This window comes from Calonectris borealis, chromosome 1 (genome assembly GCF_964195595.1).
Source record: "Calonectris borealis chromosome 1, bCalBor7.hap1.2, whole genome shotgun sequence".
NCBI classification, from domain to species: domain Eukaryota; kingdom Metazoa; phylum Chordata; class Aves; order Procellariiformes; family Procellariidae; genus Calonectris; species Calonectris borealis.
The window spans coordinates 142700836-142845014 of record NC_134312.1 but is presented as its reverse complement, the minus strand read 5'-3'; the positions used below and the strand labels follow the sequence as shown (position 1 = coordinate 142845014).

At 38.0% G+C, this 144179-nt stretch overlaps 1 protein-coding gene across 2 annotated transcripts; it reads right to left on the bottom strand.

The window, feature by feature from the left end:
* Positions 1 to 49519: 49519 nt before the first annotated feature.
* PRKX (protein kinase cAMP-dependent X-linked catalytic subunit) lies at positions 49520 to 110008 on the bottom strand. 2 transcript variants are annotated; one of them, XM_075133707.1, is made up of 9 exons: positions 109819 to 110008; positions 80035 to 80203; positions 75491 to 75754; positions 68977 to 69096; positions 63263 to 63358; positions 59569 to 59626; positions 56960 to 57037; positions 53857 to 54005; positions 49520 to 53336 (listed from the first exon to the last, which is right to left on the bottom strand). In XM_075133707.1, the coding sequence occupies exons 1-8, from the start codon at positions 109997 to 109999 to the stop codon at positions 53880 to 53882; spliced, it is 1092 nt and encodes a 363-aa protein (XP_074989808.1). In that variant the 5' UTR covers positions 110000 to 110008; the 3' UTR covers positions 49520 to 53336; positions 53857 to 53879. The 2 variants fall into 2 exon arrangements, with proteins under 2 accessions (XP_074989808.1, XP_074989819.1); XM_075133718.1 differs by lacking the exon at positions 63263 to 63358.
* Positions 110009 to 144179: the final 34171 nt, after the last annotated feature.

Genomic DNA, 144179 nt, shown 5'->3' with positions numbered 1-144179 from the left:
CTCTGGGCTGTAGGCAGAACTAGACATCTCTGACCATCATTTGCAGCTTCCTCTGGACAGTGTGACAGCACATTTATGAATTGTTTTCCACTTCTGCTGCTCCTGAATTTAAATGTTGACAAACAGTTGCATTTCTCACCCCTTTCTGCACTGGTTACCAAATTCTGTAATTATTTGACAATGGCTAACAAGGATAATTTTTCCTCATGCATCTTCTCCATTTTATATATGATTTTACTTGGCTCCACAACACCTTGTCCCCTACTTGCTTATGTCCCAGGCTGCAGGGGTATTTAACCTGCTTTTTTATGGAGATGTCTATTTCTTACCACTGATTGCAAAGGGAGCTTAGGCATCTAACTTAGAAGATATAATTAACTTTTTAGACTACTAAAGAAAGATGAGATGAATGACACTCAGGGTTTCTGTGCAGTTTTTCTTCACTGTGTTCTGCGCTGTCATACTTCACTCACCTCTTTACTCTATTTTCCTGCTTCTGCTTCTCTTAATCTGGCTTGCAAATTTTTCTAAAGTGGTTACATTTCTCAGTGTTCTTACAGCATTTTCCAAATTCTGGACATCATTTCAGCCTGCATGTTCCCATCTCTTGTGCACTTTGGTTTTGCTGTTTGATCTGAGTATTTCTACTCTACAGAATCTGTTTTCCAGCTGCCTGTCCCACCGCTCAGTTGCCTGGTGTACCCACATCTTGCTTTCCTTCTTGAACTTTCAGCCTCTCTTAAGTGATTTCTGCAGATTAATGCAGACTGACATAAACTTTGCATGTGCTTACGTCTGCATCTTCCAGAAGTCCTATCTGTAGTTTTGGATCTTTAATTCCAATTACTATCTAATCTGTGATAATTACATCTGGCAAAGTGCCACAGTTAACATGGTTCTCATTAATTTAGGGTCAGACAGGAATTCCTCAGTGAACTCTCCCTGCTTCTGCAATTTCAAATAAGGTCTGACCTTCCAGAGATTTAATTTTTTCCTGGGAACACAATATACCTCAAGCATCCTCACTTTTAGATTTCAAAGTATCATTCTAGTTTGTTGTTTTATTATTAATAAATATCGATAACTTCAAGTCCAGTAAAATAGAAGAATATATAATAGATAATGGTTTGTTTCTGGTTCTAGTCCTCTTTAGTATTTCTTTGGGAACCTAGGCGATGGAAAAGAAAGGCTTGTAAAATTTACAGACTATTCAAAGAAAGAGTAGGATGACAAAATAACCAGAAGACAGGATTAGGAATTTATTTTGACAGACTGGAGAAATAGTCTGAAAAAATGGGGCACAGAACAAATACAAGACTTTACACTCATGAAGGAATAATCAACAGCAGAAACACAGCTGTAAAACAAGCTGTTAACAGTTCTTTGTGAAAGAATCTTGACACATATGTGAAGCTAACATGAGTCAACTGTATAATGCTGTTGTAGGAGAGGCACACAGCATATTGAGATGTGTAAACAAAAATAAGAAATGTTAAGTAATTCTTCAGTCAATTCAGCATTGCTACAGCCTTAGCTGGAATAATGTGTCCGGTTTTAGACACAACACTTGAGGAAGACAAAAGAGACTGATCTGAGAGTTAGAAAATGTGATTTAGAGCAAAAAGATTGAAAATGGGCTTGTTTTGACTAGACAAGAGAAAACTGAAGGAGAACATCATAATAGTCCCCCAAAAAGTAAAAACTGTTTCTCATTACTCTGTAAAGAAACAAGGAAAAAATCTTTTTTCTGGGTTCATGAACAAAAGCAAGATGACATGGATTTCAGATACAAAGAGATTCAGGTTAGCCGCTAGGAAGAAATTCCTAGAAATAAGGAGAGATAAAAAGAATAAAATGTGTGAAATATTGTTTCAATTACTCGATGTCTTTACAAGCAGATTAGACAAGCGTATGTACAGATCCTTCTGAGGGTAAGAGGGAAAAATTAGAATTACCATACAATCTCTGCAAATCTTGTCCAACCATATTTTTCTATAATGCTGGGATAACACTCAAGATCAAACAGTCAGTTTTTGTGGCTCTCTTTCATGTCATTAAATATAACAGTTCGTGTGCATGTTTTAATTCTTGCCAGGATCTTCTCAGAATCATAGAATCATAGAATCACTAAGGTTGGAAAAGACCTTTAAGACCATCGAGTCCAACTGTCAACCCAACACCACCATGCCCACTAAACCATGTCCCTAAGCGCCACATCTACACGTCTTTTAAATACTTCCAGGGATGGTGACTCCACCACTTCCTTGGGCAGCCTAGTCTAATGCTTGATCACTCTTTCAGCAAAGAAATTTTTCCTAATATCCAATCTGAACCTCCCTTGGCACAACTTGAGGCCATTTCCTCTCATCCTATCGCTAGTTCTTCCAAGGCTCTGCAGCAATGCTGGAGAGCTTTAGTTCTCTATGCCCGTCTTGCCTGAGAGTCACCCTCTCTCTGCCTAGCCAGATCAGGCTGCCCACATTTTTCCTAGATACGTTAGTCTTAAGGGCTTACCCATTCCTACCAGCCTGACACTGGCTTTTAGGTGGCTCATCACCGCTCTGAGCTGACAACGCATAATTAAACCTTGAGGATTTGTAAGGGATAAGATTCATAGTAGCAGCTCCACAAAACACAAGTGGACAGGGGACTAACTACACCTCTTGAGAAAAGCTGTCCAAAAGATAGGACTGAAATCATATCCTTCTCCAGTGTTTGAATGTGTGACTCAGGGACCGGGAGAGGCTATTCTGCCTCATCAGGATTAGAAACTTCGAGTGCAGACACCTATAAATTATTTGAAAGAGCCAGTGATCTCTTTTCTAAGATACTGATGTTAGAGCAATAGGAAGTGTTGCCCTCCGCCCTTGGTGAGAACACTGATTTAGAAAGTGGTGGGCCAGGATTCCATCCCCTCCTCAGCTGAAGAAGTGACAAATTCACATTTTGCTTCTTCTAGGAAAGAAGACCTAACCACTGGGATCTAAGTCTGGGGGTCAGAAAATGGAAAAATTGTTTGTTTTATTCCAATGTCTATTCAATGTAAAAATGTGTGAATGGTTCTGGGAACAGAGACAGAATCCAGGCATGAGCTGGAAACAGAAAAGAAGCAAATAGAAATAGTATTGGGGTCAGGGAACGGGTCCCAAGGCTTCCCTTTCTTCACTGTGTGCTTGAACTTCCAGGCACTGCGCAGAAGGTCAGGGGCGGCTCTGCCAGCCTCCCTGATCCCAGTATGGAGCAAAGGGAAAGTGGACATCTGGGTGCTCAGGCTGGGACAGTCCCAAGTAACTGCAGCAGCAGAAATACAGCTACAAGGGAATTTTTAGGCCAAAGAGGAAGATGCTTAACGATTTCGGGTGACTTCTGTGCTAGGTTGCTTCAGATCATGTTCTTCTTGCATTACCGTCTCAGCCTTTAGTGCCTAAAATTTAATTAGCTAAACAAAGCTAAGGGACCTAAAACAAAGTCCTCTTAAGAATTTGAATCCCCAGATAAGGGCACAATCACATTACCTCTTGATTTATAATTTTTATTTGTTATCATCAAATCAGTGGGGTTGCACAACTGCAACGGAAACAATATTTTGCTTAGTTATGCTACTGACCTAGCATTTGGACTTCCTTCTGTTTGTCCCTCCATATGTAAAACTGGAATCCCTTTTCCTAAAGAAAAATTGAAGGTATGAGAACCTTGCATTATAGTTATGAGAACAATTACAGAAGCCAAATAGTGAATTAGTAGAAAGGACGTTGCATTGATTTGGAAAAGTTCACCCATAAAGACATTTCCACATCAGATGAAGTAAGAGCAGTAGTCTCCAAAGTGTAGCCTGAAAACAGGAGATCATGCAGTGTTCCTTTGCTTTCTATATCACCTTATTTTCTCAGTGCTCTTTTTGCGCGGCAGCTTGCAGTACCCCAGAACTTTTGAAAGATGCAGTAAGTAAGGTTATATCAGCAACTGGAAACAGCAACAACCCTTGAAAGTTTAAATGTGAAATAAGGCTTATGACATCTGTTGAAGTGTTCCTCCTGTTATGATAAGTAGGTTTATATCTGTTATGCATACAAAGAGATGTTGTCCCATATGTGCCACAAATCTGCTACATATTAGAAAAGAATAGCTGATTCTGGATATGCAATGTTCTATGAAATGCTTTTTGCCATCCCATGCACATTTAGTCCCAGCTTTCAATCCTAACAGTTATAGGCTTTTTTTTTTTTCTCTCCCTGTTTATCCCACACTCACAGTTAGATGTTTTCCAATTGTGGAAAGTCCTCAAATGTACTGGGAATAGCTCAGGTTCTGGCAAACAAAAAGTAATCCTTAGAGACTGAATTTTCATGCACAGTGTGCATAGTTCAATGAATTTGTTCATTGTCTGTGCAAAGAAGCTTAACAATGGCAGAATTGTTTTATGAAGCACATACCACATGTTAAGTTCATAACCACGGAGGTGTCAGAACCAGGGCAACAAGTCTAGGATTACTGCAGCCATTGCCAATCATACACATGTACCATGTTTTATATACATGGATCAAATGGAGAATCTCAGGGTCTAATTCTTTCCCCCGTGCACTACTTGCATTTTCCTGCTTCAATATTGTTTAAGGCAGAACGTGGTCCCATTTGAGTAGTTTGTATTCATGTACGTGTAGTCTTTAAGTAATATGCACACCCTCTGCGTAATGCTAGTAACTGGTGCTGTTAAATACATTAATAGAAAATGTTACTATAGCCCAGGGAAAATAAACACTGATTAGGTACAACAAGCAATGTGTGAAATTCATTAGCGTAAAATCATCTCCAGACCAAAAATAATGCTGGGAACACCTTTTTATTGAATCTCTAACCACACACCAAACTTAATTAATTGAGGAGGAAAGTTTCATGTCACTCTATTATATTAAAATTAACCTGGTATAAACAGTCTGGTATAAATGTATGTAATCCTTCACACTGATGAATGTACATAGCTTGACATAATTCACCCTGTTTGCCAGCTAAAACGTGTAGGAATCACAGTTCTCTCCCCAAGTGATAACAAGATCATGCCATCTCAACAGCTTATTATGTGAACATGGTGTTCAACAGCAGAATTTCATTAGTTCAGCACTCTTCAAAGCAGCAACCTTCTTTTTCAATTTGGGGTGTCAAAAACTAAGACATGAGTGAACGGATTTGTTATTTGTTGGTGTGCCATTTCTTTTCGTCTGTCCTTTGTATTTTTATTTATTCAACGCTATTGAAATATACAATATCTTGGCGCTAATTTTAAATGGTTCTTTCTGACATGAGCTTACATATCAATGCAAAGCAGACACTGTAGGCAATCATCATAGCCACGATGACTATAAGCTCTGCTGGTCAGATTTATTTGCAGGTGGCTTTTTCTAGAAAAGAGTCTGGAATCAAGAAAAAATATGCAGATGGGCATAATAGGGGAAAAAAAAAAAAAGAAAACAAAAGAACAGATCATTACCTTGTTACTTTGTCTCACTGTCTTACCTTCATGCTTTTTGCATTAGGATATTTAATTTTCTCTTTGTCTATCTGGTAACTTCTTTCTCAAAGACCTGCAGACATTTGAAAGAACCCCACGATTTATTTCTTTTTTAATGCAGAAACAGCCGAAGCAGTCTTGGCCTCCTGAATCAAGTAACACTACAGTACCTATTTCTCCTGGGAGAGGTTGTGTTACTGGCTGCTCGGACGTGACAGCGGTACCTGATGGGTCCCAGCTGCCCATCCTCTGTCAGCAGGCTCTCTGGCAGGGGGGACGCCAGGAGGTGTAAGCAACAGCGTGCTGCTCTGACAGCAACCGAATAAACCTGGCTCCAAGGCTGTCCGTAATGACACATAACTGATAAATCAAATTTCGATCTACGCAGGGCTGAATGGAAAAAGAGAGAAAAATGCTGAACTTTTCACCTCACTAAATGGGGACACAGCTGATCTACATCTCAGATTCATCTGCTCTACAAAATATAAAGCAAAACAGTTACCTTTCAGGGCCTCAGCCCTATCTAAAGTTGGGAAGTGATGTTCACACATGTTAATGCACCAGAGATGAAACTCCATGGCTGATCTTTACGGTAAGGCGTCTTGTTAGCACTCACCTGTAGCACACGCAAGGTCGCTAGCCAGCTTTCTTTTGCTTTGAGTGCTATAAACGTCCACCCACACGGGCCTAGAAACAGCGTTACCAGCTCGTTAACGGTCCTCTGAGCTCATTAATGGCAAAATACAGAGGCATCCCGAGGGGCTGGGGAGCGCAGGCCTCTGCAGAAGACCCTCGTGCCCCGCAGCCCCTCCGGGGGCCGGGGGCGGCCCCTGGGCAGGCGACCCCAGCCTGGCTGTGGGGGTCCGGGCTGGGGCCAGGGTCTGCCGGCGGGGTGAGGCTCTCAGCCTTGCCTGGTTCTCTGCCTCCGACGGGGAAGAGGCATCTCGGCGGACTGCAGGCAACCTGCGAGCGGGGAGGAACAATGGCAACGTGCCCCCCGCGCTGCAGGGACCCTGCAGACGTGTTTGAGATGTGGTCGCAAGCGAAACAGGTCACTGAACCTCAGGAAGGTCAGTGTGCGTTTTATTCCAGTCCAAAGTACAACCTTAAAGCCCCAAATGAAGGCAGATTTTGTTAATCAGTTTCTGAGTCCAGAGGACCAATGAGACAGATGGTCTCCCATATCGATAAACACAGAAATAAAAAATGATATTTTTTACTGTCCTCGTGTTTTGAGATCTCAGAATAGCACAGCATCCTTTCCCAATAATACAGTAACCCCCCTCCTTGCAACCAAAATACCCAGTGGAAACAACTGGCAGCTTTTTCTCCCCTCCCTCCATTATTATAACTCATTCACTTCCTCTGGGAATCACAAAAGAGGAATGTTTTGCTGGGATTGTGAAAAAGGGAGTTCCAGCTTGCTGCATGTGGGCCCATCAGGAAGAGCCCTGATAGTGTGGGGGGCAGGGAGGGGAGGGGGGGAGTCGGTAAAACACTGTGCCAAAGAGTTAGTTACTGGGAGCACAGATGCAAAATGATGCATTGATCCTCACACCAAATCTGTGCAAGATGTCGGAATAAGACAGAACAAAACTGATAGAAACACGTAAAGGTGGTCCGGAAGAACTGAAGGAGGTAAAAGCAGACAGGTAAGTTACAGGGTCAGTCTAGGAAAAAGGAGTATAACAGGGAAGTCAATGAGCTGGAAAGTAGAGGGGAGAGAAAGAAAAAAACCCTGCTGACTTTAACAGAAGTTATACATTCATGTGAAGGAGAAATGAAAGATTCATTGAAAAATGTTATCCTGAGAAGAGGTCTTCTCAAAAAGCAGTCTGCGGGTAGCTGAGTCAAAAAAACCAAGAGATGGCAGGTGCCATTGGAAAAGTCATAAATTAAACTATGGCAGTGAGTAAACTTTCAGTTATTTGCTTAACTGGGGAGTGGGAGGGACTCCTACTTTAACATCATATGAAATCCATGTGGATTTTTTTTCCTTTGAACGATGAAAAACAAACAAACAAAAATGTCAACTTAACTTAGCTTAACTTCAGATTTAGGTTTAATTTCTTAAAACTGTTCAAAAACAGTCTAAAATTATAGATTCTTTATTTTTAAACAGAAATACTATGAATGAAGTGTGGAAACACTGCAAGAGGTCTAAAAACTCTAGATATGTTATGAGGCCAGAAATGAAATCTTTTGACTTTCTGACTCACCCCCAGAATAAAACTTGTTCACCAAATTCCATAAGAATTTTAGGCCTCAGAAAATGACATCTTTGTGTAAGTAAGCAATTGTCTGAAGCAAAAATTAAAAATACATTTTGCAAAGCTAAACTGTGAGAAGACAAAACATTTTTCATCCCTACTGTTTAAAAGGTGAACTCTGACACACATCATATAATCCATTAAAAAAAAAAGTTGGGTATGGATTTATGATAAAAGGTATTTGCATTGCAAACAAAAACACCAGCAAAAAGCAAACAAAACCAGTTTTAGAAGTGGCCACTGTTTCTTGGAGCCACTGACATTCCCTTCCCAATGGGCCCATAAATTAACAACATTTTTCTTCTGAGGAAGACATAAAACACGAGTCATAATTGTTGCTCAAGGCAGTATCCTCTTGAAAGCAAGTTACTGCTTAGCTTGAAATTTGGCACCAGCATGGCAGTTATGTGTTGCTGATTATCATTTACGGTTTAGTAATTAGAGAAAACACTCAGCAGCAAAATTTCTAGTACGCGGTATGTTTGAGAGTGAAGGAATGAGAACGCAGCTCCACATGTGTGAATGAAATAACTGATACTGAGCTCTTTCCCCACATCTTTTCCCTCACGTATATTCACTTGCCAATATGCAAGCAATATTTAGCTTTTAAGGGAGTACAATTATCAAATCCTGCTGGATGCTCTCAAAAAGTTGATGCCTAATATCCAGAGGATCCTTTGAAAATTCAGGACTCCATTTGTGATAGATGGTACTATCCCACTGAAGAGCAGGGTTTACTCTGTAATAAATCATAAATGCTTCTGCTACGCCCACTTATCATTTATGTCTCGATCAGTATTTTATGCCAGAATTCACCAGTCTGTTATTGTCCTGGGATATTACACTTGGCAACAGTTTAATACTTCTTATTCTTATGCTATCGTCTTACACTGAGGTTCTGACTTTTCAGAAAATAAAGAACATGCAGGAACAACATTTGATCTCTATCCCTCTCATGAATCACCCACTCTTCCTAGAGGCAGTCTGTTTTCATTATATCTAACCATTGAATTTTACCTGCGAGAGCACAGACCATGAACATGAGGATGCTGCATTACAGAGATTATCAGTGACTTAACAAAGCCTCAGTGGCTAAAAGCTTCAATATGAGTTGAATTTCTCAATAACTTCATGCTTTAAATTGTTCTCAAATGAAGACAAAGGCAAGAAATATTAAACAAAATTTAACACCTCCTTTGACGTTCTCACACTGTCAAAGGAGCAGCCCACAGTTTGAAACTGATATGCACTGCAAGAATGAATCATAGCATAACAGCACGTATCAGCATCCTCAATAAACTCTTCCTTGTGTCCAGGCTGCTCCAGAAAGGCAATGGCAGCTGAAGGCCGTTTGGTTCTGCAAAGCAGCAGAGGCTCTTCAGCTGGTTGAACACAGAGGTCAAGGAATAACCAGAAGAAAGAAAGGCTGCTTTCAGCTAAAGAACTATTTTTGCATATAAAAGGGAAGAAATGTAAAAGTGCAAGATTCAACCTCATTTTAATAGGAGTCTCATTAGGACTCCAGTAAAAGCCACATGATCTTAATTGAGAGATATTAATGGGTATAAATGGGTATTTTTAATCCTTCCACTGTGGCTAAGAACTTGCCCTAAATGTAAGCATTTTGAGAATGTTTACCCCAGTATTCTGTACAGAATATCCCAAATGGAAACAGGAAAAAAAAAAAAGATTTTAGCTGGAATCTGAATCCTATATTAGAAATTTGCTACTATAGCTTTAAATTTCTCACACGAAATGTATAAACAAATGTGAAGGTAACCGTGAATCTTACCGGCTAGGTTGTGGGAATCCATACAGACAGTTTTGGTAGGTCTAATGGAATCATATCATCAATACACATATGGACTGAACATCTGCCCAAGTATCCAACTAGCTGTATATCTCTCTCTCTCTCTCTTGTAAATCAAAATGGTCTGCTGGTTAAAACAAACTCTTTCCACTCAGGATTTCAGGGTTCTCCTGTTTCTAACACTAACAAAGGACTCAGTCTTACAGGACGCTCTGTATCGTCAATTACTATTCAACTGTGATTAATGTTTGGATAAAGAGAAGGGGTGTAGGTGGAAAATTATGTATATGCAGCCTCTGCCAAAGAAACAAGATAACTTTTCTAAATGTTATTTTTACTGTGATTCCTGCAGAAATTGTCTGTATTATAAGTAGTTAGCTGAGTGACTGAACAGAACACTTTCCTTGAAAATCTTAAAGACCTCAAATGAAGAGCTAGCTCCAATGAAAGTCATAGCAATAGCTTCAATTACAGCTTTGGCATAAATAATTCCTTGTTAAAATTGTATGGTCTTCTCTCAAAAGGCACCTATTTGAAAACACAAAGCAGACTACTTTGCTATTTTCATAATTTTTAAAACTAATGTTGAACACATTTCATTTTATCCAGGAGTAATTCACAGAGAAAGCACCTTTCCTGAAGTGAGGTCGTCATTTAGTGTTTTGCAACCTTCAGTCTGTTGTCATGAACATGTGCACAACTGTGCCACTGGAAATGAATGAGATAGAAAAGGAAAACCTAATTACAAGAAAATGCTTTCTTCGCGAATTTTGCAAATAAATTTCATGAGAAAAGTGAAGTTAGTTATGTACAAGTGGAATGTGTTTTAAGATTTTCCCCTGGGTAAGAAACTTCATTTTTCTGAGGTGTATACTGGCCTCTAGTGGCTCCTGTCTTCAGACAAAAATATGACAGCTGCCATATTTTAAAAAATACTTATTGGGATGGTTTATTTCAAACATATTATGCTAGGCTAAATGACGTATTTATTAGCTCTGTATATTTGTAACTGCACATAAGTGCCAGAGGTTGTTAATCTTCTGGAAGGAAAGCTGTCAATAACAGAAATGTATAGTTAAATATATATATATATATATATATATCTCACTATGTAAGATACATATGAATCAGAGATAGGCTTCTATCCAACCCCTTAATTTAAACATCCTTATAAAAGATAAGAAGATTAGATTCAGCTCCAAAGTTTCTAGCTCCAGCACATCTGCACTGCAAAAAGCCATGTGATATTCCTTCATCTTAGCTGACTGCAATGTATAGAATAGTTGAATAGAAAAAAATTGCTGGTAATGTGTCTCCAAGTCCAAAGTATAAATCCTCAAAATTTTTGCTTTTGTCTCATCTAATCCTAGAAGTGCATAAAGCTTGTGGGAGCCTTAAGTCCTTTAATATTATATATCTTAAGGATCTTCACAGTTCTGATTTGGGGCAGCCCCACATTCACCTGAGTCCTGTGATGCTGAGCAGTAGAAGAGTATCACATACTGAGCTAGGATACATAAACTAGGTATGGTTTTGCCTTGCTTACCTGAAGGGAAAGGAGTTTTCTTCACCGTGTGCGCTTGCCAAAATAGCCTTTATGCAACTTGCAGTGGGAACCACCTCTTTACTTGCAATTTCCTCCTTTTACTTCTTATTGCAGTTGGACAGTCTTACCAAAGGTAAACCGTTGGTAATTGTGGGAAGTCAAAGAAGCAGGTAGGAGACCATGTGTCACCTTCGCCCTCTGCCTGAAAGGATTCAGACTGATGTCTCAGCTCCCATGAGTGACCAAAAATCCAGACTATCTTCTGTGGTTGTGTCCTTTCTGATTAAATTCACCCTGGATGCCAGAACTGGTGTCAGAAAGGCAGTCAAAGCAACGCTGACTCTCATAGCCCCTACAGTCCACTGTGGAGTTAGGACACGACAGCAGTCATGCATTTCTAAATGCCCTATCAGCACCGTAACACAACCAGGTCAAAGTGCCTAAATGACAGCACCACTAACATTTTTAGTGTTGTTGAAATATAAGTGTTCCCCTAAAACTGGGAATAAACCTTACCATGGTAAAGTGACATTTACCTTGACCAATTTAAGACATCTACAGTCTTTTATAGCAGAGCCAGTCACTGGGGAAACCACAATGACAACAGAGGGAAATGGGTGCTCCTAGGGAAGGGTTCATCTGACTGGTTAGAGAGATCTTCTTAGGGATAGGCTGAACAGCACATCAGTGCAAGTATTCAATTAGTTTGACTGTTATTCAGCAATTTTCATCATTCACGAGCAAACAGGATTTGAATCCTACAGGAGCAGACGACACAGGCAGTTAGTCTATGGACATATTAATAAATGCCCACAAACCTGTTACTTGCATGAAGTTACACCTTGGTAGGCTGAAAAGTCTTTAATATTTTATTGATGCTTCATTGTGGGGAATCTTAATTTAGCTAATGAAAAACAAGTAATTAACTGAAATAAAGATGTTCAGTTTTCTCCTCTGGGTGTAATTATTCTTTCTTTTTAAATTTGATAATACTGAATCATATAAAGCTCTCTTTTACCTCTTCTGCCAGCCTAAGTAGGATTTTATGCTCTTCGGTGTGGATGAGCACTGCTGGACATGTTACAGCACATCTCCTCAGATGAAGGTTTTTGTTTCAAAAGCAAAGGTAGCAAAAATGATCGTTCTCATCTCTTAGCTCTTTCAGTGCCCAGCACTATAAATTGATGAACACTTGAGCATACATCTTCTCTTGCAATCATGTTATCATACTGGCTATACCACTCTATCTACAACACAGGTCTTTTGCATTTTATGCACTCTGAACTAAAAAAATCATATAATACCTCTGAGGGCTATGAGGCATCGCATGGGCCTGGGAAGAGACTCAGGCCAGGTCATGTGCTGGGTGGATGTGGACTCCCTATAGCAGAAGCAGAGTGCCTAACAGTGTCCTCTGCACCATTATATTGGGCAGTGGTCTCTTTCTCGAGAGTAACCATGAGGATTTAAGCTGTCTGGACTTAATTCTGCTCAGGGCTGATTATCAGCAACTGCAGAAAGTCACCTTCATTTCCTCTCATCCCTTAACGCTGAATCCTCCATGTGTCCCCATAGGAAGGGACCCCCATAGGAAGACCACATACATGCAGATTACATTGCAAGATCTCTTTTTTTTTTAGGATGACTAACAATTATTTTTGTTTTAAAAGTGCTTGAGAGATTCCCAAGAAGATAATAAACAACATAATTGAACGGTATCATCATTATAAAGCTGGGCAGCAAAGCAGTGAAACAAATAGAGCTGGCTGAACTATGGGAACACTTTTGTCCAAAATGGATCCTTTTGTTGAACGTTATTATTGCAAATAACAATTTGAAAATGCTTCCTAGGCTTTAAAAGGGATCCCTTATTGCTTCCTGCAGCTTGATGAAAACCAATTAATGCTCTGAAAATAATGTGATATGTCCTGAACTGACAGAGTTATAGTGCTTTACAAGTAAGTAGGCATTTTATATGTTTAGAAAATTCTGTCATTTGTCTAAAATACTAGTGTTTTTGTAATCGGCTATATCTAAAATGGGTTGGTACATGCTGTAGTATGTCAGAAAAGCTTTCTTACTAAATATTTAGCAGGTAAAATCATCTTTGGTTATCTTGCTAGTTCCAAGAACCATTACCACAACTTCAGAGTGGCAGCATGGAAATAACTAAAAATTTAATTTCATGGTAGAATGATTTCAATGGCATTTAACATATTACAAATAATTGTGAAACAATAAACAAGGAAATGAGGTGGGTCCACTGGGAAACTCATCTGCAGAGAGGCTGATGGAATGTCACTCTCGATGCTTGCTACATGGCAAATCTTTTTGCTGTCTTTTTACTGATTCCTGTTCTACTGGGAATGGGCAATCCCACATATTTCTGAAAGCTGGTGTTATCAGGAGACAATTGCTAATGGCAATGGCATACAAATCCTAGAACACAATCAGAATAATCCCAGAAAGTTGCATGCTGGCCCTCAGTAATTTCTCCTTCCAGGTTTCATATCACTGTGGTCTACAGACATCCCAGATCTGGGTTCACACCCTAACCCTTGTGGGACTGTCGTGGCTTAACCCCAGCTGGCAGCTCAGCCCCACCCAGCCCCTCGCTCGCTCCCCCACAGTGAGATGAGGGAGAGAATCAGAAGAGTAAAAGTGAGAAAACTCATGGGTTGAGATAAAGACAGTTTAATAAGTCAAGCAAAAACTGTGCACACAAGCAAAGCAAAACAAGGAATTCATTCACTGCTTCCCATCGGCAGGCAGGTGTTCAGCCATCTCCAGGAAAGCAGGGCTCCATCACGCGGAATGGTTACTTGGGAAGACAAACACCATCACTCCGAACGTCCCCCCGCTTCCTTCTTCTTCCCCCAGCTTTATATGCTGAGCACGATGTCATATGGTATGGAATATCCCTTTGGTCGTTTGGGGTCAGCTGTCCCAGTTGTGTCCTCTCCCAGCTCCTTGTGCACCCCCAGCCTCCTCACTGGTGGGGTGGGGTGAGAGGCAGCAAAGGCCTTGGCTCTGTGTAAGCACTGCTCAGCAGTAACTAAAACATCCCTGTGTTATCAACACTTTCCAGCATAAATCCAAAACATAGCCCCATACTAGCTACTATGAAGAAAATAACTCTATCCCAGCCAGGATATCCACCCAAGGTCCTTCATACCCAGACAGACAGAGCTTCCTCTCTTCCTTCTTTTCTTTACTTTCAGTCTTAATCATTTGGTCTTCCATACATAAAGCCCTCTCCTATTCATCTTGTGCCAAACACCCCTCCAAGTTCTTCCTTGAAAAAAGGGCCCTTCTGTTATCTACTGCTAACTTCCTCTTCCACATATCTCTCCTACAGTATGTTTGACCTTGCTATATCGGTATATACAGAAAGACAGGAAATTTAAATGTTTACAAAGAAGGTCAACAACTTACATATTTTTCTGACTATAAATGAACCAGATGATCTGACTTTTTAATATAAAAAGCTGATGCCTGTATGACCTCTAAAGCAAGGCTTTAATTCATCAAGGTCTTTACTTCTAAATTTGGATCCTCTTAAGGGTTGGAGAGCTTGACTAACTGGGATTACTCAACAGAAATCACAAACCAGGTTCTGTATTTGTCTTACCTGTCTATGTTGTATTCTGCTTATCTAAGAGCTGAGGAAAATTTGTTATGACTACTTACTTCCTCCAGATTTGGAGACATGAATGCTACTATAGACCAGCAAGGCTCCATTGGTCACAGTCCTCTTAACACTTCCATTGATCAAAGCTTAATGCTCTCCAAAGCTGTAAGATTCATCATACAAATTTCCAGTGTACACCTGGAAATTTTATGTAGATTAAGATTCTGAGAAATCCTTTAACCATTTCAGCCTTAACCTACCAGAAGCTTTTTCTTGCTCAAAAGAAAGAACCTGCCTGGTTCTTGGTTCCTGGTAAAACAAACCATAATTCTGAGGCACGTTTTGCCACCTTTTTTCTGCTACATACTTACACTTAATTATGTTTGTGTCACTAATGATACCCCATTCATTTCAGGCCCTGAAATGTGTCATTTTTTCCCAGGGGTTTTCTGGTTTGATTTGGTTTTGTTTTGCTTGGTAAACTCTGAGAAAGGAAGGTGAAGAAGGAGTGGATTTGTTTAATCCAAAAAGAAAACAAAAGAGAATGAACTGGGATATTCGGTAAATATTGTAAATGGTAAATATTTGGACCTTTACTTTTAGAAAACAAAAGATAAAACAAATGGCAACTTGTGCACCTTGGAACTTTTTTAAGTATCCAAACTTTTTTAAGGAACACAAGACAAGGTTTTGGACATACCTTGCATGAAACTAACACCGCTTATTGCATGACAACTTCGTATCTTCCAAACAAAAGATTGAAATTGATATGGGAAAAGCTCAGATTCAGAAAATTACTGGTAAAATATATTTCTACTGCATACTGAGGCACATAACTCAAAACTGGTCTCTTACAGTATTTAGGAAATATGGAAAGTGTTTCTGGCATCCCTGAATGGAAATTCAATCATTTCTAGTGAGCTTGCTCAGAAAAATAGCTTGCTCCAAAGTGTCTGGGTGTGCCTGCTCATACATGAATTCTGTACTTGCAAGTGTCCACATAGAAGTGTCTAATAACTCAGACCTATAAATCCTGAAACACTGAAGACTTCTATGCAAATCAAGTTTCCACTGTAATTACATGTTTAAAAATATAAACTCTAGAAAATACTTATCAAAAAAAAAAAATATTGTTTTTTGACCAATTTACCCAGTTTCTGTGGACAAATCCGTGACCAGGCTTTGTAACTTCCACAACCTGCCCTCTGTAACTATTGTTTATCCTACATCTAAAAATACAAAACCAACGGTTTAAAAACAGGAAAAAAGGGGAAATATAACTTAAACAAACATATACATTAAGGTTGTGATGGTTTACATCTATTCTAGTGAAGATGTTTTCTTTTGTTTTGTTTTGTTTTCCTTGAAAATACTGTTAAGTCTTCCATAACACTATTAGTAAATGAAAACATGAAGCCTGTTTCTTCCCTGCTTTCCACCTTATGGAAGCGTGACTTAAAACGAACAAGCAGAAGGTGTCAGACACCACTTAATCACGATGGGAGCACAGTGAACTTCCTGCTGAGTGGTGTAATGACTATTCCAGGTGTGCATTAATGGAGAATCAAATGAACATCAGTTCAACATGCTTATTTGGAATATCTCTGGAGGGATTTTCTATTAGCTACTTCTTTGTAATTTTCTCCAAGTATCATTAACACCTATGCTGTATTAGAGTACAGTTTATACATATAAATCTTTATCAGGCATTTTAAGAGAATTGGTGCCAGGCACATTTCTGAGACAATGCCATTTTCACTACTTCTAACAGAAGGGCATTGCCTCAGGTAGCTGTGGGCCACGGCCCACCCAGCTAGCACCAAATCACAGTCTGTGTTAAATATTTTGTTATACAAATGATGCTGGGAAGAAAATTATAATCACTATCATTCACCACAAGTTGGAGTGCAAGGAAAATCCCATGGAGCCCATTCTTATCTATGCTGGATTTATCACCTTCACAATTATTGAAGTAGTAAGATGGACTACTGTTGCACATGGTCAGCTTCACTGGTTCTGAAAACCATGTGCTGGCCAAGATCACAGTAGCTGCTGCCACAGGCAAGCAACAACTGTGGCAAACAATTCTTGTGCATTACCATACTTCTAAGCTAAAGATCTCACTTCATAAACAGTGAATCCCCAAAATATTATATTTTAGGGAAAACGCTTTTGCAGAGTTGCCAGTGTGGGCTTGGGAGCATTGTGCTGATGAAAATTCAAATTCAGCATCTTTAGAATGAAACTGGAATTTCAGAATTTAACTTAAGGAGAAACTCTGATTTGGCATTATTTAATTTAAGTTCAGTACAACGCAATTTGGGAAGAAAGCACTTAAGTTACATTTTTAGACAGGTATATACGTATGCGTGTGTATGTAGATATATATCTTTTTATATATATATATATATATAATTACATTAATTCAACATCTATCTCCACTATAACAAATGCCACAGTTCGGGTTCAAATATGCTGATAGATAAAACACATCTGTTTTGCTACATGGCTTGACTGCTCCAAATAAATCTATGTTTTTACCCTGTGTTCATCATTATGCAACCTAAGTGACTGTATGTTTCATTTACATATGACATTTTTGAGTGTTAGTATTGAGAAGAACAGAAAAACATATTTCTTTCTTCTCAAAAAACTTTTTATGACCTTTAGGGGGCATAGGTCCCTCTCTCATTCTCTCCCCTAGCAGCGTACGGTTTCTTAAAAAACAAAAATGAAAACAAAACCCCTCCTGATATTACAGTCTGAAAGCTGCAAATGATTTTATGAGCCTTGTGCATTGATATGCCACAATTGGTGCTACATAACACCTCCGTAGAGTAGTAATAACCTCTTTCTATCACACTCTGTGAAGATGAAAAAAAACAATGAAAATCACTTTCTTCTTCTCAAAAAACACTGCCAAATATTTCTGAAATATTTTCTATTAAAAATATTTATATTCAACGTCTACTCTTTTTGAAGATAATCTTGTTATTCCTGCTTAGTTAATTTTTTATTCCACAGCCTGTAAGGTGTAAAGTGCCAAATATGTCAGATGGTCCTGTAACAACACAGAAGACATTTGAAAACAGAAGCCAGTTCTGAAGAAGTGACCCCATCTTTCTAAGCTTTCTTCCAGGTTAAATCTCACCCAAGCACTGCCTAGGCCTAACCTAGCCTAAATCATGATTTGTACAATGTACAACTCCAGCTTTTCCTGACAGATACCCTTATCTGTAGGGAACTGGAATTCCTAGGGTCTGCTTACAGGGTTTTTTTGTTAAATTTAATCCAGGTTCATCAAGATCACCACTTTGTGAACTGACAGACTACCCTAAAAATGCGCTTTGTCCACCTCACAGAAGCCAGTCCCCAATACATTTAGCATGGCGTCGTATAGCCAGGCTTATCATGAAAGAACAATAGGCAGTGCTGGAGAGAGCTTCAGGTGATACTGAGATCCATCTGCCTCCTCAAGCTTCTCCTACTTCACTCTTATCATATCTAACTTGTTCTTAAAAACTACAAGCTCCTTAGCGTCCCTCAGTGACGTACTCCAGCGCTCCAGCAGCTCTCTGTATTATTCATGTGGCCCGTAGAGGCATGGGAGTGATCTGAAATAATCATTGGCACATACAAAAAGTAGCAGGGAAACTGAGATGCGGCTACGGCCAAGTGCTCGCCAGCAGGACGCGCAAGGCTTGGAAATTGCACGCCTGTTCTCAGGCCCTTTCCTTTGCCTTTCTGTATAGACACAGTCAAAAAAGCCAGCTGGAACAGCTTGAGATTTTATGCAAAGATCGTCTTACAAAATACTGATCTGTCAGACCTCTGCCAGCAAGGCAGACCTCTGTTGGGTCCCCTTGTTCCAAGCCATCATCACATAACAGACTTCAGAGAAAACTGCGGTTTGTAAGAAGTAAATGCATTTTCCTTTATTCCAGAAAGATGCCGAATAAAAATAATGAAATAATTAATTATAATTAACTGCCAGAGTTTGAGGCAAAACTAACTTGAGGATTCTGAAGTAGAAAGTAAAAACAACAACCAGAAAGTTCGTAAATAAAGCAAGACTTAGGGAAAAAAAAAAGGTTAATCAAGTCAAGTAATCTATTAGTCCCTTTGAAACAATTAACTCTGCATTTACAGCTGCAGTAGGGAGGGGAAGGGACAAGGAATGGTCACAAATAAAAAGGAGGAACAAGAAAGAAAACATAAATGAACAACTGCTGCTTCTGCAATTTTCCTCAGGCCAGGCACTGAATCCAAACCTGAATCCAGATTGGAAAAGAAATCAGTAAGCCAACAGGTCATTAAAAGAGAAGGAAGATACTTTAAATTTGTGCTGCTCATTAGAAGCTTACTTTAACTGCTTCACACACACACTAGATACAGTCTGAGCTGTGAAAGTCACCCTGCTGTTTACCAATGATCTGCGCCAATCAACTCTGCAAAGGGTGTTTACTGAACAATTTCTTTAACAGATTTGGACTTGGTCCTGAGACTGAAGGAGAAGAGTATTGGAAAAAGCAGTGTGACTGCTGGCTTCTGGTGTTTTCTTTTTCTTTGCTTCTATTTCTTTCTTTTGCAAGATATTGAAGAGTTTCCGAGTTTCCACATTTCTCCTGTTTATGTCTATGGAGTTTCTATTCAGAAATTTAGTAAAGGGACAGCATTTGCCTGAAAAAAACATTCTTTGGTCTGATTTTTTTTTTTTTCTTTTTTTTTTTTTTTTTTTAAATAGAGAAATAAAAAGTTTGTCCCTATAGTTCATCCCAGGGGAAAAAAAAAAAAAATCACTCGTATTTCTGCAATCTTACCTCTTTTTTCTTTTCCCAAAGTAAAACATGAAACATGTTTACTGTCCTAAAACCATTTTATTCACAAGTCAAGTTCATGACATCGCCTTGTCATAGAAATGGGCCTGAGTTGCAAACGTAAGTACAGACCCCAAATTTCTGGAAGTGTATTTTTTGCTGGACTTTTTTGTTTTATACTTTTTTTCTGTATATTTGCCAAATCCATATGGAAACCTTTCCAGAGGTTCCCCCTCTAAATGCAAAGCTGTCTAAGTCATTCAGTTCCTTGCTGTGTTTTGAGTGTTAGTGATGTCTTCTTCATTTACTACAGGATAACCCAAGAATCTTAGCTCAAAACTTAGCCAAGTAAAAAGACAACAATATCACTTTAATATATTGTCTTCCACTCGTAGACCATCTTTTTACCTCTGTAGATACAGTCATGTGAATTTGGGCTTTAATAACCTGTCCATTTCTATCTTTTGCTTTTCAGTAAAAATAATTTAAAAATCCCACTACCATTATTTATTAGAAGAAGAAGCAGCAGGATTTAGTAGAAAAAAAAGAAAAAGAGTGGAAAAATGGATTATGAAACTATAAAAGAAACATGAAAGCAAGTGACAGGGAATTATTATCTTGGTCATTTAGAATTTATGGAGGAAAATTGCTAGAAAGATGTGGTGCATTATTAATACTTTGGCCTCAGCACTGGTGGTGCAGTAACGCAGTCAGTTTATATCTTAGCTTTTTCTTACTTCCCAGACAAATTCCAGATCCCTGAAAATGTACACTCACACAAAGAACTGTTGAAAGAGGCCAGCCTCACAAAGAAAAATTACCTGTACGAGTTCTCCATGTTTTTGTAAGAGGGTTTGGTGTGGGCACATGATTTTCGTCTATCAGCTATGTATATGGACAGGGGTTCCCATAGTATTAAGGCTCAACCTACTCGGCAAAACTTGTAGTCACTGGCTAAGTGGATGTTGTCATTTCTCCATATTTAACAAACTATTTCAAAACTGTAAAAAGAAAGACTGCTTGATTTTTGTAGGAATCAATGGTGATACCTTTTCCAGACAGAAAATTCATCAGCATGCCTAAGTTTTCCAGGAAAATTTATACTGCCCAGTTTAAGATCAAACCAGCTGCCTTCAGTTTTTCCAGAAGCTTCAGGGTATTTTTAAACACCTTTTCAAGAGATAACACATCATCTACTGTCCCTGCACTCACTGTATTTTTCAAGACACAATTTACAGTAGTCATGCATTTACAGGACACAGGAAAAGAGAAAAAAGACAGTCCACATGTCAGTCAGGAGAAGAAAACGCCATAGTAAAAGAGGTTAAAACTATCATTTGGCAATGAAAGATTTATTCGTTCAAATACTTAAACAAAGAGAGCAACCAAGTTGTATGGAAACCAACAAGGTTCAGACATGTTCACCTGTAGGAAGTTTGCTTCTGCATCCTTAATGAAATTATTGTGTCCAAAGATCTTTTTAATAAAATACCTCATATAAGTTTTAGTTGTGTCTTAAAGATTTTAGCTCATGATTTTAGCAAGTCCACACAGCTCTACCCAGAACAGATGAAAACATATAACTTTTAAATTGCTAAAATGTTCAAAAAGGGTTCTAGGATGGGAAAATGCTTTTTGTTTTTATATCCTCAATTTTCAGGAAAGGAAGACTACTGAAATCCAATTATATATAGCTGCGTCCCTGGGTTGAATGCCAGCCAGTGGCTCTTATCTTCTCCTTTGACTTTTAGGGCTTTGGAATTATGTCTGTGAAGGATCAGTAAGAAACCTAGTGATATTGGTTGTATGTTTTAATCTAGTCTTCTATTTATTTTCCCTCCAGAGTGCTACCTCTGAATCACACCTGTTTTCTCACACTGCCATGGTGGTCCTGGGCTGGTAGAAAAAAATGGTAAGCTCTGTTCTCATTTTATTTTGGCCTACTTCCCTACTCTTAACAATAAGTTAAGCAAAAACTCCAACATCCATATCCTTTATACTTTCCGCCATATACTTTCTGAGATATTGATCCTTTTAAAAACAAAGAGAGAGAGAAGAAAAACCTCAATTTAAAATTTACAGAATCAAAAAAACACCTCTGTCTCCTGTAATAAATCATTTGAATACAAAAAACTTCTTCAGGGTATCAAAGCATGCGATGCTGAAGAAAGTCAGTATATGAACATACTAAGAAACAGTCTATAAAACAAGGTATTACGTTCATTGAGCATCACTCTCAGTAAAAACAATTTTAAACTAAGTCAGTAACAAATGGCAAAACTGGCATAAAGTCTGTCTAGCCACACACTTTTTTGACCTGGAATACAAAACTTCAGTTTTCCCCAAAGAATAAAAAAAATCAGTACAATTTTATTTAATCTGATAGCAGTAAAGGTGCTGTTGGTCCCTAACCACACACATAGTAAGAGCAACTGAAACTGCAATACAGCTTTGCAAAGAAAAGCACTAGTGTTTCTGTGTTTCTACGAACATCTACCCGGAGTCCTGCCAAATGTAGGCTTACAGAGCTGGCAGTGGCATATATTTGGGGGAAAACAGTTGTTCTGCATGTTCTATAGGAACATGGTGTGCTTTCAGGAGAAACTAAGGTAGACATGGGATTGCTAGAGACTATCTGCTCAAGTATCCTAATATCCCATTGCCACAGGTAACCTGGATAATACAAAAACACAGGTAATACAAAACAAACGTAAGGTGGCCTAGAAGAACAGGGAAACAGACAGGACACAGGTGGTTGCATCAGCTGTGGCGTGAAGATGCTCTGAGCTGGAGCTGGTCTGAGGTGGGGACGCCACATGTCACAGCAGTGCTTTGGAACCCACGTTGTTTCATGTGGGCATATGAAGTGAAGGTTCTCTGCATGGATAATCCAAAACCCCATATGATCTCACCCTAAGTAATGCAGACTTGACTATAATCTTCCCAATAATCATGGGCTTAATGATGGATTTCCTTCAGAGTATCTCAGGAAGGACTAAGAAAGCTCTCAAGTTAAATCAGCCTTGATCAGGGCTCTTGATTTTATTTCCATCCTTAAAAATGTGGGTTTCAGGAAAGGTTAATTTTGAGTGAGTTTAACTGGGAGCACTTTAGTGTCTCCAGTGAAGTTCAGCACACTTACAAGAGCAAAGACCTTGGTGATCGAAGACAGATCAATAACTCCTACGCAAATGGAAAATAGTCTTCATTAACATTTTTTTTAATATAGCAGCCTTCCCCATCCCTTATTTATGTAACTGTAACTGAATTTACAAGGAAGAATTTTTCTTTAAAACTAAGAAAGCTAAGACAATTAGAAAATGAAGACTCCTTTTCCAGAAAGATGGTCATAAATAAAAGAGGAGAATTACTGCAGCATGACAGTTCAGAGATCCTGGGTGGAAGCAACTCCCCAGAGAATCCTCTCAGAAAATCAACAAACCCCCTAATCCTCAGAGGTAACTGTATGAAAATTGCTCAATTTTGAAGATTGTAAAGGTTCTCACTCCATTTGTTATTCTTTTGAAGGTCTTGTTTCCTCTCTTTCCCATTTCCCAAATTTCAAGGAAGGGACATCAGAAGATGAAGGACATTGCATTCCACTAAAATACTGTTTTCTGGAAGGCTTCATATAAAACAGGCAAGCACATATTGTTAGCAACAATATCCTAACAACGGACACTGTTATATGTTCATTCCCCTGGCTTTCCCCTTTATGTAGCCTTGTTCATCTGCCAACCGGCTATTCAAAAGGGAAAATTCATTAGAATATGCTTTATAATGCATCCACTGAGATCACATTCATTACTATTCTTGGTAGCTATTTCAGCAACATAAAGCAGACATCATGCTAATTTACCCTTCTCCATTATGCTTGGGGGTCTATTGTATTATTAAAGTAGTGGAAAGTAGTAAAACCACACCTATTTTAATGTTCATATAAAATATTGATCTCTGTTGGATAAAGGTTTTCATTTTTAATGCATTACATAACATTCCTGACTTTAGTGGTGGAGGTTACGATTTAGGTTATTTGAATTTATTTATATTTTTCATATGAAAAGAGATTTTCTCTTTGGTTTCTGTAAAAACAAGCAAAACTGTTGAGATGTCTACATTTTCTGAGCTCAATAAAGAGCCAAAATGTTTGTTTAATAACGAATGCATTTTTCATTTCTTAACTGGTACATTGGTAAATACAGTTGTCCTCAGTTCCCAGGTATAGGGAGGTACCTTAACTCCATTTTGGAAAAAGAGACAGGTATCCACCATTTCCTAGGAGTCTGATTTCTGTACGAAAGTACATCAACATCTCCAAGAGATCCCCAGGATGAGGGGACCAAGCCTATGAAGCATGCCAATGAGGTCATAGCCTCAGAAAAAGTATATCCTGGTGTTGGGAGTGTTCAGCCCTTCTTTCTGACTCTTCCTCCTCTGATTTTTCTGACTTTTTTTCCCTTTCACGTTTGATCTTTTGATTTAGAGCTGGTACTTGATACATGTTAAGGACAGAACTCCTTAAAAAAAAGGCAAAGGCAGGAAAAGGGAAGGGGAGGGGAGGGGAGGGGAGGGGAGGGGAGGAAACAGGGTTTGGGGAAGTGCTGTACCCTGCTGCAGTTCTCACATGTAATTTGTGCACACAAGGTTTCAAAGGCTGACTGCATTTTTTTAAAGAATTGCACAGCAATTCAGAAGGGAATTGAAAAAATTGTAATGTTACTAGTGGTTTTTGTTAACATTGTCAGCAGTCCTTGAGTCAAGGCACAATAAAATAGGTTATTTGCTTATCACTAATTTTACTAAAAGATTCTTTACTCCTCTTTGGTTTTGTTTTTGTCTTTTCCTCGACCCTTTCTTTCTCACAATCCTAAACAACTGGTTTTTTCTAGGCATTCTCTTTTTCTATTCCTGTATTCCCAAAACTTAATTTTTTTCTCTTATGTTGCCTAAAGCAGGCACTAGTGGGAGAACTATTCAATAAATTAAGTGAAATCTCTGTAGATGTGGACTACCTGAAACAGTGTAAAACAAATTATCAGAGCCAGCAACGTACAGATAAAATACAAACTAGATCAAGAGGGAACTTGGCACAACTTTTGTAGAAAAACAGTATACAATGTTGCGGTTAATAGCTATTTTGGAGTGGGTGGGATTATGAGATGCAGATGGTTTTGTGTGCTCTAAAATTCAAATTGTGAGAAAGCCTATGAAATTTTTCTCCAATTCAGAAATGTTTTTAAAGGAGGGGAACATCTGTAAGACAGTATTGCACCCTCACACAAATGCTTGGTGGCTGTGTGTAGAGAAACCTGGTGAAGTACTATGAGTGACAGGTAATCTGTGTAGTAATGCCATATGTTCGAATAAACTAGAAATTCAGCCCTCCGTCAGGGCCAGAGCCCAGCTTTTCCAAACACCGTGCAAGTACCTAGGCAAGAAGCCCTTGCCTCCCTGTACTTGCAGCCGAGGGCACCTGTATTGCTTGCTTCTCTCACATAGCTTAAGGATGGAACGAGTTAAATAATCCCACTTGGCAAGCGGACCACAGATGCAGAGAATCTAGTGAAAGCAATGATAAAAACCCTCATACTGTAAAGTATGTGCCCCTTGTAACTCATTCCCGATATCCTGATCAAGCTTTTGGAGCCTTTATGCATTATGCTCCCATTCAGCCAACATCAGACAAACGTCAGGGATCAAATTATAAAAATGTCAAAACAAATTACTGGTCTGTAACCCGTGATTGAGTCTATCGATAATAGATACTGACAAGCAAGGACTTAAAGCTAATGCTCGTGGAGAATTGGTCTCCTCTGTGTATTCTGTTTGTTTTCTCTGTTAGTTTTTCTATATTTACGTGCTCCCTTTGTGTGGCTTGCTCATCTGTGCATTACGAGTGTAGGCTGTGGGCTCTCTAGGGTGAGGCTACCTTTATATGCAACAGCAGAGTAGGGTCCAACCAGGATTTGTAGCTGTACTGCAAGGAAAACAAACATGGTTAATAAAAGGATTTCATTTTATTGAACTTTTCCAACTTAAGAATCAAGAAAATTATTTAATAGGCTATTTTGTTTACCAAATGTATTATAACAGATATATTTTTTTCTCTTCTGACAGGTATATTCCTGCATATGCCAGGATTCTAGAAATACTACGATAAAGGACAGGTATCTTGGATTTCTTTGTGTTATTTAATGTGTTCAACCCAATGGGATAAAAGGAATTTTTAAATCCTGCAATATATGTCTGGTTCTTTACATAAAACTAAACATCATATAACTCATCTAAGGAATTTACAAGGTAAGTGGGAGTTTCAGAAACTTGTTCTGAGATAAAGCTGTCATGTTAGGAGAGAAAGACAGTTCAGTGCACACATATGTGGTGGAAATGGGACGGTACATCTGGAATATGTCCTCATGCTTATTGCAATCTGAAATACCACTTCTGTATTGACTGTGTGAAAAACCCTACAACATCAAAGTAAGCTTTGGGATAAGATCATTGCTTGGAAAGAACAGCTTACTGGATATGGATTTTAAGTCCCAGGAAAAAATGGCAAGATGAGAAAGGAAATTCACAATACCTTGTAATGTACTTAGATCACCTAAACATCCCCTATGTTCAGAAATCGCTGCTTTTGAATAGGCTTGATTTACCTATACTGACTACCTTTATTCCCTTTCATTGTATATTCATTATAGTGGTCATTTATTTTTTTAAAAAAACTGACATGGAAGACTCTGGTATCGATATGTTTAATTTGGATTTCATGTTTTTTACAGTGCCCTTCTTGCAGAACATGATTTTGGAAAAGAGGTTGGTGGAGAGCAGGTCACAAGTGCTCTGGGACAGGCCTGAGCAATTCTAACACAATGGGGTCTCCTTGGGGGCGATAGTAATATAAATAATAATAAAATGCTAACAATTCTGCCTGCCAGGCTTCCTTCTTCAGGATATTACTGCAGTGCATCTGAATGTGCTTTGACCGGGCCAATGCTTTTTGCTTCCCTATTCTGGGAACTATTTGTTCCTTCCTACACATTTGTGACTTTCCGTTAAGAAAGACATTAAATGATTGAACAGATTTAACCTTATTTTTGGTCAGCAAAAGTCAATGAATTGCTGAAGATTTCTTTTTAATTCTTGGTTTCACAGAAGCTTCAAAACTGCCAAGAGAAAATACTATACGAAACTTTCCTTTTGAAATCTTGGGAAAGCCATACCTTTAGTCATTTACCTAAGTGTTAAGAAACCATCCAGATGCGGTTGCCGTAAAATTTATAACCAGAACCTACCTTTAATTAAAACCTTACTGCAACAACAGAGAAACAGTGGGCTTTTCCATCCAGCCAAGTGGAATCTGCACATTCTGGTTTATAATTCAATTTTTATAGTGCCCTTTTCAGAGGAGACTCTCTTCTCTTTCCTGTCTGTCTTCGATTATTGCTGGGCTGGTGCCACTATCACGGTCTGCGAGTCGCAAGACCAAATCTGCGTTGATGCAACACAAAAGAGCTGGTCCAGCTCCTCAGTCACTCCAGACTTGCATCTGACAGCACTCTGGAAGCACAGACCTTGCACAAACTGCCAGTAAAAACCAACCTTCCCAACTGCATTCCTTTAAAAGCCACTATTGTTCTCATTCACAACTGAACAGCTCAGCCTTCGTTTCAAATGAGAAAAAGAAGTCCAGGCTGCATTGAACAACTTCCAGACGTTTCCTCCACCCTCAGAACATTTCAATCCTATCATAAGGCTTTTGTGTGTAGTACCCCTGAGATGGGTATGGTTGTTATTATTCTCTCCGACAGGAGAAAAACTCTCCAATTAATGCCATCTTGGTATTTCTTTAATTTTCTAAAAGGAAGTTTCTGTATGTATTAACATGCAGAATTGGAAGGGCAGAGTAGTAAATACACGCAAGGCATAATTTTACTGGCAGACAAGTAGGTGATGAATTAAGTCTGGGGATACTTCAGCTTCTTTGGTAATAAGCCATTTTCATTGTGATCGCATATTGTTTTTCTAAGTCACATTCTGGGCTTCAAAACAATGCAAGCAGTTATAATTTATTTTCATTTTACTCAGTGTTATGCTAGAAAAACAATCAGCTCCAAGAAGATGTTATGAATGGAAGTGTCTTTAACACAAAGACACCTAGATAGCCCTTTTCACCTATTTCTTGATTAATTTATCCCTTTACTATAATTACTACCTAAAAATATGCTACCAACTTCCAGTGTGCTAGAAACTAAAAAGAAGGCTTTGTCCTTACCCAGGAGACATAGTGATCTAAAATACAGGGCAACTGGAGAGTTAAACTGGTGAGCTATAAAACAAACATCTGCCAAAACGTATATTAAAAAAAAAAAAAGTTCTAGTTTACCTCAGGTGCTTTCATTTTTTGACACATTCATATTAGGAAGAGAAAAATAGGGATATAGATTATTTATAATCCCTGATATAAATTTAGATTTGATACATATAAAATAAAATAAAACTGGGTTCTCTGTGGTGAACCAGCAGAGATGGAAATGCCCAATATCCATGGCAGGTCAGATAGACTTTGGTGCTTTGCTTACCATTGGAACAGGGAACAAAGGACTGAGGCATCTCTCCATAGTGCAAGGGAAAAATTAGGTAGATTTGAACACAATTATTTAAAAACCCCAACCCTGTGAATAGGAAAGCATTTACAGGAAAACGCTAAGTAGAAGGGCATCTTCAATCCTGCTTTTTGATACTTAAGTGCCTTTCATTATGCAGAAAACCTCATAAACCCAGAAGCCTCTGCTAAAGGTGAGTCCAGGCACAGTTTTTCATTAAGCATGGCCTGTGGAGGACATAAAGAAAGCAAGCTTCTGCTGAGCACACTCCTGGACAGAATTAACGTGTGGTAGCATTGAAAGTTTCCTTCCACCTGGAGGGATTCAGACCCAAGGTTCCCATAAAGCCAGGGTGGGAGCACGCCGCAGGCCTCACAGTGAAGCTGTGTATAAAAATCACTCAAAGCTTACTCTAAGAGGAAGCGTGGAGAGATAGAGTGAAAGTGTGAACCTGTAGCACTCTGATTAGGATGTTCAACTGGGAGGCAGGACAGCAGTTATTCATTTATTTTTTGGATCAGGTTGCAAAGTCAAATGCATATCCCCAGCAAGGAGCACTCCTATGAAATGTACAGGCACCTACGCAGGAGATCCATACAGCCCTGCATGGTGAGCTACTAGAGCTACCTGGTAGTAAACGCCATCACTAAGGAGTTGGCCCATTGGGACATCATGTTCTCCCAAATCATCAATGCTTGTCCCAAAGAATAGGGCACCTGTCCCAGCTATCTCTGGGATCTCTTTTTTTTTGGAATTAGCTGCCTGAAATAAACCCTTTTTACACAAAATAAACCCTTTTTACACACATTAGCATCCCTGACATCTAATGGTCTAGTGGTTCAGCATTTACATGGGAAGTCATAAAGAAGGATAACCTTGCGGACCAGCTTTGTTCCATAAAAACAGATAAGCTGGGTTCCCTTTCCCACTTGCTTGAGTATTAAAGCATTTTATACATAGTGTAAGTAGCATTAATTAGTGAGCAGGAGAGGACTTTCCTCAGTAGTACATCCACTGGAGAGGAGGTGATGTTGGTTCAAATCTTGACAAGCAAATAAGAAACTGAACTGGATCCTGCACCAGTTGGATTAACTTTCTCTCCACTGAAATATTGGTGCTGGTTGACAGCCGGCTGAACAGGAGCCGGCAGTGTGCCCAGGTGGCCAAGACGGCCAACAGCATCCTGGCCTGTATCAGAAATAGTGTGGCCAGCAGGAGTAGGGAGGTGATCGTGCCCCTGTACTCGGCACTGGTGAGGCCGCACCTCGACTACTGTGTTCAGTTTTGGGCCCCTCACTACAAGAAGGACATTGAGGCTGGAGCGTGTCCAGAGAAGGGCAACAAAGCTGGTGAAGGGTCTGGAGCACAAGTCTTATGAGGAGCGGCTGAGAGAACTGGGGTTATTTAGCCTGGAGAAGAGGAGGCTGAGGGGAGACCTCATTGTGCTCTACAACTACCTGAAAGGAGGTTGTGGTGAGGTTGGTGTTGGTCTCTTCTCCCAAGCAACAAATGATAGGATGAGAGAAAATGGCCTCAAGTTGCACCAAGGGAAGTTTAGATTGGAGATTAGGAAAATTTCTTCACCAAAACAGTTGTCAAGCATTGGACCAGGATGCTCAGGGAAGTGGTTGAGTCGCCATCCCTGGAGGTATTTAAAAGATGTGTAGATGTGGTGCTTAGGGACATGGTTTAGTGGTGGACTTGGCAATGTTAGGTTAATGGTTAGACTCGATGATCTTAGGGGTCTTTTCCAACCTAAATGATTCTATGATTTAATGATTCTAAAAACATACTGATTACTGTGTCCTGTTGGGACAGTCATGGACTAAATGCACCTACACTGGTTTGGCAGTGGAAATTACATGCCTATGGGATAAGGTGGCAGCCGAGGGAGAGTTTTGTGCATGTCATGAGCACATGATGCTGATGGAAATTCCCTCATGTTAAGGAGATGCAAGCTGGCTGGGAAAATCTGTACCTGATGGGATGAATAAGATCTGCTATCTTAATCTCTCCAAAAGAATAATACGGTAAAGCATTGTCTACCTCCATCTAAATTTAGCATGAGGGATCCTTTTTGTTTTCATTTAGTGGATTAATAATTACCTTATCCAAACATCCTCTTCCTTCTCACTGTTTCCTTCCCTATTGCCTGTTTCTCCTCTACAGCTGGGAGGAAGCACCTCTTGGTTCTACAGGACTGTCCCCTGGGTCACATTGCATTTGGTCAGTGCCCCTCACCCCAATTCAAGCTGAACACACATACCCTTGAGGTGCCAGAAGCCTAAAATATATGGGCAATGGTAAATAAAGATTAGGCACCAGGAAGGGTGGAGAGAGAGAGGAAATCTGTCATGAAAGGGTGAGCTGGGAAGTTACTCCCTCTGTTCCTCTCCCTGCTGTCAGGAAGAACGAGAGATGCTCAGAGTGGTTGCTCATTCAATACAAGGCTCTCGTCCCTCGTATTGCTAGAAACGGGTATCTGACAAATGCAGAGCTCCGTTTCCCTTCCCTGCCACCCGTGCCGTGCTTTAGGTGCTAGAAGGGAACAAAGTCCCCCTTTCTCTTTCTCCCTGCTCCCCTTCCTCCCCAGACAGACGTCCCCTGGCCACTTTCCTGTTGGAGCACCCTTCGGCAGCTCTGACTAAGGTTCCCAGGTCACCGGCATGTGCACGGGACTGGCCTCTTTCAGAAAAACCTGGTGACATGGGGCCAGCCGTTCTGCACACAAAACCCTGGAAGGTCCTAATGTGTTCAGCATGTGCAAGGTGATTAAGCTCTGACTACAGGGAAATATATAATCGTCTGCATATAGTTGGAGGTAGTAAGAAGAGAAGTTATTAAACATGGTATGAGGGAGTTTATTAGGAGTAATAGGATGGAATTGAGAAAGCAAACACTTGAACATATGGAAAAACTGCATGACAATGAGATCAACTTTAAGTACAAAAGGCTAGCATAAGGAAGTGGTAGAAACCACATTTAAAATTAGACTTAACACTAGAAAATGTGCTGTGGGGAACACGCCTGCCCTGGCAGAGAGATGTGCAGACTGATCGAGTAAATCTTTTCTCTCTGCACCTAGCATTCCTGGATCTGAAAAGAGGTCCAACCGCAACAGACCCAAACTCCATGTTTTGAGGCTTCACGCCGTCTCTGCTGTGATCAGCAGAAAAATGTTATCTTTTAAATACGTTACCTGCTACTGGAAATTGTTGCTGAGCTGAAAGTCACGGACAAGATGGGGAAAACAAACAAGGGAGATGAGGCTGTCTTTGCAGTGATAAAGGCCAAAGAGCACTTTAACAGGACTGTAATAGTTATTTATTTCCAGACTTGCCATCTTGCTGCGGCTCTGTCTAAAGATTTTATTATGCATCTAGCATTTTCTGGATGGAGAGGGGGCTGAAAGGAAACTAAGATGTGTGAGATTAAAAAAGAAAGTCCTTAAAATTATGTCCAGGGTGTAGGAAATGCAGACAATGTGTTTTGCCTTTCTTGCTTTCAGCATAAGGGGAAGAGAGCTGTCGGGAAAGTCTGGCTTGGTTATTTTTACAGCTACATGACTATTGCTAAAGACCACGTGGAGACACCGCCGACTGGAAATACCCACCCACCACCTACATGTTTATTGTGAAACCAAGGCAATAGCAGAAGGCACCGCTGCTGCTGTTATCAAGTCAGCTGGGAATACCAGCAATCTTCACGTCCTCTCAGCAGCCAGGCGATTCTGCAGTTCCAGCTAGGCAGGGAAACCTCGGTTCTCAGATGATACGACAGTGCATATATGGGTCTAAGAAGGCTTGAATTAACTGTCAGACATTGCCTCAGGACACAAAGATGCATAGATTTTTCCATTCTCCTTCTCTGCAATCTCTCCGCTTAATCCCACACAGCAGCTTGTGAAACCTGATAGGTCACGGGGGGGTTGCTTCCTGCAACTCTTGTTTTCTTCCTATGCAGACAGTCTCAAATGGAGCAACTAAATCAGGTTTAAGTGTCTGGCATGCAAATACCAGAAAAGAGCAGAGGTTTGTGTGGATATATTAATCGGCATATTGATTTTAATGACTGAATAGTGCTTTTTAGAAGGTAAACACGGAAATGGCTAAAGCTATTGTTGCAGTTTGGTATTTTTGGAGAGTATTCTGGTTTTAGGTCTAGAGATTTATATTTTTGACAAAAATCTTTCTCTTGCTCTATTTTATGCTATGTTGCAGTTTTACACCCTCATATATGGACTCTGGGGGTGTCTTTGGGCTCTTGTACAATTTTTATGTACAAATCAAGAGTATTTCACTGTGTAAACACACACCCAAATGAAGCAAATTGAACCATTTCTGTTCCTAACCACTTGCTCTATCTCAGAGTCCCTACAAAGCAATTCCACAGCTGAATATAATGTCTGTGGAATTTGGTGCTTTTTCATTACAAAATCTTGGCTAAGAAATTCTGAGTTTATATTTGTCATTGTTACTGTTAAGGACTTTGGCAGCATTATAGAAGAAAACAAGTAAGGTCAGTTTCATTATTTCATCCAAATGATACATATTTTCATCATGTGATTTGTAGGAAATATTGTAAGTAAAATGCCGTGGGGAGTTGATAGAGTACTTACTAATCAATACATCCTAAAAACAATGGCAGGTGGATGCTAGAAAAACATTCAGAAAATGGTCTAAAGAATTCTGAAGCTGTGTAGCTTCACTGATGTTGAAAAAAAACAATATTTGCATTAAACTCAACCATTGTTGTTCTTGATAATACTTCTACTCAAATGCATACATGGCCAAAAGAAAATCAGGAAATACTACAAGTTCGTGTTTGCTCTGCTGTAAGTGAGAGAAAAGACCAGTGTGCGTTTACCTCTTTTGAGATATGTTTTCAGTTGGCCTGTAAGTGCAATGAATTTGTCTTCACTTCCACACAATCTGAAATACTTTTCCCCATCTACGTTCCAGATCTGGCCTTTGACGTAGGTGACAGGATGTGAAATGGGTTCCTCCTAACCACTGCAGAACGTATTCTTAGAAGATTGTCAAGAGTTGTCTCAGCTGTCCTGAAGTCTTTGGTGACTCAACTCCACCATATTTCTTGCTTTTCGTTTTAACGTAGATTTAGGTGAACGGAGGATACACGATGCCTTTTTTTCTGCTGTGCTCCCGCGGTATTACTAAGGGATTGGTTAGAGAAGAAAAAGGCTTTGGAGGTCAGGAGTCTTGGATGGCAGGCTTCAATTAAACATTTAATTGAGTGACCTTCAGCAAGTAATTTCATTCTGCACATCAGTTTTCCCTCATGACTGTCATTTACAATATCCAGGACACTGAGATTTCTGGGTGGGTGGCACTGTAATTATTTGCATGACTCACATCCAAGGGCCCTGGTCACAGAGTCAACCCATCTGCGTTGAACACAGTACAAGACTGACAAACACATATACAGATTGTAAAATCGTGTGTTAGGGACAAAGTAACAATAATCCATCATGCAAACAACATTAACATTAGCTGTCTTTCATGACTCTTGCACTAGAAAATCCTGAAGGAAGCCGAGCTTTGAAAATGAGACAAATAGATGAAACATCCACTAAAAATGACTTAGTCACAACAAGTTCCCTGCTCACCATCAGATTGTTTTGAGAAGCTGCTATCTGGAATATTTGAGGCAAAGCAGCTGTTGCCAGCTACCCCCTCCACAGTGAGCTCTGCATAGAAAGCATATGGCGAGGATACGTGGAGGCAGCTAGTGCCTATGTGATGTCACCCTGAAGTGATCAAACATCTGAGTTTTGTTTTATTTTAAAAGGCTTTTTTCATTAACAAAGCCAAATGTCATATTCTGTTACCCTAGTCCTTTCCACAAAAGGATTATAGCTGTCTAGTTTATCAGGGTTCATTTTTTTGCTAACAATGCCCACATTTCCTTCTCTTTACAGTATGATAAGACATTAATCTTGATTTTCTACTAATCAGTCCAAGGATTTTAACACTTAATACTTTATGTGTAGAAAGCAAGAGAACTGTCAGCATGATATAATTAAATTCTCTCTCATTGACCCTTAAAATATTTAACAGCACCTCTTGCAGTCACATAATTACAGTAAATTGCAGGGAAAGTGTCCAAATTCAGTCAGATCTCCTGAGTTATAACTGCATTCTGCATTCCTGAACCCACAGCTGTTAGCATTGCTGCCGAGATGTATCTAAAAAACCTTGAAAGAGTAACAACTATATAAGCATAGCAATATTAGGTAGAAAATCCTACTTACATCATTGGTGATTTGTTAGATATTGGAGACCTCACTGCAAAATGTTTCGATTTTCCATTCAGAACACAGTTTCTAGGATTTAATTAAAATAATTTACTAGATATTTTCTCTCTGATCTCCTTTCTCAGTAACCAAATCTACATAAACAGATATCAATTACAAACGCTTCTGATTAGAGATATTCAGGGAAGTATCAATGTCCTGGACCATGAGTTTCAGAAAAATGAACACCATATCAGGCCATTTAGAGGTAAGATTCAGGAACAGAGATATGAAAAACTAAATATCAAAGTCAGCTTTAAGACTGTCTGTCATTCTCACACGCACGGAAAGGATGTCAGGGTACTGATTGTCTGAGCGCTGAGACAGTCCACCGATTATGTCTGAGATGGTGCAGACATCCTAAATTAAGGTCGCAGACATCCTAAATTAAGATTTTTCTTTTCTGGTATTTGTTTAAGATAATTAACTTTCAGTTTGGATCCCTATATATATATAGGACTGGACGGACAATTTTGTGCTGAAAAAACAAGGTTTTTATTTACTCAAATGTCCTCTTTCACAATGCAGAACTTCCATGCAGTGACAGCCAGGATCACCATACACTCCAAAACCACCCCCCCCCAAATATCATTATTTAAAAGAAATCTGAGAAGAATTGGTTTGCCATCTGCATCCTCTGCTGGTCCATTTCCTGGCTATTGATTTACCAGAAATGCCTTCCCTCTCCGAGTCCTCCGTGCAGGACTGACCATGCTCAACTAATTCACTGAGCAAGTGAAGGGGAGGATCTGCATTTCAAGGGACCTCACTGCTGAGCGAGAGCAGCCACCCTTCTGATTCACACCAGCAAAGCTCTGTTCTCCATAAATCTGATTTCCCTAGACTTTTCCTGCTGATCAAAGTATCGCCCAGTGATAATGCGGAGCAGGATTGGAGGTTTCTTGGCTGCTGGATGCAGACATGACAGCACTCGAGGTTAACAGATGTTTTTGCTTTATCAGAAAATGATCTCAGCTTCCACCTCCTGAATATCTCATGCTAGAGGGAAATCAGACCAAATCAATGGAGCAGATATTTGAGGAGCGGGAGGAGACCTATGTTTCCTTTAACCTAGGCACCACCAGGAGCCCCAGCCAGCTCTGGCACATCCATCTCCCCTTACTGCTGTGAGCGTTCAGGACGGACAAAAGCCATTTTCCCCTCTGTTTTACTCCACAGCGTGTTCAGGGCAGTTTTCAAGGCAGTTATGTGCTTCCTCAGACAGACAGAGTAGCTGGGCCTGGGGCCAGGAGTCCGGCTCATTGTCCAGAAATGTGATTCTGATTTGGACTTTGTGATGGGTGAGGGAGCTGCGCTGAGCTTCCTCAGGAAAGAAAGGAGTTTGGCCAAAGCCTTTGTAACACAACGCAAGTGTAAACCCCAGAGCTAGAGAACGTATAGCGATAGAAGGAGCTTTGGCCAGCCTCATTTATATCGCTTGCAGCACTGCTATGACTTGCAGCTGTACCACAACTGTATTGCATGTAAATGCTAATAGATCATCACTGTGCTCACAACCATGAAAGGACACTGGAACCCTTCGACATATGACCTAGAGTAAATGGCTCGCACTGACCTCACAGCTGTTTGCCTCTACTTTGGAACAGGATTAAAAATACACGGAGAGCAAGGAAAGGGGCTTCGTGCTGGTATCCCCCTTGTGTGGAGCGCTCCCCCTTAGAAACTAACCGTGGAAGAGCAGAGAGGCAGGCAAGCTCCCCTTCCAGGAGCACTGGCTCTTTGCAGACTCAGTGGGATCTTAGGTGGATGGGGACAGTGCAACTCAGTAAACCAGGCTGCCAAGGCCTGGCAACACAGCTTTAATTATTCGAGCTGTTTGCAATTTGTTTATTTTCTTGATTGTTACATGATGATGTAAGTAATCTGTTTTTAATTATTTATTCCTTATCCTTTCAACTTCCTCAGGAAAGAAAGGAACAAAAGAAATTTAATAAGCAAAGAAAGGAACCTGAAGTATTTCCAAGGTCTTCTGTCTTACAGGTCAGGACTAGAAAGAGAGTAAGTTACCAAGAGTAGGAATTCACAAAGGTAGTTAGGATGCTGGGAAAGCAGGGATAAGTGTTTCCTAGTTAGATGGGTTTACATTGCATAGAAATAACCTCTGGTGCAGGGATGGAGCTCAAGACTCCCTACCAGGCTCCAAAACCCTGAGCTTTTGCTCTCTTTCTCATCCATTTATGCCAGATCCTTGCCCCTATAATAGCACGTTGCTTCAAGAAAAAGTGTGGTCAGGCGCTCTGTGAAATCAGAGCTGAGAAAGTAAATGGTGGTCTCTGAACTTCTGTTTTCATTTTTTGTGTAAGTAATTGCTCTATTTTACAAAAGATAACAGTAGCACCATTTCCTTGGGAGACTGTGCTTTCATGGTTACCTGTGCCAACCTGTAAAAGAGGAGTTGAGGCTTTCACTCTCAATCAGACTGAGACATCTTGTGAGTGTGTCTGTGTGTGCCTGCCTAAGCTCGAGAAAGGAGAGGAAATTCAGCCCCACGACAGCAGTATGCCTATTATTTCTAGCCGGAGCACTTATTTGCTTTTTCAGATACACACCTAATTTTTGCCAGTTTGCCAATCTTCCAGTAATTCTTACTATGTGAGTAACCGCATGCCCCATTTTGGCACTGCTCCCAAGGCCAAGAAGCAATAGTTAAACTGGGCTGGCCCTGCAAGCGGGCAGCGCGGCATTTCGGAGAATCGGGGCTCCTTCCTCAGTCACAGAAATCTCTAGGAAATCCACAGCTCCACATCTCCAGGTTGAGTCTTTTATCAGAGGTATCCCCTCAGGAATCACACTTACCTCTTCTCATGCCAGTGGGATCTTCCTTGACTTTTACGGTCCTAAAAAAATGGATCTTTCTTTTTGATTTGCCAAGATCAGACAGGATCTGGATACAGCTCTCGGTAGGATATGACATTTTATGCTTGAAAAAAAAAGACCTTTATGTAGAGCAAGTACAAGGTCTATTCATTTATACAGTAAGACTCTAGAACACCCTCTTTCTAAGCTTATCCCATTGGATTTTTGTATCTCATTTTAAAATTTTTCAAATAATTGCCCTATAATTTACGATGATCTTTGCTTTGCTCCTCCAGACCCATACTGCTGCCACCAGACTATCGTTCCGCAAACAAGTGGGCACAGCATTCTTCTGTAGGAAGGACAGAAAAGGGATACAGAGACAGAGCCGGTAAGAAACAGAGCAGAAACTAAGGACTCCCAGAGGGGTTTTGTTCAGCTAACAGCAAAAGCTAGTTATTAGTAATTAGCCTGCAAAACCAGTTGCCTGCTTACCCCCTACTATAATTTTTCTAGTGATTTCTCCATCTCTGGCTAGAGAAGAAGATTTGGCATCCCCAGCTCTAAATAATTTTCTCTCCCCTCCCACTACAGTATTTCTACATAATTTTATCCCAAGAGTACTGAAAAACATGAATTCTCACACGGCAATCAAAGCTCTTAAGTACAAGGATGTACTGCTAGGCAAAGGTACCAGGCAGACACATTTACCCACAGGGGACACAGCACAGGTAGCAATAGTATCGGGTGTCAGCATAAAAAATTACTAGCGCTAATGAGATTAAGCTATCTGTTTATACTAGAAAACAAACTGAAACTTACAGTTCTGGTGCTGCGCAATGGATAACTGATACCTAATAAATAGGCTCAGTTTTCATAGGAAAATCTGTGAAAGTGGACAGTAATATATATGTTTAAGTTATCCACAATATAATAAAACAGTATCCATTAAAAGCGACCAAAAGAGAGAGGACTGCAAGGAGAGAACAAACAGCAGCACATTTGCAGCCTCTAAAGCAGGGCAATTAGCTTTGCTAAACTGATAGCAGCAGCCACCAGGAACAGGAGCCCTGCCCGCTGAAGTGAACGGGATTACACCGCTGCGAAGCGTGGTGGGGTGAGACGGGTCTGTCCTTGCTCCCCAGCTCCCCGCGGGAGAAGGGGATTTCTCTGCAGACCGACCTACGCCACAAGAACAGGCCTACCCCCAGGGAGAAACATGCTAAAAGCACTTTAAAAATATTTTTCCTTTCTAAGGAGGTTGCTTCTTCATCCAAGATGAGGCAAATGAAATGTCTCCATTCAAGTCCTCTCAGCCTCACTCCTTTTTAATTCATTTTGGCTTTGTGACAGCTTCCCTTTCCTACCCCATTGCTCTTTCAGATCTCGCCTCTTCCCCCAGCTAGCTGTCAAAGCTCTGCTTTCTCTCTCTGGCTGCTATTTAACGTCTCTGTGCAAACCCCAGACCACAGGCTCTACCCCACACGTCTTTTTTTTTTTTCCCCTTGGATCATGCTTACAGACTCTCATCTTACTAAAATACAATGGAAAAAGACCACTCCCTATTTTGGCTCCCGTATTTATGCTACCGTTATAGGTCTGCTGCAAGACAGAAGAGACGTGTTTGTGTTTGCGCCTTGCACAGCGGGACGCTTCGACACCTCCACCACAAATGCACCTACTCAAAAGGCCCTTTCGGGCCGTGCGCTTGCGGTTAGCAGGTACTGACCAGCGGAGGCAACTGCTCCGCGTCAGCCGGCAGGTCCCTGTCCCTCTGGTCACGTCTCCCCACCCCGCGCCACCAGCCTCCCCAGAGCTAGCTCCTCCGCCGCCTTCCCCCGGTGCGGAGAGCGGCACTGCTTCGTTAACGCCAGCAGACGCTTGCAGAGGTAAAATTATCAAAGAATTTTAAGTACTAATTTGACTCCAGAAGCACATTTACAGCGACTGCTCATGACAGATGCTGGATAACCGCCTGGAAGGTACTAAGCCCTTGACTCGGGCTGAAATACGTGACTCAGGGTGCCGGACTCCCTTCGGTAGAGTGTCCGACAGCGTGCAAAAATGCAGCGTACCGCAGTCCTTCGAGAGAACTTTTATCCATTACTTGGACGTATCTAGGATATTGTGAAAGCTCAGATGGAAAAAGGTCTGCAGAAGCTCTTTATTGGATCATGGCATTGTCATTGTACATGAGGATGACGCATTTCTAGCCTGTTGAATCACATTTTTTAATGATCGTGTATGGGACCTGGATACGAAAATATTTTGGTGTATTAATAAAGGTTTTTCTTGTCTGTGAAATCATGTGTTGAAGCATTCTTATGAATCAAATCACTTTTTGTCCTTAATTTATCTCCTAGCTACTTCTCTGGGAGACTATTTAAAGTGAAACCCAGAAATTTTGGTTCAAGTTTGGATTTTTTTTTTTCTTCACAGTACTCCGGTGCTAGCCCAAGTACCATACATTTTTCCCGTCAAAATGCCCAATTTATACATTCAAAGCTAATAATCGATGTTTCATTCAGTTAAAACAGAAACATTATGATGTTAACCCACTATGACTGGGTTAAGGGAGATGGACTTGCAGACACGGGAAGAAATTTATTATCTTGTTTTTGTGAAGTGCTTTGAAACTCCTGAACTATTACAGAAGAAATAATCTTTCCAATCTCATGACCATGTTCAAGTATAAGCCAAGTTTACAAGTGTCATTAATGTGATGACAAATCTATTTTTTCAGTGAGTAAAGGCAACCTAAAAGGATAGCAAACCATGTCAACATCACAGCCTTCTTAAATCCGATGTCAGAGCTACTTGTATGACCTTGACTTACCTGAATAGGGAGTCTTTAATGAGTATTCAGTTAAACAGCTGCATAGTTTTCATCTGAATAAACCTATGATTGCCGCTCTAGGTTAGAAATTCTTAGAAAATACCAGAAAAACAAATAAAAAACAAAATTACCATTGTTTTGGAAAATGTTCCCATTGGATGCCTTCCAGTTAAATGGACTATGTTTTGAGTGATGTCTACCACACTCACTGACCCTAATGATGCTGTCACTTTCAGAATAACAGTATTTGCAGACATAAATATGACAAAATACGTATTTCAATTATAAAATATTAAGTTTGGCAGACTCACAAGGATACAACAAAAAATGTTGTGACCAAAGTCTCAAAACCTTTGAGCCTCCTTATACTCTAAGTGCACACTTAATGTCTCCAAGAAATCCTTGATGCCCCATACGAGCAGACACACAGTCCCTCCAGAGGTCCGCGCAATCTCCTTTTGTCTAAGGACATTATGAAGCTCCTTGGCCATTTCCTAAAATTCTCGGTGTAGAGTCTCCATCTCCTAATTCATTTATATCACTCCTTTTGGATTCAGGACCATCAGGAGAATTGGAGCACTTGGTGCATGACAGTTGGTATCCTTGTTATCTCACAGTGCCTTGCTGTGCTTTTATTGCTATGTATTATACTTCTAAGATTGCGATCAGCAGTATTAGAAGGCAACACATAACGTATTCAAAACACAGCAAGCTGAAAGTGGAATCACTTCTGTACACAGTAGTATAAAGCCATTAAAATGCTTTTAATAGTGCTGTGGCTCATTTTTAAAGAAATAAAAAACATTTTTACAACACACACTGGGTTATAAATTCATGCTTTTCATATGAGAAGAGGACATTCTGCGATCCTTGACTAAAGAGGCAGTTCATGGGGGAGTAACGCTTGCCAAGTTAATTAAAGAGGAGCCCGAATTATCATCAATTCAAACAGGAAACAAGAGAGGAAGAGTGTTTTTTTTTTCCTGTATGTCTTTTCAAGATCAATTCTTTAACTCCAAATTTAGAACTGTTTGGAACTAAGCCTGGTTGAAACAACTGAACGATTTACTATTGTTTAAAAATAAATACTATGACTCTGGAGTATACTATAAAAGTACTTCTGTGGTTATTTTATTCCTTACATACTTTTGTCTTTTTTTTTGAGAGGGAGAACAATTTTTCCTCTATCCTCCTGTCACCAAAAGGACAAGAACAATTCGTGTTCTATTAATTAACAGTGGTCAAATGCTTCTTGACTTTGTAATGTTTTTCTCTTTCGTTATATGGTACTTCAAAAGAAGGGGATTAAAAAAATAGATGGTGTTATTACTGTATGTACATAAACTGATTGCTAAGTAAACGAGGAGTATATCACAAGAAAGGCATTACTTGGAAATGGCACCAGTCTTCCTCTGTTTTCAATTAAACATATTCCAGGCCAATTCCCATGGCACCGTTTTCAGTGGAGGAGGAAGGAGATGTACTCTCTGTATTAGTAAAAGCCAAAATGTTAGCGGGAATTATTTTGTTGACATGAGCATGAGCAATATGGTAGTTATACATTTGGGGTGCCTGAACAAAGCTGGCTGGGTGCGGACAGGTCTGTGTCTTCAGACCTATCGCACAACTGTCACCCAGCCCAAGGAACAGACACGTAGCTGCTCCAGCCTTTGCCTTACATGCCTTTCCTGCCCGAGGTAACGTCTTCTTTTCCGAGGGGTCTCGCTGTGCTCCATTCCTGTCTGCCTGTGATGAAAGAATTGGCTGGCAAGCCAAACGCGGTCATGCTTGGGCCCATGGTTCCTGGAAGGGCTTTTTTATGGTGACGCATTACTCTTTCCATACTCCAGCTAGCCATTCGGGAGCTCCTCAGCGTTTATGAATCATCCAGACAATCATGTCTGGTGGAAATGCAAGCACAATGTTACAAGACTTCATTATTTGCCAACTTGTCGTATCACTGTAGAAAGAACTAGGTGAAAATAAGTCTCTGGTGAAACTTCTTTATCTGACACAGGCATATTTTGAGCAGCGTCCAGTATTCTTTGGATGCAGTGCACATCCAGCAACATGTGAGCACACCAGTCTTCTGTCCCTCAGTTTGCAAAGAGCTGGGTCCTTCACTGATTTCAACCCCCCTCCACAGCCAGAGAAAGGCCACACTAGCTTTCTAGACTTGGGAGAAATGAGGTTGAATGGCATGGCCATTTTAAACACCTCTGAAGTAAAAAAGCTTATGAACTGCTGGAAGCTTCTACACATGGAAGTCAACGAGGTAACATTCTTTCTACCATGAGCTGGTAGACATACAAAATCAGTTTTCTTCCAAATGAAAATCCAAAGCTGTCTACAGAGATAGCAAATAATCACCACCTTCAAACAGAACGAACTTGCTTGTCATGAGCAACCAGAGTGCAGCAGTTGACATCAACACATAGTCCATTTCACAACTTCAGACCTCCATTAAGTCCAGAGAGATTAAACAGTCCTTCCACAGCATTTGAGAAGACAAGGAACTGAACAAATCCCTTAGCTCATTATTTTAACTCTGCTGAAGTTAAAGTTGTGAGAATAATGAATTTATTAGTTTGGTGGCTGTTTGGAAAACTTTAAAATGCAAAAAAAAAAACCCCTACACTATAAATAAATGCTTTCTTTCTTTAGTGAAATACAAAAAAAAAAAAGAGCATTGTATATTTTACTTTCTTAACTTTTGGGGACAGTTCCAAAAATGTCATTTGGGATGAATGCAAAATACGGTTTTATTGTTTTGGCTCTAGGTGGCCCTGTGTGAGCAGGAGGGTTGGACCAGATGACCTCTGGAGGTCCCTTCCAACCTCAGCCATCCTGTGATTCTGTGAAATGGTCAAGTGAAAGTCAAAACTTTTCCAAAGTATTTCCCTTCCCCCCTCCCCCCCCTGAAATTAATTTACCTCATTTGATCTTTGAGGTCCTGAGTCCCTCTGGTGTAACATAAGGCGCCGAGTATGAGATTCAGATAAAAAACTTTCAGAACCAAGGAAATAACACTTCCTCTCCCATTCCTGAGATGTAGTTATTCTTTAGTTTCAAGTACTCTCACCACCCCTAGAAACTGCATCTGCCTTAAATCAACTACTTCATGGGTGGTAGTTTTTTTAGTTGGTTTTGATTTTATTCTTACAGAAGTAAGAGGATACAGTATCAAAGGAAATAGGCGTTGAAGATTTTTATTTTGCGTAGTCCCTTTTCCAATTTGAAAAAAATTAAAACCCCGACCAAAGAAAAGAACACTGCCTAAATGTGCTAGGGCGATACCATGAAACAAATGCAACAGATATTTTTTTTCCCTTCTTGCCACAGGTTATGCAGTGTTCCATATCTATTAGAGAAGTTTGTAGAAAATAATTTTTTTTCACTTATTCCCTTTCCCAGAGACACTCTTTTTCCAGCCAATTACATATGCCCCTACTTACTGACTTCCCCCTCTTCAAAAAGTGCAAAATTAGATAGATTGGGTAGATGGAACAAGTGACATTAATAGGAGAAATTGTCTTTGATCCTTAAGCTTTGTATTTTAAGACCTTGTTTTAAAGAGTTTTAGCTTAATCGTGTTACTGGAAATCCTTTTAAAGACTCTAGCATGACAGGGCTTTTTCTCTCTCTTTTGTTTGTCTACTTCTCATTCATAGCCTTTCATGTGACTCACAATAATGCATTGTTTCAACCCGTAATTTATTGCTGCTATCTCCCATAACACCTTGAGAAGAAACAGGATCAGAGTTTTTTTCTGTAGAATAAACAGAAGTGAACTCCACTGAACACCACCCCCAGGGCAACAGGGAAACAAGCTTGAACATGAAGCAAGCACTTCCAAAACAATACAGGAAAACACATCTATGGATGTCTTTAAAGGGAACTAGCTAGAAGAAGCCAGTAAATGCAACAACTTTTTGGCAATATAAGAAACTATACTGTAACTCAAACCTGATTTTCAGGGTGGCTTGTATTTTTCCTTCCAATACATCATGTGCTATGGCCCTACGCAGAGAAAAAAAACCCCACACTTTTGGACAACATATGTTCTAAAAGTCATTGACTGTTCCTATAATCTTCTTGCAGCTTTTCTCTTTTTAGCTGCTTGAAGCTATGCCAATCTAAGATCAACAAAAGAGATTTAGAAGAAAAAAGTTATGGACTGAATTATTTCAAGTAGGACGAAATCTCCACTCAGTGTACAGAATACACTAGAAGCTTAAAGATATTACAAGGTAAATGTCTCCTCATTTGCATTTTTATTGTATTAATTACTATTATTGTTGACAGTTTGAAATCAGAAAAAAGAGTCCAGAACACAGAGACTCATAACAAAGTTAAATGAGGATATGTTTCTGTACTGTTCATGATTTTAGCACTGGCACAATAAGAAAGTCTGATTGTTTTTATTTTTGAATTACAATGACAAAAATCATCACTCCACTGTTTAATCATTGAATCTTCTTATTTTACACTTGGCAATTCGAAAAAGCTTTTGCAGCTGTTGTCTACCACCACAAGCCTAACGGAAGTTTGTTTCCTAGGCTGATAGGTTATCCTTAACGTAGGCTGTTTTATTCCATGTAGGTAAACTTATTACCTACAAAAAGATATGTACTCTGCTGAAAATCCAGAAGCTGAAAACTTGCTTGTATTGGCAACTTCACTCTTCCTTTGACATCTTCCTTGCTTAACACACATACAGGAACAAAACCAGTGAGAGAGCCCCGTATTTTAAAGCTGTAATGCCTCCCTTGCTTCAAGTCAAACTTCAAGCCATCTAATGTTTCATGTAGATACTTTGTAATTTTGAAAGTTTAAAAAAAAAAAAAAAAAAAAAGATATTGTTAACGCTATTAACTCAGCTGCTCCATTTCCATCCAGGTAAACACTGCTTTTGGGGGTAATAAGCCAGATTTTACACTTCTATCAAAGGCTTACATTTTAAAGTCATACAAAAGGCATTTAGAGTATCAATGAATGACAGCAACCAACAATTTGTTTTCAGGAGGTAAGTGACCCCCAACATATCTCATCAATTTTTTAATGAAAGCACCCTAGGAAAATCTAATACAAAACAGAGGACAAGCTGTGGAGCATTCACCATGACCCGGGTTGCAGTTTTTAGAAATACCCCGTAGGTATCTCAGCCTCGTTGTTAGACATCAGCTGGTGCCGTAGCTACATTTTTTCTACTACATAAGTTTTGACACATGGGTGGAAGAGAGTAACGGGTGCCAACTTCCTCTTTTCATTTCTCATTCAATAGCTTCCAATTTTAATCCCCAGCTGAAGAATTTAAATCAGCCCACTTTCCTGATACCTGTTTATTCAGACAATATTACTCTATTTGCAATCTTAAAAACATTTTACATCAAAAGCTTTGATATTTTTAAATATCTCGTTCTTAAATTGCATTCACAGATTTTATTTGACTGCCAAGTCAGTGTAGTAAAGTATTAAAATTTTAAACAAATTAACATATTAATTTCAAACCTGTCATATTTTGCATGTAAATAATCATCAGCTGTATAAATAAAATTTAAAATCATTAATTATTGGCAGAATCTACAGAGTCTTTGAACAGACTTCACACATTTTCACAATCCAAAAATTCATTATCTCAAAACCAAGGGTCAACAAGAAAACCTGACTGAAGAGTAATGGCCACTCGTGTACTGATGGCCTGTGTAGGAAAAAAAAAAAAAAAAGAAAACCTCCCTTTCCTCAATGGCCAGACAGTGAAATTAAAGAACAGACTCAGTCTCTAACAATGCTTACTTAAATGATCTACCACCACCACTTCCCTTCTTGCATCACCAAGTTTTTGCTGGGGATTACATGAGTCACAGGAGCTTTAATGTAACGATTTTAAAATGAGTTCAAAATGTGCTGTTTGAATTTTGTGTTACTTTATGGCATATTGCAATAGTCTTGCTCCCCAGTGGCAAATACCTGCAGAGAGAGTAGGACTTCAGCTACACTCAGTTATTGGAAATTCCTTTTCAGATCAGCTAAGTAGAAGTAGTGCTTTTGATCCAAAGTTCAGTTCACAGCGGGGAAACATTTCTCATAGATCAGTTGAGTTAACGGGCTGACTTATTGCTGCTACGCAGATGATGTCAGGCTGGCAGAAGGAAGCAAGTGTCACGGCACAGGACTGCAGCGCTGCTTTAAGAGAGAGGCCAGTAAGAAAAATCCTGAATCTCAATACGTTCAAACCATGAATGCATTGATCTGGAACAAACTTTGCTGTTCCTCGATAATGCATTTACATATGTACTCCCAGCTTGTTTTATTAACACAAAGATGAAATAATTACCTACTTCTATTTACTTATATGTGCTTATTTTTTGCAAAAATGGGTAAAAGCTTGACCAAAAACTAAAAAGAGAATGTTGAGTAATTTCGTCGGCATGCCTCAAAGGAAACTGTTAATTAGTAGAAATGAAAGACAGGCCACTTGTGAAGGTTCTACTATATTAACACAGTCTAGCAATCCTGCTTCAGTTAAATATTTTTAGAAGCACCTAAAGCAGAGGGCCCTAAATTAACTTAAAATTTCTTTTTAATTGAGAAATTAAAATTAGATCAGAGAAAGTACTAGATATTACACATACAATTTGAAACACTCCATATTTATTACATTTGTTCACCAAATTTCAGAAGCACTGAACTGAGAATCTTTTTTTTGTATCCTAAATAAAAAATTGAGCTGTCTGATGCTTAACTTCTGAAGAAATGTGGACTTGGAGAAAGCTGCCATTGAAAAGCCCAGAATTTTTCTAAGGTTCAGTCTTAATATTTGCTAAACTGTTCAGTTACACTCTCACAAAGCTGCTGAAAGAAAAAAAGACCTGGTCCTTCAAGGTGAGAAGACTTAAGTTTAGGCTCTGAAGGAAGCCTGACACACTGCATGCCTGAGCGAGCTGATGTTTTCTTCATGTGATTTACAACAGTAGCAGCATTCAAAGCACAACCATCTCCTCTGCACAGCTTACACTTGCGCAAAACAGAAATTAAGAGGATGATGGCTGTAAATCACTTTTCTCCTTCTCCAACCAAGAGGTTTTAGTCTCAAGGATTCTCTAAACTAGACTTATTACTGACTAAAGTTGAAATAAACTCTGGCTCCTATAACTATCTCTTTTTATACAACATTGGGAAGAAGAACAGTTTAAAGCTCAGCAGTCAGCATAAAGCTAAAACAGGCACAATTTTCTCTACAACCTTTAGTGATAGAGCAAGTACATGTACAAGATACGTACTGTGCAGGCATACTAAGTTATTTCTTGGCTTAAAGTCCAATTCAAGCTTATTTGGTTTCCCAACATACTTTTCTCTCTTCCATTTGCCTTCTTTATTACCACAGTCCAGAATATGCACAATATACTGGAAACAAGAAGGAACAAATAAAATAAAAAATAAATCTCAAGTTGGTTAGTTGTTTAAGCTGAAACAGACTACAATTTTCAAGGTATCTATGATATACTGTTATAAACTAAGTAAACCACTGCAGTAGAGACAGCACCTGCACAGCACCTTAGAGCTTCACATACTAGAAGTAAGATAGGCCTGCATTTTTGTGCTTCAGGTTACATATTAGTTTTGGGATTTCCATCAGAGACTTCAGTGGCCTGTCCCCTATATTACAGATGCAGTAAGGGATGCTTGGCTCTCAACTGCCCCAACAACTCATTCTTATTAGCACTGAAACAAAGGCAGCAAATCAGATAAAACCGTACCCTAAGTCAAAGCTGGTATAATAGCCCTACTAACTGCTGAAATTTTCTGTTGTCACACTTTGGAATATTCCTGCAGAAGACTAGAAAAATATTTGGACACATTGAAAGAAGTGCTTACAATTTAGCTTGGTAAAATTTTACAATATTCCTGGTTTCAAGGATAAATATGAAGATTGACATACATTCATGCGTGGCATTTTTTTGATGGGTAGATGGAAAGGAGGAGTGGAAGAGAGGAAGGAAAGCTAGACTCTTCCACTGGGACTGTAGAAGAGCTTTTACTATCCCTGTGAAAAGCTGTCTAAATTCTGAAGCCGAGATTGTAGCAGCTAGCAGGAGTTCACACAAGGAAGAGCTCGATATGTGAATTACATACCAATTCACACAGCACTGGGCAAGATCCAGAGTTGCAACAGTGCCAGTTGTTTTCAACCATTTCTTGTAATATCATACTGGTACTGGTTAACAGGTCACAGAAGGGTGGCTTCTTGTCAAATGCTGTTTTAACAGTGTTTTGCAGTAAAAAGGGCTAATGAACCATGGAAGTGAGACAAATTTGGGAGTAACGAGTAATGCTATGTGAATACGGTCCAGACAAAGTTACACACCAGTAAAACTTACCTGCTCTGCATGAGTGAAAAAACGTATTTAAAATGGCCTTTGTTGGGTAAGATCTGGAGCTATACGTGCAGTCAAAAAAGATACAGGTTAGAAGAAATTAACAAAAACTCTACCACATGGCAAAAGGTAAGAACACCATGGCTGGGGTAAGAACACGATGCCAAACCAAATTCTTTACAAACACCCTGGACACTCGTTAACATTGAAAAATTTGGTACGTTTTAACTGAGCAGTTCTTTTGATTCATGTCAAAGACATGACTAAAAGCCTGCCAGGGCTCATTGCAGTGTTCCTTCACTTTCCATTAGTAGTTTCTTGAAGCACATGACATAGTGGTTTACAAGAGAAAAATGTCAATGTACAAAATTTAGAATTAAGCCAGGCACAAAGCAAGCACAAAGTTCTGTGTTAAAAAACCAGCCCTTAACTAGTCCAAACTGTATCCAGTTGGTTTTATGCCTACGTAATTATCTCTGCAAGATTAAGATATCTTGTGGGTAAGAAATAAAATACAATTGACCCAGGAAAAGTAATTTAACACCAACAGCTAATCGAATTTTGTTAAAAACGGACTTTTGAAGTTCTTGATAGAAGATGAAATAAAGGTTTAGTTAGGTGTGCCTGACATCATGAGAATATTTTTTGATGCTTAAAGAAACAGATTGAAATGAGTGTTCCGGACAGTGTTCAGGTCATTAAGTTGTGAAAATGTCGAAGCAATTAGGGTCATATAATCCAAGTTCAATAAGAAGTCTGAATTAACACTTTTCATTATCAGTGCACTATCTGAAATGAATTTGAAATTACACTTTTTGGTGCATCTTCCACGCCAACCGAAATATGTTCCACCACTTCTGTCTTGCTCTGGAAAGACTTAACTCCTGAAAAGAAGGAATAGTTGGTTTTGTACTCCTCTCCTCTTCCCTTCAACCTTTTTTGGATGAAGAACCTCTACCTCCTCCCAACATAAATGGAACCAAACTAGGTTTAAACATTTAAAAAGATATAAAGGTTTATTAAATGAATCCAGATTTGACAGATATAACATAAATTAAACAGCAATAAAATTTTACTAGGGTTTATGTACAGATCACAGTGATTTTCATTGTGCAATGAGGGCTGACTTTGTAACTTTGAACAGTACTTATACATGTGAGCTACAACAAGCAATCAGCAACATACAACATTAGTCCAAGTTAACCTCGCAAGTCTAGCAGTTCAAACCGATTATGCAGTACACAAATGCCTGCTACCACTATCACTACTTACTACACAACGGAGTATTTATAAAGCAGTCAAGGTTTGCCATAGAAAAGTGCAAAACATGGAAAGTCTGTACACAGTACAGTACAAAAAGGAATCATGCTACAGTCATTGAAAGCTGAAAAATAATTCTATAGCATAGGAAGCACTGCGTCACAACTCTTCTGAATGGCAAGCAGATGGGCTGAGGAACAGCCATATCTTAATTGCTTTCAAAACTGCAAAACCCCTGTTCATCCAATTAAACATAGTTTAGTACCTATATTTTGATCAATTAACAATGACTTTCTACAGTGGAAGATCACATTAGTTAAAGCTCAGTAGCACACATATTCATTGATCAAGCTAATTTACAGGAAAATCTACAGCATGTTCTCCATTGAAATCATGAAGCATTTATATCATTTGGTTACAAGGCAATTGAGTTAACAATGCACGTTTATCACTTAAAACCTCAAATTGGGCAATTAAAAATATATATATATATCTCTAAAACTCAAAAATAAAGGTTGTTTTTTAATGTTTAACATTCTCGTTCACCGAAGCAGAATACCAAAGGCCTATGGGCTCCTGCAAGAAAACAGTCCTTATGCAACAGTCTATATGCAAAAACATACGTTAACAGAAGCAACCATAATAAAACAAACTTCAGAGAATACCAGACTTGAATAGAAAATAAAAACGTATTCTAGTCTGCTTAAAAAACCCCACATAAATCCAGAGTCCTTAGTGTAGTGTGTATCTGGGGACTTCTGTGTGAGGGCTCAGACAGAACTACGTTAGTGGGCCATGAAGTCCCAGGAAAGACTTAAAATAAAACAGACTCACTTGTGCAAATAAATAAAATGGGCAGGTAATAACAGCGCATTAAGTCCAAAACTGTAAAGAAAATAACTGATCACTTAAAATAATGCTTCAAAAATAATTTGGGGTTTTTTTTAGTTAAGGATTGTAATTTAAAAAAATTGGAAGTAGTTTTGTACTAGAAAGCATGTTGACGAGGTCAGTAGTTAGGCATATGTACACACGGCTCTGGAAACAATGTAAAGTCAGTGGATTAGCATTATTATTAAGATTGTATTCATTTCTTTAGTCTCTATCATAATGAGTGTCAGTGCATCCACTGCCAGCAATGGATAAGATTCATAAAAAGAAAATCCACTATCTGCTGTTGTTCAAGCATTCAAAACTTCTAACCACCAATGTGGCACATTAGTCAAATGCAACTTTATTTCCTAAGCTTTGAAGACTTAAACACAGCGCAGTTTTTAAATCTGGGGAAAAAAAAAAAAAAATTATATTTAGCACACTTGCTTGTTGCAGTATGTACATTTTTAAATAAGAAACTGGTTTTGTAGTACTTGGATTCCATAAAATACTGTAAGCTTACACATTAAAAAAAACCCTGAACTGTGCTTGCTCCCTTTAGACAAAGCAAGCTGTGTTTTATGTGCTTCAGTTTTTCCGATTGATTTGGAGTAACAAATTCCACAGATATAAATACAGTGGACCAGATTCATTTTTTCAAGAGAATAAGGTATTTTTACCAGGTTAAAAATGATAATTTCCTATGCATTTTCCTGTATTTCATTATACATTCCTACACAGTATTTACTGAGTGGCAGCTGGGGCCACTAACTTGTGGCACTTGCATAACATCAAGAAGACTTTGTGATATTCCGGAATTACCACTTTGAAGTATTCCGATTTTGTTACACATTGTGCATTTTTACAAAAAGTTATGCAATCTCTTGAAGTTAGACTTGCTTTATGAAGAAATAGATCTAATACCCTAGAAATTGCAAGTTCTCAACTTCTGTACTGTTTAGAGCTAAACAAAAGAAAATGGAGGTCACTTTTCCATGAGGAGACTCCAGCTGCAGATCTGTCATAAAATAATAAAAATGGTAATTTCATTAGTGATTACTAGAATGTCTATTTCACAAGCATTCAGGATTTAGTTCAGAAAAATGAACCTTTGGCCTACATTTCTTATGGCATTTCAGATCAAAAATGCGGAGAGCAGTTTGTGGGAGAAACTGTCTGTATGATCTACTTAAACAGTTTTATGTAGAGCCATCAGTCATAATAGTGGAACTCCAGTGAGCTGATGTGCTTTCAAAAAGAAGTATTTTTGGTCTAAACATCGTACTTTCAGTAAAAGTTATTTAAAACCACAACATCTGAAAGAATGTATTTACTTTTTGAAATCGAAGCACTTCAAAAATCAATTCCCCTATATTAACACAAGCATCACAATATGGAACACAAAAAAACCCTAAAAAAAGATCCTGACTTGTATACAACCTACCTTCATTTTTATGTGTATTCATATACATAGATACATACATATGCACATACTGATATTTGGTGCTACTTAAAAATGAAGCAGTATTGCAAATAATTCCTAAACACCGTGTACTCAAGCTGCTAGAAAGATGTTAGTACAGGATGAAAAAAGAGACTCCTTACATCTAACGTTTGGACTCTGTACATATGGAATTTCTGGCAGCAGAGACTTTAGGACATTTCCAAAAGCAGGAGCAGAAAAATCAGGCTCTAATATATATTCAGTTTTCCCTCTGATATTCTGAAGTGCCAAGCATTCAACAACAACTATTTCAATAACGAAAAAAGTCTGTTATGGCTCATGCTTTACATTTGGAGAAGACAGCAAGCTTGACAGAGAACAACTCCTGTAAGAGCCAGCTAGAGCCCTTTTATCAGTATGCACTGAATTGCGTGTTTACAGAGAGTCTTCATGTGAGGAACCTCATTTCAGACAGTGCATAATCATTCAATATCCTGGTTTGTAAAGAAACATCACTGAAACAGATAAATTAGCCATTAAGATGCATCTTAATCAACAATAAAACATGCCCTTGCCTTTCTGCTTTCAAGTACTATGGTTGCAAGTGTGAGGCATTGGAAATTTTAGGTACAAATCTTTTTTAAAACTTAATTATTTTTATTTTTTACAAAGAATTATAAAATGTATATAAGATGATGAAAAACTCATTTATCCTTTTAAGATTTTTATTCCTAGAGAACTTCTTGAAAAACATTATTTGAAAAATAAAAATCATAGACTCTGCAAAGTACAAAAATTTACATCTTTGCACAGTTCCTGTGCTTTAGTTGTATTGTATTCATTATATACATATATACTAATTTGTGCTTTTAATTACACAAGTTTAGTATAAACTTATAAAATTAAGTCTATGAGTTAACTATGCAAAAAGGATCTGGGAATAGCAGGAAACTTATCTAAACCATAAGTTAAAAAAAAAATCCTAAAATATACCATTTTAGTGAGTCTACTTCAGAGTAGACTATCAATATTACAATTTACCAAACTAACATCAAATGTTTACAGCAAAAAATTATTGTTGCCTGCCTCCAACTCTTTAGATATTTACTATATACTAATACGCATATCTGAATGCAGTATCATTCTTATCCACAAAGAAAGTCTTCATTTACGTAGGAACTCCATTTTTCTTCAGACTTGCTCTTAGCACTTCAATTTCCTTCCAGTTTCTAAGACAAAAAATAATGAAAAAGGAACACAAAATACAATGTGGAGCATGTGAATTGAATAACAAGTATCAACCTATCACAGTAACAACACAGACCCAGGGTACAGAATTAATCTGACAATCTTATTCCTCTAACTAAAGTCTTCATTCTGAATACAAAAGTCTTGCAATCAAGAACAATCATATTTCCTTATCTGTCAAATCAATCTAGAGATTTGCTTTTAACACACTATTTAAAAAGTTTTAAGGACAGAAGGACTTAAATATCTGTATGCGAATAACTCTTCATCACTGTAGAACACCAAAGCCTGTGAGATAAATTATCTTTGTCATTCCGTAAGCCTGCTTTACAATATTTTATTTCAACAGTTTAATTATACTAATACTGTGATTCATGTTTGTTTTACAAGCCGTAAGGAAATATTAATCACTGTTATGAATCAGAAGATGTAATTTCTGCATACAGCTCTCAGTCACAGACCTGCAATGTTTTGAAGAGGACTCCTGACATTTGGACATACCTCGTCCAGTGTAGATGTCTCATTCAGAAGTTCTTGAAAATTTCTAGATCTTTAGGGGGTACCGGCGGTGTCTTGTTCCAGTCATCTTCAGGATAAGCTTCAAAATTGGAAGTATCCCCATCATTGGATACTTTTGGTACTATGGGAGGCTAGTCACAACAAGCACAAGAAAAATGTTAGTACAGTTTCCTCAACGAGCTCCTCTCCATCATATTAAAGCAGAAATTCTGTAAAAGACTGATTAAACAAAAGGGGTACATATTGATAAAAATTCACCTTTTTCACCAATAATGAAAGGCATGAGAGAAGCTTGCAGCGACACAGACACGTTCCAATGCTTTGTCTATATTGCAGTTAAATATTGTGGTTAAAAGACACTTATAATACAGGTACCTATTTTATTTAGCACTCAAGTTCTAGCTGTTTTGCAGACTGAAGGTAACTACTGAAGAGTACTACAACTAAGCTTCCAGGCACGTGCCATTACAGCATAATCTGCCACTCTCCTTCCTCACTCCTCTGCTCTTCTGTGGCATATAAGCAAAAAAGAGTGTAATCACATTAGGTTCCTTTCAGCTAAGAAAGAATCTTGATAGCAGTGTGGATAACTGCTTTCTAATTGAAGGAAAAAAGCCTCCTCTTCCCTTCATTGCTTTCAAATAGATTGATTGCTTTTAAGGAGGTTGAAATGACTTAACTTGTGTATGCCTCACATTACCGGCTATGCTTTTTCCTAGCATAGCAATAAATTCAAGCAGGTAAAGAAATTGCTGCACCGTAAAAACTCATTTCACAAGGATGTCTGTAAAAGCATCTTAATTCAAATGGATCTTTTTAAGGAAACTTGGGAGGTGCCAAGAGAAATATCTGTTTTCTATTTCTTTCCTCAAAGAATCCTTTGGATTTCTAGTGTTGCCCACCAGCTTCACAGCAGCTGTAGTTTTTCCTTGTCTTATATCTAGCATTGAGATTACTCTGCCCCTCTGGCTACAGGCTATGAGACAAAGCTCCCTTCTAGAACATTTCATTAATTGCAAGGGTTAATGTAGGGTAAAACCCCTTTCTTCTCTCAAGGGACATTCATCTCTCTATCTCCTTCTCAGTAACAGAGAGCTTAACTATCGTCATGAGTCCAACAAAACACTTCAGGATTAAAAAACCTTACGGACAATCACCAAATTGGCTAATAAAAGTCATACCACAGACAGAACTATGAAGTACAGCAAAATATTATTCTGCATCTCCTCCAAAAGATAAAAGTCTGGCTTCTGCTAGGTCTGAGATCTTATCTGATCTTTTGGGCTTCTCAGTTTGAAACAATGCATCAGCAGGTTTTCAATGGGAAAGAAAGGGTCCTGAAGAATGGCACTTCTAAGCTTCAGCCAAAAGCAAAGCAAAGTCCTGCTTTAGCAGTGTGGCAGTCACAGCATACTGCCCAGATGCTTAAGAAAACGTGCAGAATCTGCTCTGCTCCAGAGAACTGTGCGCAATGTCTGGTACCCCTATCTCCCCGTAAGCATTTTGGCAGGAAAACCAGTTTTGTAAAGTGACACACAAAAAGAGAAAAATAAAAAAAAAGAAAGAGAGAAATCTAAAATGTTATTTTAGATTAATAAAATTATTTTCTCTTTCAGTCATTCCTATTATGTGTAAAATACTGATATTTAAGATCTTATCAGGACCGTGAATCAATGCTTCATTTGTATAATAGGCCAATTCACACTTTGTACAGGCAAAATGGAGCACTGTATCCATTATTTCATATTTTCAACCTCTTCAATCAGTATGAAAGAGTGAGATTGCGAAAACTAATTCTGAAGAATATGGCTGCCTCTAGAAATAACGAAGTAAATTTCTGACCCAATATACATCCTTGCTCTGAAGTATAATTAAGCAGCATCTCACCTTCTAAGAGCTTAATGTTACCAGTACAAAGATTAAGAAACAAGTTTTGGATTCATAATCATCTGAATGCCACGGTGACTCTTCTTATAAAACATGTTATCATCCAGTTCGTGTTCTTTGCAGACTTGTGTGATAGGAATTTACAGTAAATAATTTGAAAAAATGTGACTTCATTACAATAGATCTACATAAAACATCAACTGGGTATAGTATCCTTAAAAAAAAAAACAAAAACAAAAAAAACCAAAAAACCCCCAAACCACTACATATTTAAAACAATCTAAACTTTTTTTTTTTAAAAAAAGAAAAAAGTCACCTACAGCTTTATGTTAGGATGTTGTCTGCAAGAACACATCAGGAACATTTTCAACTCTTATCTATCTTGCAAGAAATCAATTTAAGATATCGAGCCAGAAATTAATTGTAAGAAACTAATGCAAAGAGAAGGAAAACCAAACATTTAATCGGTACTTGATTGACGGCGTACGGCAACCTATGTTACTGAAAGTCATTGCTGTAAGACATTGTACTAGTTGGAACTTTGAAAAAAGGAAAGGAGGAAGGCAGTTTTACTTCCAAAGGACTTTAAAAAGCATTTTGCAGTGTTGATAGCTTTTGCAAACATCTGCCCTCATATAATACTAGAATTCAGTGCTGTTAAAAAGTATGTTAGAATTACATTCATAAATCCTTCTCTCTCACCTTCCCTACTCCTCCTACTCCCATATGCTTTATATTTTATTAAAGCATTTACCTGAATTGAACTTGGCACAAAAATTTAAAGCACAGAGTAAAATACTTCCACAGATATCATGGCAAGAAGAAAAAAAATCAAACCAAGAAACCACCAAGCCCTCCCATCCCCCCAAACAAAAACACACCTACAACAAGTAGTTACTTACAAAACCCTAAAACTGAAAATTAAATCTTGTATTAACTAATCAACTTCGGCAAAACAAAGCAGGGTTTTTTGTAGACGTTTTGTATATAGACAAAAATGCAAGTAGACATTCATATAATTAATTCTGCAGTGTAAAAGGGCAAAAATGCATGTAATTATTGATGTGTGCATATACACACGTGCTCATACACATATATGAACACACAGATGCAACAGGCAACAAAACCTCAACAGATCAGCTTAAATGAACGACAACTTCTTGTTGTGATGTCCTATACAGTATTTTGCAGAATATACCTTTAGTTTCCTTTGTGGTACAGCGTCCCAATCTATAGACCTGAACCATCGATGTCTCTTCACATCATCTGCTCCATTCTTTAAAGAAAAAATAAAAATAAATATTTAGTAAGTTGTATGTATGCCAAACCATGTATTTCATCATTAGAACTGTGGTATCAAGGCAGACTAATGGTCCGCCTAACCTTTTTTCTTTTCTCAGGTGATAATCATTAAAAGATTCTACATGATAAATTCATAGTGTTATTTCCCTAGCAGATCCTGAGTTCCAGCAATAAGATCCACATTTCTTTTTCTTTTTTTTTATTTTCTTTTTTTAGCAGCATTCTTCTGACACAAGGGAGATCAAGAATAGGCTTTAAAACACCGACAAAACCATTCACTGCAGTTCTATTCACTTGTTTTCTCCAACATTTTACAAAATGCCTCTTATTCAGATATACTTTCTAATGCTTACACTAATAAAAAAAAAAATAACTGAGGGTTGATGGTGTCTTAAATAAAAATCATGTCTGGGAAGCACATAGTTCTATCAAATATTACAGACGCTTAGGGCCGACAACAAGAGGTTCTCAGTACTGTTACAAAAGTAGATATATATAAACCCATTTGTTTTCATTTTAGATATATGGTTAAAGGCGTATTTGTCTTGTAATGATTATTCTCTCTGGGCTGACTGTTTTGATTATGTACATAAAGAATGAAAATGTCTCTCCCCCCCGGATGAAGCTTGGTTCAAGCACAGACTCATGCTCAAGGCATTAAGCACTGGGGAAAACCAGCTGGTTCTCTGTCTCAGGCCTGATCACAGCACAGTTTTAAACTACAGCACTCAAGCTCATACCACATGCAGCTCCATGGAATGAAGCACACCACACATTTGGGTTTTTTCAGATTTGTGTGGAATGGGACTATCCATGCTCATATCCAAAGAGGCAACAAGAAGAGCAATCTATCATTTAGCTCCCTCAAAAGCAGATCTGATTGCTTCACCAAAAAATGCCCAATGGGATTTCAATCTTTTTATGGAAAAGGATCAGACTTGAGACTGACCTACCACCCCCACCCCAAATCCCGCTTCTAATTAGAACTATTTTTGATTTTGACATTTTAGTCAACTGTAGGGAAAAACCCCAAAACAAACCAAAACAACCACAGACTAAAAAAAACCCCGAAAGCCAGCCAAACACATTTCCCAAAAACCCATGTTTGAATAAACCAAGGTTTGCTTTTCTTTTTGTCTTCCTTCAAAACCGTCAAAAGATATAAAAGTTTTCACTGGTCAATAACTTTCTAAATTTTCAGCTTATGAAAGTTTAGTTTTGATCCTCCTCGTGCCCCCCTGAAAAACACTGCGAAGAATTCTGAAGGATAAGGAAAACATTTATTTCCTAGCTTTTCTTACCAGTCTAAATTACCAGTCTGTGCCATAAAAGGCTCTGAAAAGGAACTTTGGACAGTGGGTTCTAGCATTTACACTTATATCAGTATGTTCAAGGAAGCTGGATGACTGTGCATCTTTTACCTTCTTCACCTATGTGCAACATAAATTGTGCTTTGTGCAAAAAACCAAACCTCTAACCTCCCCTGCCCAGGGAAATGGAAATTTTAGCTGTCTCTAAAGAACTAAAAAATTACACAACTTATTTAGCTATCTGCAACACTATAACAACAATAACAAATCAATGAATATAGGATTAACTTACTCTGCCAGAAGGGTAAATTAACCTACACTGAGTTTTGTGTGGTGCTTTGGCTAGCCTGTTAAAGTACCTGAGTTAGTTCACATGCAGCTAACTTCTCACTGCACTACCAACTATAGCTGCTGCACAGCTGCAGAATCAAATAAGCTTGTAATACAGCTGACATCTTCTTGGCATTACAAGTAGTACCACATCAGGACATTTCACAGAATTCACAGGGTTGCTTTCTGTTCCTCCTTGACATATCGCAGATATAGATGTATTTCTGAGGTAGGCTGGAATGCTACCTAAGACACGTCAGCATATTTTTGACTAGCACGCTATTGCCTTCAGAAGTCTGTCCAGAATAGGATGTCGAATTCTTGGTGGAATACTATTTGACTGTGCTTAATCAGCCCCACCACCAAACTATCAGGACAATGACCAAACATCACGGTACTACAACAACCCTTATATTCTTTAAAATAATTTTTAAGCTTCAAATTTGATTAGTGCTCCTTCTGGGATTAAACGACTCCAAAGAACCAAATCAGCTGGCGCCCTGTCCTACATGACTTAGCACCATGTTTCTGGTCTAATGTAAGTCTTCAAATTAATCAGTAAACAGGTAGGGTTTCTTTTTTTTTTTTTTGGGGGGGGGGGGGGGGGGGGGGGGGGCGGAGGTGAAGGTGGGGAGAAGCTATCATGAAGGATAGCATTAACCCAGACAACAGGAGAATGATTTCCAGAAATACATAGTTAAACTTTGCATTTAGGATTGCACAACCAAAGTAATGTATGCGAAAATACATCACAATTTCATGCTTATAAAAACAAAAGCCAGAAAAGACCTGTTCTACATCTTTCCTACAGAATTCTTTCAACCTTGTGCTATGTTCCGCATTATTCCTAACATTTTATACTGACCTTCATATTTCCTAATCGCCTTGTCCTGTCAACCACAAGCAGCTTCTTAATAAGGTCTCTGCAGTAAAGAAAACATGTTCTCTGTTAAGCAAAAGGAATTTATATTTGACTATCATACAAATGTTACAGAATATGAGCATATCTCCCTTTGACTAGCTAATACTGTGTATAATTTACTCATTCATTTCCTTCATATTTTAGGACACTTAAGAGTGAATGATAAACAGGAATAACCTGTTTGCTATTTATTTTTAGAATAATAGCATTCTGGTCTCATTGCATAAAGTACCAATGACAGGAAAGAACAAAAGTTTAGCCACCTTTCTTGTTTCTACAACCTCAAAGAGACCTGAGAGATGCAATACTGCATGAAATGCTGGGGATCTACAGAGTATGGCTAATTCCAATTTTTAACTTTGCAGAAGGTTTAAAAAAAACCAACAATTTTATTTACAGAAAAAAATGCAAACATATTAATCACACACCTGCCTCTCTCCACCCCTAACTGTAACACCTACTATCCCAAAACAAAAACAGTATTCTGTCTCCTACCCTTAAAATCACAAAAGCGTATGCACAAAGAATATATAAACTGAGAGTGAATGGGCTAGACTGTTTGAAAAACTGCTGTATTTGGCAGCAATATAGTTCTAAAATTCAACTGGAAAAAATATTCAATTGCCAGATAAAAGGAGAATAAAAAACTCAAGGTAGAAAGCAATTTTTAAAACTCTCATGATCATTCTAGCCAATCAATGTTTGGATTAGACTAAATCATGTGACTGACTCCTTTTATAGTCACCTACAGTCTATAACCAGACTTTAAAACAGAAGTAGGACTGAAAAGAAATCCAGAAACCAAGAACTAGATTCACAAGCTATACGGCCAAAGATAAATCATGGAGTTTTCTATTCCTATATAACCAGAAAACATTCAATGGATCATTCTTGGCTTGCTTCAAAAATTCATCTTAGGAAAGCACAGTTAAGGGATGAGCTTGCTCAGTGACGCTGTTGTTGTCACAAAGATGAAGACATTTGCTGCAATCCGTAGAACAAATATCCATTAAGTTGAATCAAGTAGTAGATAGTTTAGTGCTTCTTTACTACATAGTTTCTAAAGAATAATTTAGAAACGATCATGTTAAAGTCAATCCAATAGATATGTTGCTGTATGTATCTGGAGAATTAAATTCTACATCAAGGTCTTTCCAGACCAATAATCATTAAACTGCTGTAGCACTGATGTTTTGTTTGGTATTTTACAAAACTGTCTTTGCAAAGAAAAGTTTACAAAAGCAAAAAAAGAAAAATATAAAGAAATAACTTATAAACTCATTAGTGGCCAAAGAAATAGGTGGAGCATAATTAATACTTATGTTTTCAGTAATGAAGTAACAAAAAAACTCTGCTGACAGTCTTATTTTGGAATTTCTAGTTGGTTAATTTATCAACATGGCAGAAGCTGCTCTTCAGAAGATATGTGAACTAATGATCAAATGTGTCAAGGACTTCACGTATGCAGGACAAAGGACGTGGAGAAAATACCTGATCAAATTGCAAGGCGGCTAACAAAAGGCCTGCTAGCTCAGGGCAGAAGTAACAGCACTTATACAAGATGCACAGCGGTTATATAGTGCAGTAAGAGACAGTGAACACGATGCAGCAGGAGGAAAAGCAGAAGTGGTACAAATTCAAAAGGTAGAAAGTGCAGGAGGGTGATAGGGGGTAGGTGCGTAGAAAAATGTCAAGCAGTAAGGTTATGTAGTACATCTAGGTAGAAAAGTTTTCTCAGAGTTCAAAAAGGAAAATAGTTCTGTTGCCTAAGAGCAGAGAGTTAAAGTTCAATTGTTATAAACGCAGTATAGCACTAATACTTCAGACACAGCCTGGATGTGACAGGACCCAAGAGAGTCTTCATCCTTGCTGAGATACCAGCTGACAAGGAAGAAGAGAGAGAAAGCAAATGGGATACAAATAAGGTAAGAAGCAGACTGTCGTCTTAGGACAAAACAATCTTGGCACTTCCTTTAAGCTAATGGTGCAGAGATGTCAAAGACTATCCAGTTCTGCATATTATGGTTTAAAAAAAAAACAAGAGGGGTTGATGGAACAAGAGAGATACATTATGCTAACAACTTGCTGCAGAAAGCAGGTGAAGCCACGCAAATGAATGATCTCACCCAAAACCAAGGTGTGAAAGGAGGAAAGCCCAAGCTATAATCCCATGAGACCCCTTAAAGGCAGGAATGTAATGGGAATGAGCTGCCAAGCACACACTGAAAGAACATCTGGATAAGAAAAGCTGGGAAAGAGGTTTATCCACAACTATGTTGATTAATGTATCCTACGATTCATTGACAGTCACGTCTAGACTGAAGAACAAAATCTGCATATGCATGCTACTACCATAACTAGGAAAGTTCACAGCATCAGGCATCTTCTGGATAGTAGAAATCAGTGTTGGTCTGTGAATGTTGAGCATAAACAGAAGCTAACAGCATCTCTACTTTTAAATGCTTTTACCATGTTAGACAGGTTGCTAGCAATAATAACCTAACTTAGCTGTTCATCTTCTGGTGACACTCTTATACTTTAGCGCAGACAATACTATGTGAGAAACTCAGTTTTCTTTCTAAGACAGACTGGGTTAGGAAGACCAGACAATGAGACTATACTAAAGTGGAACCAGCATCGAGATAGTAAGGGAAAACTCTGTTAAGAACAGACACAAATATGAGACACTAATCAGCCAAGGTCATGTAGACATGCTTTATTCAGTGTACTTGATGATCCAATGGAGGCTTAAAAAATCCTCCCCAAATGATTATTTTTGCAAGAGAATTCATACAAGTTCAGAGAAAGTTGGACACATTTCATTAGATTTGCCATACAACATTTTATCAATTATCTAGTGGTGACAGTAAGCAAGTGCCATCTCTAAGGTCACTTTTTCAAAACACCTTGAATGATTAACTTGGGAATGTAAGAATAACTTCCTGTCCTCACTCAACTCAATCATCTCTGCTTTTAAGGAGAAACTTCATGTTTAAAATTGCACTTCCTCTGTTCTAATGTTTATTAACAATTATTTCAATTTTTAAATAGGAAAAAAAGCATTTCATGTGCAATATATCTGTAACGATTGCAAAATACAATGAATAAAACCCACACATGCATATATAAGACTGCATATTGAATTGGGGCCCTGCTATCAGAAATGGAAGTCGATTTTACACTAGAACTTCTGAAGTATCAGAAAGTTCATTCAAGTAGTTATGTTGAGAGTGACTTAACTAGTGCATATGCTTACAAAGAACAGCTTAGTGTTCACTTCCTGTTCTCCTGATTTTTATTCACATTAAATTTATCTCCTCATATTTCTTTTCTTTTCTTCCTCCCACGCACCAACCTGTTATCAATGAGCTTTGTACAGCAGCATTTAATAAGCAAAGCATTTAATATTCAAAAATATGCAGAAAAGTAAGAGAGGCAGATACTATCTTACAACTGTATCTCTACCAAACACATAATTTTACTTGGACTGCAAGAGTAAACGTAATCTAAAATATTTTCCAACACGGTGTTTTAGAAAATCAGAATCTGGTAACTGGTCTTCTATGAAGATCCTTTAGAAACAGTGCTCAGGAGGTGTTTAGAATGTAAAAGACAGTATTTGGACTCATGGACTTACTTTACATATAAATCCAAATGCCTCGGGAAATCTATTTTGCCAGCAAGAATCTTCTGATATATACCAAATGGATTGTCATCAAAAAATGGAGGAAACCTATTTTAATACAGCAAGTTTTAGGAGGTTAGAAAAAGGATTTCTAAAAATCTTATAAACAATGTTATGTTATAGTAATTCCCCTCAGAAATCATTGACTATATAGTTCTTTTTAGCAAGGCATCATCAAATACTAACTTGAAGAATAACTTAAGTTAAGGCTGCTATTGCAAAACAGAAAACATTTTTATAAGCAACACACTGAATATAGAATTAAAATTGAAGTATCACAAGAGAGATTTTTGTTATGTTAATACAGTAAAAATATCAATTATGAAACAAATTTTCAGTGTTAAAGTAAAAAACGCTTTGCCTTTATCTATAAAACCCAAGGGTGTACTTTCCAAAACAGCATAACCATTTTTGATTTTGTCCTGTAACTCAGTCATACTCTTATTCACTAGTTTCTATCTAAAGTGTCAAAGGACCCTCATATGAATAGATTGTCCAGTTCATTATTTATTGTATTTCTTGAATTCAAGTATATGTTTTGTTACAGAAGGTTTGAAAGAGACTGTTCAGAACCTGAAATTCAAAGTGCAGCTGTCTGTCTTTGTTGGACAGATAAACTACCTACTTCATAACCTTCCCAAGATGATCAGTAAACCAAGATGCAATTAAAATTCTACACGTATATTTTCTAAAAAGTTTTTCATGAAGTTATGAGCTAACAGAGAGACTACTTCTTGTTTTACAGCTACAGTAAGAATTGAGAGAGTTTTCTGTTGTGCTTCTTTTACTAGTGTAATATATACCCTGGTTATTGCGAGAAGCTCAGAGTGTGGGTGCACCAGTACAGGTGATATAAGCAGCTTAGCCCAAGCGCCAACAGGTTTTCAGAGTGGCAGTCACCTTTTTAGAAGTTACCACAGGAAACCTTTCAGGGGAACGGAGTCACTAACTACTCATTCACTAATCTCAGTCCCACTTTGACTTCCGTAACATGACCAAAGCATCCCTCTTACTATGCTTCTGTATCAAACCCCCTACAGAATAGAAAAAAGGGATTTTGAATATCAACCGTATTAGTAACGTCCAACCACTATTACAGTCCAACGTTTAAAATATTTTCACATTTCCCTAACGTTTTATAATTACTTTCTAAGAGAACTTCACTGCATGCATACACATACAAATACAGTGCTGGTGGCTTTGGAAATCATTGGTAGCACACACAAGGGTGAAAACGACACTTCTTCATTTCACATTCTTTCCTTAATTTTATGTTACTCAAACTAGCTTATTCCTCAACAAGTACTATACATTATTTCCACTACATAAGTGTTTTCAGAAGTACTAATTTCTTCATTATTCAGCTGATGGTCAAGTGGATTAGCATTTCCTTTGAAATACTCTAAAATTCAGCCACAGACAAACCCAAATTCCATCAAAGTAGTTAAATAAAGCTGTCTGTATGCATAAGGTAAAAAAAAGTAATACTTCAAAGCACAGAAAAGCATGACAAAACTATCTGATTAAAGAAAGACTGAAGAACATTTGTTGGTGATGTTCAGAAAGCCAGAGCAGTTTCATTATGAAAAACTGAAGTCTCAGCTAGAAAGAAACTGGAAAATAAAAGAATCTCAGGAAAAAAATAATTGTGTTTTCATAAATTCCTGCTTTGACACTAAAGAACAAGGAAAATGTGATAGATATTTAACATAAATTACATAAATTTTCCCACACCAGCGAGACTATCATACAAAGTTTCTTTTTCAGTCAGGCAACATTACGTCCTTCACATTCTCCAAAGCAAGTTGACAAACAGTATACTCAATTTCCAATTTTGTATTTGTTATCACATATTAGCATCTATAAATGCATAAAGCAATTAGAATCAGATTTTGTAACTATGAATTAAAAAGGTGCCAGCTGCAGTAAGCAGATTGATAGGAAATGCAGGGGTTTTTTTCCTCCATCTCCAAACATTCTGTATACTACTGAGGTGTGAAATCTAGAAGAATAAGTATGTATATGTTTTTACATATTTACATATGTTTAAATTGCTCTCTGCGTTCCCACTTTGAAAATCCAATATTACTACGTCTAGAATTCTTGAGAGAAATTTAAGTCACACTTGGCTATATAATAATAATGCTTAAAGTGCATTTGAACTGCATGTAAAATGAGACTAGCTTTGAAAGATTACATAGTTTTCTTATGGACAAACCAAATAACTTGACTTTGATATTACTTGCAAATGTTAATTTGCAACACAGCACAGATTTTAGACCAAAGAATGCAAGTATTGTGGTGGAAGCTACCTAATAAATCAACAAAAACCCCCTTGAGGTTCAGACTGCCTTCACACTATAACACAAATACAAACAGCTGCCTTTTTTCCACCAACTGAAAAGAAGCTAAAAAAAAAAAAAAAAAATCTCTGTATATGGGACAACAGCTGCAAACCATTCCTTTTGCTAACAGATGCATAACAATGGCACTGACATTGGTCTCAAAGATAACAGATAGTTTTAGCACTTAAGAAGAGAAGCTGTAAAACCTCAAGGGAAAACACACAGGTCTGAGAATATAAAACCGTAGACAGGAACCATTAGCTACCTAAAACGATAGACCAGCACATCACATATGACCACCAAAGCAGAAACGGAAAACACAAAGCCCTCATTAAATGAGAAAATTCAGTTAGCTACATGCCTGATGACAGCACAATTATGACCTAACATATCTAACATTAAATAACAGGTATATTTTCCTTTATGGTAGATTGTAACAGAACACATTTACTCAAAATAAATAGATCTTTCAACTCTTTCTATTAACAGTTTGTTTAGCTTGTTTAGATTAACTCAATGAACTCTATATTACTAATCTGTTCTGTAAAGCTTTCTTCTCACCCCTGGTCCTCCCTGTTCTTTCCCCTTCCTATAGTTTAGTATCTTAAACTTAAATGGGACCTTGCCTTAAATCTAGTATGTGAGAACTAGAATTCCACAGGCCTCTAGAGATTAAGTTAGAGAAATAAGACACTGCAGAACAGGAAAGTGTGGTTTTGTTTGTTTGTTTTTAGAGAGACCATTTCCTTACACACACATCTACCAATTCTTTTCAATTGCTTTTGGGTTTCAGAGAGAGTAACTTCAGGAAATAACTAGCAAATGTCTTAAGGAATTTACTTGCAGACAATAACTTAGTCTTGAAGTCAGGTTTTGTTCATCTTTTAATAATTTTCATATTTCTTAAATCTTTGAATTTCAAGGGATAAAAGACTATTTTTGCATTAATAACTTTGATAGTAAATATCAAGCCACATCTTGAGTTGGAGAGGAAAAGCGTTTTAAAACACTGCTGCCAACAGCAGCGAAAAGCTGATAAAATGCTAAAAGCATATGCCCTATGTGACAACCTGCCCTCTTAAAGAAAGCACACACAAGCCACAAGCCCTGCCCCCCTCAACCCCGCAAACCCCAGAATCTTAAAAATCCTAATCAAGTAGTATCAATCTACCCCCCCCCCAAAAAAAAACCCACGCCAAAACCTCAAACACACCCCTCCCCCCCAAAAAAAAAACCCAAACCAACAAACAAACAAATTTGGGTGGAGTCCCTATCCCAGCTTTGGATAGCGACTCCACCCAAACACTAAAAAATAAAAAGAAGCATCCAATCATTCTGAAGAGCATATCTACACAAATACTGTAGTAAAAACGATGACAAAATCACTTGCAGCAGACAGCTGCTCTATCAATCAGCCTATATAAGATCTCAGTTGCCTTTTAGAAAAGTTTCTGTTACTGCTCTAGTAGAGAGAATCCTATCAACATCTCTGTAAGGCACAAAAAGGAAAAACGCCCAATATCCACTTACACCGAGACCACACAGACCAAACAGAGAGTGGTCCCAGCGAAACCTGTGGCAGGAAGGTAAATCACTCAGACTACAGCTGGGAGACGGCAGCACCTGCACTAGAGTTACAGCACCAGACACTTTCATCTACACTCTCTGTGCTGTCTAGGACTACGATTAGTGGCAACAAGGCTACTGGGAATCTCTTGCTCCTTTCATCCCTCCAACAAGGATTCCCTTGACCAACTTGGGCCTCTTGCCCTTACAGGGAGTGGTGGAAGGAAGGTGAAGCCTGGCCTCTGCACAGATCAGCCTACATAAACAACAACTTTTTATTAGACCAGTCAGCCAAGCCTGCCTGGGTCAGTAGGGAACTATTAGTACATTTCTATGCTTCTTCTGTCCAGAAATTGCCTTGAGATTCAAAGTAAATGCATACACAAGCCTTCAGGACATTAAGAAAGCAAGCAGTGGGCAGCAATGCTGTCCTGGGACAAAGTTTTGATGCTATTGGGCGGACTTCTTCACAGCAAACACATGTGATGGATTGGAGCTCTGAAGTGATCATCCACCTGGGGACCTGTCTGCTCAAGCAATCTGATGAGCTTGTCCAAACACGAGAGTCACCAAAGTTACCCTGAGCTGACAGTATTGTATAGAGAAAAGGAAGAATAAATCCATGCAAGGATGTTTTTGTTCCAACTTCACTCTATGAGGCTGCAGATCCAGAATGTGAGGCCATAGAGGCAACCGCACGCACACTCAGGGAACGAGAAGGCACAGAGCACACTGGGCCTGGTACTGAAAAGAAGTTCTAACGACAATGAAGCCAAAACAGATGAAATACACCATGTTTCTTCTGAAGCTACGAAAGCCTTGCTTTCACCTGCATTTCTTCTGCTGCACCAAACATGGCAAAATCAATTTCTTTCAAAATTCCCACTCTTTTTTTTTTTTTTGCAAGTACCTTCAAAAGATACAGCCAAGAAAAAAAAACACGGGAAAACATATGGATGCCTCGTTCAGTACACAAGCAGAATTTCATGTGCTCCTTAAACCAGTTATTTATTTTACTGAAAATAGTATTTCTTTTTTGAAATCAAAGCAAATTAAGACAGTTAATTATATTAATGCCAGAAAGTCTCTCCTCAGTTTGAATTTGTATCTTTTGGAAACATTGCTTATCAAGCAAATTCCAAAACATCAAAAGTAGCATTTGAGCAAACTGATTTCCAAATAGACCTTTTAAGCTTTTCCTTGTTCTTCTTCCTTTGGTTTAAAGAAAATCAGTGCTCAGTAGTAATACAAGCTGTACTAATAAAAGTCTTCCTACTTGCCACTATGCATTTTTACAGACTAAAGCTCCCATTGCAAGTATTATTCCACTATCCTAGAAATTACAGAAGTTTCAAAGAAAACTGGTAGTCCTCTTCTTCACCCTTTAAGTATAAAGGATTTTATGTTTAAAAATCTAAACGTCAATAAAACCTGAACTTACAAAACAGATAAGGAAAAGAGCAGCTGTTAAAAAAGTCTTAAGTAAAAACCAAACAAAAACCCGAACAAAAACAACAAACTCAAAAAACTAAAAAAATCCCAGTAACAATAGCGAAGTATGTTCTTTTGTACAGCTTCCCAATTCCTTTCTTCAGAGGTAGAAATGAAACTTGTATATCAATAATAAATTTAGCCCTAATTTGCTATTCCAAATATTGTAAACAGAACTAGTAAAGAATCCTGTATATATATATATATATATATATAATTAAATATATATAATATTGCCATGATATAGTAATCATTATCACTTACCCTGACAACATCTCAAATATAAGAATTCCCAGGGCCCACCAATCCACAGCTCTTCCATGGCCTTTGCTTTGTATAACTTCTGGTGCAAGGTACTCAGGAGTGCCACACAGCGTCCATGTCCTGGGAGGAAAAGAAGGAAAAAAAAAAAAAAACCAAAACAAACCACAAAACAAACAACAAAACCAGACTGAAGTGAAACTGAAATAACAGTAATAAGAAAAAACCAAACACACAGATAGGAAGTAGCCAACATATGCCTATGTATTTACTGTATATAGGAATAAGAGAAAAAAGAAGGATTTCTACAAGATCTAACAAGACTGCTTTGATGATGCTCTCCAATTCTCCTGTAACAGAGATATATGGAAATTAAAAAACTTCTTGGCTGCAGGAAACATCTGGGCACTGAGTTTCCCAACTACTAGTGTGGTACTCTATCCATTAGGCTATACATTGCTTTGAAATTACTAACAGTGGTTTTCATCCTGTAAACTGCAGACCCTGAGAACTCATGGAATACTTCTGACAGGCCCTGCAAAAGCCAAGCTTACTGGCATTTTCCAGCAAAAGGAAAAATTTTTGTTTAGAAAAACAAAGGGAAGAGGGGGAGATAAAAAAGTACTAGTTTAAAACAGTAAATAGCTGCAGATATAAGAAAAATTCCTTTTACAACCTAAGTAATGTTTTTCAAATAGTATTGAAACATAACCTGTCATCACTCCCACAATATCCGTTAAAAGGAAAACATTTTGTGCTTTTTATTATTTAAAATTAAAAGGTGTAGTTAAGCAAGTGTGAGATATGCAAGTAATACTATTTTAATATAATTTTTATTCATATCTTTCTTAATATAAACTCAGGATATAAAAGTATTATATTGCTACCTAATTGGAATGTATATTTCAAGTTCTATAAATTCATGAAATAAATTGAAGCTAAGCAGTTAGTGTTTACAAAGACCAAATTACAATTTGAAACACAGAATATTCTGAAACAACTTCCTTCAGAAATGTGAAATCTTCTTTGTAAAAATACCCATGCAGAATTTGCTTGGCTTCACTACCTTGACTTATGTTTACACACACACTAGTGAAAAAAATGTGCTTTCATTCTGAATAAATTACACTTTCCTGATAGCAAGTCAGAAGAGGAAACTTTGAAAAAGTGCTCGTCAATTCAAGAGAGGATGAAATAACAGCAGAGAATAAGGGAGGGGAAAAAAAAAATCATATTGCATTTTAAGAAGAGTTCTAGTAAGAAATGACAACGAATATAGTCACAAAATTAATGGTCACTGCACACAATTTCTAACTTGCAGCAAAAGAAACTCTAATTGATTTATTTGCGAGTGCAGGAAGAATCTTCTCCAAGGCATGAATCAAACTGGTAATATGGTCCTGAACAAAAGCATTAGGATGCATAGCAATCACTTTTAGAAGTAATACATACCTCTTTCAACTTCTGGTTTTTCCTACCACTGTTCTTAAACCTTAAACTTAAACCTTCTTTTTCCTAACCATAAATGGATATTCAAGATGCACCTATGGTATGTAATTTTATTTCTTTTTTTTTAAAAGATTAAATAATACACTTTTCTGAGATTGCAGAATTATTTTAAACGAAGCTTTTGGGTGTATTTTTCTTTTTTTTCCTTTTGTTTGTTTGGTTTGTTTAAGCCTTAGCCTTGATTCATAAAAATACTTCAGATCAAGGAAGAGGAACTGTACAAGTCAGTCAAGACTTTAAATGAAGATTTATGATATTTATGATTTTATGATAAAGAATTGAATTTCTTTAGGCCTCATTTTGATATGACAAAAGCTGAATTACTCCAGCTAAACTGTCAGAATGCATTAAACACACTACACACCCAAGTGCTCCATGGTTCTTGAAACTACGTTCATTAGTGTAAAGAATACATCTTTAATTCTTATCATAAGAGAGTGGCATAATTTTTATTGCTAGAAAATATAAACTCTCATTTTCCAAATCAAGCATACTCAAGAAAATTCTTACATCCAGCAGTGCTTTACACACTACTGCCATCTAGCAGTTGCCTAGATCAGGACTAGGTAATTAAGAAAAACAACAAAGCTTTGTTGCCTTTTAAAACAAAATAGTCCCCCTTCCCCCAAATTTAAAAAGGTGTCTTACAATTTATTGTATGAATTTTTATTCATACTGATTTATCCAGTTCTGCAAATGAACCAGTTTTACTGTATTTGGGAAGAAGGGCTGGCACATTCGTTTTAATGGACAAGCCAGACAGTTTGCAGGACAATGCCCCACAACCGTCATCCTTTCCTCCCCCAAAATTGCCAGCGCTACGAATGCACAAATTCAGCAAAGATGCAGTCTTTGGTGGTTTACATCCCTTATCAAGGTCATTTAGGATACAAAAAAATCAATTTAACACTTGACCATGACTTCCATGACCCACATAATTTGCTGGTGACAATGTAACTAAGATGACCCTCAATTACCTTACAGGTTAATAACAAGATCTTTTTTATTCAAGCAAAAGGAAAACCACAAATTAAGGAAAGGCCAACATAACTTGAAGTCCTCTAGTTGCACTAGGAGATTTATTACCAACAGCAGGTTATCTACTTCTCTTAATTTCAATCAATAAATTTATGTTTACGAACTACACAAAAACTTGGAGGAAGCTCATATTCTTTGTCAAGCTGTGTATTTGTGCCATACGATCATGCCTTGTATTTCCTCTTTTGTTGGTCATGAAACAAACTATTTAATATTTTGGAAAATGCATCAAGTAAATTCTATAAAAAGATCAAATTGTCTGAAGTATTTTTTTTATGATCACTATTTCATGACTGTTGTATATTCATCTGAATGGAATTCATCCAGATTATCCTTCTGAAGATAAATTATAAAGCAGAAACATAAGAAGAGACTGTTTCCTTCAAACTTCTACAAAAACTCCACTGCTCTGGATTTTCAAGATAAAGGCTGAAATACAGGTGAGCAATAGCTGATAAAGCTGAACACGTAATTTCAAAACATGAAAATGAAACAAAGAATCTACTCTGGTCACAAAGATAAGCTATAAAACAATATTTGTGGGACTTGTTAAGAGTATTATTTGAAGAAGTTAAGTCTCGATGGTTAACATATTTTAGCGTTCTACACTATTGAGCATCCACCTCTGTAGTCCCTGACAAGCTTCTCACATATGAGCTAGAGGTTAACAACGTCCTTTTTGGTGTCCTCTTCTGGAAGTTTCTCCATAATTATACTTTGTTTCCAGCCCACAAAAGTTTGTTCTGCAAGACATTCTTGCTTCTACAGTGACACACAATACACTTTACAAACGAGATTTGCTACATCTTGTTTTGTTTTTTTCCTTTTTTTCAAGTCCACTCTGAAGAACAGTCATGAGGTAAATCCAGTTTAAGCAACAGTGCAGAAGTATCCCCAAAATCTTTAAGGTTTTGTTTTGGTTTTTGTTTTGTTTTGGGTTTTTTTTTGCGTTTTTTTTAGGAATTTAAACTGAGCAAACTAAAATTAACAGTGACTAGCATTCCTCTAAAAAAAAATCATAAGTTTACTTAAAACTTTCATAAAATTGAATGAAATCTGTGCATAAAAAAATATAAAATTCTATGAACTTTTGTTTCAGTTTCTCTGAAAGAACAGAAAAAAGAAGGTCTAAAAATGTAATGGTTATAAAATTCAAAGCAAATCCTTTCTACATCCTTCAGGTAACAATCATTTATTCCAGTCTCCCTGCCCCTCCTTTTTTCATGACACTGCCCCTTTTTTAAAGTAGTGACACATCTATTTTATGTGAATGTACTTACAAGAAACTGAAAAGGTCATTAAGTCTTCAGTTAAGGAACACCAAGGTGGAAAAGAGAAGAAAAAAACAGCAGCTGAGGCTGCTCCAGAACACACTGTTCTGGAGAAAAATTTAGAATTTTTAAAAGTACACTATGACTGAAAAGGGAAGAACAAGGATAAACAGAAGGACATATCAATAAGGAACAGAAGGAGACAAGAAAACCTCTTCCTTTTCCTTCTTCTTTAGAAAAAATATTAGAGTCTAGCCCTTCAGAAAATTTACTAATAAGAAGGTAAATGTGCAGGCTGCTTCCCACAGCGGGAACGTGAGCTACAAGCCAGCCACTCTCTCTAAAGAGCAGATTAATTGCAGATGGACAGGGTGAACATTTCACCCTTTCACACATGATAGCGGGAAGAAAGGAAAATGCTTACAGAAAAATCTCAATTAAGCAACTCCAGAGTTATTCATAGGAAAATAATATGTATCAAGTAATGTGTACTTGTATTGAAGGTCTTCTGCAGACCATGTTTTATTTTACAAGTCATGTTTCTCCAGGAAAACATTTGTTGGTCCTAAGTGGCATGCTTCTTCACAGCTGTTTGAAAAACATATATACTTTGTAGTTTACTTTCACAATTCATATGTACTATATATATGTATACATAAATACACATACATACATATACATGTAAGGTTCATGTGTATAAAGGTTTGCCATGCATAAAAATGACAAAACATCTCCTATACTTTAGGTCAAATAGTCTGTGAAACAAAATAACCTACTGGAGTGCCTTAATGGATAAATTGCTGACAACTGTGTATTTTTACAGTGACAAAAAGAGCATTCTGAAAATAACTACAGCCAGTACGGTGAAGACTATATAGTCGGGGGGGGGGGGGGGGGGGGGGGGAGGAATCAGACTTGCATAGGTAACCACCGTGCTCTAACTGATAAAGTCCTCGCTCCTTCCAACTTTGTGTTCTGCATTTTATATTACCTGTTGCACACAGGTAAAGCAAGTACTAATGTAAAACTACTATAGCGTTCTATGATTCAGTTCAACACAAATTGATCAACTTCAACCCTCCCCATACTTCTCCCCACCCCCAGCAAGACAGGACACAAAAAAAAAACAACTAAAAAAAGTAGTGATAACATCTTTTGATGCCCTACAAGGTATTTGAACAAATTTACTCTTATAAATTCATCTTCCAGATTGAAAAATATACTTTGATGTGAACTATCACTTTATTTAATGAAGGGTTACTTCTGTTGTGCCTGAAACCCACAGAAATCCAAATTAAGAATAACCACTAAGTGGCAGTATCTACATGTAAAAAGGAAGTCATAAAAATTTGTATGAAAATGTCTTATAAAGAGATCGTGCTACTTTTTTACATGGAAGTAGCCTTACCTCTTCCTGCAAAAAGTTATTTTGATTTAAAAACAAAATATTAAAAAAAAAAGCCAACAATTGATGACCTATCTGCTTGCCCAGTGGAAACTGAATTCAATCAAACATACTGATACTAAAACACTATGGTTTTAAAACAGACTTTTAGACCTTAAGGGTGAAGGGAACCAGCGTACTTATTAGTTGCCTACCATTCTTCTGTGCCAAGGCAACGCAGTACTGGGAGCATGTAACCCGTAGGGAAGCAACCTTTATGACCTCCATAACACGACTTGATCTGTCCCATCTGACTTTTACTCATAAGGGATCCATTAAGAGTAGATCCCTCAGATCCACCTTCATTTCAAATTGATCTTGTAGAATTCTGCCCCCACACTCCCTCGAACTGTTGCAAAAGCAGCATCAAACAGGTAAAACAGATGAGTGAAGAGGATGAGCACCTATGTAACGCCTAACTCGCTTACCAGGCTGCCTCAACTAGAACACTCAGATATGGTCTCCCTCAAGAGGTGGCCCTAGGGCATAATATCAAACCACTTTTCTAATATGACAGGCTAGTTTTTTCCTCCCTTATTTTTAATCCCAATGATGGCCCTTCCTTCCTTTTAAGGACATGTACTGTAATCGTGGAAGGGTAGTTCAAACGGAGAGAACAGAGAAATCACTGGGGAAAAAACCTCTGCATTATCAAAAAGTTTACATACACTAGTAAAACAGACATAAGGCTTACAATATTGTAGAAGTTACAGCTAAATAAATACTTCTGCTGAAGCTGGCCTTATTGTTTCTGTCTAGGTTTTTCAGTTTCATTTTAGCAACAGGCTAGTGAAAACACAGTATCCAGTTTTAAAATGTTATTCCCACAATTCAAAAATCTCTCTAAAAGGAAAGCAGAAGGAAACAGCAGTTACAAAACATTTAGCAATTCAAGTTGTATGGAAGATTAATGTCCCATTTAACGTATTGATGTACATATCTCAATATTTGCTCATTTTACTTCATTGAGCTCCCTTTTCGCAAGATGAATGCTGACAACTTAAATACACAAACCTACTCATATAAAATATTTTTCTATGGTAGCTTATTTGTGATATTGCTCCCAGTTATACTTAAGGTGTAATACTGGTTTCCATATAGCCATTTTAAGATGATCATTTCCTTCATATTAAGGGATTTGACATGTGTGAACCACACGGAATATTAGGTGAAAACCTGAGCTCTGAAATCAAGCTTTTTTTCTTCGAACTGTAATTACATTTTGCATGTTAAACCATAACAAAAACCCACTTACCTATCCACCAGCTTTTTAGCAAATCCAAAATCAGTAAGCTTGATATGTCCTTCTTTGTCTAGTAATATATTTTCAGGTTTTAAGTCTCTGTAAACTATTTCTTTGGAGTGCAGGTATTCTATTGCACAAATAATTTCTGTTGAGTAAAACAGTCCTGTGCTGTTGTTGAAACGTCCCATGTTGCGCAGGTAACTAAAAAGTTCTCCTCCTGGCACATATTCCATTAACATGTATAAAAAACGTTCATCATGGTTGGTCCAAAATCTGTAACAAAAATATTATTTTATTGAATAAACAAATTATCTCTCTGATTTGCTTTAGCAGTAAATTTCTGTAAAATCATCTCTGTTGCTCCAACTATGTACATAATTAATTTATGGTTCCTATTCTGCAAACATTAAAACCCCAAGAATCTAGCAGGATTATGTAACAGACGTTCAAGCAGCTGACTTAACCTGAAAAGTAAAACAGAGAGTTCAGGATGCGCACAGCACAAGCTAAGAAAGAAAATCTAACTGATAGACTGCGTTGCATTTTACAAAACTGGTCTCTGCTAAGCACCTAATAACTGACTTGGTATACTGCCAGTCTGCTAAGACCAGACAACTGTTACAGACCTTACATTTTATTTAATCAAATATTGCCAAAATGATGGGAGGTGAGCAGAATCTGCTTTTGTAAAGATGTTTATGACAATATGTTCAAAAACAGGACACCAGAGAGTTCTCCTTCCCCCTTCCTATCCCTTCCTGCCCGGAAATATACAACCCCAACTAATGTGACTAGTCACTAGATAAGCATCAGATCACAATGCTTGCTCTTCTACAGTATCTTTAACAAAAGCAATAGAAAAGCAAAAATGACAGCAAAACAAGATTCATTTCTGTACCTCAGAATTAACCTAATGATAAGTACCTTCCATTCCTCAGACTGTTGCCTTTAATTTAAGAACTATTATTGTGGTACATTCATTATTAGAGCGCAGTAAAGAGCAGCTAAGGAAAAAAGAAAATCATTCCACACGGCTGTCAAATGCTTCGTTACAGAACACAGGAATCTCCTCTTCCACATTCCACATTTTCTTTCTACCCATATTAAACAACTCATATACCACACACCCAAATGCAACTCAACAGGTAAGAAGAAAATAAGTATCTGGTAACGTCTTGAAGAATATTCTATATTTTAAAACAAACAGCTATCCGTATCACTATGATAACAGTTAAAGAATATTGTATTCCTATCTACTTTAATGATACAAGAATAGAAGTTACTTTAACTTCTAGTAACTGCTTCTGCTTCAGTATCACAAGAATGAAAGATCAAATATTTTTTGCCTTCCCTAGCCCCCCCCTTCATTAGCTGGTTCCTAATCAAGGCATAGAGTCTCAAGAAAGATAAGCAGAGCAAACTGAGCTCCCAAACCCATGAGTGACTTTTGCTCAGTAAGATTTTCTTTCTTGACACCGGCACTGAGGGCAACCAAGAAAATGAGACAGACTATCAGATGTCAGCAACAGCTCCTCCATTCCTTCGAAGTGATGAAGAAAGCAGAGCCCAGGCTTGCCTTTGGTTTTTATGGCACTACTTCCCTATCACAAAGTCATCAACATCATTAATTGGCTATTGATGTTCATAGTATCTTTATTGATTATATAAAAACACTCTTGAGAGGTATTTTAAGGAGTTAGGCAAAGTTGCACCTACAATAAACAAAGAAAGAGGAACAGGAATGGGCAAAACGAAGCAAACCACATATTTAAAAAAACATGTACAGGGGTGAGGAACAACAAAATCTGACAACGAATACAGAGAAAAAAACGGAAGACCTAGACTATTAAAACACAGTATTGTTACTGGAATTAACTTCTTAAAAAACTGACTCTTAAAGGATTGTCTATCCACAGAAAAATGGATATGTTATTTGGTATACATGAAAAGTAGCAAAATAAAGAACTTTAATATTTGCAGTACAGATTGCTTTAAATGGTATTTTAAAACACAAAAGGAAAATATCACAGAAACTCTGATTAGAATAATACGCATGGTGTCAGGTAATTTTAAAATTCAGCTTCACTACATAAATTTTGGATGCCATTGTGAACGCTTACAGAAAAACAACCTATTTTAAGCTTATAAGACTATAAGGCACGGTTGATTTTTATTAATTCCTGTTCTCTTGAAAAAGATCAAAGATACATGTCAAAATTACAGCACAATATGAATTGCTGCACCCACAGAGTTACGATACATCACTCAAACATGTCATAAAAGATTGCCTAGGAGTTTCCAGTGACCAGTCGTTGCAAGAGCACCAAACAAGCATTTCCAAAAAACAGTTTAAAAAATAAGTAGATAAATAACTTCAGTATCTACAGAAAAACTGATTCAGGACCTCCCTACACACAGGAAGAACATTTCTCAAAAGCAGCAGGAAAAGGAAAAAAAAAATCTTCTATAAAACTCTTTATATATAGGAATATATAGGAAGGATGAACACCAGTAATAAATTTCGTACAACATTACTTTAAAATTCTCCATCATAAAGTGCTAAAAAAATACCATATTATGCTGCACTGGCACATATTCCTTGTTTTGCAACCTGAGGAAGATATTATCCATGTGTAAGGTGGTGACATTAATTGAAAATATAAAAACCAGACCATGTAGATAACACAGTTCAAAGGCATTGAAAAATTGAAGAACTGTATGGAAATGTTTTCCCCCTTTTTGCTGATCAATTATAGTCAAAGAATTCATGGAAAAAAACCATGTATTCGGCAGGGGAGGAGGACGCTGAAAAAAAGCTGTTGGCCACACAAAAAACTGCAGAAAGTTTTATTTGTCATACAGTCAGTGATAACCGTACACGAATGCGTGTTCAACCTAAAGCACACAAACATTAACATGACTTAAAATTTACCTCATTTCAGCTAGGTCTCCTTTGCCAAGGGACAAAGGCAGCACATGGACAATTAGATGAGCATAGCTGATGCAGCCTCTCATCGAACATGTGAACAGAAAAGGCAGAGTGCTAGAAGACATGAAGAGTGTTTGCCTTGCACACAAGTGAACTTCCATCTGAATGGTGTCCTTCCTTTGGCAACTTTAAAATCTGACATTTTGGAAATAAGGCATGAACGAAATCCAAGAAAACTTAGCAGTTTGGATTTTTGATCGCTTCTGTATGGACACGAACCCTCGCATCCCTGTCTCTGACTTCTCACCCAAGTTCCTCTATTCCCACACTTGCTGTACTGTACTAGAAGCACAGATGTCCTGGGGTTTCTTTTGTTTGGTTGGTCGGTTTTGGTAGTTTGGTGGGTTTTTTTTAAAGAATTTATGTACGTACATAGATATACATATAAAATCCTGTTCCCCCTGTTCCGTCCATATTTTAGCCGGTCTAACTAGATGTACTCAGCCTCTCCATCTTGCTTTCCCGCATGCATCTCAAACTCCACGTACCCTAGAACTCATCTTATACGATGCCACACACAGGATATCTGAACACTGGCTGAAAACTAATAGCATCATGATGCTGCAAAAAAAGCAACAGCACACCAGGGAAAAAGCCTCCTCCTGCAGGGCTCTTTCCATCTTTCGGATGACTACCATGCTTTTGCCTTTTCTTTTCCCTCTGATACTTTCTTAGCCCTGGGAGGAGGCTGCACTCCCTGCAGCTGGAGACTAACTAAGGCTAATTTTGGCTAATTTTATGTAAAACTGATTAAGGCAGGTAAACGCAAAACAAATCTTGGTCAATGGCCCTGTATCCATGCATGAGAAAATATAAATGGAAATTAACTGTGCAATTACCCAGAGGTTTAGTTATCCCATTATGAAATATGAACTCAAGATACACAAAAGGCGCTGTGGTGCCGTGAACAGAAAAGTATGACGCCTTCTCTCCTTAATAAAGGGATCATTAGAATCATCACAATTCCACTAAAAAAAGTATTCTTCATGAACTGTGTTTAAATCATGTTTCTCAATAGGTTCCATCACTTAACATCAAATATGGGAATAACAAAGTCCAAGAAGTGCTGCAGTCATTTAAACTCTTTAAAAATAAAATTTGCAAAAGTAAAGTTCACAAAAGTTTTCAAAAAGCAGATACTTAAATCTAATTATATCTTTATCTCGATATCTACAGGAAATATAAATGTAGAAATACTTATTTTCTCTCCATTCTAACATCAAGAAACATCCTAGAAGTCATTTTGATGAGCCAATCCTAACATTTCTTCATCAGTATTTTTCCCACACTTAAGAAAATTTCTTTTCTGCAGTATGAAAATAAGAGACAGACTAAAGCTTATAATAAATCATTGCTTAAATGTTTAAATTATGCCTCTTAATTTTAAATTCTTGATTGTTCTATAATAAATATTTTAGTCTGAAGTCTATTTTAGTCTAGATTACATAATAGAAATTAAATACTTGGTGTTGATTAAGTCCGTAAGAACTTGCAATGAGACTCTGGAACACTTTAACTGCACTTTATATGAGTTAAATGAATTTAAAAAAATACAACAACTTACAATCTGATCAAAAAGGGGTGGTTGACCTCTTTCAAGACTGACTTTTCATTGTGCACATGCTGCTCTTGCTTCAGACGAATGACATCAGGAATGCTCATTACTTTCAGTGCAAAGTAACGTTTGGCCATTTTTTCCTTCACCAGATGAACACGCCCAAAAGTACCCGTGCCTGAAAAGTTGAAGAAGAAACATCAACTTATTGTAAAAATGAAAAAAAGCTTAGATAATTTACTAAATTAAAACCTACAGGAACTCAATTCCTGGTTTGGGTTTTTTCCCCCTCATCAATATATCAGTATTACATTTTTTTATCTGTTTTCACACAGTTTTTTTCTTGGGATTTCTCAATTTTTAGTGATAATGATTTAATAAAAATAACGGTTTTGTGATACTGCCACTCTTTGGAAAGATACTGGAAGCATTTCTTGTGAAGAGAAGTGGTCCTGAGAAAGGGTAAGGGAGATGTATAAAAAAAAAAAAAGTATGTAATATATATGTTTCAAATGTAACCAATATTAACAAAACAAGCAAAACTGTTCTCAAGTGCAGAAGAAAGGTTGGGAAACACTCTCTTATATTTCAGAGATCAGTTTTAATTTAGATAGGGCAGGGAGGGGCGGGATAAACTCAAAAGTAGTGTTCAGCTTATTATATCCACAGTGTGTGGCATAAAAGAAAAAAAATCATCACTGACCAATGTAATGTTCAATTGTAATGAATTTAGTAATTCCTCAACACAAAAAAATACTTAACTTTCCATGTATTATTTATTAAAACAAGGTAGCTAAAAATCAGTCAGGGTTTAAAATGTAGGAACTCATAACATGAAGAGTACAGAATATACAAAAATGATGACAACAACAATAAAAATTCAAAATATTCATCTACCAAGGTTCAGTGACTAAGAACAGCTGTCTGCAATTATTCAGGTGAGGGGATTATTCCCTTAAATGTGCACAGAGAGATGAAGTGATTCAGTAGGATAAGGGAGTGATGGGAAAAAAATACTGTTGCTGACCCTTCTAAAAACAAATTAAAAGAAATCTGCTTATAGTGCTGTATCGTTATATTACATCGAAACAGTAGATGTCAGGCACCCTTTTTTGTAGTTAATGTATTCCTTTTCCAATTCACTCTTAAAAATATAAAAGGAAAATAAAAACATGCTGTCTTTTCAATAATGTATTACGATTGTCTCTTATTCAATACTGTAGTCATTAAAGTTCCTTTTAAGTGCATTGCACTCTAAACAATTATACATAATTGAACTGAGTATTTCTTTTAGTTTGCAATGAAAGTTAAAACTAGCACATTTAGCCACATTACTATTTGTACTGCAGCACAGTATTATACATTTGAAGATGAATACACATTTCAGCTCGTTGGGTGGTTGCTCATTGTTTTTTCACTCATTAAACAATACCATGTAGGTTCCATTAGAACAGTACACCAGATATTTTTAATCCTATTCTCTGACAGAAATATGTGCCGCTTGGCATTCAAACCAATTGCCTAACTTGTAAAAGGTCACTCTTGTTGAGAAACGCCTTCCAAAAAAATCAAAATCTTATACTTAAGCTTACAGTCATACCCTTCTTTGCACCTAGGAAGGCAGCCCATAGACCTGTTTCAGTATTATTAACTGGTATGTCAATTGATTTCAGATTGTGCTGACCGGTTATGATCAACCTGTACTTCAAGACAATTTTCTAAGACATGTAGTGGGTACAGGGAGATGAGTATGTATGTGAAAGGAAATAGATTTGGGGGGGAGGGGGGGAGACCAAAAAATGAACTTCCAAAACTGCATTACTTGAGGAGGGGAGAAAAAACAAGGAGTTTCTGCTCTAGAAGGTTCAAGAACTTGAGAATTTATAAAAAAAAAAGTTTGTGTTCTCTATGTGTATTCTCCCTTTAAAAATTTACATTTTATTTAACAGTTATTCTTTCCAGTCACTTGTAATATTGTTTAAGAGCACTGCATTTACTAAAAAACAAAACAAAATATTATATTACAAACTAGAAACTAACAACTTCAGCAATCCAGTTTTATGGAACTTGCAGCTCAATGACCAATACAGCTTTCAAAACCAGTTTTCGAGATAAAACCTGGCACTACACAAACCCACCAAGGATTACAGTTGTCCAAGCACAAAAGATTCTATCAAAGCCGTTTTACATTCCCACCTGTCCTGAGTTACAGTTCTTTAACCATGAAAACTGTAAATAGGTCTCAGATAAAGCCTGCTGTTATAGTGAAGTAAGGCACCAGATTACCCTGGAAAATTTATCATGCAATTAAATCCTTTAACAATGCAGTCACATTATACTGTGACTATACCTGTAAACAACCTTATTTTCATGGGGATGGGCTTCTGCAGTAAAAAAAAATCCATACAAAAAAAAGGCTCAAAAGCTTCCAAGCAGAGCCATCTGTTCAAGCTACCTAAAATACTGATTATTTACATCTCTATTGAATGCACAGACAAAAAATTAACTTAGGTTATTTCAGAATTAGGAGCTGAAATTTAAGTTCTGAGTATCTGGAAAAACACTGTCAAGAATAACTATAGCCGTATTGCACACCAAAACTAAAAATCATCTTACATTTTTAAGACTTCCAAATGTGGACTCGGGGACATTAACAGTACCAACCCCATAAGTAAATGCTGGGTTTATATGCATTTTAATACTTGTATGAACAAAGTGCTTCCATAGACATATTCAACATGAACGTCATAAGTGAACAGGTATGTAATTGTTCCTAGGTCTTTAGTGATCTCATGTTTCATGACTTGTTCTTCTTGTCCTAGAAATTTTTATTTTAGAATGTTTTAATTTTTCATTATGCTATTGGTCTAACTTTACAAATGGTGCTGCTCAGAAATAACAATAGTAATAATAATAGCAATCGCAAGTGCCATCCATTTTCAAAGAAGGACCTGCCGGGGACTTATTTAGCAATAGTTCTAACTTTGGAAACACGGCCTCTTTAAAAATGTCTCTGCCAGGAGCAGCAAAGCCTGGCAGGCTATTCCAGAATAGTGGCAAGCACCTAATCTAGAGAGCCACCGGGAAAACCAGACCACACAGATAGGCGAGAACATACAACCTCCCTAACCAGTTTTATTGTTGAACCGATTGCAGGCAGTCTTTTTTCAAACATCTTTAGCACAGTTTCAAGCAACTATGGAAATCAAGAATACAATACAGACCAAGAAGTCATCTAACATTTGTTTTCAGACGTCTCTTCTCATAATACGAATTTTCTCCCATTCAAGTCTTCTCAGAAAATCCATTAGGCCTACATCAGTTGGTAGTGACAGCACCCAGACACAAAACCACCACCCTTCCAGCACTTTTGACAAACAATATGCTCTCTTAAAGTGCTAAAAAAAAAAAAATCATAGTGATGGTCTGGAAATTACTTACACAATTTAAGCTGTTCAGTCAAATTCCTCTCACTGCAAGGAGAAGCAAAGAGCATGGCGAGTACTACATATTTTTCTAACCACAGACTTTAACCATGTGAGGCCATTAACAAGGGGGAGCAGGGGAACTTGCTGAAACTTAAAAACAGTTGTATAAAAGTATGCAAATGGAGTTTAATTTATGCCTTTGCACAGCCACATACAGGACTAATTGTTGAGCTTTTTTTTTTTTATGCTTAGCCAGTCTTCAGACAACCAGATCAAGTTTGCATACAAAGATGACTACAATTCAAGTATCTCATTTCAAACATTTGGTCTGGATGTCCTGCTCATGCTTTTAGCCATTTCTGCAAAGATTTTTAAAATTCTCTTCCTTGCAAACAGGGGGGAGGGGGGAGGAACGGGATGGGACACGACACGCAAGGTGGGAGGCTGCAACAAGGTATTGTTATGGTTGTTTAGCACAGTCAAGAAAACGTAGCTGTTTTCTAAAAAGAAGTCTTATAGGTGGAAATTCTGCCCCTCACATTCATGGAAAGAAAACTGAAAAATTGAAGCAGTGAAGTGGCAGCATGTAAGAGAGAGGCCCAGCTCCAAAATTTGAGGGAAGGTTTTTGGAAGCAGAAAAAGGCAAGGTTACCGGTCTTCCCTCAAAGCACCACTGCCTCCTGCCCTCCAGCTAAGGAGGAGGAAGCTCATGGAACAGTTTTTGTTAATCCCCATGAAAGAATTGTTCAATTTTTTGCCCTGATCACCTCAGAACTCAGCTGTATGAACCGGCTAAATTTGACCCTCTGTGACAGATAAGTGAACATTCCTTAGGATTACCTTAAAATAGAAATATTCTGTACTTGCCCATCTTGGACATAATAATTAAAGGAAACACAGTGTTTACAGATTTGCACAATATTCTACTGGCATTTATTTAATGTTTAGTTCAAAACAAGAGAACTTCAGGGACTGTGTACCGTTCTGGATGAGTCCTGGGATCTACCAAGTACTATCCTGCTGAAGGAAGAGGAACGGCTACACACACACACACACATGCACGCACACACGAGCATCCCGACCTGTCTCTCTTTATTATAGCACGTAATGCCAGAGTTTTAGAGCAAAAATACACTCACATCAGAAAATTATACCCCATGCAAACAGTTGTTACTAAAAGGTAATAGCAGTTTATTTGCGCAGTCCCCTTCTCTCTGCTAAGGCATATAGCAAATGAAGGTTTCTGGCCACCAGTAACAAAAGCAAGCGAAGAGTGCCTGTGCTATTTGCAACATGCAACAACACAATTCAAGATTTTCAGGACTGAACGGGCAAACAGAACAAGCATGCAAAATGCTAACCACTAATCCAGTATAATCTGTTTACAACAGAAACAATAAAATTTTTGGATCCCTTTGCAAATTTAATGTGGTTGCAGAATTTGAAGGAATGCCATCAATCTTCTCAATTAGGTAACCTTCTCATGTTAAACACACCAAAGGGAGGAGGCCAAAAACTGCAGAGGACCAGCTTGGCCCAGGTATCAAACACAAGAAGGGCATTCTCAACCTTACAAAACAAGCTGGATTCCCTAACATCATGCCAAAACACCATAGCCAGCTTCCAGGATTTTACTCTCTTTGAAGCCTGGTAAAAAGAATAAAGAATGTGGGAATATTTCTGATGCAATTTTAGATACTTTTGATGCTAGGAAAACCAATCCTGCAACTTTCGATGAGCTAAAACAATTAAGTAGTCATGTAGCAACTATTTTGCTGTTGATGTAGGTGACTAATTTAATGCTCAGTTTGCCTCTTTATTGCTCCCATTAATTAGGCCCAGCTGTTCCAGCTTCCCATCCTTTTAATCCTCAGCTCTTTCTTAAAACCAAGTTTGCCTTGCTCAGATAGATACCATCTGTTTTAATGAAGAATAAACTAGGTCATGTGAGATCCACGACCCTGAGGGCTGCTTTCTGAGTCCCAAAGGGGTTGGTCCTGACTTCCACAGATGCCTACAAAAAGCATTAGATGTATCTGCTTTTATTTACAGTTAGAAGATACGTTTCCTATTGTGCCACATATTAGTCTTTGTTGGTAGCCACAAGCACGACAGACTTAATTCTGTTGAATATCAGAGATAAACTAGGTGAATTGTATCAGATTACAAACTCACTATTAAATGTCGAGTTTGTCTGCCATTTAATCTGTCTCATCTCAGGATGGAACTTGAACAACCTAGCAATACATGTCTTAAAAGGAGGAGTGGGGGTTGTCAGTAATTCTTAACAAAGAAGGGGAAGACATGGTACAGCAAAGGAAACCAGCCAGCCCAAACAGACTGGTAATCAGAAGATTAACACTTGAGAGAAAGATACGGGGAAACCATATGACACAAGCAACTGCGGGCTTCTACAACAGAAGATGTGGTTGGCACATGAACAGGCAACACAGAATGAGGATGACTATTTCAGACACCACAGTAGCAAAGTTCACTTTTTTTTTATTTTTCAACCCATAGACCCATAGTGTCAACTGAAAATGCCTTACAGACTACCATTCAACCTTCTCAAATTCAGTGTCTTCACAGTGTTCCAGAAACCAGATGTGGATTGATCACCATAACTTTTAGACCGCTGCTTCTATACTTCTATACCACTCTAGACAGTTCCGATCTAAACCTGAAAAACACGCCAGAGAAATAAAGAAATTTAGAGAAGGTTTTACAGGCTGCCTATTGTTCTGTCTAGAACTGCGTGTCTCAGTACTATTGAATGTAAGAAGTAGATGTCAGACAATACTTTTTGCAAAGCTTTTGTATATCCTTCAGTGATCATATATCTAAGGAGACAGTCTGATTAAAAGAGCTTAAAAGCATATAAAATGGAGATGCTTCGTGCAGTGTTCACCATGTGCAGCTCTGCCAGAGCAGCTTGCTTCTATGACTTTGTTCATTCATCCATTGTGCTAGTGTTTACATTAGGAACTCCTTGGATAGAGAAAATGTCTTTCTACTTAGCAATAACGTGAGATACTACACAGCAAGAAATATGCCCGCTACATTCCAGGCAAGATCATCACTTTTCAGACTACCTGTCCCAGAAATTCTATTGCCAGTGGCATACCAGTGGTTCGCTCTTACTTCTTGAATTATAGACTCATCGCTTGTCAACCCATTTTTCAACTGAAACCTCAGTATCATTAATTCTTTATCCCAGCTCAGTTGAAGTTGAAAATTAGCAATGCATGTTCGAAGTACAGCCTAGCTTTTGACTCAAAGATGCTGCTGTAAAAATTTTCTACCTCTTTGCTGTTTCCAGATTCCAAAGATCTGACATATTTTCAACTTCTTTCTTACTTGGGAGCCTACAACAACACACCACTAAAACTTTAGATTTAACAAGCTGGAATTTAGTATAGTCTCTTCAACTTTGCACAAGATTTGATATGCCAGAGAATACTAAGCAATCGTGTCAACAGTTCTTGTTGTTGACCTACCCATTTAAATCTTTCTGAATTACAATCCTTAAGAATGAAGAACACAGGAATCACAAAGCTAATTAATACCCATCAGTCAAACTTCCTGTTTTTCACATAGTTCAGAGACAGGTTCCTGATTTCCAAAAAGTGCCATTCAACAGAACACCCATGATGGGAGTTCCTTTTTAATTGCAGATAATTTTTTTTTTTGGCTTACAACTTATTGGGTCTCTATAAAAATACTGTATCATCAGGGTATCTTCAAAAAAAATAAGCAGAATCCTTGAAAGTTTCTCCTCTCTCTTTATTCTTTATTTATTTATTTTGAAATACCAGGGACCAATAAATAAATGATACCAGAAAGTCACCAGCCTGCTGGTAATAAGATAACCCTTAATCCTTTCCACTTCTAAACAGCTCTTAGAACACTAAATTTAAGTGCATGTCCATGTCCCTTCACGCAACTTTAACATCCACAGTTTTCAGAACAATTCTCATAAAACTGGTATTTCCCCACTTGATGCTTACATGGTATTTTTGTAACTCTTCTCATGCCTTCTGCTACCTGCGATTTGCGACATGTTGATATAAAGAATATGAACGGATGAGCGGATGAAAAGTCTCTCCTCCGTATTGAAAATAGGACATTGCAAAGTCATTATTACTCCTCCTTTTCCTATTTAAATATTGCACATGAAGTGTTGATAGGCCTCAACTGCAAAACTGTAAAGATGTAAATATTTTATAAAAACAGCTCAAATAGAAACCTTTAAGATGTACTCCTTTTTCACGTAGAAACTAAGCTCTATACTACTTTTGCTGAACTAAATTTAGGAGGCCTGTTGAAACAGCATATTTCAAATTATACCAAATCCCTGCTAAACGTAAAGTGTATGAAACTGTATTGACCCGATCTTTAAAAAACTTGATCTATCACATTTTAAAAGACAAACACAGTTAAGCTAAGAATCAGGTACCTGTCTGGCTGACAACACATACCAAGTTAAAACACTAGAAAGCATTAAATTATATATTTCATCTGATAAGAATTTCAGGTAATTAAAGCATTATCAAAAGGTGTCACTTTTTAATCATTGGAAAAGAATCTGTAAATTAGAAACTATGCTAGCAAGATAGGCCATTTTTTGACTTTTTAAAGTTATAAAACATCATTCAAATCCTATTCACAGAATTGCTACTTTCAGGTAGAGAGAGATTAAAATAAGCACATTAACTGAGAGCTTCTTGGAATGCAAATACTAAAGAGAAGGATTTTTTTTTGGGGGGGGGGGGGTTCCAAAAAATCTCTCAAACAACAAAAGCCAGACATACAAAATCCAACATCTAGCCACCTCCTGCTAATTAACTGGTGCTTAAAATTCCTATCAACTTTAGAGTAATTCAGGATTCTTTCTAATGAATTTGTGCTCAAAGTTAATCTTTTATAATTGCTTTAATTATTTTTTTCTTTAAGTGTTTAAAACCACTATGAAACAGCTTCCTTAAAATGAAACGTAAAACAAATTGATGGACATTTAGGCTAAAAGTTACTATTTTTTAATTAAAGTTACACTTTTGCTTACCACAAACAAAATAATACATGAATGCATCACAAAGTAACCACTCAGGCAAAGAGAAGGAAAACCAAAAAGATAAGTCTAGTATTATTCTAGGTATCATCAAATCCCAGATTTTAGGCTACAAGATTCCTTTTGATTGTTTTAAAAAAAAAAAAAAAAGCAATGACAGAAGCATTTTATACTATAACCCAAAATGATGAATCCTGATCTCTCTTCAGATACTGTTTAATTTTGTGTCTGCTGTTGTGAATACATGGCTCCTACTTCTTGAGTCGGGATTAGTACTACATTCAAAAATTTTAACTGGATGTCCCAGAAGCAGTCTAAGCCAAAAGGGATTGACCTCTAATTTTCTATGAAGACGAATAACTTGCAATTTATCTCTGGTAGGGCATAAAGAACCAATTCCGGTTAATCATTAATAGACCATTTTTCACTTATTCTATTCTGAAGATGAGCTAGAAGTGCTTCCCAGTGACTTTTTTTTTCCCATGAAAGTAAGAAGAGAGACGGTGAGTAAAACCTATGCACGGACATACTAAATTGGAAAAACCAGCTCTATTGCCAAGTTTAATTCCCACAACCAAATCTATACCCAGGAGGACAGTAAAGCTTTCTCTCTCATCATTTGTTAGCACTTCTATCTTCACCTTCAGTTTCCCTGTTTACAGGAAGCATTTACAAAACTGATTTGGCTAGTTGCTTTACTCAAAATCAGCATGGAGATATTTAGTTTGGTTTTCCACAAAAAAAAAAAAAACAACAATTTGCTGTGTCACAAAGTCAGGGACAGACTTAAAACCTTTTCAAGTAATTTCAACTAAAGGAAACAGTCATTAAGGTCTTGCAAGTTTAAAACAGCACCTCTGTAGAAGACACACCACAGTTCAGGTATTTAGTAGATTGCTCCAGTAGCTTTTGCTCTGTAAATTGCTACAATTGAAGATATTAGGTCTTTTATGTTGCTGCAAAACTACTGTATGGACAAAGCTTATAATTATACCCAAAGAAAACAAAAAACCTTTTACAGTTGACAAGCTGAACAACTACAAAACATGGCTGTGCCCAAAACTCATGTTCTCATCTAAGAAAAATAAATAAAAATAACATTTTCATGACTAAGAAACAGACACTTACAAATGCAATAATCTGTGAAGGATTTAAAGAGTCACTTTGTTCCATAGAAGTTAAAGTTACATGGAGTCTGATAAAGATCAGAGATACATGCAGCAGCATGGGTCGAAACTTTAACAGCAGCCCCCTCTGAACTATGTGAGGCTAAACAGGGGTACTTAGTAGGTATGTAACACCTGATTAGTCACTTTCCTTTTCAACCCAGAAATATGTGCCTCTACACACTTCTAGGATTTTTACATAATCAGCATATTTTTGTCTGTCCTGAAACTCAGCTCTTGCAGATTTCTTCCTTTGTTTTCTCCAAAAAAACTACTTGATGCAAGTCAGTCCTATATTAATGCAAAGAAAGTATCAAGCTTAATATCCTTGACTGTGTCCTTTTTAAAAGCTAACAAAAAAATCTTGTTAAAGTACAAAGGTTTATTATTGCTGAACGAATGTAATAAAAGCCACATTGTTTGTACTTGACCGATTTCCTCCTTCACCAGTGCTGGACAGAAGCCTTTGAGGGACTGGTACCTCTTATAATACATTCCTTTCAATTACATTTCGCTTCTGTCTTCATCTAAAGTAGTGCTAAAAGAGAAACAAATCGAGGGGGACATTTCACATAATGCACAAAAACTGTATTTTTAAATACTTTTAAAACAGATTATCTATTCACTACTTAATATGGTATTTCTACAATGCTTTTAAAGTATAAGATTGAAGAGCAAATTATGTTGAAGAGCTCCTGAGTGAAGACAGATCAAAGACACTGACTTAATTTAAATGCACTCAGCACGTTTTAGTTCTCTCCTATGTTTCAGGAAATAGCTAGATAGGCAACTAATAGAGAACTGTTCAAGATTACCCATTCCCTGCTATTTTGTGTGTTACCACAGAATTAGGTGCAGAAGGCCCTAGTCTGGAAACACACTTGCATATGTATTTACGCACACGTATACCAGCAAAATTGTGATTTTGCTAGAAAGGCCAGCTTGAAATCCAGATACACTAATATTCAGAATGCAAATTATATCAAATTAGCAGTGAAAAGTTCAATGGTAGCCAACACCTACTTTTCCACTTTTTTTTTTAAGTTTAACCTTTTTTCATTCAGACTTTTGACTTTCATCTTTAAAATTTCACTGACCTAGAGCTAACTCAGGATAACAAAAGGAAAAAAAAAAAAGCCTCTGGACATTCACAATGAAGACAAAGCCTGTCCACTGAGTAGTAGTTAGGCCTCGAAGCATCAGAAAGTTCGTTCTTTACATTATACCTTCAAACCTTAAGACTGATATTTTTGAAAAATGACAAACTGCCGTTCGTTCTTCTTTCAAAGATCAAATACCACAGAGGACCATGTAGCCCCATATCATCTCTTTATTGTTGGACATTAAAAGATACAATGGATATATGTCCTGAAAGATTGCCATTGTTCTTGGCCTGTTGCAATTTATGGTGGGAACTTATAAAAAGTCTTTTCACAATACAAAAAAGCAGAAGTAGTAATGTTGCAGGCTAACCGTGTACACTAGTAACTGACCAGCTCGTTTGTACCCAAAACACAAGCTGAGAGACAGAATTTCTCCATCTTTCAGGCCAACAGCCAACAGCCTCCCCAGACACCTTGAGTTGGAACTTCCTCACTTATTACAGAGCTTACCTTTGGACCAGCCAGGTGGAATCCTTTCCAAGTCAACAGAGGGGAAAAAAAAGCACTTCTATATTCAATAGAGCAGTTTTACACATCCAGTTTACGAACCCAGAAGTACCTATTTCTCTCTGCTGATTATGAAGTGATTCTACACATGTAGGTTTGATAGTCATTCACACTGCATAGGTTTACATTCAGACAGATGAAACCAACCTCGAAGTTATATGGTCTGATAAGTGCACGTGGGATTTCATGACATGGAAATTATTGACACAGAATATGCTAATTTGTATAAGGAAGTATACATTTGTGAGGTTTAAAAAAGAATTGTTAGCAACTCATTAAATTCTTCATACATGTCACCAAAACTATGCCCAATGATACCTATACAACTTTATAATCTTCAGCACTGTGACCCAAATAAAACTTACTGACACAATATCACGAATGTGCTATTAAAAATGTCAGCTCATTCATCTAGCAATTTTTTTAAAAAATACTGACATAGTTAATAAACAGGCATTATACACAAGAAAGGAGAGATGCAGTTTTTACAAATGATCAGAGCTCAAACCACATCCAATTTGAAAGCTTGCATTTATCCATATGCATTTTACATATGCTATTCAAGTTTATACAGCAGAAAAAAGCCTTAGAAGGTACTTAAAACTATTGTTATGTTTACCTTACACTTGAGCTGTTATGCAGACAAAAACAGAAAAAAGATTTCTGGTGCAACTAAGCCCTTTTCTGAAAACTTTATTTAGTCGGATCTTTGTTTTGAATGGGTTGTACTGAGTACTAAAGATTTTACTGTAATATGCACAAAGGGCTTAGTGTTGTAACTAGAGCAAAATGAATACCTTCTTGAAAGACTGAAGTATTTCTTTGCATCTATAAGCTGTGAACAGTGTGCTGGGCCACTGAGACCCTGTATTCTATCTTCTGTAAATTAAGTTTTATAAAACAAAATCAAGCTACAAGCCAGTACGAATCTTCTCCTAAAACACTATTTCAGTCTGGAATAAGTACTGCAAATGGATTTATTTTTGGTTAAGGGTTAATACACGGAGAATTGATGAGTGGAACAAACTATTCCTCAAAGGGAAGGCTTTGTTTATATTCGTAAGGCAGTATCAACTGATATTCCTGAGAGACTACAGAGTAAAGATGCATTTTAGATCTAGAATTTACTTCACGTGTTCATTACCTTTCCAAATTCTCTCATACTACACCATACAAAAAAACAGTGTAACACTGTCCAAGGAAAGGTGATGAAATCACTGTTGTGTGGCACTAGAATGGACATAATAATATTCTCCACATAAAGAGCTATTATGTGAGAAAGAGGAAGTAAGTCTAGAATATCCCAATAAAGTAATATCTGATATGGAACTGGAACAAATGCACTAATACAAATATTAAGTTTCAAAATCCCAGTCTCCAAATTCTAGTCTCAAATAGTGATTAAACATTTCAGAAGAAAATCTCTACAGTGCCCAGGAATTACATTACTGATAGAAGTAAAGACTGAAAATATTCTTTGTATTAATACCTAATGTTACTGAAGACATGTTAATTTAACAGTTAGTTTAGTGTAAACACTTAAATACTCTAGCAGAAAAGGACCGTGGCCTTTAAATTTTCATGCTATTCAGGACTGTATGGACCACTACACTATTTTTTCTCTATAATGCAGAAACGTAAGTCTAAACTCACTGTTTTCTAACTTCAGTTCAGCCTACTATATGACTGAAACACAGAATGGATAGATTAGGTTTTTCTATTTTTACTATGCAGCTTCTTAATAGGAAAGAAAAGCCACTCGACGAAGTTTCCACAGTTAGGAGCCAACTGCCCTTTTTAGTTTTATATACACACCTCCCTTTCCCTCCAAACCGGGATCGAGTCTCTCTCCAATATTATATGTCTGAGTATCATAGTCAACAAACACATTCAAGCCAACAAGTAAGACTTTAAACAGAAGGTTGTACGTAAGTGACAATTATTTAAATGGACAAAGATGAACCAGGATGAGAACATTTGAGAATTTATGAAATAGTACACCCAAACAACCTACAAATACATTTCATGAAACAACCCTGATTTTCAAAGTGGCTCTCAAGAAACAAACTGTACAAGAAAATGGAAATCAAGAGGTGAGTGCATCGCTACAGTCAATACTAAAGTAAGTTTCAGAGGCTATGGCATATATCATAACAATCATAACAATATGATTAATTTTGCAACAGTAAGGATAGCCTTTTTGGCTGATACCAGATGGCATTTTTGTGCTGGACATTGTCTCTGTGCAGTTTTTCCTTTTTTTTTTTTTTTTTTTTTTTTTTTTTGAAAAAAGCATAAAATCATCTAAGGTACAATATTTATTTTAACACCATTTGCATTAAAAAGTTTGCTAATTTCATACATCCAAAAATACAGGTGGGAAGATGCAGTATGTCACAAACAGGCAATGATTAGAGGTGAACTCCCTAAACAATAAATTTTTCCCCATCCAAAAGCAAGATTGCATACATACATTCCATACAACGTTATGGAAATAAATCTCATTTGCAACGGCTACTAGATGCTCCTGAACAAAAATATTTAAAGACTAAATATGTATGTATAATAAAGAATTTATCAGATTTGAAATTATTCATGAGTCACAATACGAAAATGAGAATTCTTCATAGAGTCACATGAAAAGCGAAGAGAAGGATAAGGTTCAAAATTAAACATCAATGACACAGGGAAATAAAATATCCTACAGAACATATATACTTCAATCACACAAAAGCCAAGGCTTTTAAGATTCCCGAAAGGATGCTTTGTTTGGACAGGTGAGCACAATTTATCTTACCTCAATTTACACTTACCATGCTGCAATATTCACTCCTAGATTTCCAAGCTAATATAAACACTGGAGAAGAGTTAAGCTCATTACTTCTTGGAATATTTATATCAAAATGCAAGTAAGTGAGTTCAGACCCATTTTATACTATTTGATAGCTAGTTTTATAGAATGACCAACTTAATATAAAACAGTATGTCTAGTGTGAGAAGGCTTAAATCTAAGAAAATCAAAACCTGTATTGCACAACACTGCTAAGTCCCATTAATGGCACAGTATGCACTTCTTTAAATTGCATATAACCTTTCAAAATACAGATCTCAGGTGTCATTTCTGATGGCAATTTTGTTCAAATTTATTATTTCTAAATTGTTTACAAGTAGGCCTTTCTTAAATACTATCTGTCAATTCAAGGACTGGCTCCATTAAAATAAAAAAAAGTCACCTCATCCTCATGTTGTAGGATTTGAACAATACCATAGAAAAAAATCTGTATAAATCCAGAGGAAGGAAAACAGTAGGCACATACATGAGCACATACCCTGCACAAATCTTTCCATAAGACCTGAGAACTTGCCATAAAATCTGAAAGCACTTCAAAACACCGTCAAATTTAGAATCATAGAATCATGAATCATAGAATCATTAAGGTTGGAAAAGACCTCTAAGATCATCAAGTCCAACTGTCAACTCAACACCACCATGCCCACTAAACCATGTCCCTAAGTGCCTCATCTACACGTCTTTTAAATACTTCCAGGGATGGGGACTCAACCACTTCCCTGGGCAGCCTGGTCCAGGGCCTGACCACTCTTTCAGTAAAGAAATTTCTCCTAATGTCCAGTCTAAACCTCCCTTGGCGCAACTTGAGGCCATTTCCTCTCGTCCTATCGCTTGTTACTTGGGAGAAGAGGCCAACACCCACCTCGCTACAACCTCCTTTCAGGTAGTTGTAGAGCGCGATGAGGTCTCCCCTCAGCCTCCTCTTCTCCAGACTAAACCACCCCAGTTCCCTCAGCCGCTCCTCATGAGACTTGTGCTCCAGGCCCTTCACCAGCTTCGTTGCCCTTCTTAGTTCAGTTTTTAAATGCATTGGGAAGAAAAGACCACATAACTTTTACACGTATTGAGTTTGGGCTGATAAAAGCTCATCTTTACTAACAACCCAGTATTCAAGACACACCTCAAACTGCAGAATCTCAGCCTAACAATTCATTGAATTCACCCATTAACCTGATGGTGACTAAGCTCAAAGTAGTACAGTGGCAAATCACTTAAGATGTGTACGCAAGAAAAGTCAATTGAGATGTTAAAAACTACATTTCAGGACAACTGTTTGGACAATACACTGACTCAATACACATGGACAGCTCTCAATCCTAAGTGGACTGGCTAATGTAAAGAATGCCTCAAATGGGAAGCAAACCTTTAAAGAGAAAAGAAAACAAAACCCCCCAAAACTCCTCTGTGGCAGTCAAAAGCATCAGGAGATCAGAACCTTGAGATCTAAAACTGATCAGTCCATGATTAGTGTTACCTGGTTACACCCTTTCTCACAAACCTCTAGTCTAGATACAAGAGTTTTAACTTTTACGTAGAGTGTATTTAGAATACAGCATGGAAACCAATTTTCAGCATTAAAGATTTATCAATTGCTCTATTCCACAGGCCCTGAGGAGCTATTTCCCAGATCTCAACTCATAATGCTCTGTATGGTCATAAAGAGTATCAAGTATATTATATAGTAGTAATAGTAGTGAAGACTACTAGATAGACCTTACACAATTTCCAACCCATCATATCACAGTTACAGTTATGAGGTAGTCAGCCATACAGAGCCCTTTTTATGTCCCCGGTGTTCTCGCTTTCCAGTCACTGAAAGTAGTTAGTCTTTAATACTCAAATCTTGAAAATAAAAGCAAGTTCTCTTTTTTCATAAGAATCAGTATTTTCTTTTAGATTTTCAGTTATTTCACTCTGCTATCCTATGTATGTCTTCATCACACATCGAATTTCTTAGCAACACATACCCATATAGGTAGATATATGGGTATATAATATATATACACACATACACCCATTTACCCAACCACAGGTTAATTTATTTTGTTGTTTACTGCCATAGTTGCTTCTCACTTTTACTCTCTCCCATTCTCTCGCCCCATAAAAATCTCAGAATTATTTATCTGAACCTAGTCTGATCTATTTAAAAACAGGATCACAGTCTGCAGTAAAGAGAGTAATGAATGGCAAATCCACCACCACCTTGATAGGACAGATTAAATTACAGCTAATTGAATTCATGAGCTGTAGTTCACAAGCCAAGAGTACTTGACATGCCCTTGTAGACTCTGTTTCTCTAAAATTGTAGCATCATTGCTTACAAAGAGGTTCATTCGCTATTACAGTTGACATAGTACACCTTTCAACAGAAATTTATTTTAAATTATTCATTTTAAAGAATAAGCATTTCAATGTAATTTATAATTCAGGACTTACTCTTAAAGAAGTAGTGCAGAAGCACAAATGTGCTAAAATTAGAAGGCAGGGCCAGATATAAGGATCAGAAATGAACACAAAACTAATCTATCTGGGCCGAGTCATCAGTTCATATATAACCCAAATCAGTTGTAACTGAAAGTTACTGGTATCTGACAGTTATTTTATCATCCATTAACACTTTTACAGAAGCTGAAGCATGTTAAGTTTTCAGCAGCAAAGATGAAAGGCATACTTTTGCCCTGAAGAGAGATGAAATATGCCAAACAAGAAAAATTATTAGGCATATTAGGTATTTACTGTTCTATGAAGTGAACTGCAGCTTGTTTCAGATGCTTGCACGTTTCCTAGGAACAAGTAACAGTCTCAGAAGACAGGACAGAGACTGATGAAATTATTATTTCATATATAAGATGTCACTGATGGAAGAGGAAACTGGCATTGCACAATCCAAAATATACCTCCTCAGGAGGTATCAGAAGAAAGCTGTGCCTATGACTAATACAAACATCCTACTTCTCGACTTAAAAATTGAATGTTATCCTTAACAGGATTTGCCAGTACCCAAGTTAAGTACCATCAATATTTAAAGAGTCCCTAAGCACCTGTTTTCACTGTACCGCCCTTTTCAGACAAGTTTACTGAGTTCCTCAGCCTTTAAAATGAGGTCTGTGTATGACATGCAAAACTCTTTAGAGATGACTGTACTTTATCATAAATGATTCAATAGTTTGCACCAAAAAAAAAAGGATTTGTCTTGCTTATAAAACTAAACGAACTATGCTATGGAAGGATCTCCAAAGCAAAGTGATCAAACAGTACAGCTTTTTTCCTTCTCTCTGCTCTCTCCCTCCCCCAAGTGTCCTAGCATTTCTAGATTGGTGGGTTTTTTTCCTATTACTACAATCATTGTTTAATTTTATTTCAAGAATCATTTTTCAGAGAACCAAGGGAGGCCAAGCAACAGAGTTGTGTTTGTTCTCAAACAATGTAGCTCCTAACATCTCTATCAGAAATGAAAGCCATTAGGCTAGAAATTCAACTAGTTTGGCAATATCTGGAGTTCTGAATCTCTCCCTAGCTTTTACATCCAATTACCAGCAGGAGAATTTTTTCCTCCTACAAATATTTTAAATGCCAAAACATGTGAAGATCAGAGAGAGGTTTATCAATGTGTTTTACTATGAGATAAACTGGCAATATTTCATGCAAGAGTGCCCAACTTTAGGATATCAGTGAATAAGCTGGCTTATTTCCACATAAAGTTGCTGACATCACACACTCAGTGTTAACTAGCAACAACTACAAGTTCAGATATACCTACCAAATCAAGCACTAGTAACAGTTTTTGGTTTCTTCACATACAATCATTTAGAATACCCAACTGTGCTCCTAGCCAGACTTTCACTCTCTTCTACTTGTTTTGCTCTGACAAGAAATAATATTGAGGAAACACAAACCTACCTAAACAAAATGGAAGACTCTCAAAACAGCGTTAAGTCCCCTTATCCTACTCTCTTTTTCCAACATCATTTTTAAGTAAGAATTCCAACGTTCTGAACCAAAGGTATAGCCTCACCTATGCATTCATCTCTGTTACTGCCTGCCAGCCTTCTCTGACTATTCATCCACTTTGGTAGTCCCCATTTCACAAAGAACCCTCTCTATTAAAATACAAATAGCAACCATCAAAAAAGTCAAAAATTCAAAAAGTAAAATTCAAAAAGAATATTTAAAATTAACACAGAGGTGTGAACCCTTGTCTCCAAATACATAGTGTCAAAGCATTTCACTTGCAATTAAACATTTAAGATCAAGATGCCAAGACAAAATTATTTATATTGCAGGCTTTTTATCACCAAGGTACACTCCTAGGAAACTCTTAAAAGCAATGTGAAACAGGCATACTCTAAGCTATGAAATCAGTAACTATGCAACCAGCTCCTGCTTTACTTTTAAGTTAGTTGGGTTTACCTGCAGACCTGCAGGTAAGAAAGAAAAAGATTGCTGAGGGACTGGCTAATTAGCCACAAAGCGAGTTGTCTTCCGCGTTTCCCATTTCACAATGTTCCTTCTCTATTTACTATTAGCATGTGTTGCAAGCTCTTCTCAACAGATAAAGAATTCACTCACAAGTAACATCACCTGCAGTATAGTACAATTCATACATATTTCATGTTAAAAGAATATTAAAAATCCTTGCTAAACAGCATTTTGAGATTCTATTTCTCAGTCTGCCTCTAATGTCAATCAGGTTGAATATCTATGAAATTATAGCCTAGCCACACCTTACACTCAACTTCTGCTCACAAAATTAAATCATATTACACTTTTTTTTTGGGGGGGTGGTGGGAAGGGAAAGGCAAAATTCCAAAATATCCTTTAGATTTCAGATGTCAAATACTGTTATTTCACAAAATGCATGACCCACTCAAATTGTCCTGTCACACATTTCCAAAGCATTGTTTTCCCAGAATTATCCCAAATCAAGCCGCCAAGGCTGTACTCTGCCTAACCCACAATGAACAGTGCAGTAGAAGCATTGAAAAATTCAGAATCATAGAATCATTAAGGTTGGAAAAGACCCCTAAGATCGAGTCCAACCGTGTCATGCCCACCAAATCATGTCCTTAAGCACCACATCTACGCGTCTTTTAAATACTTCCAGGGATGGGGACTCAACCACTTCCCTGGGCAGACTGTTCCAATGCTTGACCACTCCTTCAGTAAAGAAATGTTTCCTAACGTCCAATCTAAACCTCCCTTGGCGCAACTTGAGGCCATTTCCTCCCGTCCTATCACTAGTTACTTGGGAGAAGAGACCAACACCCACCTCACTACAACCTCCTTTCAGGTAGTTGTAGAGCGCAATGAGGTCTCCCCTCAGCCTCCTCTTCTCCCTTTACGCCTACCTAACAAGAAAGGCAGCAAAAAATCATCTCTGCCACCAAAATAAATCTTTTAGCTTACAGTAAGTCAAGTGTTGCAGATAAAAAGACTTGAGATAATTCTAGAAATGCTCTTCACTCAGACATTTAGAACAAAGGGTATAGTTTATTTTATTAAACACTTAAAAGGGATAGCTTTCATAGGCTTTACAGCATCAGGAACGGATGTGCCCCAATTTGTTTCTACTTTTCAACTGATGAAGGATGAAATGTATACAGTTGAAATCCAAAAAAAATTAACTTACAAAACCACCTTTTTTCTTCCCCAGAAGACATGTATTTCCATGTCTTCTAAAATATTTTGCATTAACTCTGGTGTTAGTTCTTTTTTTCAGATTCTTTCCAAAACTTTGTTTTCTTTCTAATGGTTCTGTCTTGTAGGACACACTGTCTTTCTTTCAGCTTCTTCCCAGATGCCTTTTCTAGCAGGAAAAAAAAGTAACAAAACCAACTTTAATCAAGGAAAATTTTCCATGAACAGATCCAAGGAATCACTGCTACTCACTGTGAAATTACTAGAAGAGCTGCAGAAAGCTTTTAAACAGAATAATTCTAATTAAGTTGCAATACTGGAAAACTTTTAGAAATATTTTAAAATTTATTATACCCCAAATGACATTATTTCCAACGGTATTAATGAATGAGCATTTTTTACATATATGGCTGCTAACATGAATTTATTTTAAGTGGATTGAACTATGTCGGTCACTAAAAAAGGAGGAAGAACAATGTTGTTGATTCACTATAACTTATATATCCGCCACTTCTGAGTGTGAGAACTGGGTGGGTTAAACGAAGACATACTGCGGAAGTCTTCATAGGCCTTTGAAAGTCATAAAAGTCAGGGAGAGTTTAGCGGCCTCAGAACACAAATTCAGCATATCGACATGCAACCTGAAACATTTTCATGAAAGAGGGGACAAGAATCCCAGTTTAGAAACAGACTGACCAGCAGCTGTTCTCATTGTTCGTTCTCCAGGGACAGAGAAGGAATTACCCACTAATCTTCCTGAAAACAAACTAAAATTTTACAATGCATACTCTGAAGTTATTTTTGGCAGGCCATGCAAATTAAAACTGTACAGGCTATCATCTCCTGCACCCAAGGAGCTGTAAGAAGCCAAAACCAAGCTGGGGGGAAGAGGTCTGAGGCTAGAGTCTGTCATCAGTTTTGGGGCAGGTAGCTAAAGGAGTCTGGTATTATAGCACTCAGAAGTTTCACATAAACACAGTCAGCTCCCAGCCTCTTATTTTTCATATTCGCCATTCATATAGCTATTACAGTGCATCCTAATTAGTAGATCAGCAAAGTAAAAATCTTACAGCCAGTTTAGCCTGCTTTTGAAGAGTCTATGGAGGGATAGCTCTCTTCATATCTACCTGAACAATTTTGGAGCATTTAATTTACTGACTGGAGCAATACCTGAGAGGCATAAAAAGCAATACTAACTAGACATTTTGCTTTAATCCACAGAGCTCCCTGCACCTTCAACAATAATGGCAGTGTCATTACCGTAAATATTTCAGATTGCTCAGAGTCCCCATATTCCCCAACACAAACAGAACAACACTTAAGAAAATGCCAAGAACGCTGTGTAAGAAGCTACATTTTAATGAAGAACCATACCAAAACTCATAAAAAGTACTGCATAGTGGGCACCTTAAATGGTCACTTTATATGACTTTGGTAACAAACCATTAGCTCCTTTGTAAGAATAATGTAAAAAAAAAAAAAAAAAAATCACAAACCTTGGCAGCCCCACATGGTTTCCTCTTGTATTAGACAATGTCAGAAATTATATAGTCACATTTTCCAGTCAAAATAATGTATTGCATTGAGAGCTTTACTTTTTAAAAGTATGCATAAGACAATGCCAAGCGTACACAAGAAAAACAAATGCACATCTAAGTTACAGGTTAAAACCGCTAATAATAGTTTATATTATGTAGCTCTTCTGCCTTGAGTTGCCTTTCCCAAGTACTCCAATAAATACAAAATATAAATCATTACACCTGAATTCTTGCAAATTGCATGGTAGAATCAAATTAACAAATACAAGATAAGTGACCTTTCATGAAAAATTAGCTCAGAATCAATCCTTTAAGGAAGTAAAAAATATCCTAGTTAAAAAAAAATTGCTACATGCTGTAGGTACTGTATAAATAGTTTGTAGAAACAAAGATCTGCTAAGTGCAATAGATAGCCACTTAAAAAGTCCTATATATGCTAACAGAAAATGAGCCGAAGACACTTCATATTCTCACTCTTCCTACATCAAACTGTAGAATTGTAGAACTTATGTTTTATGAGTTTATATAAATTTAAATATATATATATATAAAATTTATAATCCAATAGAGAAAGCTGTAGGTGATATTCAAACTGAACATCTAGAAAAGAAACAAGAGCAAAGAAGATTTTACATAAAAATTAGCCTGCTTTAGATACCATAACCTATTGGCGTAAGGGCTATAAATACATTGCAAACCAAATAAAACTATATAACCTATCTACTTTTACTTTGGTATTAAATAAACACTCCTCAACAAATGAAGAGTCACAAGACTAGAAATCCAGACACTTCACAAAGTATGCAAATTGCCTGAGGGGTGCAGTTCAAATTTACTTAACTATAATGTAGGTCAAATTGAGCTAGACTTCCCTGCTCCCTGAATAAACTAAGAAAATTGAGGGTCAAAGCAAGACTTAGGCAATGGTTCCACTGACCAGATCAACCCAAGCAGCTGGGACGGGAGTGAAGAAAGAGGGCAGCTGAGTGGAAACTTTTCATGAACAAATGCCACAGATCACCGCAATTTAAGACTGGATGGAGCAGCTGTCAGAATTCACCAAAAGAAAATTTGAGCGTCCACACATTTGAAGAGCAGCTCTGCAATGCAAACATCCTCAAACTACCTTAAAATAGGTATAGATATTAATACAAATCCTTCTGTATGAGCATTACACAGCTCTTCAGGCAAGCTTATTTTACTAACACAAAAGCACAAGCACTTTAGCAATACAACTAGCAGTTGTATTGAAATGAAGTGAAACCAGTTTAAATCTAGTTTAGGTATGTCTAAAAAGGAGAACTGTAATCATATATCTACAACGTAGATATGTCCGGAAGAGCACATTCTGAATACTTCTAGTATGCTAGGACTTACAGTTTCAACACTATTTTCCCTGCTCCAGTCATCTTTTGGCCTTTCAGTGAAAGAGCTTAGGTGTTTACAGAGAACAGTTAAGTTGCTTAAATTGAATTCTAAAAACACAAAATTCAGAGTTCATTAAGACTGTGGCCCTTAAACCGTGTAAAAACAAAAGCTTAAGTTAATCCTTATAATGAGATTGCTATTTTAGTATTTTCAGAATGCTCTTCAGAGTAGAACAAGATGTTTTCTTCAAGTTCAAAGAAGCTTTCCAAAATGATAAATCTGTATATTCTCAGGATTTTTTTTTTTTTTTTTTAGATTATCAGTGGGTTCAGGGCAAAACTGCTCACAGAAACACTGTATCTATTTTACACCCTGTCCCTCTAAACCTTTAGAAGAAAACAAACATCACTCATGGTTTCAGAGGTAACATCTTTTCAAACACGGTCCCCTGAAGCCCTTCAAGACAGAAGTCTTTAATTTACCAACTTACAGTCTTACCATCACAACTGAAATTATTACAATACACTTGAAATATATTATTTACCCAAAATAAAATGCTAAACATAATACAAAGGGCAAAAATTTGAACATTTCTTTTACCAAAATTAACAAAGCAAGACTACAATTACCCACAGAAATAAAATAATGAGACATAAGTCGGTTTTTTCAATATTTTCTCATTCTCTAACATTCTACTCACTTTCCAAATATAATGTGTTTTGTTAACTACTTTCACAATTTACTCACCTGTCTCCCAGGTGAATTTCCTTAGCACTCTAAATTTACAGTCTCTATAGTAAAGAAGAGGCTGTACTAAGGGAAAATCTCTGATCCACCTTCAGTATTAAAAAAGAATAATAATAAAGCAATACGTATTTCAAATAAAAACTGAATCACTGCTCTAATGTGAAGTGCAAACAGTGGTTACAAGAATGTTGTATCATATAAATTCCCCCCCCTTTAAAAAAAAAAAAAAAAAGGACACATTTGTTCATTCATTTGAAAGAAAGTCTTCCTGTGGGCAAACACAAATACAGTCTAATTTTGAGAATTGTTGAATTATCACCTGAATATCCCAGGTGCACACTAACACACAGTACTCGGCAAAATTTTACTTACCAACATCTTTGAAGCTGCTAAAAAACCTCTCAAACTGTGTAGAAATGGGAGGATGCTTTCCCAAGTAAAGACATCGTGTTAAACTGCTCCCGAGTAGTACAAGCTAATGCTGAAGATGTTTTACACTGATAAGTATCAACAGTAAGGGAGTTGTATTGTTTAACCTAAACTAATTTGGTTAAGAACAGCTTATGCCCAGACAAGCCCTTGCAAGGTAAACACCAAGTTCCCATCTTTTACTTCACAAAAATTCACTCTTCGTTGCTGTATACACGTCTATGCCTCTCCTAACAAACAAAAGTGGTAAATAAACTCCACCACCCTTTTCTTTCTTCTAATATTTCTCTATTGGGCATCTCTGGGCTATTTATAGGAATTAACAAGTTATTTATCTTCAAGAAGTATATTTGAGTGTCAAAGCCCATTCTATAACATACCATCAAGTTCACAACATCAGAGAAAGAGTACTGAATTTCCTCCCGCAATCAGTTAGTTATCTAAAGGTTAAGGCAAAAGAAACAGGTGACAGGCAAACACTAGCTGTTTACCTCAACACTGATTTTAAACACTGAAGATAAAAAAGCAGAAATGTGAACTTTCAGTTTTCGCACGTTCAGACTTCTTCCATATACTCTCACTTTTCTGACCTTTCTGAAAGAGTAAAGACAATATTTGTTTCAACCCATTTTTTCCAGCGTAATGAGAACAAGAACCTTATGGGAAAGGATCTGTTGCTACCTACTCCACAATAAACATTATGCTACTGAAATTCACCTCAGCAGTGGATAACAGGAAAAGCAAGAGAAGAAAGCTGAGTCACACCCGGTCATTTTCTCTCTAGAACATCAACTATAACAATACTAAGGATTTATTTTGGGACAAGTATGATCTTGTGGGAGGGAAAAATGAAGCAAGAAAGACATTCCACAGACAGAGAGTGAAAACAAAATCCAAGTCATTTAGCTTTATGACTAAAGTCTCAAAGATGTACAAATATAATGGTGAATTCAGGTCACCATTACAGTCACAACATTCAGACCATGTTTTCTTTCAAAACTTGTGGTATTTAAGGACATTGCCAAGTAAAATAATGGATTATTATTTATCATTTCAGTATCAAAAAAAGGTGACAAAACAGGAAAAAAATGCTCACACATCCCTGAGAATATATTTTAAATAGGTAAGGACCTTGGTAGTGAAACCAAAAATAACACTTGGTAAGAAACAGAACTAATTCGAGCCCCTTTTAAAAAAAAAAAAAAAAAAGGCCACCAGTGTTCTTTGCTAGTAAAGAAGAACTTAGCTATTCTGGTGCAGAATTTTTTTACTTAGACTATACACGGGGAAAATAGTACTGTAATGTCCTATACAGGAGCAGATTCCTTCTTACAGCATTAGACTACAGTTCTGTACCTACTGTCCTGCTGATATAATGCCATTTGAAATATATTTGGCTAGCGTATTTTGTGTGTGAACACAGTGAAATTAAGTATTTAAAACTATGTTGCGCCTCATTTTTCCCATGTACTTTTTAAAATTTTCCCATGCTCATAAAAATTAAAATACTGGTTTGCCCAATTTTTTATTCTGCATTTGTTTAGTGTAAAGCACTTCATGGGAACTGTTGTTTAAAAGAATCTTTTCGCATGAAAATACTATTATTAAAATATTTCAATCAATTGAATAGATTTACAAAACCCAATTTACATTTATAAAGCCTGCTATGGAATTCACTGCACTTTGAAAAATGGGCAAGAGACAGATCTCACAGGAGAGAGGGCAAGTTTGTCATCTTTCTCCTCCTAGAGTTCTCTTCCTTCCCCCTTCCCTATTACCATTTAGGAACATAACATTTGTTCTCCCAACTTCACCTACCCAAAAGTGAAGAAATATCTTCTGGTTTTCTTGTACTTATTATTCTAGTTTACCTAAATTACTTCTTCATTATGGCATAATTAAAAATTGAATATCTCCATTTCAGAATATATGTCAGGTGTCCGACTGCAGCTGCTCTGGCTACTGGAATAGGAAGGTTGCTCTTGTTAAATGCTCATCAAAAACAATGATGACTCAGAAATCGTGCCACTAGTGTTCATAGTCTCTCTCTTCCACCACCCACACCTACAAGAAGTTTGAAATGAGTTCAGATAAGCATGGGTGGGCCATGAACTTTCAGCAGTTAAGGTTCAATGAACATGGTGGTCATGGCATATAAATTTTTGCTTCAGTGCAGCACAGAACTACCTCAGTTTTGGCACAGCTGAGTATGTAAATTTAACTGAGATTCACAGAATATTTCAGCCTAGTCTGAGCAGCAGTTTCTGAGCATGCTGAGCAAACATTCGTATTTCGACCTCCTTTGAAAGGAAAATTAATTCAAAACCAGAAGTGGACAACCAGGCACCTTCAATAGCTCCAGAGCAAGAGCGTTCATCTTTCATATAAGAGGACTAGTTAAAAAAGACATACACTTCAAAGACTCAAAGCCACATCTTCAACCTCTCAGGAAGTACCCTCAAAGAAATATTCTTCCCGTTCGACCTCTCTTAGTGCCAGAAACCAGTATGCACCCCATTCCTGTGCCCTCCCCAAACCTGTAACTTGACTTTATCAACTAAACATTAGGGCACTTCCCCCAAAAACATACCTGTACTCTAGTCTCTGCTCCAAATGCCTTCTACCAAAGGGCCCACAAACACCAAAAAAAAGGTTGAGTCCTGGGACGTTTGGGGGAGGTAAGTGTCCTCCCAGTCATTATGCTGAACTGTTCTCCCCTTTTGCTCTTTCTTCCGTCACAGTGAGTTCTTTTCTGAACCAGGCACAGTGTCCAACAGAAATCACAGAGAAGACATCCAATCCAGCCTGCATTATGGTGGTCAGGTTAACAGAGAGATTTTAATCCTCTTAGACTATGAAGGATATTTAAAACAATAGCTATTATATCCAAAGCAGGTGCTGCTTCCAATTTTTTTTTTTCATGAACTTTATTCCATCCTCCAAGAGAAGGTGCCTAAAGTCAGGGATGACCACAATCTCACAGACACCAATGTCACTTTGTTACCTTAAATATTACTCAAACAGCTGTAAAAGCATGGAGCTGACCTCCTTATTTTGCCACTTTCTCAAGTTGATAGTTTCCAAGGCCATACTGTTTCTAAGTATGTCTACAAGCAATAACGATTCTAGTAGAGAAGACAGAAATTACAGGGCAGGAAGTTCTGATATCCCCCTCCCCTCCACAAACACCTCCAAATATCTCAGATAGAGCATGTAGCTTTCGAGAACATCAGCAGAAAGAAAAGGGCTATTCTTATCACAGCAATCAAACTGCAGACGACTTTAAACTGCCGTGGTGAAATTGATGACAATACATTAATCTCATCTATTTGTGCAGGGAGATCAAAACGGATGACAGGGTAATATTGACTTAAACCACTGCTAAAAAAAAATTGTAGATATACTCTTTCAGTACATGTGATATAAACCTAAACTGTACTTAATTAACTTAATTAAGAAAAGGTTTAAGCCAAGCAAAAATGAGCTTTTCAAGCTAAACTACACATCTACATAGTATTCTGCACTGATTTAACTTGCAGCCCATTTAACTCAGGAATGCAATGTTAATAGGTGCATACGGAGCAGCCCAACCTCAGGCAAAGTTACTGGCTCAGATCTCAGATGCACCACAGACACATTAGCAGGGCACTGCACCTTTTATAAACTCTGCCACTCAGAGGCAGGTACAAGTGTGTTCAGTTTCAGTATCACTTCGAGGCTGCTGTATTGCTTCCTGGTCAGGAGCTAGATCCCTTCCCTCCTCACAGCCTTCTGTTGAGGCATATAGGCATGTCATAAACTCATTTTAAAACCAATTTATAATAAGCCAGCTCACCTTCTTTGATAACGTAAGGCCTTATGTATTTATCTGTGCACATTTTTATACCCTTCAGGTTCTGTGTTTTGCCTTCCTCCTCCTTACTAAACAACTAATGCCACGGTTCATAACAGATGCAAAGAACAGTCATCTTCTCAGACAGAGCTATTTGAGAAAAGAAAAGGAAAAAAAAAATCAAGCTGGGGAAGAACAGGCTTCTTTAAGTATTAAGTATTAATAATTAAGACAGACTGTTCTTTAAGTATTCTGTCAGTGTCCTGATAGGCAGCTATCTGCTCCTTTTACATTTTATTCCCTTCCCTGTGTCTTCATATCAAGCAGTCTTCTCTTTTTTTAAGCCTCTCTTTATTCCTCATGGAATCACGACTTTCCTCTTCCTTAACCTCTAAGGAGCACCTTAAAGAACACTCTAAAAAGATATGCTGTTTAGAATCAACACCAGGATTACTTCTGTATTTCTTGGCCTCAGGAACATTTCCATGACTATTATGTCTGCTTTAAAAATCACTATTTTTCTGCAGCCTATTCTTCACCTGAAGTCATAATCCTCTGTGATGACAATTGTATCCACAGGAACTAGTCATGATGTAACAAACAAGATCAACCACTTCTGGTGGAAAAGAAGCATCACAAACCTTTCAAGAAGTGAAAGAAGTCTCTTAATAATCTCAATTAATTTCTCAATAAAATGCCTATTCACTTTTCAAATTGGAAAAATTATCTCAAAAAACAATGCACTTCAAGAGATGATGACATGGTCTTCACGGACCACAACATTCTTAGGCCTCTCCACCTCCTATTAAAAACATCAACTTCACTAAGAAAGGGTTTAAATCACACCTTTTTTGCTGAAGAGAACTTAGGGGAAATTAAGATTTACAGCACTCACTGGAATACACCTATCCAAAATCATATCACAGTCCTATAAGGAAAAAAGAATAAAACTCTATATAGTTGAACATACAATCCTTCAAACCAGGTGCAAAAATGCATGTAACTACATGTACGTATGTTCAAACACAATGCACAGATATGGTGGATATGAACACAATGAACATCACCACTGACGTCTGAAATGCCAATTTACTAAACACACGCATTTATTCTGCAACGCCGCTGATTACAGGCAGTTTTTAGTAAGTGTAGTAGATGCGAGACGTAACCTTGCCTTCTACCAAAATTCTACGCACGCAAAGCATCTTTGCATCAATATTCAGGGCAACAGCACGTTGGCGTTCTGAAATATACTTAGCTGTATTCAGTTAACCTGTTTGATCTCTTCACTGGCCCGACAACTACATTTAAATGACTAATTTTTTATCACGATGCAAGTAAATGAAGTTAAACCAGAAAAATCAGGTTTTACACCAAAAGGTCTTGAGGCTTCAGCAGTGACTGTCCCCGTCTCACAGACGGGCCAATTCCGGTTACAGGCTCGTTCAGCTGCAGATGAAAACCACGATCTCGCAGCCAGAGACGATGACACTGGCAGCACGGGGGCTCGCCAGCGCTCCCGCACCGCCAGGCCGGGGACAGACAATGCCAGCAGCCTCCCGCAGGCTCAAAGCGCAGCTCCCCAGCTACACCAAGGCTGCAGCGCGTCTTCCTGAGCGCCGTACAGCCACCACAGGCAGCCCTGCGCCGCCCAGCAGCCTGAACGCCGGCCGGCCGCCCCCCTCCCCAGCGCCGCGCTTGTGTGCGTGTGCGGGCGGGGGGGGGGATCGCCCCCAACGGCACCTGCCAGCCGTTAACGGCCGACGGTCCAACCCGGCCGCCTCAGAACGGGCCCTCAACGCCCAGCGGCCGCGGCTCCGGGGCGCGGCGGGGGAAAGAAAGGGGCGGAGGAGGGGGGCGCCCAAAAAAAGAGGGCGCCCGGGAAGGGAAGGGGGCGGGCGGCTGTTGGGGTATCTCCGGGGGCCGCGCCCGGCGGGAGGAGGGCGGCCAGCGCTAGGCGCTGCCCGCCCTCCTCCCGCCGGGCACGGCCGCAGGCAGGCACCTGGGCAGCTCCTTTGTTCCTCCCTGGTCCCGCCGCCTCACCTCGTCCCGCACTCACCCACGGTGGCCAGGGTCTCCAGGTCCTCCAGCTTGTAGGCGGCGGGCTCGGGCGCGGCGGGCGAGCCGGGGCCGGGGGGGGTGGGGGCCGGCGTGGCGGGCTGAGGCGCGGCCAGCCCCGCCGCCGCCTCGCCGCCGCTCTTCGCCCCCATTTTGGCCTTGGCGGCGCTGAAGGCGTCCATGGGGCTGCGCGGCCGCTCAGCGCATGGAGAAGGGCGAGCCGGGCCGGCGAAGGGAAGGGGGAGGAGAGGGAGCGGCGAAGACGCAAAGTTTCAGTCTTCAGCAGGCGGGGTGGCTGCTCCCCGGGGCTGGAGCCCGTTCCCGCTGCCGCCTCTGAGGGGGCGCGGAGCCCTTCAGCATCGCGGCCAGCCGCCGCGCCACCCGCCACTCGCAGCAGGGACCGCCGCGCAGACAGACAATGGCGAGGGTGAGCCCGGCCGAGCCGAGCCGCGCTGCGCTGTGCCGTGCCGTGCCGAGCCGCGCCGCGCCACACGCGGGGCGGAGGGGCGGGGTTTGCCTTCCTGCCGCTGCGGCAGGGTCCCGCAGAGGGCTGGCGGGGCGGGGAGGCGCGGCTGCGCCGCATGGCGGGAGCGCGGAGCTCGCCCACCGCCGCGGGCACAACCCGGGGGTGTCTGGTAACGCCGGTGCCCTTCGCTCGTCCTTCCCCACCCCCGCGCCCCGCCTGGCAGGCAGCGCGGCGATGCTGTGGGGGGGGATGGAAGAGGGCACAGGCGGCTGCCGCGCCTGCCCCCGCGCTCCCTCAGTGTTGCGGCTGCCGGGGGACGGGGGAAGGTCCTGTCCGCTCCCCACGGAAAGTTGGAAATGATTGATGGAGCCGTTGTAAAGCGGCGTCCGGGCCCACCTGGTTTCACACTGACAGCTCTGGGAAGAGTCAGTAGTTCCCCGCGCGTTGGAGTAACTGGGCTGTTCAGGGTTAGCGAGCGTCCCTCACCCGCACATTTCAAAGAGTTTCTCACGCGTTATTTTACTCCCTCTTTTCAAGTAGGTGTGGATATTGCAACGGCCACAGCCCTGCCGTGTTCCCTGCTCGAGCCTGCAAAATATTTCGGTGACTGGGGATGGCTGGCGGGTGCGCTGAGCTGCGCCGAGCTGAGCTGAGAAGGCACCTAATGTGGCAGCAGTCGAGTACCGAATATAGCTCCTTCCACGGCGGCCAAGAAACTGTTGACGATTACGCTGAAAGACAGGGAAAATTGGCGTGTGAGCCAAGTCACTGAGAAGCCTTCATGTCAAAATTGGGAAGGAAATCCTGATTCTTTCCATGCCTTGTTTCGGCCCAGTTTTACACTGTTCACAGCTCCTACCCTATGCTCCAATAAGCAGAATATCTGTAAAGCTGAGATGTAAATCAAGTCATACAGGTGGCATTTTGCATCTCCTTTTCATTAAATGTGAAAAGATGGGAATATAAGGCCTACTAGTTTCTGTGTGGAGTAGGTTCAGTAATAATGAGAAATAATTATGTGTGCGTATACAAAAAATGAGTATAAATATAGAAATTATATATAAGAATTACAAATTTCTGTACATTTTTCCTGAATTTTAAGAGATCCTTACAATCTCGTTTATAGTCATGATACTCAGAGGATATAACATGTATTTTTATCTTGTAACTTGTTGACATGAAGGGTTATGACTAATTTGGAAAAATGCTAGGTCATCTCTGCTTCCTGTCAGCCTGTGAAAAGAATCACCAGTCAAGGAGGATGATGCCATTCTTGCTACAAAATTTCAAATTTCATTTGTGTACCTTTCGGAATGCAAGTTTTGCACTTCTATTTTGCTTTACTAATTTACTTAATTTCCTTTTCTATTATGTTTTGTACATTGTATACAAAAAATTATAGTGATTCGTGCCTTGAACGGAATATTTTAAAGATTCCTTAAATTACAAATTCTGGCAGGCTGTAAATTTAGGTCCTGTTTGGTCAAAAGATGAGCAAGCCAACAAAACTCTCTTAAAAAATAACAGAAAATTTTGTTTAAGATAACATTCTGAAAAATAAATATTCATACATTGAAGAAATCTTAGTGTATATAAAAATGTAACTTTGTTAGCCAAATAATTGCAAATCGAGATGATTTTTAGGAAAATGTACAAGCTAATTGTTATCATAATTTTCAAGAGAGACTACCTTAACTTAGTCTATCCAAGAAGATCAATATGTGATCTTCCTGAAACCTTTTTTTTTTCATAAAAACTAAGAAATCATTCACTGCTCAGGTGTTAAAAATTGATTACTTTCAACTGATATTTCTATTTATGCTACAAACTTTACTTAGTGATTAAATGTCTTGCATTCAGGAACTTAAAACTTTCTTTAAAGAGCCTCCTACTGCCATTCTTCAACAGTTGGTGGCTTGTGTGACAGCACACATTCAAAAAGGCTATGATTCAGCAAGGTTCGTAAGCACAGGATTAGCTCCATTCCGTGCAGTGTCTCTTTTCTTATGATTAAAGTTAGCTTCAGACCTTACCAGACTGGCATCCAAAGCATTCGCTAGTTGTAGTTGTAGCAATATAATTGCAATGTTTATATTTAGAATGTCAACATAGTATTAGTGTGCTTTACCACCTCTGTATAACCTACTTAGAATTTATCTTGCAGATAGTGATTATTATTCACAATATTTCAGGGAAAGAAAATGCCATTCTTTCTAAATACAACGAGATTGAGAATCAAAACTAATAACTTCATAAATTGCATGTGGAAGTAGAGCTGGCCACTGGGTTGTAATAGTGGATATGAAACTTAGTTTCTTACCCAATTTGGCCACCCTTTGTATGAAAGTCTGCAGCCCCGTTCTCCTGTCTTTCATTTTTGCCACTATTTTAACTTAATATGTGAACATTTGGTCCCAGGTACTTTTTGAATAATCTTAGCCTTTCCCTTGCCCTCGATAATTCATAGTTCTCATCTTTTTCACTTTCCCCACACATGCAGTAGATGCCTACAGCCAGGTTCCTTTAGCTTAAAGCAGAGTTTAATGCCTTACATTTCCATTCCTTTACCTTGCAGGTCCTTACACCAGGGGTTAGCTCTATTTTCATTGTCCCTTAAAAGTACCAGATGTTACAGATTATTCTTTCCAAAGACAGTGAATGCCTTACTAAAAGAGATTTTATTTTAAAAAAAAATATGGAGAACAGTAGTTTAAATAGTTTTCTCAATACTCATGATTTCAGGTGAGAGTTTTTTTCTTCCATTTCAGCTGCAAAAAGTGTTCAGGGTACTTATATTCCTTTATAAGCTCAGGATTTTGAGGGGCCAAAAGGGCCCCAGGTGTCGATTTGGTTACTCCATGATGCCTTTCATGTATGTACGTTTGCCAAACTTCAGTTTGCTGCACGTCCAGCCACACCGGTAGATCAATGATTTTTTGGGTGCTAAATTACTAACCTACCTCCCATTCCTTCCTTTTGGTTTGTTTGTAGGTTTTTTATTTTCCCCCAGGAAACCTTTGGCTAACAATTGGCTAAACTAATGGAAAGGATTACAAACTTTCTACCGACTATCTATGAATTGATAGGAGAGACCATTTCTCTGTCATTTCGAGGGGACGTTGTGATACACATATCATGCAAATGGAATATGATTTAAGCACCCAACTCTTGGTCCTTTCGTTCTCTGAGAAAGGAATCAGTCATTTAAATGTCTCCATGACTGCAGACAGAAGAGTCTCTCCTGTGGTCTGAGCAGGTTTGCGTTTGTCTACCTGAAAGCATGCTTTTTTCTTCCCTGCAAATGTGTAATTTTCCTTACAAATCTTGTTAAAACATATCTTTACCATCACCATCGTAGTAAAACTACTACAACAAGTTTGCTAGAGAACCTGTTCAAACCTGTAGGGAGGAAATGGAAAGTCCTTCAATGGTGGTTATTACTAATAAATAGCTCCGTATCTTCTCCTTTTGTCACATTATGTACAGTGCCTAAAAACGTGGGACTGCTCCGAGGGGGAAGAATAACTAGTAAAGATAATTAGTACTGGTATGTGTTTTTCATTTGTTTTGTTTTGCTAAAGAAGCTCATGATCAGGCAAGTTCTATGAGGTAAACAAGCACCCTTTCGTGCAAGAAATCCCTGCCTGTGACAAAGGAAGGGGGAAATCGTTCCACCCATCTGAAGTAGTTCCTTCATAGTATGGAAATAAGACCATTCGTATAATGAACAATCAGACATCATGCGAATGTATCTACACATTCATAAAGCAACTATCACACTTGTATTTTAATATCATTATGTTTAATGTTTTCTTAAAAGCATTTAAATGATTATGAGTATAGTGGCTGAACCCAAATGAGAATTTAAGCACCAAGAATATAATGTAGATGCCGACATCCAAAACCGTGATTCTGTCGAGTCTTGCCGAGTTGATGTCTCGCTTCGGAAGTGCATCGACTCAGCCAGTTCAAACATGGAAATGCTGTTACTAGGGTGTCTAGACTTCTGCCCAGTCTAAGCAAGTTTGTGCCTAGCTTCTGCCAAAACTAGATTGAGATCTGGAAGCAAGACATTGCTTTGCCTACGTTTGCTGAGGAACTTGTTCTGTTAAGCATTCTGAAAGCATATCTCGCATATATGCAAAACTGCTCCCCTCACAAAATTAAGTCGTGGCCACCTTTTTAGAAAAAAATGTTGGAGGAACGCTGTGTTATCTAATAGGAGACACTGAAATACCGGTGTGCTGGACAAGCTCTTCAAAGGCAGTTGGTGATATTTTCTTCAGATGGAAGACAGAATAGAGTAGCAATGCACTAGGGCATCTTTTTGTTCATTCTTTTCCCCAAAGGACCAGTTACGTGTATTCATACTAGCACATCTCATTTTGAATACTCAGGATAGCATGCTGGTTATAGCAGTCACTCAGCAAACGGAATATCCAGCATTTTTTATCTTAATTGCATGAAAGGAGTTCTCATTCCAGTCTCCTTCCTTTAAATTACCGAAGGCAACTGCAAGACATATTCTCCCATATTGTGCATTCCTACTTCACAAACACTCCTTTTTTACTGTGGCCATGAGATAAGGTGTTTGGTTCACTACTCTGTGGAATGCTGCAAAAGTCGTAGACATTAAATACACTACAAGTCACATTTATTTATACAATTTATGGTATGAAACTGTGGTGTGTTTTTACAAATTTTATCAAGGTTCTGCAAAGATTACTGTAAAATAATAAATTCCACAAACGATTAAATTGGTATGAGATTTATAATTTTTTTTTTTTGTAGCAAGAGATGCATCACATGAACTTTATAACATTCAGGGGAGTCAAACAGAATAATAAAACCCATCTGTTGCCACCAACCTCAGGGAACTAAGCTATCTCATCAAGGAGTCCTCAGTTAGATAAATGTAAAATTTCTGTGCCAAACCATTTTTTCCCCTATATTTACAATAGTTAAAGGACTTTTAAAGTGAAATTGCATATAATGTCTTTCCGAAGGCACACACATCTAATGCATGAACAGAATAAATCTTTTAATTCAACATTTTTTTAAATTCTATTTGGTTTCACGTTGGTATCTTCATATCCAAGACTAAGGACTTGCGCGAGGAAAAAGAAACAGTGAAAACCTTCCTTTATTCACAGGCATCAACGTGAGAAAGACGCCAGGCTTAAGAGTCCATCGTATCTTCATTGATTTAGTGTCAGGTTTTCCCTGTGTCACAATTTATGCGGGCTTCAGGCTTAGAAAGGTGTGGTTCATTTTAAGCTGATCCAAATCCAGGTTGCCACAATTCTGTTGTCCTCCTCCCTCTCTCGCATCAGCAGTCCCCCCCACACCCTTGCTTTTGCATTTGATGTTTAGGTAGCTCCCCGGTGAGCCAGTTGAGGAATTAGTTCAGGGATTTGTTTATAAAATAAACTTATTAGGGTTTTTAGCCAGATCAGTTCCCCAAGCCATTGCCACGCACGAGGTTTTAGGGCCGTTCAGTGCCCTAATCACTCAGCTGTGGGGAATTCTGAGGCAGGCTGCGTTTCCATCGAGGTGGTTCAACTTTTTCCTCCACTTTCTTCTGCTTATGCCTTTGCTGTCCCTCCCATTCCCCCTCGAAAGAAAAAATCAGCATTTGGAATACTCCGTGGATGTACATGGCTGCAGCTGAGGTTAGTGTTTCCCTAACCATTCCTGTGAATGGTTTTTGAAGAGATCTTCATTCAGTGTTGTTCTGGACGAATAAATCACTTCACAGTGGCATGAGGCTGGCCATAAAACCAGAGGAAACAGATGGGCACCTCATTTAGATTATCAGAATTTCTTGTATTCTGGAGGTATCCACCTAGCTCTATCAGGGAATACATAGTTAGATTTAACCCAAGTTAGCTCCAGGCAAGAGGCTGGCATTCTCTCTCTTACTTCTGTAGCACTTAAAATCAGCTAAGCAAAGTCTGACCCTTACTCCAACTTTAGGCAAATCTTTACAAATCTTTGCAGTTTATCTCTAAAATGAAGATGACACCACAGTCCCCAAAGTTTTACAGCTACTGTGCAAAGATGTTTTATAAATATTTATATTCATGGCTAAATGTAAGCGAGTCTTGTTACTTATTTTTTGAAAGCAAAATGCTTGCATGCATGACAGCTATATCTTTAAAAATGGAATGGAATTATGAAAAGAAGGGACATTATCAGTTGAATCCAGCAACATTAATTATGCCTTTATTATCCATAACTGATATCTTCTGCTGTGAAGTAATATATTTTTTCTTAATCTGTTCTCTGGTGTTCTGTAATTCATTAATCTAATTTAATTAAAATACTAGAAATTCTGTAAATTCACTCTGTAATGGCACACTTACCACTTTAACACTCCAAGGTGGCCTGATTTATATTTTTATCTTTCACTATCAGTTACTATCCTTAAATGAGCTAAAGCAGATAGAAAAGCTTTCGAAGTATTTTTGCTGATACTCTTACAATCTGATCAGTACTGAAGGTGAAGACTTAGATTTTAGATTTCTTAGAATTCATTTTTGTACTCTTATGTATGAAATAAAATTTATGTATGATTTTTGAACTCTTTTTCTGCTAATCAAATATATATTTTGCCAAACAAATATAAAGTGATATAACTGTGATTCATTCTTCTGTTTACAGTTCAGTTCATGAACTGTTCAGTACATGAGAGTCATTGCAGACTCATTAAGCAAAGTATGTGAGCACCTACTTAATTTCTATTAGTTTTAAGCAAGTGCCTAGATTCTGTTAAATCCAATGGAATTAGTCACAAGGTGCAATGACTACGGTTGAGTTTACATACATACTTAAAGTCATGCATGCCCTTATGTGTTTTTATGAACGGGAGCAGGAACCAAAAAGCATAAAACTGTTCAAGCAACAAAACTGAGAATGAATCCATTTTCAAATATAAAATGGAAATACATTTTACTCAGGCATCTTGCCCATTTAACTCTGACCTTCAGCAAAAAAAAGCATTGTGGCTTTTTGGAAAAGTCAAGTTAATATATGATCATTATAGATCTGTGCAAACCCTAGGTTATGTCCGAGCATATATACTACATAGCTGGTCACATTCACTCCTGAAGAAGGACAATTTACCATCAGGGGCTTTACATGTGAATTCATTTAATGCTCTCACATTTTTTGCTAATTTATGGGGCATTTTATTTTTCCTTGTATATTGCTTTTGTGTAGTATAAAATCTGCAAAACAGTCAACGTAACAAATGCATAGTGCAGTGAATGTTGGGCAATACAGAATATGAATGTAGATGAGTTCAGCAATATATAGGCAGACCAATAGTTCATTGATCTTGCAAAATACCTAATTACGTAACTCCCCTACTATACTTAGCAGCTGATCTCTGGCCTTTGAGCTGATCTTGTTTCCAGTCTTTGTATTTGTTGGGAGGCAATGGATCATTTCTCTGGACAGCTGGAGTGGATTACTCGTTCATAGTTCTGTTAAGGATGAGAACTTTTAGAAAGGCAAGGCTTGGTGCACAGCCATTCTGTTATCCAGGTTTCAGACTGATGTAATTTTACAAACTTTATATAGATGAAATTAGAATTATTTAATTAAATGTAAAATCTGACAGCTGGAATTGAAGCTAATAGCATTTCAGGAGAGAGGTAACTGCATTCAACTGCCGCACTGTCAATGCAATTTCCTGCAAGTCTGAGGAGAATGAGGAAGACAGTGGCTTGAATCAGAGGGAAAATTCATTTAGGAAGAAGAGATGCTTTAAGTCAGCTAAAAATAGGTGGAAGCATTCTTTGCCAGCTTTGAGCTTAGTATGTCTAGGAATCAGATTATGTCCGTCATGAGGCAGAGAAGTTATTGCCATCATTAACAAATGCACTTTATCAAGGCTTATACCCAGTGTTTTGGAAAGTTTCTCAACATGTTTATCTCTTTTTGCCATGATTATTTTTCTTCATCCACCCATTTACTCCTCATAGGCAAGGGATATTTTTGTGATGACAGAGGTTTGTATCAGGTATAATCTGCATATACTTGGGGTTGGTTGGTTTGTTTGTTTGCTGTGTTTGGTTAATAATGACACACTTCAAATATTAAAAGATGGTTATTTAAACACTGATTCAAGCCTAGTGGAAATTAATGTGAATCTTGCACTTACTAATGTCCAAGATTAGTAGATAATATGATTTTGTAAAAAAAGAAATTATTTTTGGGAGTCTCACCTTACAGAAAAAGGGTCTTTAGTTCTGCTTATTCACATTTCCTATTGTGTATATATATCTCTATATATCAAAAAATATGACAACTTTAAGTTGTATTAAAATTATTTAGATTATTGTAACTTGGAATCCAATTTTAAACATTACCATTTAAACATACCAAGTATTTTCCTTGCCATTAATATAGGCAATTCTTGTAATACTTCAAGTTTGTCTGAAATGCGGTGGATACCTTTTTATATGCATGTGGACATTCCTCTTGTGTGGAAGGCTCTCACTGGCTCTGGCTTTTTTCCTGTTTTGGTATATTCGCAGGTAAAGGAAACTGCAGGTAGAGGAGATGTTTAGGAGATTGTACTGGGACTGCAGATAATCCTTTGTAGCTGCAGCTATGCTGTATGAATGTGATGGGCAACCCTGCTCACGTTGAAAACAAGAGGAGTTTTGCCATTGATTTCCCTGGGCTCACCATTCGAGGCATGGAGCTGACCGCTAATCAGCACACCGCAGAGCAAGCGAGACGTCTCGTTAGTTTTCTATTGGAATCAATTGTGAGGTTTAGTTTTCAGCCATGGCTTGTCTCTTCACAGTCCCAGCTGCTCCAGACGGGCTTCACAAGGCAAACACTTGGGTCCACAGCCTCTGTTGAACATCCTTCTTCTCCATTTCTAGCCATGCTTGAGAAGGGGACACAGCAGTCCCTCAGAACCCCTGTTCCTTTCGGTCTGATACTGCCATGCATAAACAGATACAGAAGATTAAGGCGATGACCTTTCTTTTGGGTATGGTATAAGGTATGACATTTCTTTTATTTGTGCACCCTTAATATTATGTATTAATTTTTTTGATATATTTTACATAATGTATCTGTAATCTATTTTATCTAATATGTCTGTGCTCATTATTTTTCCACATACATGTTTAGTTCTTGTTGCTATTCTGGTCTCACATGTTCCTGAGTGCCTCTGCAACCTATTAACTAGAAATGGAAGGGGGAAAAGTAGGATTTGGCTTGGGGGAGAGAACAAAAATATAATAATGTTCTTTCTGTGCTTATTTTAACAATAAATGTTTTTGCATTTAATCAAATTATTTTCATTTTTAACAGTTCCATTTTCCTTCTCTCTCTTCTCTGGATGTTGTACGTGTCATGGAAGCCACACCGGTTTATATAACCTATTTTACTAAAAAAACCCCGACAATATGTATTTTAATAAAAATATATTTTTTGTTAACTCTGTTTTTAACTTGGGCTGCATTTAACTATTTGGTAGGTCCTGTAGCATGGGGATGAGGGTTTGATCTTTGTTTGGTTACTCCTTTTTTGTGACTGTTATTCTTCAGATACTTTACTGCCTTAAGCACTTTATCAGTGGTGCTGCTTTCATGTTATAAGAAGCTGTTCTCCTCATGTTTATATACTGTGGGTTTCTTATCTGCTTCTGTTTTTACACACCCTTTCATCAGACAGCCAAGCAGTCTCCTTGCTTAGAACAAGGTTCATATCTCCCAATAACACTTACACAGCTGAGAGGGTTACTACTCGAAAACGAATAGAAAACTGTGCCAGATGGCTTCATCTTTTTCACATTCTCCATTAAAAAGGATACCCAAATTTGCTGTAGAAAAGCATGGTATGTGAAAAATGACGACTGTAAATCATAAATAATAGCAGACATATAGGCCAAGGAGAAAGAGTGTTCCTGCTTGAAAGCGGGGTGAAATGCAGGGTGGGTAGGGTAGCGGGAATCCGGGCAGCACTTCCAGGTGGAGCTGCAGAGGAGGAGGGCTGCAGAGGATTTCTGAGCCCCGGAGACAGCCTCTCGAAGGAGAGCGTTGGCAGGGTTTCCTTTTTCAGCTTCCTTCTGAGCTTCTAGGGGGGAATGGCAGATTTACATTTCACTGGGGAGTGAGAAGCCCAGTTTACAGAAAATGCCGAAGAAATAAATTGGATCAGAACATACCGTGGCTCGCGACATGACTTTCCTGGCCAGCTCTGTCCATTTCAAATCCCATAGGCGGAATGGGCAATAAATGCACATATGGTAGCACATGACGTTTTTTCATCAAGGCATCTGTGCTGCCTGTAGTTTATGTAAGCTTTGGTTGATTTAGACTCCAGATATGAATCTGACTCTAAAATTAATGGGAGAAGGATGAATTTCTTTGGGGATGAATTAGCCAGGTTCAGCAGTTGTTTTTAGTAACTGAATTTGAACAGCTGGAACTTGGGGAATATTGAAAAGAAGAAAATTACTGTAATTCAGAAAGAAAGGTAGTAAGGGGATACAGGGGTTTCACAAAGAAACAGTGGTGAAGAGACAGAAGTGCTTCCCTAAAAATGCAGAGGTACAAGTTTTCGGGTACAGGTGACTAGGGGAACGCCTGGCGAGGTGTTTCTGAATGAGCATATGCCCGGACAGCTGACCACCTCATTTTTTTGTCAGTGGTAATACCTGACTGTGCCAGCCTATGCCCCAGTGGGCATCATGCAGGATGAGCGAGGACCTTAACAGAGGGACATGCAGGCAGGTTTTCAGAAGTTAGGAAATCAAGAGCTGAATACGTGAAAATCATATTATGATGGTGTTACAGATAGTAGAGTAACAAGGCTAAATTGGAAGATGGAGACATCAAACATTTCTTCAGGTTTATTCAGTACTCTTCTACTCTGTTATGTGGGGTGGAGTAACTCTTACCTGACCATTGAGAGATATTCCATTCACTATAAATATTCAAGATCTTCAACAGTGTAGTCTGCTATTCTACCAAAACGATTTCATTGATAAAATTTGATGGGGAAAAAAAGACAGCACAAAGATGACTTGTGCATTTGAGAAGAGATGCAAGAATAATTGGTGATATTATTTCTGAGACAGTGAGAAGTGATTATCACTAGATAATTTGAAAAGCACTACTAGCATTTATTTGGCAATAGTATAAATATTGCATATCTTAATCTCATTACATCATAGATTATTTTTATTTCTTAAAAATCAGTAGTTATTTGCTGAACATAATATGACAACTTTGATACTTATTTAAAGTTTTTTGACAGAAAGGTTTTAACTGTAGATAAGGTTTCAAAGGTTGACAATTTAATCTCCCCAGCTGTACTCGGGGATTTTGAGCAGGATAAAATCTTAAATGAATTCTAATGGAATCAGGTGGCATCTTGAAGCTTTTCTTGGGTAAGTCCATTTAAAATGTTTTTCTCAGTTTGGCCTTGTTTCATGAAAGCAAATACCTGTGTGTTTTGGTTTAAGCTTATATACGATTTGAAGTCAGTAGGAACAAAAGAAATGTTTAAGTGCTTTGTTGACTAACAAAAACCTAATCACATACTCAACAGTAAGTGCTTTACTAGATTGAAACTCTTATAATTTAAATGTTTTCTCCAGTTTCTCCAAATTACCTTTGATCTCACTGAACTGTTTAAATTATAGGCATGGGTCTCTACGAACCATTTGTACCAAATCAGGCCAATTCAGCAGAATGAAGCTTCAAACTACATATTCTTATTACATGTAACACTAATTTCACTGGATGTGAAATTGTTTTCTGCTAATCCAAAAGCATGAAATCAGCACAAAGCAAGGAATACCTCATAAAAATAAAGTACCACACTGATGGCTTCTGACAGTGGGTAAAGATTTGATAGAGGGAGAAGGTGCGCTCATGGCATAGGTTTGCTGGAAACTCAAAAATTCACTTTCAAGTATTTGTTTAGCACCCCAATTTATTCTTTTCCGAAGACGTGCTAAATTTTAGTTTCACAAAGCAGTAAAAGTATCAAAAGTGGAACTATTGATGCAAAGGAAATATGGTATTAGAAATGTACATATTTGTGTTTTTATACATTTGCTGAAAATATGAAGTCATTTCTTGCCAAATGAACCCTACAGTGCAGTGCAGAAATAAAAGACTAGCAAATGTTACATCATTGACACATGTAAACCTTTGTGCTAAGGCCTTCCAAAGAATTAAAATATTTTCTATTAGTCCATACATGTTAATATGATCTAAAGATCTGGGTTCCCCCATATTACAGAAATACCACAAGTTGTCTTTAGAAATTATTATGCACTAGACATCTCAAAATAAGACTGCAATGATATAAATACCCTGAAAAGATTATTCGTTACACGAGAGGAAGGTCTGCCTCTATTCTGAGAAGTGTTCCTGCTGAAGCTGTGACAATCATTCAAGGCCATGAGAATACCTCCTCTGCAGTGAAGCCTGGTAAGGTGTAAGTAGGGAACTATTTTAAGATGGGGAAAACTATATGATCTCTGTAGCCCTTCAAGACCTTCTGCTATATACCACAGAAAGATTTCTGGTGGTATCTATTTGTCCTTACTTAGCAAAGTTTCATATCATTACAGTAAGGAAGGGTTCATACAAAAACTTTTAGGAGAATTTTATATGTTGCCTCTAAAAAACAACTCAAATTATTAACTCACTATTTTATTCTTTAGGTTTTGCTTTTGTAACATGTAAACATGAACATAAAGTAGTCTACCATTTCTACTTATTTCAGTCTATTTCAGTATTCGTGTTTTTATCTAGGTTTATGCTAATGAAAATCAGACATTTTCTGAGTAGTTCATTTACCTGACGCACGGAACTTTAAAACTAGGTTAGAACCAGAATTTATATTGCCATATTTTAGTTTGAAACAAAATGTTTCATATTTAAACCAAACATTGCTTAAGGTTCTAACATTTTTCTTCTAGAGACACATTTGATAATTACTTGAGTGCCTCTATGACAGTCATGCTTTGCACTTTCTCAAAAGCATATAATGACAATGTAAAATGCCATGCTGTATCTTTGGTTCTCTTTTAGAAATGTCATCTAAAATTGAGGTTTTTCACTGTTTAAATTTTGAAAACAGGCACATTTATTCAAGATAGCACACAGCTTTCTGGACAAAATTCTATTTCTGTGAGTGTAGGGGAATTATCTGTTTTTTATTTTCACTCTGCAAAATTCTCTTTGCTTCTCCCTGAAGGACTGGATTATTTATGTGAAGAAGAAAGAATGAGCACTGTTAACTACACTAATATGATACTGAAACCAGAGTTGCAGAGCCCAGTGTACTGAGTAGGAACTAGTAGTCATCCATGAGTGAGTGGAGGCGAGAGGAGGCAAGGGCAAGTGCGGTGTTGGCAAAGCTTTACCTTTGATATGCAGATTAGTAGTATACAAAATCAAGACGGAAATGCAGGTGCCTTATCACCTCAGCCATTGGGGCGAAATGGGATTCAGGCCAAGTTAAGCAGCCCTCAGCTGATTGTTTCTTTTTCCCCCAGCCCCTTCCATTTGTCCCCTCAGTTGCAAAACCATGCAGTGAAATGTCCTGGCAAAGTCATCAGGCTGAAAACGGATGTGCTAAAAAGAGATGGCTTTTTTCAGCCTCACCAGTTCCATGGTTTGTGCCACCACACAGTTGCAAAAATAGCTCTCCCAGAAAAATGGAAAAGGGGGTCAGGAATAGAGGATGTATGTAAGCCATGTGCGATGGTGCTGCAGCTGAAGAAACCCACATAAGATGATGACCTCACAGATGTATTTTTGTCAAACTATTTCTTGCCATTGACTCACTACAGAATATAGCGGAGTCACAACACCTGTGTTTCCTCCTGAATCTAGATATCACCTAAAACTGTTTTATAAGACTGCTGTTCTTAAAAAAAACAGCTTACATTTGCTTATCTACATTTAATTATGAAATTGGTTGTTTTGCCTAAGAAATAATCTGGCTCATCAAAATTAATGAGAATAGTCAGAAAAGACACAAAGATAGTGAAACCTGTCTTTAGTGATTTCTAGCATTCTTTGGACTGCATTCACATTTGAATCTTAAACTGTAGTCCTTGACAATATACTCCATGAGTTGATTCCAAGTGCAGTGATTTCTTTTGTATTCCTACTTTTGCATTCCTATAGTCCATTATCTACCTTTTATAACATAGATGTGTCTTTTGTTGTTGTCTTTTTTTCTTATTTTGGCCTTATCCTCACAAGTATTTGGGAAGAACCCATCTTCATGCAGTTGAAAAAGAAATCTGACATTCTAATGTCTATTTGTTTTGCTGTAATCCTATTACTGCAGTTTCTCATCAGAGCCAAATTCAACCCAAGATCTTACCAATCTTGACTTTTTTTTATCATTCATAGTTCTTTACTATCTTCCTTTGAAACACATTGCCACAAATATTGGACAGGTCCCCATATGAATTTCTCAACAGTTATTATCAAAGTACTATTATCTTTTCTGATTTTTGACATTTTTTCATTCCTTTTTCCATTATTTCACATCTCTGTTTTTCCTGTCTTTAACAATCTCTTTTCTTTCTTCTGTAATTGCATCTCACCATTTATAATATAAAATATGTGAAATCTGTCATCGCTGTTAGTTTGAAGACTAGACCCTGCACTACTGTAAAATACGTCTTAACTTACCTGTGTTAGCTTTTATTCTTCCTCATGATGTATTTAACATTTCTATTTCTCTATATTTCTCCCTATCTTTCATCTATTTCATCATTCTGGAATACAAACAATCTGTTTTGGAGCTCTCGCTACTTTTTGTTGTTTAGTAGCCTACAAACTTACCCTCCATTCTATCTAATTTTCATTTCTGTAAAACATGTAGCAATTTTTGGCATATTTCACTCATTCTCACTCACAACTGTCTTCCCCTCTGCTGTTTTCGATTTATTTCACCTTCCATAGTGGCAGTTCTATCTATGTCTTGCATACCTGTCTTTAAAAATGTATTGATCTCTAATGATTCAATTTTTTATTATTTTGCAGGAATATAAATATTTAACAGATTTCCTATGCCATTGTCCTTCTCTGTCCTTCTCATCCATTTCACATATATTTATTTTACCAGCTGAACCCTTTTTTTTTTTTTTCAAAATCTGTTTGGCAAAAATTCCCTTTGAGTGATTAATGGGTTGATTAATTGTTGCTATGATTGGTGATAAATGAGCATAAGGTAAATATAGCAGCTGTATTTCCCTAAAAAGGATAGCAAATCAGGAAAAAGTTAGAATTTGTTTTCACTGTGGAGTGAGGGGTAGACCAGAGTCTGTAGTTATCCTCACTTGGGATTTTGGAAGCAGTGAAGTCATGCAAGTACCCAGCTGACAAGGCTTTTACCTCAGGTGCAATGATAGCTAATACAGCAATGCTGCTTCTATGTTGTACCAGGTGAATATATTAACGCTGTTGGGCCCTGTAGTTGGGACCTTAGTGTGGGAACGTTTTTAAGAAAACATCAGTGAGGACCATATGGAAATAAAAATTCAGCTGAAGAGGAGAAACATGCTGATGGAATATGATGTAAGCTATGTAAGTCATTACAAAGTCTGCTGCTTTAACTGCACCTCGCAGGCCAAGGTATCTATTTCCACCTCTGGCCTCACCTCTTCACAGCAATACTGGAGTCGCTTCACTCTTAAGCTTTGTCTGGCAAAAGGCCCTAGAGAAAAGCCCTACAGAGAAGGTGTAAAATATTAGCACAAAATGAAAAGAAATAGCCTCAGGCTTCCTAATCGTTTTTTTTTTTTTGAGGTTGAGAACAACCTGGTTTTGATCCCTGCAATCACTAGCTCCAGAAAATGGGCTACTCAATAACCATTTCTTCTCCTCTGTGTGATTTCTAGGCCCATGACTTTTCTGTACCAGCTTAAGGAGGCTGGATGGTGCCAGAGGGGCAACCCAGCCAGTCTTCTGCACTGAGGGGGAAGAACTGCACATGCCAGGTCTCCTCCCAAGCTGACTCTCAAAAGAAATCTGTCAGTCCTAGAGTTTCAGAAATAAATCCTGCCTTGAGTAATGGAAGATTCACAGATCAAATGATATATGTCCTGATTCTATAAGTGCTCTTCACAGTTTATGAGAACTGCTAATTGATAAGCAGAATTCAGCCTTTGTGTAAGAAAGACTTTCTGAAGCATCTTCCATAGGGCTAAGCAGCACTGGACAGTTTCATGTTCTCTAGCACATTCCCAGGTCCTTATTAATATGAGAATGTCAAATTGTTCACTTCAGAACAAGTCTTTTGATCTTGTTTAGCATTTATAACTAGAACTTAAGTCAAGCTGGTTTAGGCAGCTACAAGAGTATGGTCCACACTCTTTTCATGTTATTTCTCATTAGATGTTCTTTCTCCCACACTTTATTCTTTTTACTAGCGTTTAACTTTTCCATTCTTCTAATTACATTATGCTGAGTGTATGCTCTGTTCCACTACTTCCCTTGCTCTCTTTTCATGCCTGTTCCAGAGTCTCTATCGATTTTAAAGGTAATTGTTGTTGTTTTGGATTGCAATAGAAAGCAGATGTTGATAAATTAAGGAGTGGATATGGCAGTGGCTGTACAAATGTTCTCCTCTATTGCCCAGAAATTACCCACTCTTCTAATTTTCCCAGGAAATAAATTATCATTGTTTTAAAATAATCATACTAAAATAGTGTTTTATGGTAATTTCTTCTGAGGATTGTTTTTAAGCCTGTCTAAACTTACGACTGAAAGTTCACTTTTAGCTCCTAAATTAAGGTCTGAATTTCATTAATGCTTAGTCTCTGGTAGTTTCACCCAAGACAGTTGCTGCATACCCTGCCACATCAGAAAATAATACTATTGGTGTCCCTAGTGGTCGCAGGAAGCCAGTTTTATATTTGGTTGAATTAGAAAATCTCATAAATTTTATTTTTACATTTTCAGGAAGAATTCACATTGTTTTTAAGTTCTTAAGGTGTGCTTTCATTTGGAAGGACAGAGATTGTCCTATACATTGCTCACTAGAATTAATTAGGAGTGACAGTCACAAAAATCCCATGTGTCTATCATACTGCTTAGGCTTTCAAATTTTCTCTGAATTGTCCTCTTTCAAAATTATTGAAACTGATACAGATATTTTTATGGTCACAGTCATTCAATAAATCATGAAAAACATTTTCTACTACATCCTGTGCTGATAACCTACATTGTGTTTTTTCAAAACTATTACTTAAATGCCTTGTTTTTCATTATTTTGAAGAAATGGGTAAATAATGAAAAATATTCTGTTATATTTATATCAATGTTTGATCATGTATACAATTCTGGGACATGCTACACCTTTAATTTATGTACTTTTTGCCAGATGATCCCATGGTCATTAGCATGCTTTCAGATTGCTACTGTAATTAGTCACCATGTAATCTAGAGCCTAATAATCATATATAAATTCCCTACTAATTACCCTGTAATCTACTATTTGTTGATTAGAAGAGCATGGGATGAGTATTTCTGCTATTATTAATCTCAATTTACATGATAATTACAGGGCTGTTACAGATTTTTCTTGTTTACTCGCTTGGCTATGTTGTGCGGCATTTTGTTGTGTTAATAAAATACTGCCTTTTTATGTTCATACATTTTAATCCCTACTCAGCCAGCTTCTCCTTACATGCACTTCTTGTCTGCATTGTTCTTGGGCTGGTACACATGCAGGTCACTACAATAGGTCACCCTTTGTTTTCTCTGAAAAGTACCCAGACAAGTTTTGAGGCTTCAGGATATAAGTCAACGTTTATGTGAAATAGTTACAATGCTCATGTCTAGTTTAAATATAGGGTGAAACCCTGCCCATGCTGAAGGAAAAACACAGGGAACTGTGGATCAAGAATGTACACATACCTGCTCTGAAGTTCAGGAGGAGGCAGTGTGGTTGGATACTTGGGTGAAGATGAAAGGGGAAAAGAATAAGGTTAATTTAATGGTAGGGATTTACTGTAAACTGCCAAACAGAAGGAGTAGGTGGATGAGGCTATTTTTGTGTAGCTATGTAATGCATTGAAATAGCAGGGTTGTAATAGATGGTTTTAATTAAGTTTGTATCTTTGGAAGACTAATTTTGCTTTTCACACAAGGAATAACAACTTGTCAGGTGGACACAATATTTTTATTTGAATAAATGGTTAGTACTAGCAGTTTTAGATGTGAGTCTAACTAGCCAGACAATACCACTTGAAAATCCAGACAGAAGAGATGTTGATGTAAGTGGTAATGAAGTATCTGGGATTCTAGGAAGAGGATGCATGGATGGAAGATGAGGATAAAGACTGACAGAAGTATATTTCTACAAAGGAGACTCAGCAAATTCAAAGTGTTGTTAGGTAGGGTCTTTGGGATGATAGAATGAAAGAAGGTAAACTATCAGGGTAGAAAGTTATAACTCAGCTAAAGAGTTAATTAAATTTTGCAACAGCAAAATATCTCAATACAAAAAAAAAAGCGTGAGAATTTAATGATATGATAAATTAGAGAAATGATCTGAAGTCAATAACATGAAATCCAATAAAGAAAAAAATGCATATTAAGGCACTTGGGGATCAAAAAAATTACACAAGTACAAAATGGGGAATCACTCCTTAGGCAGAAGAATTATAGAAAAGGATTTTGGAGCTATAGCATACAGCAACAAAATAAATGTAAATCAACAGTGTGATGTGGCTTAAAAAAATGTAAATTTCATTCTGGGGGGTATTAGCAGCTGTGTTACACATAACACAGGTAGTAATTATTCTGCTTTTTCCAGGTTTAGTGAGGCCTTGGCTAAAGTGATGCTTCTAATTTTAGGAATTACTCTGTATGAAAGATGTAGGCAAGTTAGAGTGAGTTCAGAGTAGAGCTAAAAACGCTAAAAGGTTTAGACAATATGATCTCTGAGGAGAATTTGAAAGCACTGAGTTAACTTAGTCTAGAAAAACAAGACTGTTAAAGGACACATCCTCCAGTATATACAGTCTGTTACACAGTGGTATTCAGTTATCTTCCACGTCCACTGGAGGACAAGGACAATATTGGCTGAATTTGCAACAAGAGAGGTTTAAGTTAAATGGAAAAAGATAATATTCAAAACACATTGATAATTAATAACAGGAACAAGCTGCCTAGTGTAAAAATAGTATTTCTATTATTGGAGGCTTTGAAAGAGAGGCTAGGTGAACATCTATTAAGAATGGTCTAGCCTTCCTCAGTAGAGGGAGATGGACTCGGTAACTTTTTTGTTCTTATGCCATTCCAGTATTTCCAGGGTTCTTTTAAATTAGCCATTGGAGAGGATTTGGACTTTGGAGAGGATTTTATGCCCTGAATGAGTTGGATGTGGCTAAGAGTGGAGCTACAACTGGTATAAAAACTGGTATCCTATGGCGACTAGGAAGCTAGGGATTTGGTTCAATACATGGAAGATGTAATGGCAGAATACATGAGTGAGCTTTATGCCTCCTTACCTCTTACCAGTTTTTATACTGGATCACTGGATCACAGGATTTAGTGTATGATCCCCAGAAACTAGTGAATTAGGTGGAAAATACACTGAGTGTGTAGTATGAAATCGCATAGCTCAGCTACATCATGGTATTTGAAAATTTTCAAAATTATAAGAGTTCAGATTGATGCTAACAATTTAAAATAAAATAATTTTCACTTGAGTGCCTTCTCCCAGATTCAAATTATAAATTCTCATTATAATTGGCTCATTCTAATAAACTTTTATTCCTGTGGGTGATATGTTATCAATCTTACTTGAATCATTGGGAACAAATGCAGAAATTAACATAAATAAATGAATAAATCCAAATGAAACTATACCTTTGGTAATCAGATAATGTTCTAAATAAAAACACCTCACCCACCTTAAATATTGAAGGGAGACTGACTTTTGAGAAAATGCTTGGAAAATTTGAATGCTAGAGCCTTCCTCATCTTAATTTTTTTCAGTGTAAAAAGAAAATTTTGTTTACATCTCCCTATCAAGTCAATGTCAGTCATGAATTACGAGAAGTCATCACTCATGAGCTAACCTTGTACAATGGAAGCCAGCACATAACCAGTGTTATAATTAATACAATGATTTAATAGCCCATTCAGATCATCTGCTTTTAGAGAGATCAGAGCTGCTACCCAGGAATTTTCTATTAGCAATTTTTATGGTTCTGAGATCGAGTGTTCAGCGATGGTGTGTGACTACAAGATATTTTAGAACTTTGTGCCTGAAAAATAGGTGTCACCCAAATGCATTTCAAATTACAACACTTCTTATGAAAAAAAAAAAAAGCCAACATAAACCAACAGTAAACATTGCATTACTAGTGGAAAACAAAACTGCAAAGTTTAATACCACAGAAATTGCTGATTTGCTCTGAATAAATAGAAAAATGATACTTCTACACAGTGGCAGTTTTTATGCAAGTAGTGATATATTAATGTATTCTTATTGTATATAGTGTTGTGAATGATCACACTAAGATACCTATCTAGAATAGGTTTCCCATTAACTTTTGTTATGTAGAAGAAAACATTAGGGATATTTATTTTTATGATAACAAAACAGCGTCTCTTTAAAAGCAACGCACTCCTCAGTACTAGGGTGTGAAAGGAGTAAGAAGAGATGTATCCTTAAATTGCTGTAAAATCTATTTCTTACAGGCAATTCAATCCGTATGTATGGTTGATTGTTCAGATACAACAGCAATATTCAGAATGTTCCTTCTTTTTGAACATTTGCCCATGAAAATAGAGGTAGCCCACTGTACTAAGTTTCCACCATCTTTTGCCGTCCCTTTTGAAATCCAGCCATGCTAGGTTTTTAAGAACTGTCATATACAACCACTGGGTAAATTTCTTAGATTTCATCAGTAAAAAACTTAAGATTATGTCCCGGGATAAATAAGGAAACTCCCATCACTGCTGTCACTGCCCAGGGACTATAGACGATATACGTACCACCTAAAATTAAGCTTGCAAGTTACAAAGCCATTTTGCTTTAAAATCCTGTAGAGCTCATGAAAAGAGAGAGGCTTCTAAATTAGGCCTCTTTGAACTGGTGGATCGTTTTATGAACATCTCTCCGAGTTCCTGCCTCAAATATAGAGGTGGAAAATCCTGGATTGCCAGCTGAAAGCAAAGGAGGAGGACGTGATACACAGCTCAGCAGAACTGGGACAGGGAGGGAGGAACCCAAGCTTGGCAGCTGGGATCATCAGGGACAAATCTGGTTATTAGTCAAGTATTGAGACAAGATGGACAAACTGTGGGAGTGAGATGCTGAAAGGGGGAAATCATCATTGTGCAGTTAAGAACAACGGAAAAAGGAAAAAATAGGTAACCCACAGGGAAAAACCTGGTGTGGAACAAATTGGAGAAGATGGAAAAGAGAGGGTAAAGACTGCAAAAGGCTGTGCGACCACAGTCACATGCTCCTATTCAGAAATTAGGGTTGAAGTAGATACTTCTTGAGTGTCATCAACTCTCTGTTGTAGTTCATGATTTCACTGATGACCTATACAGACCATCACCATGATACAACATTTTCTGTTTTATTTTGTTTTACTTCAGTTTACATTTTAGAAAATACATACAGAGAAAGGCACATTAAGGAAATACAAAGTTTCCGAGTACTCAAAATTAAGAAATGCCAGACAGAGGCTTGCCTCTTATGCTATAGTGTTACCTTTATTTGCATGATCACGGGACCTGGTCCCATGGGCCTGCTCTTACAATGAAAGTGATTGCAATCACTGTACCTGAGGTTTAAATTTCACTGCAGCTGGAGCCTTTGAAAAATTAGTGTCTCGCTTTCTATTAAATAAACACCATCTACGCTATGTACTGCAGATATTCACTGAATGTAGCAAAAGAATAATGAATATGTAGTAACATCCATTCTAATGCAGATGATATAGTGGGAGCCTGAATCAAGGTGGCATAGGTAACCTTAATTTAGTTGCTTGATTTTTTTCAAGAGCTTGATTTTGTCCATCGAGGAGTTCTAGTCTGGGCTGTTCTTTGCCTTGACCTTAGATTCAGCACTCTAAAATTGCCTGTGAAAAGTATGAATTATCATGGGTAAATATCTCTCTGCAATCTAACTGTTTTTTGTTTATCCTAAGGAGTAAAAATTTCTTTTAAAAGCTGCTTTCTCATCCAAGTTTCACTGGAGCTTGTTATACTCATCCTCATTTCTAGGCAATTTTATACCAACATTTTTCATCTATTTGTGATTATTTCTTCTTCTGTTTATGTTTATCCCTGCTTGATAGTATGATGATTCTAGACAGTTCCATTTTTACGATATATGTATTTTTTCAGTCAGGTTTTCAGATTTCTTTCGCAGTGCATTGTCTCCTTGGTATTGTGACATGAGAATATTTTTCTCCAAATACAAAAAGTTTTATTATTTCTCTTTTGATATTTGTTGCTCTTTCCCTTCTCTCTATTCCAAACCAACCTACAGTAAAGCTTTTCAAGAAAGCTATAAACACTTTATCTGGCAGAGTCATTTTGCCTTGCTGCTTGATTTGTATTGTTCTTGCAGCTTTATTGCTGTGGTCATAGAATTTTTACTAGTCACAGTTGGGATGTGCATCTTGATTGTAACTAGACAATCAGTGGCAAGATTTTATTCTTATAAACAGTTCATGAATGCAAAGCAGAATTTTTGATTCAATTGTGTTCTTTATCCTTTATATTTTCTTTGACCTGCCCTCCTAACATAATGGGAGTGAGAAGCAATCTATTTTTACACCTAGGGAAAAAAGCCCCTCACGATTCCCCCAAAATTTGAAAAAAAAATAGTTGATTGAAGGAAGAAGTAGCAGCAATTGAATGAAAATTTCCTTAAAATGATAGTAAGAACAAGTAGAAAGTGAGAGTATAGATGAAGAAAGGAAGATGGAAGAAACCTGGTGAAAAGATGAAGGTGTCTGAGGAGGAAGGGAGAAAAATGGGAAAAGAAGAGTTTGATGGACTCTGTCTCAATGTCTAGAGGACTCAAAATCTGCAGCATGCAACTTTACCTTTTCCTGAACATTCCTTCTTGTACATAAGTGGAGGAAAAGCTGTCATGACACATATTTTTGAAGCTGTTGTGACAGTACAGGTAAATGAGAAACAGTTTAGCAAAAAAGAACTGGTCCCTGGAAGATATATAAAGTCATCCTTTCCAAGGCTCATTGCCCTCTTCTTTCAGTTGAACGTCTCTCTGCCCTCTGGGAATGCTGCTGCCCCAGGACTATAACTGTAATCTCAGAAGTTTGCTCCCATCGTGAGCAAGACCTTCATTTAGTGGTGCCTATATCTAGCTCATAAACTAGTTTGTTCAACTCATCCTCCACAAGTATAAGAGTTGCAAAGGATGTGACAGGGCAAATGTTCAAAATGCTCTATGTAATGCAATTTCACCCATGTTACAAAAATAGCTACATGTGAACCCTGAGGACAATAAAAAAATGAATTATTAAATAGTGCCAGAATAATTAATCCACTGGTAGATTTGCTGTGTGGGAAGAAAGAAGATGACCAGAACTACTGTGATAACAAAACACAACTGAATAGGAGACTGACAAACAAACAGAAGCTGACTTGCTAATTATCACTGCTAAGAAACTGTTAGTGAGTTGTCTGTGTGCCAAATGCTGCTTTCAGAGGATAGGGTACAGTTTATTCTACATTGCTTGTTCCTTCCTTTTCCCCCTCTTTCCCTTATGCTAACCAAGTGAAACCAAATGATCTTCAAGAAAAAGGCAGCATATGTTTTTAGTAAATAAAACTATTTCTGGCTTTTTTCTCCCACAGGCACGGTAACACATTATAGAGTATTCAAATGTTCTTGAGGAAAGTGAGGTCATAAATTTGTCAGAAAACAGAAAGGTGGCTGTGGCACATTCATGGCATGCTGCAGTATTCGCTGCTTATTAGAAAACTGGAAAGTTTTCTGGGGAGATGGGAAGGTTTAGATGTGTCTCTGTGGACCCAGCAATAACTTCTCCTTGGAGCAGTATCTATCCATGGATATCACCAACAATTTAGGTACAATAGGTAAACAGTGACTTCTGACACATGTTGGATTTGAAATGTATGGTAGGCACCATGAAATTAAGTAGCTGGGTCACTCAGTGTGCTTTCTTTCTTGTTTTCCACTTTCTTGCACAGCCCTGTTGAACAGATATCTGCTCCTCTGGTATTACATTTATATTAAATATCATTTAATTAAATTCAACAATGCAAGACATTTGAGAAGCTAAAAGACAACTGAAGGTTGTCTTCCTAGAGAAAGGATAATTAGGTCCTCAGGCACCTAAAACAGTGTAAGACAATGTTTGGTTTTCAATATCAAGGGACCAGTTTGATTTGGAAGAGACATATTTCTTCATTCCCTGACTTTGCCGGCCAGGTAGGGAATTACTTTAAACATGCAGTGAAAAAATGTGAATGTCTTTAACCTCACCTGGCAACCATTTGCCAAAAGCTCTATGTACGTCCAGCGTGGGTTATTACCTAGTAGTGATCTAGTAGAATCAGTAGTGAATAATTGATGTTAAGAGAATTGTCATCAAACTTCAGCAATGACATCCTGCCAGGAAGTACGAGGCAATTTATGCCATTTCAAGCCATTGTTCCAAACTATAAACTCAGAGAGACATCGCTGCACTGATTACACACTCATTTTATGTTTTAAAGCACTGGGACTAGAGGTGTTTTAAATATAAATCATGAATCTGGAAAATGGCAGTTTAAAAAAGCATCTGACATAGTACAGCAATGTGCTCAGGTCTGTAATCATATTATACACATTCCCTGGCAGTAAGACTTAGGCAAAGTGGATGGGATATACCTGGCAGTCGTTAACCTTGGCTTTATGTGGGCAATAGAAAAATGAATGTCATTATGACCGGTCTCTCTGGTCCCAATGACATTGTGGAGCTCGTGGCTAATTATTGTCAGGTCACTGATGACTTTTTTAATAAACTATATAACGTTTTGAAAAACTTCTTTACATTTGGACAGTGCTCTGGCAACCAGAAACCAAATCTGCAAAATCAGATGCTTGGCTCAGTGGAGGTCCTGTGACCTCAGTAACTGGTCATCAGGTTTGTTAGCTGTCTGAGCATGGATTTAAATCACTAGTGTTAGATGTACAAGCTTGACATTTTAGAGCTGCTTTTTTTTTTTTCCTGATTTTGCATTTTGCTATGGTATAATTTTGCTCCGGTGGATCAGAACTATAGCAGTGGCCAAATACCAGATGACTTTTTCATTCCATTCATTTTCTGCAACCAGGAGAGAGCAGGCCAGTATACCAAAGCTTATTATCACCTCCGATTACTCCTAAAGTTATCTGGTTTGTAGAAAGATTTAATGGTAGACCTACACTATTAAACAACATTTAATAGTTAGATATAAATCATGCTAAATCTTGTATTGAGATCTGTTGCTTGCAAGTAAGGTAGGGACAGCATGTACCAAGCTGGAAGGTATTTTGGACTAGGAGCTCCCAAAGTGTTTTGTGCACCTGCAGGCCTGGAGCAAAGTAAAATCAAGTCTGATAGCTAATACGAAAGAACAGGAGGCACTGTGTTTTGATGCATACCACATGTCAGTGTCACTCTTACTAGCCCTTTGAAGGAGCACAAAGTGAGTTGCTTCCACGTCTTTGCTGGGCTGGTTCTTCTGGCCAAAGAAGAGGCGGGCAGAGCCAGGATCCTGACCTTTATTTTTACATCTGTTTCTTTGTGAGAAGGCTCTGGCTGTTTTCAGTATTAGCTTTAAACAAGCTTCATGAGGAGGAAAACCACCTTGTATTCTGACCTCTATGTCTTTTATAGGATTGCTGTAACTTAAGGTATGGCGATAGGTTTATGATTCAAAAGAGGAACACTGTCAATCTCAGAAGCACGTGTCAGAATTTAGGATGAGGATATGTTATTATTAGATATTTTTTTATTCTCATAACTGCAAGTATGTTGTCTTTCAAGGCCAATGTTTACATTAAAACTCTTATCGGTGCCAAGAAAAGCAAGGCTTGCCTCTCCAACAATAGGAACCCTGTTATTAGATCTCGATGAGTGCTAGGAGAAAAAATGTCTCCCTGCTGCCATTGCTCAATTGGGCAGGAACAAGCAGTGTGAAAGGAAAACATGTGACCCATCAGAGCTTGTCTCTGAATCTGACTGTATCAAGAAAGCGGGGATGTTTTTTGCAGCCTGTCACACAGAAATACTCCAGCGTCTCTGCCTATTGTTAAGGAGCTGTCAGTGCCGTGGTAGCCTGGCTCCACCAGACTGCTGCCCAGAGAATGTTAGCAGTAAAGGGTTAATGCAAAATAAAAGAGATGGAAAATGGAAAACAAGATGAAAGAAATGAAAGTAATTAGTCAGCACAAATAATGCTGAGCCCTTTTCCAAAAATAGCAGATTTAACATTTCTTACGAGCAAGAGCAGAAGTATCTCAGTGACACTGGCTTTGTGGTAGGAGAAATATAAATAGAAGCAGGCAGTTATGAAACCTGTTGAAAGAAGAACTAGAAAACACATGAAAGACCTTGGAATCACTTAATCTGATTACAAAGAAGTAGGAACCTTAACATTAAAGCTAATGTTAATATTCTCAAAATTAATTAACAAAATAAAAATAATTAAGATGAAATAGGAAACAGGCAGCCTCACTAGTCTGTTGACCTGATTTGGTTAGAAGTTGTTTGGGGTTTTTATTTCTTTTTTAAATGGACAAGTTATAAAAACCAGAAGGATAGATGGACTTGACTTCTTTCTTCATTTGTTTGATGTGGACTATGAACTAGTTGTCTGCTTACCATTTCTCATTTGGATCACTTCTTTGTTCAATGGGAAATGGGTTAAAAAACTGCTCCCTTATTTTCTTTCTTTCCTAATGGATTGTATCACTGCAATTTTCCTTTATTTAGGAAAAAATAGAACAAGGAGGAAGATGGTAGACAGAATGCAGCGTCTTATTTTTAGGTCACTGGTTTGTTTTGGCACAGTTCAAAACCAACAGTCAAGTCTTTGGCTGTGAACCAGCTCTTTGAAACTTTTGCTGAGGTTTAAATCTGATGAATCCCACCCTTAAACATTACTCACCCTGTTCACGTTGTGCCCACATTTCTCACATTATATCTTGAGGCAAGATCCAGTGACTTTCTGGGAAGAAAAGAGGCTTACACAGAGCCGCTAGCTTCCCCACCATATGAAGAGGTAATGCATTTTTATCGGTCTTTTTTGAACAGAGTCTGAGGTTTGAAAAGTCATTTAACTTCAGATGCAAAGCAACAAAAACACTTCGAGTTGACATGCTTTTGGCTGAATCTTTGGCCATAGATTACTTTGGCACAAAAGCAAGTGGCTCAGATACACTAATTAGGTTGAAGGGAGAGTGTTCAGCTGATCAGCATTTGTGGACGTGGGTGTGGTATGTTCACAGGAGGTATGGTTTTGGGTTTTTTATAAGGTACTCTTGGGGTTTGGACTAATAAATTATTCAAAATAAAGGATGATGAGCACATCAGTTTTTAATGCAAGAAATCCAGCCTCTTTTGCCAACAATAAACTCGCTGGTAACATTTAAAAGGCTTACATTAAAAAAAGGAGAACCTAATAAGTGGTATGAAAAAACCTACATAAAAATGGGGAAAAAAAATACCCACCCCAAAACCCATGGTAGAAAGAAGTATTAATACAAGTAGCAGAGCAAAGAATGCAGAGATGTCCGATGGATGGAAAGTCTCCATAGTCACCGCAGTCACCATGTCATAGAAAAAGAGCTCTAGTTTTCTCCAGTGATGAAGGACTGGCAGGCGAGTGCAACCTTAGACAGGAATGGAACCTAATATGAGGGGTGTGCTCTATGTATCATGTTGCAGAGAAGCCACGATATTTTACCATAGCCTAGATTTACTGAGAGTCAAGCAAGGGTCAGCCTAAGGTCATGTAAGGACTCCTGCATTCACAGTGCTTACACTTGCCTAAAGCTCCTCAAGACTACAGGCAGCCAGCTAACTTCTGAAGATAGCTTCTCCTGGCTAGAAATGCGGGGAAAATGCAAGTGCTTACAATTGCAGAGAGATGTAAAAAAACTAAACATTGATTAATTCAAATTATCAAGTAATAAGTACTGAATTATAGTAAGATGATCCAGGAAAAGTTCCAAGATTTTCCATTAGAAGTGCTGTTTGTGATAGACAAAAGGAAGCAGGCAAATGTAGGCTCTATATACTTCTGCTCAGGTAAACCTCATTCTGCACCTTATTCTGGATTTGCAGTGCCTTCCGATTGTTCTGACTAGGGCTGAGTTTACACCTTGTGCTGGGTGACTGAGGCAGTTAAAACTTGCTGCTGGGACAGGCCCATGAGTTCAGAAGGCAAAACTTTTAGGTTTTATGCTCTGCTTCCTGTCTTTCCATAGAAAACTCAGGAAAAAATATGGGTGACAGGGAAATCAGTGCAACAAGTTGATGTTTAATAAGTTGCTGTTCACTTGAATGAAATGGAACAATTAGCATCACTAGGGTGATTTGCATTTTGTCTCATTCATTCTGTAGTCAATGCAAAGTAATGCATTTTCGCTATTTAGATAAAATTAGTTCTGCTAAACTAAAATAGAATTTAGTTCTCCTAAAATGACATAGAACAGTGCTGCTAGGATATAATACTTTAAATTTTCATATATAGTTAATAAGCAATTTTCAGCTGCAAATAGTACAAATTTCACTATACTGTAATTGCACTTTCAAAAGGAAGTAAATGATGCTCATGGACGTCTTTGACTGTTGCTGCCTTCTGACAGAGCTACAATGCCCTGCAATGTGGATTGCAAAGAACACAGCCCATTTACAGTAAATATTTTGCTGATCAGGATATGTCCACTGTATCCAAATGGATCTTTCTTTCTTCTCAGATAAATGTTTGAGGTATGACCTCCGAACTAAGTGACAAACACTTTAAAACACTGAAGCCTTAAAAGAAAAAAAGAGAAAACCAGATTTGTTTTGGACTTTTGCCTCCTGTTTCCATTGCTAGAAATAGTCATAGCATCAGTACATGAAAAGCCACCTTTGCATTCAAGGGATTATCGGTTCAAATCCAATTGCAAGTTTCTAAGCCATTTTCCTGTTAAAAACTATCATGGCCATGTAATCGCATTACTTGTTGACTGGCTTCTATCTGGGCAAGGCAGAATGTCATGATTGATGCGGAAACTTGGCACATGCTAGCTCAGGCCAAAGAGCATTTTTAAATGGATTATCCACAGAACAGCTCTTGATACAGGATCACAGAGGAATCCACAGCTGTGTTTGCCCATCTCTATGCCTAATGCTTTTTCATGGCTATTCAGGGGAGAATTACTGAAAAGCATTTTGTAGAGCTATTCTCCATCTCTTGTGTATGTGTTTTGGCTTTAGGCTTTTTTTGTAAATTTACAGTGGATCTGCTATACCACCAGATACTCTTTTTCAGGTCTAACTATCATTGCATAGCTTAAAGCAGGCAGGGCTAAGAAACTGTATATTTAAAATATGTAAACGTTTATGCAAAATATAATTATGTATTCACAAAATAGAGGAAAAGTTGAATTCATGATGCTGTGTAGATTACCGTCTAGAAAATAGCTGCACGGTATAGGCTAACCCACATCAAAGATACAGAATAGATCAATTTGTGGTCATCCTGTTAAGATACGAGGGTGACTGTTAATTACATACCTGTTTCCATACATTATTCCTTCCAGCTTAGTACCAGAACAAACTCTATTAGCATATATTAGCATATTCTAATACACCTCACACCAGCCTAACTCTAGCATTCCTTTGTAACATCGACACTTCCCAGGGGACTGAATCCTGATGGCATCAGTTCTCTGATTTTTATGGTGGTGGCCTACATTTGAGAACATCTGCAAGCTTCCTTCTCCTTTTAGGGTTCTGCATTAGTATAGCTTTACCTGTGGTCTTCATGTGGGTTAAGCTAAATTACATATCTTGATCCTGGCAGCGCCAGATACGTTCACTTCCCAGGCCACACCTGTAGATCTGGAACTATAATGAGAGTGCTCCACCAGCTCAAAATTGCCTGCATATGACTTGTACTTCAGAAGTGCGGTATCAGGAGAGTCCTTTTTATTCGAAGGAGCTCTAACAGAAATCAGGATGCAGCCTGTCAGAATGGATGACCCTCTTTTCTCCAAGGCATGGCATGGAGAAGAGCAAAACTACACAGGAGACACACACAAAAAAGAAAAAAGCAGGCCAGGAGAACATATGGAGCAGAGTAGCAGGCATACAGAACATCACAGGGACACAGAAAGCCAGTATGCTGGCAGGGTCTTGGCACTACATTTATGCTTCAAGAGAAGTGTGTGAGAAGAAGGGCATTTTTAGTTCCTTTACCAGTTTACTTATTGAAAGAGCCTTTATTATGCTAACTCTGTGATCACTGCCCTCTGAAAAATTACCCAAAGAATGTATTTGGAATTACCCGGTGAACTTTGTTCTGTGTTGCCAGCATATTTTGTTTGAACTTCATGCATGAACATGCCCATTTCTCAATATAACACAATTTTCTTTCTCTTCTCGTGTAATTCTGCAGCTGCTTAAAAGAAAAATCAAAAAGAGCCATTTGGTCTTGACACTTATGAATGCCTTGTTCAGTCACAAGGAGAAAAAAAAATCAGTGATAGGACACTCAGACTCTCTTTAAGGCATCCAAGTCTAACTAGATCTTGCACTAAAAATAGCATCAAAACTAGTGTGTGTTTATATGAATAATTTACATTACTCTGTGTGTGTATAAAAGAAAACACTTAAATCACTGATTTTACAAGAATAGAAAACTTATTTTCCGTCCAACATTGCACTAAATTTATATCTTTGGCATAAAAATCAGAGAACAAAATTAGGTGAAAGGATGAGGGAAACTTGACTCATGCAGTAATGTGATTTTTCAAGGTTCAGCATGTGGATGCTCTGGCAGACAGAATTAGATTAACTTTGTCTTTTGAAATGCTTTCCAAAGTATTTTGAAAACATTTATGTTACAATATAATACAAATCCAAATAATTCAGAATTATACGATAAACATGATTAACTTTGTAGTGGAAGCTGTTCAGAATGTGCTAGGCGAAAACTGTTGCCATCCTGCTGAATTAACTGTATGTAATGCCATCACTGTAATGGATATTTTTGTATTAGTGTATGTCATAAGGGTTTGTAATTAAACAGTTTATGATGAAATTGCATATGCCTGTTTTGACAACATGTTGTTTTAAAAATAAATTCCCTTTCATCATTATCTTCAGACACCTACACACTGATAATCTGTGGGTAAGTTTCCCCTCTGCCCCTCCAAAAAGACCATGCAAAAAACATATGTTTTCCTCTATCTCCTGGATCAAGACCATATTTTATCTGCCAAATTACCTTTTAGATAACTGTTCTTTTTTTCTTCTGAATTATTTCTGTTTTCTTTTAATATGCACACAAATAGACAGGTAAGGAATTTGATCAAAGATAGCCTCCATTTAAACCATGAATGTGAATCAGTGTCAGATTATCCCAGACCTTTGCCTGTATATATATCTGAACTATTGTTACAGATTACACCTAGTAAAACTGTAGCGACTTCTTTGCCCCAGAGGTACGTAGATTTCAAGGTGCCCTTGTGAGATTGGAGACCAATCTTGCAATGAATGTGATATTATCTAGTACTAGTAAAAAGAGCTGATTATGAGCTTGTCTATACCACTGGGAAAATAGCAGTACAGCCTCATGTGGCCAAACCCTTCCACTCTTAACTGCAGAAAGAAAGATTTTCCTTTATAGCATCTGTTGGTTTCTTCAGTTTATATCACAGGTAGTTAGGTACTCTCTATATGAATACACAAAGCAGAATAAAGTGAATACCAATGACAAGTGTGACTGGGTTTCTTTGCCATGAAGATGTTATACTTCAATAATGGATGAATAATAAATAAATGACCATGGATTCAGAGTGGCTAAGAATGTGAGGCTGGATCAGCTGCCCAGAGAGGCTCTGGAGTCTCCAGCCATGGAGCTGTTCTAACCTGGGCTGGACGAAGCCAGAGCAACATCACCTGCCTTGGAAGTTCACTCTGATTTGGGACCTCCGGAGTTCCCTTTCATCCTATATACATTTATGCTCCTATATATGTATGTATGTGTATTTCTCAAATGTTCATCTTGGCAAAATCAGAAATCTAATGATCAAACTTTTCACCTTTCCTCTTTTCAATGATGTATACGTCTGGATATTTGTAATGAATACAGTATTTGATAATAATTTTTATGAACTATTTGTGATCACTTTTTTTCTTTTTTTTTTTTGCTACTACTGTATTTGCTCCTTACTGCTGTTCAGCTAGCAGTCTGTGCTAACAAATAATTCCATGCTAGTTTTGCTGACCATTTTTTCCAACTATTCCTGCAGCTTTAAGGATGGTGCTGCCTATGTTCAGTTATAGAAGAACACAGGGACATTTTGGCCATGCAGTTCAAAAGACTATTTCAAAGAAGTTATAGTTGGGGACTTAACTGTGTAGCAAAGGTGTTCCTCTTACAAAATTCAGCACTCAGGCAATGTTGCTATCCCTCCTGAGCTCTGTAACAGGAGTGCCATAAGACCATCCTTAAATGGGGTTTGACCCAAAACTTGTGCGTGTAACAGGAATCGTCCCAAGCTGTTCAATAGCTTTTGTATACAGCCTAACGCCAAGCTGGTAGTTTATCTCTTTGTTGTAGTTCTTTTTCTGTGCAAGGTGGTGGAGTTACAGCAGAGGCACGACTGCCTTTTGGATGACAAAATATTAGCCTGCTGACTTGGCCATCACAGAGAAAAATATTCAAAGAGAAAACTGATGTTCGTGTGGTAATGTGAAGTCCTTGGGTAGAAGAGGACTGCTTCATTATTATGTCAGCTTTTATGAGATGACATTTGATTTATACTACCTCTCTAAATTGCTTTAGGCACAGAATAAACTGGATGCAGCGCTCCACATTGGTGCAAAACAATTTTGGGAAAAAAAAAATTATTGACAGAGAATAAGAGATGAAAATAAAGCACAAAAGTAGAAATGGCAGTGATGAAGGTAGACTGTTACTTCAATTTTCTGCCTACATGTGCAATATAATACTGTCTCTAGTGAAATAAACACGCAGAGCAATATTTCTTAACAAGGCAAATACTAATTCTGTTTTATTACAAATACAAAGTTTAATGCAGAAGTCTTCTCCCTCACTCCCTTCCTCCCTCCTTTCTCCCTTCCTCCCTCCCGCTCTCCTGCAGCCCTCACGGCCCGTGCCTCCGTCTCCCCCATGCAGGACCTACCTTTGCTGCCTCCCTACCAGGGCCGGCATCTCCGATGCTGTTCCCGAGCTCCCCGGGCCTCCGGTGGCTTCCCTGAGGGGCTGCCCCGTCCCACTGGCAGGGGCCGGCCTCCCCCACCAGCCTCCCCGGCGGCCCCCACTGCCCGGCCTCCCTGGTGGCGTGGCCTGTATGAAGTAACAGCAAAAATCCATTTGACCAATCCAAGTACACAATATGGTGACCGTGGCCACCTCTCACGCTGGTGTTCCTCACCCCAGCACCCTCCCCGGGCCTCCCGGCGGGCCTCCACCTTGCCCTCCAGCCAGGGCTTCCCTCGCCGGCCGGCCCCACCGCTCGCCAGGAGCCATTTTGGCAGTGGGGTTGCATGAGGACGCGCCAGGTTGGACGTTTGGTTCCCCCTGCGCCTCTGGCACGCTCAGGGCCCTGGGGACGGCTGTCACGCCGGGGGTGGCAGCGTGCGGCGCTGG

Bases quoted from the DNA above. Each gene is read 5' to 3' on its own strand.
- PRKX (XM_075133707.1), bottom strand. From the start codon at position 109,999: ATGGACGCCTTCAGCGCCGCCAAGGCCAAAATGGGGGCGAAGAGCGGC. The intron at 69,097-75,490 runs GTAAGTGGGTTT...TTTTCCTCCCAG, and splicing joins GCTAAAAAGCTGGTGGATAG to GACATGGACGCTGTGTGGCA. The intron at 54,006-56,959 runs GTATATTCTGCA...TGTTGTGACTAG, and splicing joins TACCACAAAGGAAACTAAAG to CCTCCCATAGTACCAAAAGT.